We start from the raw sequence: 144,179 nt of genomic DNA, 5'->3' as shown, positions 1-144,179 counted from the left end.
GCCACACTCGAGTAGGAACTGTATTGTGTGTTGAGCGAAGCGAGATTTATACAGTAGTGGAAATCAGTATAAAGACAGGGTTGCTACGAAAGTAATAGTATAATGTATGAATCGTACATGTATCGAATGTATTATGGAAGTATTAGATACATATATGAGATAAACAGTGATGCCAGAATTACAGTTTCTTTCGTAAAACGAGTAACAAATTAAGGTGTTTGCATTTCCTGGGTGGAAATTGGTATAAATGCACTCACTGTCATGTTGGGGTAGTGCATTGTTAGTACTTTGTCCAACCTCTCTTCTTCCTAAGTACCTAAAAAATTCCCTACTCGATTGATTTTGTTAGAGTTTGTTGTCCTGGCAATGAAATTGTCTCCCACTCTTCTCGTATCGCTCTTTTCAGCTCACATACGGCCTCAAATCGCCTTCCATTGCGATAAACACGACTTGCAACTGTTCACCAAACGTTTCTACTGGCTTCAAATCGGGGATAAGTGCAGGCCAATGCAAGAGATTGTAACCTCCCCACAAAAATTTCGTAAGACAATTATTTAATATAAATGGAGCCAAGTGAAACCTTCCCACAAAAATGTTGACCGGACAATAATTTGAATGTTAACAAGAATACAACATAACGTAACCTCCCAGCAAATAAATTCAATGACAATGACCATTAGACAAAAATTAGCAATCTGACCCAAACAAGAAAAATGAAAGTCAATTCAGTGATAAGTAAATCTCAGTGATAATGAAATTTCAATTAAACCGAAATATCGGTCTTTGGCCCTGTGCAAATCGGAATTAAATTCTTACCTCATTGTAACTGCTAGTCAAATTTCTGCTCTTATTCTTGCGCACAGCTTGGAGGAACTGCATTGCAAATAATAATATTCCTTTTTTTTTGTAATTTAACTGAAACTTGTCTTTAAGGGAAGTGGAATGAAACCGTTAATTCAATTAAATAAATTTTTTTTTGTAAAATTGCTTTTGAAATCAAAATTATTATTGGGGCACTTGTTGGAAATTAATTACAATAAATAAACTTTACATTATCTGATGATTACCTTAATTAACAATATACCTCATTCTGCCTCTTGACCAGTATTGCCGACAGACTACATCACACAACCGCACTGGGCTGCTACTACTGACCGACCGCTCTGCATGACGACTACTACAGAACTCCACGACGACTACAACAGAACTGCTCTACATGACGACTACAACTGAACTGCTTGCAACACTCGCGCGGTCAAGCGCAGACTAACTACGATTATAGGCTCTCTGGTCAAAGATTTTAACGTGCCTCACCATCGCTGCTATGTTACATACGTGTTTCAAGATCGAAATATTTATTCTCAAACAACTATTTGGTTTTAGCAGAAACATGCACAGATGCATTGTCTTGTTGAAACATTAGACTTTCGTCCACTAGGTCCTCATACATTCTAATCAGTTCTGTCTTTAGTATCTCCGTGCACATGTCAGAGTCCATTCTAGTGTTCAACCAAACAAAAGGTGATTTATCTGCGCAGAAGGCTGGCCGGATCTTAATATTACCACAACCGAAATTTCTGCTCATTCTTACCTGCTGCTCTGTTATTAGATCAGGCCAATAATACTGAAATACAATAGGCCCAACTAAATTAAACTTCTTCCCATCACTGAAGTCCATGACATATGTTTTTTAGCAAACTCCAATCTAACCTGTTTGTGGTTGTTCCTTAGAGCAGGTTTCTGCTGTCATTTTTTGAATGAAAGATGTTTAGCGTGTGCCAAAATTTGTCGTACACGTCTGCCAATTACTGGCAATCTAAATCATGAACAAATTAAGAAGTGTTACGGTTTGTGGCCCTTACTTTACGGAAAAGCAACCGTTTCGATGCCTCAGACACCTTTCTGCTATGCCACTATTTACCATCCTGTTAATACTGTGCGACTAATCTAGTAAAATTATCATTGCGCTAAACGGTTCAGCTTATTGTGCTTTGACGATTAGACAATCGCATTTCCTTATAAGCACCGATTTTTGTTTTTTAATCACAAGATAACTGTTTTACATCTGGCATTGCCGGCCGCGGTGGTCTCGCGGTTAAGGCGCTCAGTCCGGAACCGCGCGACTGCTACGGTCGCAGGTTCGAATCCTGCCTCGGGCATGGATGTGTGTGATGTCCTTAGCTTAGTTAGGTTTAAGTAGTTCTAAGTTCTAGGGGACTGATGACCACAGATGTTAAGTCCCATAGTGCTCAGAGCCATTTGAACCATTTGAACATCTGGCATTGTGAAAATCGTGGTTTATGTACACAAAACGCACACTAACGATGTCTGTGTCCTACCTGCAGTGAAGGCACATACACAAACCCTTAAGACCGTACAGAGTCCATTGTCTTTGTACCGATTTCCGCCATCCACCACCTGAATCTTTGGTGTCTTGTTATACGCCGTATTACTAACATCAAATGCGATAGCATTTGACTGCATATGTCGATATACTGGATCTCGCATTATTGCGTATATACTATGAGCAACTATTCCAACAGACAGTTTTAATTTTTTTCAAAATATCCATAGCTTTATACTGATTTCCAGAGTTGGAGAGAGCATAGTGAAATGTCCGCAGCGTATGTAGATGAAACAGCATACAGCGACTGAGTGAGAGAGAGAGAGAGAGAGAGAGAGAGAGAGAGAGAGAGAGAGAGCCCTTCAGGATGGTCGCTGCGTGCTTGTGTAATGATGAGTATCGAGTCGCCATCTGCCTACTCGTACATGCTAAATTCTTTGCTTGTAGTTTTTGATCGTAATATTATCGTGGATTTAATATGCTGGTAGCCGCCTCATTTTCAGCTATTACACACTGACCGAAAAAAATGACTGAGATAAAGCCAACATTGGTATGACATTTATAAGTGTTTTCTTTCAGTTTGTGGCAAGCCTTTGTGTGCTTTTTGTATGTATATTCTCCTGATGGAGGTTTGACTGGCTTCGGCCGTTCACTTGTGTAATTAAATGGAATACCTAAAGCCGTCCTTTCGATGTTATTTGTTCTATGGCTACCTGTTTCGGTGCTTCGGTACACCATCTTCAGGCGTTAACTGATGCTAAGGGGGTTAACTCCAATCGTATAAACGATTCCATCATTGGCCAACACCTATGAAATGGTTTGCCCAGACTACCTGTAACTACAATGTTGTGTCTCCAACCGTCAACTACCAATTCAGAGCTGTTGGTAATTGTTTTTGGTAGTTGACGGCCGGAGACACAACATCGTTGTTGCAGATAGTCTGCGAAAACCAGTTCATAGATGATGGAATCGTATAAACGATGTAAGTTAACCCCTTCAGCGTCAGTTAAGGCCTGCAGTGGTGTACTGAAGCACCGAAACTGGCAGCCATAGAATAAATAACATCGAAAGGACGGCTGAAGGTGTTCCATCTTATTACGTTTATGTGTTCTGTTCTTTAGGTTGATATTATTTGGCGGAGCCGTCCCAAGTGCCTTGCGGAGCCCCAGGGCTCCGCGGAGCACTCTTTGAGTATTGCTCTGTACAAAGTGTGTGTGAATATCGTTTTCCAACGTCACACAGTGGTTAAGAGTCCTGTGACGGGCGCTCTGAGAAACCTAAGGCCTGGGATTAAACTGATCCTGTTATCTGCACTCCGTGTATTACATTCCCCTGAATTTCATTAATTTAAAACACTGGAACGCGAGCTCCCTGGATTAAATTTCGAAGGGTCGTTCTTTACACACAATAATTGCGTGAAGCACTAATGGAAGCACGATTCTGAAGGATCAGGAAAGGATGCATTTTCAGGAAACTGCCCTTGCTTACTGAAATACCCGGGAGGTTCGCTTTTGAATCTCACAACAGTGGGAAAAACCGTGCTGTGCGTTCTCAAAAACCGTGCGAGCAAACGGTAGTTTTACAACTTTACGCAACGTGCCCCGGCGGCTGAATCACATACACTACCTTGCGCCGCTGAAACCGGCAGAAGACGTAACTGAATTTTTGAGTTTCGCGTTTGCTGCAGATTTCGTCAGTTTTTCTAGATATTTAGTCTGTTTGTGTATTAGTTTACGTGACGAGTTAAAGGTTTCGTGCCCTCTCAAATATCTACCCATTCTTAATCTCTTACACTGTACGTAAAACGAGTAGCAAATAATCTAATAATGAAAAATCTATAGAAAGGAACATAAGTCAGAAAATGATAGTACTATTAACACTGTGAGGAGTATATTTCTCACGATATAACAAGTTCACGTCAAGTCTCGGTAATGATATACCTACCGAGAATAACGTGCAAAGTATATGACCTGGAGCAGAAGTTTCTTGGAGTGGACAGGAAAGAAAAATAAGGAAAAAACAGCGTAAGAGATAATGAAAATAGAAGCAATGGAAACGGATGGAAAAACAGAAAAGAGAAAGATAGGACTGAAGAGAACTCGGGGAGTGTCGACAATAGGACGTATACGAGTATACGTTTTCGTTGACGATGACGTGTACCAAGCTTTGGTCTTTACTTAAATGTAGAGCGTTTTTCGATGACTCGCAAGTTATTGGGTATTCTCTTCCACAGAGCTGTGACTGAAATGAGGCGGAGGTAGCACCAGAATAACCCTGTGTACGTCATGTCTCGTATTTCAGTTATAGATCACTGAAACGTAATTGATATAAAGAGGAACTACTGAGATCTCCATTGACTAAGAAACCAATGAGGAACACAGAACACGTGAAACTCACGTCGCGTGCTTGGTCACTTCCACCCTAACTGGACCAGTATGATTAAACAGCCTAGTTTTACGAACATCGTGTGCAAGCATTTGTGGCCAGTTCGAGTCGCCTAAAGGTTTCACTGTTTGTATCATGCTGAAATACGTTATAGTAGCAGAAATTTGGTTACACAAACTACTAGACTACCTTTAGTTTTGTTTGTTTGAGGTCTTTTAAAAGGAGATATCGGTATATCGATGATGGGAGTCTGATTAAATCCAAGCACAGTTCGATGGAGATCAATACATATACTGTGCAACGGTACAGTCCATAAGTATTTGAAGCTGTTCTGGTGTGGCTCGACTGATAAGCAACCTCTGTAAGCTGGTAACGGCCAGTTCCTATCATTATGTATGAGATTACAAAATGAAATCTTACTTACTTACTTTACTTTACGCGATCAGGCAAAGAGGACCGAGCTTCTACAAGGTTCCTCCTCCACTGAGTTCTGTTTTGTGTCTCCTGGCGCTAATCATTCTCTATTGCAATCTGCTGCAAGTCCTCTTGGATTCCATCCCTCCATCTCTTCTTTGGTCTTCCCAGTGGGCGTCTTCCACAGGGAGTATAATCCATAGCTTTCAAAGGCCATCGGCATTTACCCATCCGACTGACATGTCCTGCCAATACGAGGCACTTGGTTCTCATCTCAGTCCTACAATGTTTGGTCTATTGTACATTTCGTCTAGTTCACAATTATGTCTGATCCTACATTCTCCAGTGATCTCATCTTGCACCAGACCAAATATCTTCCTTAAGACTTTCTGCTCAAAATCAAGAAGATTGTTCAAGTCTTTTTTCCGGACACTCCAAGTTCCACAACCATACAGTGCTACAGGTTGAATCATTGTTTTATACATCTGGAGTTTGAAATTCCTCAAGAGAGCACGCGATGCGAGAAGTTGACTGAGACCAAGGTATGAACGGTAGCGGCTTCGATCCACGCTTTGATTTCTGCTTCCCATGCAGCGTCTTCTATAAAGATTATCCCCAAATATTTAAATTCACGAACCCACTTTTGCGGGATCGGTTTCCGACTATCAAAGGTTGGAGTGGGTTTCTTGAATAAGCATGGGTCCTGCTCATCATCAAGTATTCCGTCTTTGATTCATTCACAAGGAGTCCAATTTTGCTATCTTCCACCTCTACGCTTTCACTCCTCCTCAGATCTGGACAAAAGGGTCACATCATCAGCAAACGCGAGATGTGTGATTTTCTCACCCTCTACCACTATACCCGCGAAGCTTTACGAGAGACTTCTCTCATTATCTTTTCAAGTGTCAGGTTGAACAATACCGGTGACACACCATCTCCTTGTCTCTTGTTGTGTTGATGTTAAAGCTATCCGTGACTTGGTTCCCGAGCTTCACTTCACTTTTTGAATCAGTGAGACAAATTCCAACTAGGCTGACGAGTTTCTTAGGTATTCCAAACTCCGTTAGGCAGTTCCTCAGGCTCTCCCGGTGGATGCAGTCATACGCCTTCTTAAAATCTATGAAGAGCACATGAAGTTCTTCGCCATACTTCCACAATTTTTCGGTGAGTTGTCGCAGCGCAAAGATGTTGTCGACAGTTGAACAATCCTTTCTGAATCCCCCATGATATTCACCCATCACTTCTTCTGCAAATGGCTGTATTCTATCCAGTATACAGTTGGACAAGATCTTGTAGCAGACATTCAGTAGGGCGATTCCCCTGTAGTTAGTGCAGTTCATTTTGTCACCTTTCTTGTATATAGGGCATATGACAGCTGTCTTCCAATCTTCTGGGATCTCCTCCAAAATCCAGATAACCTTGATTAATTGGTGAATTTTCTTGTGAGGTCCCTCCCCTCCAGCTTGAATGATTTCTGCCTGGATTCCAACTTCTCCTGGGCTTTTGTTCTTCTTTAGATTCATTATCTGATTCTTTATTTCTTACAGTGTGAGTGGAGGATAGTCTAAATCTGCAATGTCAGGAAATTGAAATTCAAACAGATCTTTAGGTTCGTCACAGTTGAGGAGTTCCCTGATGTATTGTTTCCACATTCAGCAATGTCAAGCTAACTGGTGAGTATGCTCCCATTATTTTCCTTGATGTGTTTTTGGCGCATTTGATATCCCTTCTTGAAGAATTTCACTTTCTGGTACATCTTTCGCGCCTCTTTCCCCAAGAAATCTTGTTGAGCCTCATCTATCAGTCATTTAACATACATTCTCGTTGCTCTTCTCAGGGTTGCTTGAGTAGTTCTCCGAACTTCTTCGAAATATGCTTTGCCTTGTGCAAAATCAACCCCTTGTAACCAGCTCTGCTTGGCTTCTCTTCTCTTGGATAATGTCTTAATGCCTTCATCCCCAAACCAAATCTTTTTGCCTCTGATCCGCTTCTTGATGACTACATTCGCCACCTCATTTACGGCATCCTTAACTTCTTTCCACATTTCATCTGGATTCTGTTGTGAAACCTCATCTTGCATATTTTCAAAGCGGTTGCTGAACTGGAGCTGAAATCCTTCTTTCTTTGTGTTATCTTTCAGCACATCGATATGGTAGTGTAGAACTTTTGTAAGTTTGTTTGTAACTCTGGCTTTGGGTTGTACTTTTAGCCAGCCGTTTACGAGGAAATGGTCACTCCCACACTCTGCACCCTTTGCTGTCTTTACATCCCTCACCCAATTATTTGTTTTGATATCTATTGCAATGTGGTCTATCTGATTAACTGTTTTATCATCTGGCGATATCCACGTTCCTTTATGTATACCCTTCCGCTGGAAATTTGTGCTGCTTATGAATATCCCTTTGGATGTTGCAAAGGGTATGAATCTGATGCCATTATCATTGCTCAGTTCATGAAGACTGGGTCTTCCAGTTGTTGAGTGGAATACGTTTTCTCTTCTAAATTTAGCATTCATGTCTCCCAGTAGGACTTTACAATTATTATTTGGGGTGGCATTTATGACCGCCTCGAGTTCCGCGTACAATTCATCCTTCACTTGGGATGTACTTTCTTCTGTGGGTGCATGGCAATTCACAAACTATATTTTACATCTCTCTACGTCTATTGTTAAAACTGCCATTCTAGGGCTCACAGTCTCAAACCCCTATACATTAGCAGCCAGAGAATTACTCATACAAAACGTCATACCCAGTTTGTGTCCTTTCTCACAGCCTCCATGAAAGATTGTGCACTTCTCGATATCTAGGGTTCCAGTATCCTCCCAGCGGACTTCCTGCAAAGCGACGAGATCCATCTTATATCTTTCGATCTCCTTGTCTAGACTGATTGCGGCGCCTGTTAAATACAAACCACGAATATTCCATGTTGCAAATCGTAAACCTTGTTCTCGCACTTTTCATCTATTTTGTATTACCTAATTCCGAGGCTTCCTTGTAGTCTATTTACCATTAACAATTTTTTGTTGATGGGATGGTAACCCATCGCCAACCCCCAACCTGGAGGACCTTCCCCTAGATGAATTGCTTTCTCTTCAGCTGCCGAGGTTTTTTTACAAATGGGAACGGATAAAGGGCAGGGAGTGGAAAGATAGGTCGTTGTGAGACACACTTCGTCTGGTTCATCGACTACAATGCAAAATGAATTCACAGATAAAATTTGGCATTGTATTCTTCTTTTGCAAACCAATTTATTTTCCAAGATCGCTATGTTAACACAATTAGCTGAATTACTAGTTTCGGCCATCCAAAGAACCATATAACCGGGCAGTGATAGTTACATCATACAATACTTACACCACTCTGTCACATCAGGACTATACAATACACATAAAAATCGAGACATTACAATGACATGCCCAGTGATTTATAATAAAGCAGGTACCGAAACTTTCGATTCCCTTCTTTCTCGTAAGTTGGTTTATTGACAGTCGTTCTTCGCAAGCATGATTCACAAATGCAACAGGAAGACGGAGTGGAGAATGATACTAGTACTGTAGTACCTACCATCACACACCGTAAGGTGGAGTGTAAATATAGATGCAGATTGCAGGCACGCAATAAACAACCTGGGTTACCGGTATTTTGGGTAGGATAACAGTATTTCAGCTGTAGATAGACGGCATACGTCACCTAGCTGTGAAACAAGTAACTTGCGTTCTTTGTAAGTAAATGTAGCGGTAGTTGAGATGATGTGAAGAGAAATTTGAAAATACAGTTTTCGTAAGATAATTTATAACAATTATTTTGAGAAGAGTATTTTGGATGTATAGTTCAGTAAGGAGTGTGGTTCAGAATGAAAGTGCAAGTAGGTGGCGTGGCCTGACTGTATTTTGAAAATATCTGAAAAAAGTCTGTCCGAGGGAGAAGTGGTCGTGCGCGGAAGAAGGTGTGTTACGCAGGGATACATGTAGTACAGTGGAGTTATACATACTTAACATTAACCGAATCTTCCCACGGTGCTTGGCAGTACAAGATAACATGAAGTAGGAAACACTTCCTGATGTTCTGAGAAATTATGTTTATTTGGTTACGATACGGCTTTCGGCTTCTTACACAAAATTCAAGTGACTATTGTGGCAAATGAGCAAAGTTACCGCAGTTGTCACCTGAAGATGGCCTAAGAAGCTGAGAGGTGGTTTGTGACCAAATAAATATAATTTTTAACAATACTAGGAAGTTTTCCTTATTGGAAAATTACACATATATTATTAATGGACAGTAAAAATCTTTAGTTTTATGTGAATAATTAAAATATGGAAATTCGATTACAGTTTTTTAAGTATCAAATAGTACTGTAACACCTGCAGCTTGGGCTGTGATGGAAAATGTTTGTACTGGGCTGTGTAGGATAACTTATGAAAATAAATTGCGAAATAAGCCAACACACAATGTGTAGACGAAAAATTCATACCAGCGTTTAAGTAATAAATGTGTAAATTTACCGCAGTTCTGACTGTGTTCCACAATAATCTTTCCAAATTATACAGTACACTAAGCCTCTGTGAGTGTCCCAACAATTAATTTATTTGTCAGCTGTAATTATGATAGAGTCATCCTTCAGGAAATTTCTCTAACGATAGGCATTTATGCGATTGTAAACAGGAAATGGGATATGCTAAATGTCGGAAAGTAGAATACAGGAAAAACCATAAAGGAATCACGTTACACATTTTATTTGAAGGATGCAAATTATTTTTCACTGTCTGACAGAACCACTGAATGTGCACACCAACACCTCATTTATTTCTGAGCAGTAGCATAGAATACAGTACTGATAAAACTTACACAACGAGAAAGAAATTTCTCCTTATGTCAGTTAAGAAAAATTGCCCATGGCTAACAGATCCTCCTTTTTCACGGTACTTAATTTATTGGTCAGTGGAAGATGAACAGTACTTCCTAGGGTGGGAAGATAATTCAGTCTGAACCATAAAAGTATATGATTTTTTCCATTATTCTGCACAGCACGCATTTAAATACTAATACACTACTGACCGCTAAAATTGCTACACCGAGAAGAAATGCAGATGATAAACGGGTATTCATAGGACAAATATATTATACTAGAACTGACATGTGATTACATTTTTACGCAATTTGGATGCATAGATCCTGCGAAATCAGTACCCAGAACAACCACCTCTGGCTGTAATACGCCTGGGCACTGAGTCAAACAGAGCTTGAATAGATGTACAGGTACCCATGCAGCTTCAACACGATACCACAGTTCATCAAGAGTAGTGACTGGTGTATTGTGATGAGCCAGTTGCTCGGCCACCAATGACCAGACGTTTACAATTGGTAAGAGATCTGAAGAATGTGCTGGCCAGGGCAGCAGTCGAACATTTTCTGTATCCAGAAAGGCCCATACAGTACCTGCAACAAGCGGTTGTGCATTATCCTGCTGAAATGTAGCGTTTCGCAGGGATCGAATGAAGGGTAGAGCCACAGGTCGTAACACATCTGAAATGTAACGTCCACTGTTCAAAGTGCCGTCAATGTGAACAAGAGGTGACCGAGAAGTGTAACCAATGGCACACCATATCATCACGCCGGGTGATACGCCAGTATGGCGATGGTAAATACACACTTCCAATGTGCGTTCACCGCGATGTCGCCAAACACAGATGCGACCATCATCATGCTGTAAACAGAACCTGGATTCAACCGAAAAAATGACGTTTTGCCATTCGTGCACCCAGGTTCGTCGTTGAGTACTACATCGCAGGTGCTCCTGTCTGTGATGCAGCGTCAAGGGTAACCGCAGCCATGGTCTCCGAGCTGATAGTCCATGCTGCTGCAAACGTCGTCGAACTGTTCATGCAGATGGTTGTTGTCTTGCAAACGTCCCCATCTGTTGACTCAGGGATCGAGACGTGGCTGCACGATCCGTTACAGCAATGTGGATAAGATGCCTGTCATCTCGACTGCTAGTGATACGAGGCCGTTGGGATCCAGCACGGCGTTCCGTATTACCCTCGTGAACCCACCGATTCAATATTGTGCTAACAGTCATTGGATCTCGACCAACGCGAGCAGCAATGTCACGATACGATAAACCAAACTTGCAATAGGCTACAATCCGACCTTTATCGAAGTCGGAAACGTGATGGTACGCATTTCTCCTCCTTACACGAGGCATCACAACAAACTTCCACCAGGCAACGCCGGTCAACTACTGTTAGTGTATGAGAAATCGGTTGGAAACTTTCCTCATGAAAGCACGTTGTAGGTGTCGCCACCGGCGCCAACCTTATGTGAATGCTCTGAAAAGCTAATCATTTGCATATCACAGCATCTTCTTCTTGTCGGTTAAATTTCGCGTCTGTAGCACGTCATCTTCGTGGTGTAGCAATTTTAATGGCCAGTAGTGTAGTTTCAACTTACATGACGCTGTGGTGGTTCTTTCAGAGCAACAGTCGTTATTCTTCCCTATGTCTCTAATCTTGTTTTTAATTTAGATCATAAAGCACTGTGTTATATTGCAGTTTATTCGCAAACTTTCTCATAACCTTTTTATAATTTAACATGCAGATCCCAGTAGTCAGTCAAGTCAAATCAATAACGTTGTTTGAAAACTGCAAACAATATTCACTATTGCCAATGAATACTTTTGTAGTTATTTCTGTATTTACTTTCCTCTTGGTACAGTGAGGGAGCCTTGTTATTTCAACAGCCTTGAGGCTTTCAGCTGTAAAGATGTTTTCTGCTGAAAGCAATTCTCCATGCAGCTATAGATCAGAGGAGGACAGTCGCCATCCCACTCCAGTAGGAGTGTTGAGTGAAGCAAGCTGGCATATCAGAAAACTGCACTCTGTGAGAAATGAAAGCAATTCTTTTTAGCTAAGATAAAAATCCCGAAGACAGGAGAAAACATGAGAGCAGCTGTAGAGCCCAGTAGAGGCAGCTGGAATGTTTGTATAAATTTTAGTGATGAGTTCTCTAGCTGGTTCCAGGAATTGTTTCAGTGGTGGGGCAGAACTGAACCTGCACGTGCATGTGTACGTTTGGTTTTCCGTGGCTGAAAATCCGTCGTATAGTGGCAGAGATTTTCTGCCTCCTTCCCAATGACACAGAGGAAATACCCCTTATTGGCTGACCAAGCCAAAAACCACAAGAGTAGGAAATAGTCAAACTTGTTTGTTAAATTATCATTGGTTGGAACTCACAATATCTGCTGCAGTTCGCTGGAACGATACTGGTACTGACAGATCCAGTTGATTTTTGTAGAGAAAAGTTGCAACATATTTGTTTCGAGGCAGCTGCAGAAGTTAGTTGCTGCAGGTCGTTACAGACAGCTGCAATGAGAGATGTCTCCAACTTAACAGCAGAATCGAGAAGTTGAGCTGAACTTAAGATCTTCAGCCACTGCTGCAGCTGCCTTCTAGCCTCACACAGCTTAAGAGTGGTAGGCATTAGTCATCATTACATCCACTAAGACAAGGTGAGCTTTGAGTTAGTTAATTTCCATCAGGGTTTATTTTGCGGGACTAATTTTCACAGGCAACTAGTTGCATCCATCATACTCTTAGACAAGAGAAATAGTTTTTGTTCATGCTTTTCTGGATATCTTTAATTAAATCACTAACCTTTTCCACAACTGTTGTCTGTATTCATCATGTAGTTTTTTATCATTTTATGTATCCACCCGCCTGTGCCAAGGCTATAGTTCGTATAAGCAACCCCATGTCCACTTATTAAGTGTTTGTATTCTTGATTCAGTAGATAAATCATGTTTTATGCCTTTTGGCAATAAACCAGTTTGTTATATTAACCATTACCTACATTTCATAGGTTGGTGACTCCACTTATTAATATGTCCGTGTGAGTTGCGTTATTCATACTTTCATGCTCAGCTGGACCACCCCTGGTAATTTTCACTTAATACGACCTTATACGTTGTGCGACCTCGTTTATTTTAAATTTGAATCATCTTTTGGGGAACTCTCCTTCTCATCGGGGATAGAAACTATAGGAGTAGGTGGCAAGTGCTAATCTAAAATGAAGAGGTTGGCACAGGAGAGCAGAAGAGGAATTCGCGACGGGCTGCATTAAACCAGCCACGGGACTGGAGGGGAAAAAAAAGAAAACAAAAAAAAAAAAAACAAACTCAGGAGTGTGCTAAGTGGAATCTTGAGCTTGGCGATCTTGTTTAATTAATTTTCGGTGTACTGCAACAGTCTCATTTTTCGTCAACATTTTTATAGGTCAATGCATAAGAACTCGTTGCCTACTATTTTAATCTTTTGTTCTTGATCACATTTTAACCGGAAAAGGTATATACAAACAGCACAATAACAAAGAACTTCAAGCACACAAATTAAGACTTAAGACTCATGCGCCACAGTAATTTGTAGATCTCTTGCAGCAAGAAGAAGTTCGGTGAATAGAGTCAGTCGTTGTCCTGAGTTTCGACGTTGCACTTTTAGGAGATATAATTTACGCGTTTGTTAGTAGGTTTTTAGTGTGTTTCATGGTGTATATAGATTAGAGATCGTATAATTAGGAGAATGTATTTTACCTGAATCAGTGTTTGTGGGTATGCCGAGGTTAACTCTTGCTCATGTGCATAACATGAAAAAGATGTGTGAAAATGACGGGGAACTAGCTAGTCCATCCGTCACTGCAGATAGCGAATTTACTATTGAAGTCGAGAAACAAAGTTTACAGAGTATCATTGTTAGGGAAAGTCAAAACAGCAATTTTCAGGGTTCAGCATCAACAGATAGTGAACTAAATATCGTTCAGATTAATAGGGAACGGAGCATTAGGAAAATCCAGATGAGCGTCATAAAAAGACTGAAGATTTTTCAAAAAGTCGGGAGAAATATTTTGCGGCACTCACGTTGATCAATAAACTTTACGGTGACAATTACTGAATGTAGTAGAGAGTAATCCAGTCGATGATTGCGAGCGGGTTATGTGCAGCTCACTGATTACGACGCAAGTGTACACAAGTTATTCGATTGAACTCTTAATTTGAACTTATAAACGGTGCCACACTTCCGTGAGAAGAACAACACAAACAATATATGTGGTATCGATAGCTAGGATGCCACAACGTAGTTCCGCTCAGCTAGGTTGGCACTAACTTGTAAGAGAGACACACACGACAGCGCCCTCTAGCTGGTGCTGTCGAGGTCTAGGAGCTCCGCGACTGCTTCACCCCATTTCATTAGGTACAGACAGCCAGGACACTTCGCTTCAACTTCGCATCACGTTGCAAGTTATGTAATATGTTTGGATATGTTATCCGCTAGGAAAGGTGCCTTAACTGTATCTGGAGTACCGAGAGATGAGTACCTATTTCCTGTTCCTACCCACGCGCCACCTCCCAGGCGGGATACAAAAATATAATCATTAACTCTTCCGCAAACATGTCATTTCATGTGACGAATTATTGATCGGGACAATTTGTAACATGAACAATCTGCCTGCCAGAACAGTAAAGCTTACCAATTTCCTTATGTGTTTTTATTTGTACATTTTCAGGGACTTTATCATTTCTATTATTTGTTATCAGAGCTCACTAATAGCTATGGAATAATGAAATAATCCTGACATCATCAGTGGTGTTGAAACTTGTACAGATCTGTAACTTTTTGGTATTTTCTCAATCAGAATTAATAATTATTGAACTGATCTTGATGTACACCATCAGCAGTTTTGCACATGTACATATTTGTAACTTTGTAGTATTTCGTTGTGAATGATATACACTACTGGCCATTAAAATTGCTACACTACGAAGATGACGTTCTACAGACGCGAAATTTAACCGACAGAAAGAAGATGCTGTGATATGCAAATGATTAGCTTTTCAGAGCATTCACATAAGGTTGGCGCCGGTGGCGACATCTACAACGTGCTTTCATGAGGAAAGTTTCCAACCGATTTCTCATACACTAACAGCAGTTCACCGGCGTTGCCTGGTGGAACGTTGTTGTGATGCCTCGTGAAAGGAGGAGAAATGCGTACCATCACGTTTCCGACTTCGATAAAGGTCGGATTTTAGCCTATCGCAAGTTTGGTTTATCGTATCGTGACATTGCTGCTCGCGTTGGTCGAGATCCAATGACTGTTAGCAGAATATGGAATCGGTGGGTTCAGGAGAGTTATACGGAACACTGTGCTGCATCCCAACGGCCTCGTATCACTAGCAATCGAGATGACAGGCATCTTATCCGCATGGCGGTAACGAATCATGGAGTCTCGTCTCGATCCCTGAGTCAACAGATGGGGACGTTTCCAAGACAACAACCATCTGCACGCACAGTTCGACGACGTTTGCACCAGCATGGACTATCAGCTCGGAGACCATGGCTGCGGTTACCCTTGACGCTGCATCACAGACAGGAGCGCCTGCGATGTAGTACTCAACGACGAACCTGGGTGCACGAATGGCAAAACATCATTTTTTCTGATGAATCCAGGTTCTGTTTACAGCATCATGATGGTCGCATCCGTGTTTGGCGATATCGCGGTGAACGCACATTGGAAGTGTGTATTTGCCATGGCCATACTGGCGTATCACCCGGCGTGATGGTTTGGTGTGCCATTGGTTACACTTCTCGGTCACCTCTTGTTCACATTGACGGCACCTTCATTCGATCCCTGCGAAACCCTACATTTCAGCAGGATAATGCACGACCGCATGTTGTAGGTCCTGTACGGGTCTTTCTGGATACAGAAAATGTTCAACTGCTACCATGGCCAGCACATTCTTCAGCTCTCTCACCAAATGGTGGCCGAGCAACTGGCTCGTCACAATACGCCATCACTACTCTTGATGAACTGTGGTATCGTGTTGAAGCTGCATGGGCAGCTGTACCTGTAGACGCCATGCAAGCTCTGTTTGACTCAATGCCCATGCGCATCAAGGCCGTTATTACGGCCAGAGGTGGTTGTTCTGGGTACTGACTTCTCAGGATCTATACACCAAAATTGCGTGAAAATGAAATCACATGTCAGTTCTAGTATAATATATTTCTCCAAAGAATACCCGTTTATCATCTGCATTTCTTCTTGGTGTAGCAATTTTAATGGCCAGCTTTGTATATGTGCTATTATGTGTTAGTGTATTTGTATGTGTCTGTTTGTTCCGTGCATTTGTCATAAACCATGCAGCAGGATGTTTTTCTAAATGGATGAATGACCTGAAAATGTAATACTATAAGTGTGCGTTTGTATTAATTAACTGTGAAATTGATTTCAAATATGAGTATAGTTGAGCACAAGCTCACCACTTCTGTGCGAGGTTTGTAAGATATTGCCTTCACTTATAAATATTTTAAATTAGTATGTGTGTGGTGTGTTCTTAGGTGATGTTTCCCTTTACTTACATGTATTCGAAATTAACTGACCCTTAGACCAGCGTATACGAACGAGTGGGAGGAGGCTTGTTAGTGAGTGTGTAACCTCCCCACAGAAATTATTTGAATTAGTGACCATGAACCAAGGGTAACCTCCGCACAAAAATAATAATTAAATGAATTTTATATATTGTAACCTCTGAACAAAATTGGCTCCCATTTATAATCTCTGTGCAGAAATGCATTCACATTTAATGTAACCACAAAATTCAGTTCCTAAACCCGGAAATAATAAAAAAATTCAGTAACCTGGTAAATTTTATGACGACAGCAGCGCTGCGCCTCGCCCCTGTATTCTGAATAAAAAAGGAAAAATTCTTACCTCAATAAAAACTGCGAATATATCTGCACTTACGTAAAAACTTTTCGGCACAACTTCGTGCAATGCTGGGCTATATTTTTTTGATTCTTGGAAGGACTGATTATGCATTGGAAATATTCTTTAAATTGAAATGAATGCTTTTCTTAAGAAAATTACTTTATATTATAAAAATTATTATTGGGGCATTTTTTTAAAGAAATTAATGACAGTTAATATACATTACTAGATATGCGCAAGCCTGCTTCTTTACCTTCTACAATAATACTCATCCTCCAGAGTCCCGACCAGAGCAGACTGCCGACACGCGCAGGCACGCGCCGACTCCTGTCCACTACTGCAGACTACTGTCGACTACTGAAGACTACTGAAGACTACTGTCGACTAGCGACAAGCAACAACTAACTACATACTACTCTCTGGTCAGAGACTCTGCCATGCCTCGCCCATCGCCGGCAACGCATACGTCTTACAAGTGTGCATGTGTATTTCCATATTCATCGCTTTGGTGCTAGGCCAAACTTTTCCACTCATAATATGTGACATGAATCTTATCAACTAATAATCATGCAAAACAAAATGAAAAATAGTACCCATAACCCAACAAAAATATCTTTGATGTACTTGCGCTACAGATGAATCAGAGCCCAACTACCTCAGCATCCATTTTGGAAACGATGAGGAGGTGATGCCAGCCAAATCAAATCAATAACCAGACTGTTATAATAACCAGCAGTTTGCTTTCTCAGTTTGGTGGACCCCTTTATTGATATGACCGTATCTGGTGTCCATGTGAGTTGCGGCACCCATAATGACATGCTTAACTAGGCCAAAACTAGTAATGTTCAACTAATAAGCCGTAGTCCGTTGCAACCTTCTTTGTTTTAAATTTCCATGATCTTATGGGGAGTTCTCTTTCTATGAGAGTCACTGGGGATATGACTTATAGCGTCTCAGATTACGCTAAACACTCAGCTGACACCTCAAAACTGGACAAAAAAGATACGCGTCAAAAGTAACTGAAATGAAGTAAAATATTCTATTTCTTGTTGAAGCGAGCGAGAAACAAGTTGCAGTATATTTACCATCGCGGTAAGGAATGCTCAGCACATGTGGCGTTCCTCATGTCACCGACGAAGGAACTTACACACTACTACAAACACTACATCTAGGGGGCATTCCAGCATCGTGTGAATTATTGTTTGTAAGGCTCCGCATCCAAACGCCGGTGTCGCTCACAGCATAAGAGAAAATTGTAAGCTAATCTGGTATGACCGGTGAGGAGCCGAGATAGGACGGTGGATTCCTTCCAGAAAGAACGCAAAGAGGCGTGCGATGCAGCTGTACGTGGACCTATTTACAGACTTTCAACGTTTAACTGTACTATCTATTACAAAATTGAACCTGTTTTTCGAGTAAACTATTTGACACATGCAGATTAAGTACAGAGGTGTCGGCTGTCGTATCAAGATAAATAAATATAAGAAATAGGCCAAATAGACGAGTCTAGCCATTTTCCTTCGATCACATATTGACGAACAATCACTACATACATGGAAAATACGTTCGGGGAAGTTTAAGATGGAATGACGGCATCAGTGTTATTCTTTGATGGAAGCAGCCAAGAAAATCCTCGTCAGTCTGGGACTATTACCGGACGAAATTAATAGAGAAGAAAGAATATTCAAAGAGCAGATGTACTTTTCGTCTCGAGTTTGTTTAGTAAACACGAGAGTATCATTAACATTTTCAGTGAACTGACGTGACAGAGGGGCACAATGCCAAAATTCCAGGAGTATAAATTCCCGAAAGAGTAAAGCAACGTATTGCTTCTTCCCATGTGTATCTAATGAAATTCATAAGAGGGTAAACTCATAGATATTCGAGTGTCAACAGTGGCTTAACAGTAGTGCTTCGATTCACACACTATTTGCGAATGTAGCAGTATCAAGGAGTGGTATGAGTAAGGTTAGGGAAAATTATGGTTGACGATGGGTACCCTCTGTTACACTCTCTAAGTCAGCTTATCAGAATTACATTCACACAGATACTCTTTCTCTTTCCCACTCACTCTCACGCACAGACACACACACACACATACACACGAGCACTCGCTCATTTTAAACAGCAAGATGAGGGAAGTAAATCCATTGAAAATGGCTCTCACTGTTCCGGTTCTACTTAACAAGACAACTACACGGAAAATATAACCAATGGAACAGCAGTTAGTCAGAATTTTGGACCTATCAAAGGAAAAATTGAACATAATGTTTACTGTTAATAGCTACAGTCGTATTTACACACCGTTGTATGCCTGCTGGCACTTCACTTGTTTCTCCGTCGGAGAGCAGAACAATGAGTGAATCACAGTTGTAAATGCCGCAGGGATATGAAACCGGCTGGCTTTCATGACTGTAGGACGAAGGCATTATTATCGGCGAGATGGCGGTGTCAGCGCGAGAAACGAAGCAAAAGCGGCTGACACAGCCCGGGGCCTCCACAAAATACTCACAAAGGAAATCTCTCTTTTTTCAGACGCCGTTTTCTGATTAAAGCAGGTTATATTTTGGGAACAGAGCCAGAGAAACACATAGAAATAAATGTCAGGGAGCTACGTTTCCGAAAATGAAATGTAATGCTAATATTAATAGGAAAATAAATTTTTTGCCTTCCTCGATTCTCGTGAGTGTTCCTTGCATTTAGCACGCTCCATAGTTTACTCCGGGAGATGGGGAGGGGGTAGGGGGAGATAACCGCTTACGGCCATTCAGAGTTGGTTTGTTTGGTGGATTTCCTAAATCACTGGACCGAAAAACGGGATGGTTCTTCGCTTTTATGTACTTTGAAATTGTGCTCTGTATCTAATTATGCAACTGACAATGACATGTCGGACAGCGTAAGCTTCCGTATTTAGGGCTTGCTTGAAAACATGATCTTGCAAGTAGATTGCTTGATTTTGTGAAGAGGCTTGTACAGGACAACTGTGGATGAACACAACATATTATTTTCACTGTTTGTCTTCTTAAATGACGAGGTACCCCAGGAAATTATACCATAAGATATTAATGAATGGAAATAATGAAAGTCCATTCTGATGTTAATTTGATTGCTTCCAGAAGCAGCAGTTACGTGAACCGTGAAATATGTTGAAGTTAGTTCCTTCAAAAGCTCAGTCACATGTTTATTCCAGTTCAGATTTTCAGGAATAGGCACATTCGAGAATTTGGAGTATTCTGCTCTATTCAGTGACCCTAATTTATATGCTGCATTAACTGTTCATATTGCTTTGTTAGTGTACGAAACTGAAACAAATATTGTTTCTAAAGTAACGAAGAGTACATCTGGAATAAAGCAATTAGTAACACTTTGCGAATCATTATTTTCTTCTATTGCTGTTCCCTAACTGTATTAATTATGACATTTGTGGCATCTTCAGAAAGTACCCACTTTCTGACTGTATGATAGCAGCGGAATTATACGGCTTCTGGAACAAACTGAGTGTTGTTCTCCTTAAGTAAATAAATCAGCTAGTTGCTACAGCTCCCCTTACGTTAGCAAAGTGTTCACTTGGGCTCCTAGTTTGTTTATTTATGACAAAATTAAGGGGAAGTAACTGTCATTATGATTACAATTAATGGTCTGTAACAGTTATTTTTACCACAATTTATTGGCCAGATGGCACCCAAGTAGTGCAGTTGTGCTCATGTTTACCCAGATGTTGGTTAATGGTCAAATGCTTTTAGCTTAAAGTGATAGTCTCCATCATAAAGACATTAATTTATGCAGTGTGCTCTTACTGGTTAACCCCCCCCCCCCTCCCCACAACGTCCACCTCCCCAGCATTCTGACGATGTCGTTCTTAGTCTGTACATTACCCGAGCAACATCACGAACTGTCTGCAATTTCCAGAATGATAATGTATCCAAATGCTATTTATCGAGCTTTTAAAGAACAAATATGTAAAATATGTAAATATGGAACTTAGTGTCACCAAAAATACGTTCTTGCACTTTTACACTGTAATCTTAGAGCAAATAACACCGGAGTAGATAAGCTGTGCACTTTACAATGTGTCTTCCACACACTGGCTCTACATTAAGGCAGAGGACGATTGGTGGTGGGCGTACAGCTCCCTTCAGCACCGGGTGGCTAATGGAGTTAGGCTGGCACAGGCGGTAGTCACCCAGCACGTCCTCTCTCCTCATCTTCAGGTGGTTGATTAAACACATGGATGCTAGGCCCGCTGTCTTGTAGCAGCAATCTCCCTAACTCCATGTTACATCTTATTTAAAGTGTTTAAATATGTGCTGCTGGTCTAGCACAGTCAATATGGTACTTGCAAGTACACACATCAAAAAATGTTTTGCATCACCTCGGTTCGAAGAGTTCTGGAACGTGTACAAAAAATTGCAATAGAGATCAACGAAAATATCATTTCTGCCCTTTTTATTGCTCATGAAAACCATACATTGCATGTTGTACCACCATGCAGCGAGACCTTCAGAGGTGGTGGTCCAGACTTCTGTACACAAAGGTTCCTCTAATATTCAGTAGCACGTCCTCTTGCATTGATGCATGCCTGTATTCTTCGTGGCATACTATCCACAAGTTCATCAAAGCACTGTTGGTCCAGATTGTCCCACTTCTCAAAGGCGATTCGGCGTAAATCCCTCAAAGTGGTTGGTATGTCACGTCGTCCATAAACAGACCTTTTCAGTCGGTCCCAGGCATGTTCGATATGGTTCATATCTGGAGAACATGCTGACCATCGTAGTCGAGCGATGTCGTTATCCTGAAGGAAGTCATTCACAAGATGTGCACGATGGGGGCGCGAATTGTCGTCCATGAAGATGAATGCCTCGCCAATATGCTGCCGATATGGTTGCGCTATTGGTTGGAGGATGGCATTCACGTATCGTACAGCCGTTACGGTGCCTTCCATGACCACCAGCGGCGTACGTCGGCCCCACATAATGCCATCCCAAAACAGCAGGGAACCTACACACTCGCTGGACAGTGTGTCTAAGGCTTTCAGCCTGACCGGGTTGCCTCCAAACACGTCTCCGACGATTATCTGTTTGAAGGCATATGCGACACTCATCGGTGAAGAGAATGTGATGCTAGTTATGAGCTGTCCATTCGGCATGTTGTGGGCCCATCTGTACCGCGCTGCATAGTGTCGTGGTTGAAAATATGGACCTCGTCATGTACGTCGGGAGTGAAGTTGCAGCCTATTGCGCACAGTTTGAGTCGTAACACGACGTCCTGTGGCTGCACGAAAAGCATTATTCAACATGGTGGCGTTGCTGTCAAGGTTCCTCCGAGCCATAATCCGTAGGTTGCGGTCATCCACTGCAGTAGTAGCCTGAGCGAGGCATGTCATCGACAGTTCCTGTCTCTCTGTATCTTTTCAAATGTGTGTGAAATCTTATGGGACTTAACTGCTAAGGTCATCAGTCCCTAAGCTTACACACTACTTAGCCTAAATTATCCTAAGGACAAACACACACACCCATGCCCGAGGGAGGACTCGAACCTCCGCCGGGACCAGCCGCACAGTCCATGACTGCAGCGCCCTAGACCGCTCGGCTAATCGCGCGCGCTCTCTCTGTATCTCTTCTATGTCCGAACAACATCGCTTTGGTACATTGCGAGACGCCTGGACACTTCACTTGTTGAGAGCCCTTCCTGGAACAAAGTAACAATGCCGACGCGATCGAAACGCGGTATTGAACTTCTAGGCATGGTTGAATTACAGTCAACACGAGCACTGTACCTCCTTCGTGGTGGAATGACTGGAACTGATCGGCTATCGGATGCCCTCCGTGTAATAGGCGCTGCTCATCCATGGTTGTTTACATCTTTGGGCGGGTTTAGTGACATCTCTGAAAAATGGTTCAAATGGCTCTGAGCACTATGGGACTCAACTGCTGAGGTCATTAGTCCCCTAGAACTTAGAACTAGTTAAACCTAACTAACCTAAGGACATCACAAACATCCATGCCCGAGGCAGGATTCGAACCTGCGACCGTAGCGGTCTTGCGGTTTCAGACTGCAGCGCCTTTAACCGCACGGCTACTTCGGCCGGCCGACATCTCTGAACCGTCAAAGTGGCTATGTCTATGGTAAAATATTCCTAGTCAACGTCTATCTTCAGCAGTACTAGGTAATAAACTCATCACTCATATTTTGTGTAGTATTACACAAAGCAGGTACCAGCGCTTTAGGAAACAGATAGTAATCAATTGAATTCAAATTGTAGCCCTCATCTATAAGTTTAAATTTGAAAAGTAACTTTACACACATTTTTAGATATAAGCCATTTGAATACGTAATAAGTGTCACCATTCTCTGTCTTGCCAAATCCATAGCCTTCTAATTTAACCATTGTCATGTATTGTTGTATAACTGGTTCCAGAGTATTTAGAACAGCTGGTCTTCACAGATTCCCTGAAAGCCTCAATGCACGGTGTGTTAACAGCTTCTTTATGGTAAACTGTAAAGTGTTGAAAGATTCCTCAGTGCTGAGAACTTGCAGTATACACTCGTTGGCTGCATGTAGGTAAACGATACATACCATTAATCTCTTCTTATTGCATTTGGCTTCTAGTGTCATGACCTTATTCATTCTGTCATGTGATGAAGACTATGAAACTCCCTGTGTGGTACTTCTCACATGTCTAAAACCAAAGATGATATGTATATAGTTGTTCATTTTTTATATTTCATACAGTGCTGTGAATGCTATGGATTAACAGTGGTTTAAAGTAGCTGTATATCAGTCGAATAAATACTCTTAAAGGATGAAGATGTTGAACTGTGCATCGCAGCTCGCCTCCTCCGTGAGGCAAGTGGCAAATAAGGATTAGTGGTGATGCAGTTAGCAAAAGAATATGATCACACACATGTGTATCCAACTCATTCCCTCATTTTTCTGTAAGTGAAGAGAAGCCACCAAATGATAAAATTCTGTTACATAACACTACCTGCTGCTTGAATATCAGTTGGTTTTCGAAAATACTCGGTGTAGTAAAACCGAAGTAATAATACCCTTTGATGAGTGGATGTGTCCATGTGGAACTTCGATTACTGCCATGTTCAATGTAATTGGTCAAGCTCGCTTAGCAGTACTAGGCAACCACATAGTTGCTTCAAGGGACTTCCCAGGCATGATTAAAACTTACAACGAAAAGGAATGCACTCGTCTGCGGGGGCAGACATCTAAAAACTTAACGTTCGTCAGCTATGCAATTCATCATGCTCTAGACAGGTGGTTAAGCTTATAAACATATGGGAAAAGCCTCTGCTAGAAAATGTGGACCAGTTGGCACATCAAACTCTTAATCCTTCAGAAGAAATCAACGCTCAACTGTACAATGCATATTGTTCATTGATTTGTGAGAGTATGTATGAAACAACCATGCTTGATGTGGACTCCAATCTATAACGTATTTAAATAATTATATCTATCCTCACATATGTAAGAATTTATAAAGGAATAAGAATATAAGAGCAGTATGTGCTTTCTTTCTCTGTAAAATAAACCTGTAATCATCACCAAGGCTGAGTTGACGCAACATACTCATCACAAGGACATAGCAGTACCCGTCTGCTCCCGCAATGATGCTCATGCTGAGAAGAAAAACCGAATACAGTCACTCCTTCCCGAAACCATTTGTGGTTTTATAAATGGGCCTTCTGCCTGTGGGGATCTTATCTTATTCTATCACTACATCCTGAGGGGATCTGCTTCAAACATGTTTACGTACATTGCTAGAAAAAAATTAGTATGTCCTCTTACAGGGTTCCAGTTCACTCAGGATTTATTTTTGCATCAGTGCATATGGAGTACACGAATGATTACATTTACAGATCAGTAGGACAAGCTGTTTTGAGATGCAAGGTATCGACCAAGGAGCAACACCCTTATCAGCACGTGTTGTAGCCTCCACAGGCGGCAATGCAGGGCTGATTCTGGCATTCAGTCGATGGCACAGATGGCGAATACTGTCCTGGGATATGTTATGCCACACCAGCTCGACCTGTTCATGTAGTTCTGTAAGGGTTGTTAGTCGCACGAGTCGCTTCTCATCCCGTCCGATCCTACAAATGCTCGACTGTAGACAAGTTCGGAGATTGTGCTGGCCAGGGAAGTTGCTGCACATCATGCAGAGCATGTTGAGTTTCAGGGGCAGTGTGTGGGCGAGCATTATCCTGTTGGAATAACACATCACCTTACTGTTGCAAGAACGGCAAAAGAATGGGTCTAATAATATTCTGCGCCTACTGTGTGCTGGTTAGAGTAGTCTCCAGAAACACCAAAGGTGAGTGAGAGATGTAGCTGCTAATCGCATCCTAGATCATTAATCGTGGTGTGGGACCAGTGTGTCTTGGACGAATGCACTGTACGAGACAGTGCTCATCAGGTCGATGTCGTACGTGCAAACGACCGTCACTTGCATGCAGGCAGAATCTGCTTTCATTGCTGATGATGATGATGATGTTTGGTTTGTGGGGCGCTCAACTGCGTGGTTATCAGCGCCCATACAATTACCTAATCTTTGCTCAGTCCAATTTCGCCGCTTTCCTGGATGATGATGAAATGATGAGGACAACACAAACACCCAGTCATCTCGAGGCAGGTGAAAATCCCTGACCCCGCCGGGAATCGAACCCGGGACCCCGTGCTCGGGAAGCGAGAACGCTACCGCGAGACCAGTTTTCATTGCTGAAGGCCTAGACGCGCCTTTCCATCTTCCAAGTGAACCGATGAGGGCACCACTCAAGCCATGCTCGTCGATGCTGTAGTGTGAATGGAAGACGGGCTAAAGGTGCTCGTGCCCATAGTCCCACTGCCAGTGATCAGTTCGCAACGGTTTATGTTGAAATTCTTGAGCTCACAAGCCAACTTATCCGTGCTGTGGTACCTGCACATTCTGAAACTGCTGCCCTTGCAATAGGACAATCCTAGTGGGCGTCTGTTCTGCGTGGATGTACAGAACCTTATCTTCGGGTGTTTGGCTGTATGAAGCACAAGTGTGTCTCGGTGGCATGGCTGTGTGCTTGCTTCACACCTCTGCACCACACTGAGCGTTCTGGTTGTGAGCTGTCCCTATTAAAGGGCAGACACAGATGGCGCTCTGGTAGCTAGACTACTAGGCTGTTTGTTGGTGGACGACGCTGTAACCATTACCGATACATCTACTATCCCCCACGTGGCATAAGACATCATTTGATCAAAATCGCCATCGTTGTTCGAGGTGTACCATTTTTTCAGGCAGTGTACTTTCCAAAACATTATTTCAGTCCAAGTATCAGCTATTGCAGGACATTCTGCATATCACTGAGGGAGTAACATGGAACATGTCCAGTGAAAGCCGTGATGTTCAACCACCTGAAAAAATAAAACAAACAGTGTATTCATATGTGACGACATTGCAGTGGAAAACTAGGATGAGACCCAGAAGCAATTCTGCTTTGGCTGACAGATGAAAGTCGGTGTCTTTTATTTGAGTAAGACATACCCACAGCAGTTGATCTATGATAATGCAAACCGTATTGTTGTTTTCAACAGGTCATTCTGACTTTAAGGAGTGTTTACCAAGCTCATGTAGGAAGCGACAAGTCATACAATGAATTCATCACCATATTTGGGAATTTATGAAATAACTGGCATTATGATTTTGTGGTTATTGATCAAACTAGGAAATTGAATGATGGCCAACATAGACGAAATTTTCAGAAATTTCTGTTTAAATAATAGTGTACCAAAACATTACTGCATCAGTTTTTTTGTTTGCTATGGATACGTTGGCAAAGACATTGAACACTCCTTCCGAGGATGTGATGTGCAGGTCAAACGTCTATTTATATGTCGACACAAAAATTGAAATTCTCGAAAGCTCTATTGAAAATATCACTGAAGCTCTTGGAATGTTATATTGCAGAAATGCAAGTAGGGAGGGGGGGGTCTGCTCTCAAAACGGTAACTATAAAGTCCCATGAAACTGAAGAAACACTAGAAGAGATAAAAACGTTCCTTATGTAAATAATGACAAAGAACTGCATGGGAAGAAAGTACTGGAACCATTCTGAGAATAATCAATATAGTAAATGCAAATGTTGACGAGTCTGGATGAGTTTTAGACATACAAAAAGAAAATCCCATGCATTAACATGTGTGTAAATTGTGCGCTGTCTGGATGAGTTTTAGACATACAAAAAGGAAATCCCATGCATTAACATGTGTGTAAGTTGTGAGCTGTCTGGATGAATTTTAGACGTACAAAAAGGAAATCACATGCATTAACATGTGTGTAAGTTGTGTGCTGTCTGGAAAGTAGTTTAATAAACAGCAGCATGTTAGCGAAATGCAAAGTATCGAGGCACGTAATGCTATTCGTCGTAAACAGGGACTGCTAAGATTAGGAAAGTTCAAGCGATATCTTTCTACTGCAGAGATGTTCAGATCAATATCTGGAATTCTTAAATGACGCTTACACAAGGGGGATGGTGGCAGAAGAGGAGAAGAATAAGAAGATGAAGATGCAGTATTCTAGGATAGGTCACGCGAGTCATTTGGAAGCAATCTCTTTTCAAGATTGATCCCAGCTTATTCGCCAGTGTCCTGGATTAAATTTCAAAGCTCTTCGCAGTGTCTGATGCTTATAAAATGAAGGCATGCGACACTGTTGATGGTGATCTGTCCATCAGATGGGGACATTCAGCTTGGCGGCTGTTTTCATGCTATTCAAGGAGCAGAGCAGTAGCATATGTCACTTAGTAGGGTTTCTTTTCTTTCCACTCACGAATGATGCGTGGAAAGTACGACTGCTTAAATGTCTACATGCATGCTGTAATTGGACTAATCTTGTCCTAATGATCACTATGGGAGTGACGCATAGAGGGGTTGGGCTGTAGTGCATTCCTAGAATCTTCGTTTAAAAATGTTTCTTGAAACTTTCTAAGTAGCCTTTGTCGGGGTGTTTTACATCTGTCTTCAAGGCTCTGCCAGTTCAGTTTCGTTAGCATCTCTGTAACAGTCTCCCATGCGCCAAACAAACCTGTGACAATTCATGCTGCCATTCAGCGTATATGTTCAATATCCCCTGCTCGTAATACTTAATAGATGTCTCATATACTTGGAAGATATTCTTGGATGTGTCGCGAGAGTGATTTGTAAGCAATCTCCTTCGTAGTCTCATTGCATTTCCCCAGTATTCTATCAATAAACTGAAGGGTGCCACCTGCTACACTTACAACTGATTCTATGTGAACATTTCATTTCATATCCCTACAAAATGTTGCACCCGGGTATTTGGATGAGATAATCAATTCCATCCGTGACTCACTGATATTATAGTCATAACAGGCTACGTTTTTTCGTTTTGTGAAGTGCATATTTTTACATTTCTGAACATTAAAAGCAAGTTTCCTGTATATGTACCACTTTGAAATCTTATAGAGATCTGATTGAATGTTTATGCAACTTATTTCAGACAATAATTCATTATACTCAACTGAATCATCTGCAAAAATTGTGAGGTTACTATTAATATTGTCTGCAAGGTCATTAATATTCAATATGAATAGCAAGGGTCCCAAAACACTTCACTAAGGCACATCTGAAGTTACTTCACATCTGTCGATGACTCTCCAACGAAGATAACTTGATGCTTCCTTCATACCAAAAAATTCTCAATCCAATCTCAAATTTCACTCCTACCACATACGGTCGTACTTTTGATAGTAGGTGTAGATGTGGCACTAAAGCAAACGCTTTTTGAAGATCGAGAAATACTACATCTGCATGACTGCCTTTATCCAAGAGTTTCAGTATGTTTAAAATTGAATTAAAACTGTCTTGATAGCAGTACAATATCTATTGGCAGTGGTAAGCGGTTTCGGTCAAAATGCGACCATCTTCGAATCATATTACACCATAATGGCATGCGGTATAATATGGTTTGAAGATGGTAACATTTTGTACGAAACTGGTTACCATTGCCAATAAATATTTTATTGTGATCAAGAATATTTTTAATTCAAATTTAAACTATTTTATCGAGTCCTTTGATATTCTCCACGAGAAATGTTCTCGAAAATACTATCAGTGTGTCATGTGAGAAAAGTGCTAGTTGGGTTTCATCCAATCGCTGTTTACGCAATTCATGCTTGGTGGCATGAAGATCATTCTGTTCTAGATATCTCATTACGTTTTAGCTTAGAATACGTTATAAGCTTATGCAACAAATTTGAGTCAAAAATTTAGGACGATAGTTTTGTTAGTCACTTCTGCTACCCTTCTTGTAGACAGGTGAGACCTGTGCTTTCTTCCAACTACAGGGCACGGTTTTTTGTTCGAGGGATCTAGGATAGATTATAGTTAAAATAGTAGTTAACTCAGCTGCAAATTCAGTATACAATGTGATAGGGATACCGCTGGGAATGGAGCTTTATTCAGTTTTAATGATTTCAACTGTTTCTCAACGGCACTTACACTAATGTATATTTCACTCAACTTTTCAGTGGTACGAGAGTTAAATAGGGGGAATACTGAATTTTACTACGTAAAGGAACATTTTGAAAACAGAGTTAAACATTTCTGCTATTGTTTTGCTACATTTAATTTCAGTTCTTGCTTCATCTACAAGTGACTGGATGCTAACTTTGATTCCACTAACAGCCTTTACATGCGACCACAGTTTCTTTAGGTTTTGTGGGAGATCATTTGACAGTATTCGGCTATGGCAGTAAGTGAAGGCTTCACACATTGCTCTCTTGACAGATAAACACGTTTCATTAAGAATCTATCTATAGCCCTACGCTTTGTTTAACAACTGTTATGCAATAGTATCTATTTCCTTAGAAGTTTGTTTACGACAACCATATACCATGACGGGATCCTCCCTCATGAACTGTTCTAATACGTATATATCTACTTATGATGTGGTCAACTATTCTTTTAAATCTGAGCCTTAGTCCCTCAACATGCTGTCCTGTACTAAAACTTTCTATTTACTCATTGAGATATGGTTCTAATGCTTTTTCATACAGTTTACTGAAAATATAAACCTTTCTAATTACCTTAATTGCTCTCTGTACTCTGGTTATCATTGTTGTGACATCCGCCTCATGGTCATTGATAACAGTCTTGATACAGATCAGAGAGTTCAGATCTATTTGTTGGCATTAGATCTAATATATTCTGATCGTGACTAGGATTATAGCTCTCTGTTCTAAGTAGACGGCATTTAATAACGTTTCACGCCCACCACTAACAAAACTATAATTTTCTCATCTGTTTGTTGGATGATTTAAGTCTTCACTGACGATTACAGGATGATAGGGGAACTTAAGTACAAGTAAACTCAGGTTCTCTCTAGTATTTTCAGTTACATATGGAGGTGAGTCTGGATGTCGATAGAAGCGTCCAGTTATAATTTTTTGCTCACGCTTGATACTGAGGTTTGCTGAAACGTTCTCGCGTGCAGCTTCAATTTGTATCTCCGGGAATTTGAGTTTCTTGTCTACTACGACAAATACACTGATCAGCTAGAACATTACGACCACCGACCTACTACCGATATAAACCCGTCCAGGCGATAGCAGCGTCACCTGGTGAGAAGTGACTGCCAGTCACCACATGCACACTGCATGTAGTATCACCAGTGAGCGTGCTGTCCGTATGTACACTCCTGGAATGGACACCGGTGTGTCAGACCCACCATACTTGCTCCGGACACTGCGAGAGGGCTGTACAAGCAATGATCACACGCACGGCACAGTGGACACATCAGGAACCGCGGTGTTGGCCGTCGAATGGCGCTAGCTGCGCAGCATTTGTGCACCGCCGCCGTCAGTGTCAGCCAGTTTGCCGTGGCATACGGAGCTCCATCGCAGTCTTTAACACTGGTAGCATGCCGCGACAGCGTGGACGTGAACCGTATGTGCAGTTGACGGACTCTGAGCGAGGGCGTATAGTGGGCATGCGGGAGGCCGGGTGGACGTACCGCCGAATTGCTCAACACGTGGGGCGTGAGGTCTCCACAGTACATCGATGTTGTCGCCAGTGGTCGGCGGAAGGTGCACGTGCCCGACGACCTGGGACCGGACCGCAGCGACGCACGGATGCACGCCAAGACCGTAGGATCCTACGCAGTGCCGTAGGGGACCGCACCGCCACTTCCCAGCAAATTAGGGACACTGTTGCTCCTGGGGTATCGGCGAGGACCATTCGCAACCGTCTCCATGAAGCTGGGCTACGGTCCCGCACACCGTTAGGCCGTCTTCCGCTCACGCCCCAACATCGTGCAGCCCGCCTCCAGTGGTGTCGCGACAGGCGTGAATGGAGGGACGAATGGAGACGTGTCGTCTTCAGCGATGAGAGTCGCTTCTGCCTTGGTGCCAATGATGGTCGTATGCGTGTTTGGCGCCGTGCAGGTGAGCGCCACAATCAGGACTGCATACGACCGAGGCACACAGGGCCAACACCCGGCATCATGGTGTGGGGAGCGATCTCCTACACTGGCCGTACACCACTGGTGATCGTCGAGGGGACACTGAATAGTGCACGGTACATCCAAACCGTCATCGAACCCATCGTTCTACCATTCCTAGACCGGCAAGGGAACTTGCTGTTCCAACAGGACAATGCACGTCCGCATGTATCCCGTGCCACCCAACGTGCTCTAGAAGGTGTAAGTCAACTACCCTGGCCAGCAAGATCTCCGGATCTGTCCCCCATTGAGCATGTTTGGGACTGGATGAAGCGTCGTCTCACGCGGTCTGCACGTCCAGCACGAACGCTGGTCCAACTGAGGCGCCAGGTGGAAATGGCATGGCAAGCCGTTCCACAGGACTACACCCAGCATCTCTACGATCGTCTCCATGGGAGAATAGCAGCCTGCATTGCTGCGAAAGGTGGATATACACTGTACTAGTGCCGACATTGTGCATGCTCTGTTGCCTGTGTCTATGTGCCTGTGGTTCTGTCAGTGTGATCATGTGATGTATCTCACCCCAGGAATGTGTCAATAAAGTTTCCCCTTCCTGGGACAATGAATTCACGGTGTTCTTATTTCAATTTCCAGGAGTGTAGAATGAGGAGGCGCGCGATCCGTCCGAGTTTGACTGAGGACAGATTGTGACAGCCCGGACGTTCGGCACTAGCATTTCGGAATCTGCGCGACATGTCGGGTATTCGAGGAGTGCAGTGGTCTCTTCAACACATGACGAAACCAAGGTGAAACCACGTCCAGACATCGTGGGGTTGGGAGGCCGCCACATATTACAGATGTCGGACATCGTAGTCTGGGCGGACTGGTAAAACAGGACGGATGGCGAACTGTGATGGAACTTACATCAGACTTTAATGCTAGACAGAATAAAAGTGTGTCTGAACACACAGTGCACCAAACACGATAGTACTCCGCAGCCGATGATCCACGCATGTGCTAATGTTAACACCACGACAACGGGAACTACGACTGAAATGGGCAGCCGCGCGGGATTAGCCGAGCGGTCTTGGGCGCTGCAGTCATGGACTTGGCGGCTGGTCCCGGCGGAGGCTCGAGTCCTCCCTCGGGCATGGGTGTGTGTGTTTGTCCTTAGGATAATTTAGGTTAAGTAGTGTGTAAGCTTAGGGACTGATGACCTTAGCAGTTAAGTCCCATAAGATTTCACACACATTTGAACGTTTTTTGAAATGCGCACGTGACCATCGGCACTGGGCGTTGGCAGAGCGTTGCATGGTCTGATAAATCTCTATACCTTTTTCATTATGCCAATAGGAGGGCGCGAATCCGCAGTCTTCCAGGGGAACAGCTCCTCGGCACCTCTCCAGCGGGACGGAGACAAGCTTGTGGCGGCTCCATTATGCTCTAGGGATCATTCACGTAGGCAGCCATGAGTTTAGTGGAGCTCGTGGAAGGCACCATGATGGCCAAGGAGTATCTTATATTGGTTACTGACCACGTACACCCCTTCAAGATGATCGTATTTACCGACAGCAGCGGCGGTTTTCAGAAAGATACTGCGCCATGTCACAAGGCCAGGAGTGTGATGGACTGTTTCGAGGAACACAGTGGCACATCTCAGTTGATGTGCTGGTTCCACAACTCGCCAGGCCTGAAACCGATCGAACACATCTGGGGTGTGATTGATGTGGGGTCAGAGCTCATCGCCCCCCCCCCCTCCTATCCCCGAAATTTGAGGGGATTAGATGACTTGTGTGTGTTGATGTGTTGCCAGCTCCTTCCAGCGACCTACCAAGGCCTCATTGCTTCCGTGCTACGACGTGTTGCCGCTATTATCCATGCCAAATGTGTACATATCGGCGTTCTGGCTGATCAGTGTACACCACCTCCATTTTCCATTAGCATATCCCTGGATATACACTTAAATTTTTCTCATAAATCTCACGGCTATCAGCTTCAGGTTTCAGCCACCATTCTGTACAAAGTGGCATCTGAACTTAATTTCTTTTCAGGACCACTTCCAATTCTAACACTTTATTGTGAATGCTTCAGTAGTTTACCACTAGGATTTAAATACTCTCATCTGTGAGATGCATTTCTTTCGATCTTACACTTATACTTCTTGGTTTCGTACAACTATCGTAAACTGTATTAGAGGAAGAGCGCCCGCATCTCGTGGTCGTGCGGTAGCGTTCTCGCTTCCCACGCCCGGGTTCCCGGGTTCGATTCCCGGCGGGGTCAGGGATTTTCTCTGCCTCGTGATGGCTGGGTGTTGTGTGCTGTCCTTAGGTTAGTTAGGTTTAAGTAGTTCTAAGTTCTAGGGGACTTATGACCACAGTAGTTGAGTCCCATAGTGCTCAGAGCCATTTGAACCATTTTTTAGAGGAAGAGCCACCTAATCTAAAAAGACTCTGGTGTGCACCCTACACACAATCAGGTACCTAGGTAGCAGCCTCTGACCTGTAGTGCACATCTGACCAATTTGCGGCGACCCTACAGTTCTCAGTCCTGTGGCCCAAGTCCAGGTAGTCGCTGGTTAGCTTGCCGCAAAACTCTTGCAGCCTGTGGTTTAGCCCTTCCGCTCGACTCAGAACCAGTCTGATGTTATCAGTTCTGGGGACGATGCTGCAAATAGTGTTCTTCCTTGGAACTCCGGGGCAAGGCTGGTCTTCTCAACCTTCTTTACCAGTCGCTGGAATCATCCAAGCATGACCTTGGAGCCCAGATGACAGACATCGTTTGTTCCAACGTGCGCCACAATCTGCAGTTTTGCAATGGGTTGCACTCTGTTCCGTCAATGGCTATCGAAACAGCCTTTTCAACATATTGAACGATGCCGATAGGTATACAAACTGAGAACCTCTGGTGTTCCTTCCCGTCCCTTGCTGCCATTTACTTATGTTGTAACGTAATTCCCCATCCGTTTGAACTGCTGACGATTAATAAAATCGTACACTTTTGGGTTTGCCTCCTCTTGACGTAGCAGGTTTCCGAACAGGTGAAGTGAGTCCTAAAAGCTCAGTTTCAGTTCCAGTGAAATACAGCATTTCGAACTTGTTGACAAGTGGGATTGTTATAACACCCTGATTCCTCCCTGGTCCCAGACTCCACTGTACAGGGCACCTGACACCCGACACGCCACTCACAGTCAAGTAGTGATAGATCCCGTACTTCATATAGAGTATACAGGATACAGAGGAGAGAATAGTGTAACTGGTATACAGCTCTGGTGAGCCCTAGCAGTATTTCCATTCGCAGCAGCTAAAATTCGTTTGACAGTAGTTAGGGCGATTTCCAGCTGCTTACGAATGTCAACAAATTCATCCACGTCCGATAACAGCACGAACAGCATTGTGGCTGCTGTAACGTTGTACAGGACTAAAGCTGTTCATTTTATTATGTGTTGAGCTAAAAATCTTACTAATTCCCTTTCAGATCCGAAGCAATTAATACAGAAACGAGATTTCTATTAAGGCAACACAAAAACCTATGGTAAAAATTGCTAGTTTCATAAAACTTTTTGAAGTTATAATAGACAACATATTCCACAATAGCTTCAGTTTACGAGGAATGTAGTAATGTACACTTCTATTGAAAGGGAAAATTAGATGTAACACGGCGCTGCTGTAACTAGATCACAACCGCCTGTTTACTGTGAAATACCACATGCAGCCGGCCGCGGTGGTCTAGCGGTTCTAGGCGCTCAGTTCGGAGCCGCGCGACTGCTACTGTCGCAGGTTCGAATCCTGCCTCGGGCATGGATGTGTGTGATGTGCTTAGGTTAGTTAGGTTTAAGTAGTTCTAAGTTCTAGGGGACTGATGACCACACATGTTAAGTCCCATAGTGCTCAGAGCCATTTGAACCATTTTTTTACCACATGCACTCAACAGTTGTAACCTCCGAATGTTTTCCATAAATGTGCCGGCACCAGATTCCACCCTTTCCCTCCCTTTCATCCATAACACAAACCAAACACTACACTGTATAACAATGACATACGATACAGGTAAACACTTGACACTTCATAATAGGCCGAAGGAAGACAAAAGCGAACCATCTCCAATACATCTTTTCATGAACGGCGATGCAGAATTCCTGTATTTGTTCCCCAAGCTCATTTCTTGACTTTTTGCATCTTTTTTTTGAATATGATACAAAGATTTTATTCATAGAACCATTAAATTCACTAAAGGCGAACGTTTTTAGAAAAATTTCATGATTTACACAATAAAACACCTTCCAAAGACTACAAAAATGCAAATATTGTGCTATTTATGACGTTTAAAATTTGGTATGAGTCACATTCTCTGTATATAAAATGTATTGTTACTCAGACTGACTTACGACGTAAACAGATCCTATAGTTGTGGCACTACGAGTAGTTTTAGTTCATTAAATTGTCCAAAAGAAACAATGGAAACCGGACTAGAGTTATTTACATTTTTCGAATCGAGTAGCTTATAAAAAGGATTAAGAATGATTTATTGTAAAATGTCTGTAAAATGTTCCTCGTTTTAGTGATGCATCACTTGCATCACTAAATGGCTTACTAAATTAGAACTACTCTTCATAATTCTGACTGACAGGGGTTTTCTATGCACTACCATCGGCGTCACTGACTCGCGTCTGTCATTAGTTAAGTTTTATCATAACTGTTTAATGTTCTTCACAGGTATGCTGTCGTCAACACGGATCCGCAATATTAAGAAGCGAATGAACATGGAAGCTGCCAAGAAAATGTGAGTGAAAATAAGCTTACAATTCAACAGGAGAGCAGTGTACACCTAATTCATATCATATGGACTTTGTACTTTCCACAGAAAATAAAGATTATACTAGATTTTTCTAATTTGAAGTTCTAATTTTTAAAATTAATGTAGTAGGTCTTCATTGTTGAGCTTTCTCGATTCAGTAACTTTTAACCGCAAATGGGTAGCATAGTTGGCCGTTCTCTATCAAATAGGTCGCTGAATTCTCTAATGAAACACACTCCAGTTTACCTTTATCCAGAAAAATTAGCTTTACCTGCATTTGCAATGCATACGTTTGCTAAGTTCGAATGTGTTTAACCTTTTGTCAGTTAATCTTCAGAGGCCCAGATCTATGTGTAGTTATTTACTAATGCAAATTCTACTCTGTTACAATACTTGAGGGTGGAAAAGACTCAGTTGTCTGCAGTCATTTGCTCTGTCATATTTGGGTCCATATGATATTTGCCACTTGCAATTTACGTATATTTAGCGTCCATTTTGCGTGTACAGTTATAATCCGTACTGAATTGAGCAACTGTTCAGGGCGCGGGGGCGCTTACCATTCGTAAATTAATTCGTGCATTTCAGACCCATTATTTTGTATTTGTCCCTGATAGCGCTTATGAAAATTATATTTCTTGATTTAGTAATGTTCGCTTTCTTATTTTAAAACGGTGTAGGGGAAGCTGTTATATTACATGTTCTGTTATTTTGAAAGTTTCTTTAATGATTATGGAGTATGCTTATTGTTTCTGTGCAACATTGATCCTTAAGTGAAACCGCTATTGAATTCCAAGAGGAGGTGTTTTTCTAATTCAGTGAGCTTTGATTGAGTGTTAAAATTCTTTGAACGGTTATAGAAATTGTAATTTGAAATTGGGGATCCGGAAAATAAATATATTTAAAGATGATTTTCTATGTCCTCAGCACCACATCAGTTCCAAATACTAGCTCCCTGCCATTTCAGAAACAGTTCACTGTATTTTATTCTGAGAGATCGATAAAGAGCATGCCAAAAATTAATTATACGGCCGACAGGCTACAAGGCAACGCAGGTGAGTGCAAAGGCTGAAATTAAGGCGCAGGTGATAAATTATTTTTACGAGTTTACATGAGGAGACACTCACAATGCTGGTCACTTCGGTACAGCTTATAAACTTAATAAACGAGTTAATTAATTACGGTGATGGATGAAATTATCGTTGACTCGTGGAGCACGGCTCGTTTATTAAGTGCAGTAAACTACACTCCTGGAAATGGAAAAAAAACACATTGACACCGGTGTGTCAGACCCACCATACTTGCTCCGGACACTGCGAGAGGGCTGTACAAGCAATGATCACACGCACGGCACAGCGGACACACCAGGAACCGCGGTGTTGGCCATCGAATGGCGCTAGCTGCGCAGCATTTGTGCACCGCCGCCGTCAGTGTCAGCCAGTTTGCCGTGGCATACGGAGCTCCATCGCAGTCTTTAACACCGGTAGCATGCCGCGACAGCGTGGACGTGAACCGTATGTGCAGTAGACGGACTTTGAGCGAGGGCGTATAGTGGGCATACGGGAGGCCGGGTGGACGTACCGCCGAAGTGCTCAACACGTGGGGCGTGAGGTCTCCACAGTACATCGATGTTGTCGGCAGTGGTCGGCGGAAGGTGCACGTGCCCGTCGACCTGGGACCGGACCGCAGCGACGCACGGATGCACGCCAAGACCGTAGGATCCTACGCAGTGCCGTAGGGGACCGCACCGCCACTTCCCAGCAAATTAGGGACACTGTTGCTCCTGGGGTATCGGCGAGGACCATTTGCAACCGTCTCCATGAAGCTGGGCTACGGTCCCGCACACCGTTAGGCTGTCTTCCGCTCACGCCCCAACATCGTGCAGCCCGCCTCCAGTGGTGTCGCGACAGGCGTGAATGGAGGGACGACTGGAGACGTGTCGTCTTCAGCGATGAGAGTCGCTTCTGCCTTAGTGCCAATGATGGTCGTATGCGTGTTTGGCGCCGTGCAGGTGAGCGCCACAATCAGGACTGCATACGACCGAGGCACACAGGGCCAACACCCGGCATCATGGTGTGGGGAGCGATTTCCTACACTGGCCGTACACCACTGGTGATCGTCGAGGGGACACTGAATAGTGCACGGTACATCCAAACCGTCATCGAACCCATCGTTCTACGATTCCTAGACCGGCAAGGGAACTTGCTGTTCCAACAGGACAATGCACGTCCGCATGTATCCCGTGCCACCCATCGTGCTCTAGAAGGTGTAAGTCAACTACCCTGGCCAGCAAGATCTCCGGATCTGTCCCCCATTGAGCATGTTTGGGACTGGATGAAGCGTCGTCTCACGCGGTCTGCACGTCCAGCACGACCGCTGGTCCAGCTGAGGCGCCAGGTGGAAATGGCATGGCAAGCCGTTCCACAGGACTACATCCAGCATCTCTACGATCGTCTCCATGGGAGAATAGCAGCCTGCATTGCTGCGAAAGGTGGATATACACTGTACTACATTGTGCAAGCTCTGTTGCCTGTGTCTATGTGCCTGTGGTTCTGTCAGTGTGATCATGTGATGCATCTGACCCCAGGAATGTGTCAATAAAGTTTCCCCTTCCTGGGACAATGAATTCACGGTGTTCTTATTTCAATTTCCAGGAGTGTAATTACACAGAAAACAAGTACAATACTGGAAACCTAATCCAAGTCCAACTATGAGCTGTAGGTAAGAATCTGGGTGGTACAGTAAACTTAGAAGTATAAGCGCATTATTTTTCCGTTTTAAATTCTTTTGGTCTTTTGTATTTATTATGTCTGGCGTTCTTAGGCGGGCACCCTTGTATACAGAGTGTCCTATTTATCTTCACCACCCTAAACAACTGTTTGTCCATATCCAAATTACAAAATGTTTCAAGCAAATGTTCTTTAGTCGTCAGTGGGACATCAATCAGCATGATTGCTTTCGTTGTAGCTTTGTTTTTTACAAAGATATGAACAGTGGCATGACTTTTTTAAATGGCACGCTGTATTTTTTACTTGGTAATTCATTTCCTCTCCTAAAGACCTAGTCAAAAATGTATCACAGTGTACCATTCACTGAAATACAACGTTGTTAATTACATAACACAGCACTGACGTTGACGCTCCCAGCACTTAGTGATGACGTTGACAGAGGACAAATGTAAACATAAGTAAAATGCACAACCATCATTCCGTCAAGCATCGTTAGTTGTAGAGTTGTGTGAGTAGAATGTACACCAACGAAGAGAAGGTAGAAATGCTACTCATTTATGGGGAACGTAAGTTAGCAAAACAGTAATTGCAATACTGTTTTCTTATGTCGGGTACATTTAGGACAGTAGTTTAGTCCTTTTAAATACTGTTGTGTAGAGTAGGCACACAATACACACAATAAAGGCTATCCTTCCTACAAACTGCATCGACATAACATTTCTTTTATTGTTATTGTTGAGGGTAGGCGAAATGCTGCGCAGGCAACGGAACTGTACAGAGAGCGATATTCTGACAAGAACCCACCTTCCCGACGGGTGTTTTCTCGTCTTGTTGCGACACTTCAGGAAACGGGAACTTTCAACCCACGACAACACAATCGTCGTAGCACTCGCACAGACGAAGCTGCCGAAGTTACTGTTATCGTTCCCGTTGCTGTGAATCCACATGTGAGCACACGACAGCATGAACACGAGATTGGCATTCCTAAAACCAGTGTACATCGTATTCTTACACGACACCGGTTCCATCCTTACTTTGTACACCTACATCAAGAATTGCATGGGAGTGATTTCCAGAATCGCGTACAGCTCTGTCAGCGGGCACAGCACCAAATTATCGCCATCCCGAACTTGTTCTCCAATGTTCTATTTAGCGACGAATGTTCCTTATCAAACAGAGGAGAGGTAAATACAAGGAACATGCATTATTGGTCCAGCGATAACCCACGATGGCTTAGACAGGTGGAACATCAGCGTCAATGGAGACTTATCGTCTGGTGTGGGATGCTTGGTACTACAATTATTGGCCCTTATTTCATCAATGGTACCTAAATGGCACAGCGTATGCCAACTTCTTCAGACGAATTCTTCCTCCTCTTCTGGATGAAGTGCCGCTAAGAACCAGAATGCTTATGTGGTATCAACACGATGGATGCCCAGTATATAATGCCTTGCGTACATGTCGTGTTCTGAACCTAAGGTATCCTGCCAGATGGATTGGTCGAGGAGGAACAGTTACTTGGCCTGCTAGGTCTCCTGATTTAAATACTCTGGACTTTTTTCTTTGGGGATGCACTGAAGACGTAGTCTATCGCGATATTCCAACAACTCGAGTACAAGCAGGAAAGTATCGTGCTTGCTTGTAATTCTCTTCAGCAGGCAACATTGGAAGTTGTAAATAATTCTTTCATTCAACGAGTGCACTAGTGTATCGGTGTCCAGGGTCACCACTTGGAGCACCTTTGAATGTTCTGCTCCTGGGAAATGGTACAGGAGAGTCAAAGTCAATTTTGTGTTATGTTTTTACTTGGTTTCCACGGTCTCAAAAAAAGTCAGTGTGGTATTATATAATTAATAACGTCGTATTTCATTGAATGTTACACTGCGATACATTTTTGAATAGGTCTTTAGGAGAGGAAATGAGTTAAAAAAAACAGTGTCCCATTTAAAAAAGTCATATCGTTGTTGATATCTATGTAAAAAAAACAAAGCTACAACGAAGGCAATCATGCTGATTGATGTCCCCATGACGGCTTGAAACATTCTCTAATTTGCATCTGGACAAACAGTTGTTTAGGGTTGTCAAGATAAAAATGGCTCTGAGCACTATGGGACTTAACTTCTGAGGTCATCAGTCCCCTAGAACTTAGAACTACTTAAACCTAACTAACCTAAGGACATCACACACATCCATGCCCGAGGCAGGATTCGAACCTGCGACCGTAGCGGTCGCGCGGTTCCAGACTGTAGCGCCTAGAACCGCTCGGCCACTTCGGCCGGCGGTTGTCAAGATAAATGGGACAACCTGTGTATTATATGGATGTAGTATATATATATATATATATATATATATATATATATATATATATATATATATGTGTGTGGGGGGGGGCGGGTTTCATATCTTCTCCTAAGCCAAAGAACCGATTTCCACCAAAATTACTACGCACATACTGGCTGCGAAAACTCACTGGAGTATGAATTTGGAAAAGCAGTGAAGCCCACGATGCGAGAATATTCAGTATTTGAGAATGAGAGCATTTACAGACTTGCAACAAAAATTATCGCTGACGGCCCCCACAAAGTGATGAAACGAAAGGAGTTTATCGCTTACTACATTTTCGCTGTTCATGCTGTAAAACTAAAACATGAAACATGGCGTTTCAATTTATTATTTCTTTATTACTAGCTGTATTCGTGACACATTTTGCAGACAGTGTTCAAACGTATCACTGAATGTACCAGAGAAGTTAGATCATGGTACAACACGTAGTTCAGGAGATATGACATCAAATACTAAGATACGTGGAAAACTGCCACCTCATGCCTGACATTTTGATTTGTTATTTCTTTACTACTACGTCTATGAGAAATACATTTCGCAAGCAATATCCGTGTATGCTGGTGAATGACCTAGAAGAACATGCATTATACGACACACTTCAGGCAATATGACGTCATAAACACTGAGATGCCTGAAGAACAGCCGCATCATGCATAATGTTTAAATTTATTACGTTTATTACTGCTGAGTGTATTCATATTTGTCAGACAGTAGGCACGTATACCACTAGATGTATTTTCAAAATTATATCAGTGTACAGCTGTAGTGTCACGGAATAATAAAGAGTTGGGAATGCAGAATATTGTCAAAGTTTCGTTGCCTATGACGAGAGCCAGAGGTAGGAGGATTGCACATATATCGGAATGTGTAACCACGCAGGGGCAATGACCTGGTTACACACAACAGACGAGAGAGAACTGCTTAGCACGTGGGTTTGTGTTAGACGGAGACTTTTGTAGAGTTCAAGACAGAGGTATAGCGTCAGCTGTACTGCATTTCACAACTTCGTGTAGTCTGCCGCAACAAGGCACTCACACTCGCAGTTAGACTTGCAGTTAGATGTGTACTGGGTCACTGCGCTCAGATCATTGATCGAGATGTTAATCTTTATTAAGGAGATGTTGCAGTAAGGGCAGCCCATCCAGCAGCAGACGTTAGGGGACAGTACCAGCTCCGGTCCTCTCGGCTGCCGCTGCCAATCATCAACCCCGGATTAGCAGACATCGCGGCAGACTCGCTCGCCGCCAATGCTGACCACATCAATGAGCCGTCGTCGAGATCGTGCGGGGCCTAGGCCCTGCGCATCTGCCGTCACAACTGGGTGAGCCGACGACGCTGGGGGACTGCAGCCCGTTCCGCCCGTCCACCGCGGACGAGCCACCAGGAGAAGCAGGGAAGAAGACGGGGTGGGATAGAGTACACTCCGCACTACGAGAACGCCTCTCGTGCCGACAGCGTCGGGACTCCAACCCCGAGCCACCCACGTGCAGCAGCTTGCTGTCCGCATGCACGACTGAAGTAAGGACATTCCACCGCTACGTCACAGCACGCGGCGCTGTGCTAGCAAGACTGCGCGGCCCGGATCTGCTGTCATCGCTACGAGTCACCGAGGACTCAGGGAAGGTCGTTGATATCACCAAGCCACATTGTACTCGGCAGGAATAAAGATGTTATGAATTAATAATGTTTCTTTGGCGTTTCTGACGCTTCTACAGCCATTTCCTAGCATCCTGACTACTGGAGAGGTCACCGCTCGGCCATCCAGTCCATCGTAGGCGACCGGGACCACCGGGGCGCCTACAGATTTGGTGTCAGAAGTGGTCGCGCCCACTGCCTACAGATTTGGTGTCAAAATTCCTCGCGCCCACTACCTACAGATTTGGTGTCAGAAATCATCACGCCCACCACCTACACAGCACATGGTTCACGAGATACGATGTGATAAACATTGAGTTTCGTGAATGTGATGCTACTGAAAAAAATTCGCTAGACTTATAGGTGAAATATGTGTATAAATACAGGAGAAATTTGTGAAATATGTGTGGAATTTATTTAACATGTGCGCATACAGGTAAAATCGGGGGTAAAAAGCTCATCCTAAATCTCTAATACATTTTAAATCAAATTTTGTACATTTCTTAGTTACAATCTGGAAAGAAACTGTAGGAGTAAGAACTATCAGCCTCCTATTGAGGTGAGAGTGATAATGTGGGAGAAGGGAGGACGAAAAGATTGGCATGCGGCGAGGGGGAAGGAGGAGATAGGCGCATATGAAGGAGGAGGAGATGGACAGAAACAGGGGGGATAGAGTGGAGAGAAGAGGAGATAGACAGAAACTTGGTGAGGAAGAGAGAGGCAAAGATATGGAGGAGAAGGAGATGAACAGACAGAGGGGAAGGAAGAAATGGACAGAGGAAGGGAAGGAGATGGACATAGAGAGGAAAGGGGAGGAGATGGACTGGGTGAAGTGGGAAGAGATGAACAGAGAGAGGAGGAATAGGAGGGGAGGGGAAATGAACAGAGAGAGGGGCAGGACAAGACAGCCTGAGAGTGGGATGGTGGAGAAGGTGGACAAAGAGAGAGGGTGGTGGAGGTGCATAGAGAAATATATATATATATATATATATATATATATATATATATATATATATATATATATATATATATATGTGTGTGTGTGTGTGTGTGAGTGTCCTTCCTAAGAGTCGTCAGATGGATATTCTCAGATGTTCCAGAAGACATCTGCAATTTCATTTATGTAATATGTAGCTGGAATCGGCCCAACCAAGTACTGCTCATCAAATATTTCATGAGACACCGAGTGTAGACGGAAAACGTCAGTTTGTTTACCGTTACAGACAACACTATTTGTAAGGCGGAATTTTAAGTGCTCATCCTATAGGCGATCCCAAAGTAGCCTAGTACGATATTCGTTTTATCGATAAGCACTGACAGGGACAGTAAAACACGAAGAACAATCATTACTTGAGGAGCGACAGCATCACACCAGACTGCGCTGACTACCACCATCATGCAGACACGCTGCTGACTCAGTAGTGGAATACGGGCTATACGTCGTGTTTTACTACATCTGTTAATACATATCGATAAAGCGAATATTGTACTAGTCTAATTTGAGACAACTCTATTAAATGGGATCATAATATTCCACTTTAAAAATAATTTTCTTTCCGTAGACACTGGGCTCTGCTTGAAAAAGGCTTGATGAGCAGTATTTGTTTGGGCTAACTACAGCAACGCATTGCAGTATACATATATATATATATATATATATATATATATATATATATATATATATATATATATATACAGGGTGTTTCAAAAATGACCGGTATATTTGAAATGGCAATAAAAACTAAACGAGCAGCGATAGAAATACACCGTTTGTTGCAATATGCTTGGGACAACAGTACATTTTCAGGCAGACAAACTTTCGAAATTACAGTAGTTACAATTTTCAACGACAGATGGCGCTGCGGTCTGGGAAACTCTATAGTACGATATTTTCCACATATCCACCATGCGTAGCAATAATATGGCGTAGTCTCTGAATGAAATTACCCGAAACCTTTGACAACGTGTCTGGCGGAATGGCTTCACATGCAGATGAGATGTACTGCTTCAGCTGTTCAATTGTTTCTGGATTCTGGCGGTACACCTGGTCTTTCAAGTGTCCCCACAGAAAGAAGTCACAGGGGTTCATGTCTGGCGAATAGGGAGGCCAATCCACGCCGCCTCCTGTACGTTTCGGATAGCCCAAAGCAATCACAGGATCATCGAAATAGTCATTCAGGAAATTAAAGACGTCGGCCGTGCGATGTGGCCGGGCACCATCTTGCATAAACCACGAGGTGTTCGCAGTGTCGTCTAAGGCAGTTTGTACCGCCACAAATTCACGAAGAATGTCCAGATAGCGTGATGCAGTAATCGTTTCGGATCTGAAAAATGGCCAATGATTCCTTTGGAAGAAATGGCGGCCCAGACCAGTACTTTTTGAGAATGCAGGGACGATGGGACTGCAACATGGGGCTTTTCGGTTCCCCATATGCGCCAGTTCTGTTTATTGACGAAGCCGTCCAGGTAAAAATAAGCTTCGTCAGTAAACCAAATGCTGCCCACATTCATATCGCCGTCATCAATCCTGTGCACTATATCGTTAGCGAATGTCTCTCGTGCAGCAATGGTAGCGGCGCTGAGGGGTTGCCACGATTGAATTTTGTATGGATAGAGGTGTAAACTCTGGCGCATGAGACGATACGTGGACGTTGGCGTCATTTGGACCGCAGCTGCAACACGGCGAACGGAAACCCGAGGCCGCTGTTGGATCACCTGCTGCACTAGCTGCGCGTTGCCCTCTGTGGTTGCCGTACGCGGTCGCCCTACCTTTCCAGCACGTTCATCCGTCACGTTCCCAGTCCGTTGAAATTTTTCAAATAGATCCTTTATTGTATCGCTTTTCGGTCCTTTGGTTACATTAAACCTCCGTTGAAAACTTCGTCTTGTTGCAACAACACTGTGTTCTAGGCGGTGGAATTCCAACACCAGAAAAATCCTCTGTTCTAAGGAGTAAACCATGTTGTCTACAGCACACTTGCACGTTGTGAACAGCACACGCTTACAGCAGAAAGACGACGTACAGAATGGCGCACCCACAGACTGCGTTGTCTTCTATATCTTTCACATCACTTGCAGCGCCATCTGTTGTTGAAAATTGTAACTACTGTAATTTCGAAAGTTTGTCCGCCTGAAAATGTACTGTTGTCCCAAGCATATTGCAACAAACGGTGTATTTCTATCGCTGCTTGTTTAGTTTTTATTGCCGTTTCAAATATACCGGTCATTTTTGAAACACCCTGTATATAAGTAAGCTTGTTTGTATATTATGTGTTACTACGTGGCTTATTAGTATGTGTGATATCGACCTCGTGACGTGTTGCCACATTAATGGTGCTACTTGTACAGTTTTAATAGTATATATGACATTCGCATTTAGACACGATGTTTAACTCGTGGAAGTGAAGAGCATGGCAATATTTGCCACCGTGCTTTTGAAGATGATGCAAGTAACAAATGTATTTACGTACTTGAGAATCATATGATAGTACAGAAACTAAACCAAAGGCAGACAGAAGCAGGTGAGATAGAATTGTTAAAAAATTCTTATCAAGTATAGAAAGGAAAACAGTTTGTTATCTTCTGGATTTGCACCACAAGAGGTAGGGAATCTCAAACAAGATAGTCGTGCTACACAAAAAGTCTGAAGGCTAAAGAAGACAAATAAAACTGTGAGTTGAAAGAATGAGCTAGACAGAGATGGTGGGAAGAGAAAAGTGCTGGTTGATAGCTTCATAAAAGACAGAGATTAACCAGACGCAGACGAAGTTTCAGCAAATTCCGAACTAATTCCCAGTCCCTGTTTCAAAAATCTCGGTACACAAACGGTTAAACTATAGTATCACTTCTAACATTACCCGCTTCAGAGACCGATGACTACGCCACTCCCCTTCTGTAGGTAAATTGGGGCGACAGGAAGGGTACTTGACCACAAAGAGAGAGAGAGAGGGAGAGAGAGAGAGAGAGAGAGAGAGAGAGAGAGAGAGATATCTAACCATAAAACTGAATGAGAACAGACCCTGAGAACCTTTAGGATGAAAAAAAATGCCATCACTATGTTATCTAATAATTTCTCCTTCTTTGTGAAAAGTCTACTGAGATATCGTGTTACTCAATAGAAGAAGAGTGTGGGCCTAAATTATTCGGTACCCTTTCTAAGAACATCAAGATATAGCATAGGCTTTCACGGTCGGAGTCCATTCAACAAAATTCTTCTGACTGTATGATAGCGCCGTATATTATTAAACTATGGACACATCGGATACTATTGCAAGCAGACATCATCAACCTGTAATAGCATTCAAAGGTGGAAATCTTACTACTTACGGCACAATCAGAGACCCAGAAGAATTTAAATGAAATCTCGACGTAATTACTAATGTACGTAAATGTAGTGGATGTTCTTCATAGGCTCAGCATGCTGATCTATAGAAACTGATGTAAATAATGTTAGCTGGGCCTCAATGTAAGTAGTGTAATGAGTTTAGATAAAAGTTTCCGATGTCATATGACTACACCATCAGCGCATCGTCCACTGAAGCCAGTGACAGTCTCCATTTATCTAAGAATTTCTCTGCGGAATGGTTTAAGATGGTATGATTCTATATTGTGGAGAAGACAGATGCTAGACTATGTTTTACTGGAAGAATACTAAGGAACGTAATTGATTCTCGATACAGGTAGCTTTAAAAAATCTTGTTGTCTTCTTTGTTTTTCGGATCCTTTTCTCTGCAGTCGCAGTTACACAATTTATTTGGGTTAAATACCGTCTTTTGCGACTGTAATGAAAGATTAAGGACATACACGTTTCGCTTTACAGTATTTAAAAACATCTTCCGTGGCCGTGTGTTCTGTTGCTTGCATCATTCTTCCTGTCCTTTTATGCATATGTGGCAGATTTTTTAACACAGCGCTTTCACTAACAAATGGCTCTGAGCACTATGGGACTCAATTGCTGAGGTCATTAGTCTCCTAGAACTTAGAACTAGTTGAACCTAACTAACCTAAGGACATCACACACATCCATGCTCGAGGCAGGATTCGAACCTGCGACCGTAGCGGTCTCACGGTTCCAGACTGCAGCGCCTAGAACCGCACGGCCACTTTGGCCGGCCTTTCACTAACAATAAATATGATCACCTTTTCGTGTTGTGAAGAACCACTGCCTTCTCGCTGTTCCGTATCATAATGGCTCTACAAAAAATAAAAGTGTGAATATATTTATTGTCTGCCTCTCCTAAGGCCAAACGGATCGTCACCTACGAGATTTTTACAGAATTCTTTTAACGGAGGAGATAGAAAATATTCAAGATAGAGCTGCTCGGTTTGTCGCCGTGTACAATTACTCAGTGTGAGTGTCATGGAAATGCTGAACGAACTATAGAGCAGACAGTGCAAAAGTGACGCCATGCATCATAAAGAACCTTAAAAAATCCAAAGACTCCAAGTAACAAAATGAGTGAAGACACACCACATAGAACTTGCGTATAACGATGATATAGAGAGTTGGACTCTTGTCGATAGGTTTGGAGTAAGATGTGAGGCTATAGAGCACATACCGTTCAATAGCTTGTGGGATACAGACGTGGATGTACAACTATTCTACGGCCGTTTCAAATCAACCTCTGGTGGTATCGATTCTACAGGAACTTCGCAGGATAAAGTTTCGCACCATAGCGAGCTATCGATTGCTGAAGAAGCGGAATTTTTCTGACTGGAAGACTGCCTGAGGCTGGAAGTAATGCGGACAGCCATAAATCCCAGGGGCCGCAGCTGTGGACGCCGCCGCTGCCAAGTGGGCAGCCGTAGGCGCGACAGATTTCCAGACAGGGCTGGAACTGCTGGAAAGTGTCCAGCGCTGCTGCGCAGAGCGTTCGTGTCTTTGTGGAGTATTTTTTGATCCAGCAGGTGCTTAAAAATTTTAGACTGAACCTGTGACACTACAACACTTTTATCGCTACTGAAATGGTAATTATTTCCTTTCTTCTCACAGATGTTGTAATGTTTATATACACAGAAGCGCCAAAGAAACTCGTATAGGCATGCGTATTCAAATACAGAGATATGTAAACAGGCGGAATACGGCGCTGCGGCGGCAACGGCGCTGCGGTCGGCAACGTCTGAATAAGACAACAAGTGTCTTGCGCAGTTGTTAGATCGATTACTGCTGCTACAATGGCAGGTTATCAAAATTTAAGTGAGTCTGAACGTGCTGTTATAATCGGCACACGAGCGATGGTACATAGTATGTCTGGGGTAGCGATGAAGTGAGGATTTTCCCGTAGGACCATTTCACGAGTATACCGTGAATATCAGGAGTCCAGTAAAACATCAAATCGCCAACATTGCTGCGCCTGGGAAAAGGTCCTGCAATAACGGGACCAACGACTACAGAAGGGAATCGTTCAACGTGACAGAAGTGCAACCCTTCCGCAAATTGCCTCTGATTTCAATGCTGGCCCATCAACAAGTGTCAGTATGCGAACCATTCAATGAAACATCATCGATACGGGCTTTTGGACCCGAAGGCCCAATCGTGTACCCTTGGTGACTGCATGACACCAAGCTTTACGCCTTATCTCTGTCCGTCAACACCGAAATTGGACTGTTAATGACTGGAAACATGTTGCTTGGTCGGACGAGCCTCGTTTAAAATTGTGTCGAGTGGATGGGTAAGGAAACAACCTCATGAACCCATGGACCCTGCATGTCAGTAGGGGACTGTTCAAGATGGTGCAGGCTCTGTAATGGGAGTTTGTAGTTGAGTGATATGGGACCCCTGACGCGTCTCGATACGACTCTGACAGGTGACACATACGTAAGCATCCTGTCCTCATCACCTGCATCCATCCATGTCCATTGTGCATTCCGACGGACTTGGGCAATTCCAGCAGGACAATGTGACACTTCATACGTCCAGAATTGACACAGAGTGGCTCCAGGAACACTTTTCTGAGTTTCAGCAATTGCGGAGGCCTCCAAAACCCCAGACATGAACATTATTCAGCATATCTGGGATGCCTTTCAACGTGCTGTTCAGAGGGGATATCCACCCCCCTTACTTTTACGGATTTATGGACAGCCTTGCATAATTACTGGTGTCAGTTCCTTCCAGCACTATTCCAGACATTAGTCGAGTCTATGCTAAGTCGTGTTCCGACACTTATTTATGCTCGTGGGAGCTGTACACTATATTAGGCAGGTGTACGAGTTTCTTTGGCTCTTCAGTTTACTACCTAACAAGAAAAAGGAGAGTATGAGGAAACGCAATTGAAATCCGTAAGTTACGAGAGTATGCCATGCTACTTCAATGATTACATCAACGTGCGAATTTACAAAGAACTTGGCAGTATGAGCCCACATATCAGTAAGATGTTGTAGCTCCTTTGACTTCGAGCCACTCACTAATTCGGTTGGGACGGATATCATAAAGCAAATGTATCCTCTCCATTTGGCAAGCTGGTCCTCAACTGTTGTAACTGGTCCTTGATATCCTGGACAGTGGCACTGTGATAGAGTTGTCGTCCGAACTGGTTTCACACATGCTCTACTGGAGGCAGATCTAGGAGTACCTCAGCATCATGCAAACATTTCGTAGAGACGTTTGCCATGTGTAGATGAACACTATCTTGTTGAAAAATGGCACCACGATCCTGTCACACATGAGGAATAATACATGAGGACGCAGGATGCTGTGACATATTCGTAATTTTGTGTCATCAGTGTTCCCACAGTCACTACCAGTCATGACCTGAAGTCGTACCCGGTGATCATCTAGGGTACTGCAGAGCCATGACACATAACTGAACACAATGCTATTCTATTAATCAGTTATCAATGCTTCCTGAGGCCGGCCGAAGTGGCCGCGCGGTTCTGGCGCTGCAGTCTGGAACCGCGAGACCGCTACGGTCGGAGGTTCGAATCCTGCCTCGGGCATGGATGTGTGTGATGTCCTTAGGTTAGTTAGGTTTAACTAGTTCTAAGTTCTAGGGGACTAATGACCTCAGCAGTTGAGTTCCATAGTGCTCAGAGCCATTTGAACCATTTGAGTGCCCGCATCTCGTGGTCGTGCGGTAGCGTTCTCGCTTCCCACGCCCGGGTTCCCGGGTTCGATTCTCGGCGGGGTTAGGGATTTTCTCTGCCTCGTGATGGCTGGGTGTTGTGTGCTGTCCTTAGGTTAGTTAGGTTTAAGTAGTTCCAAGTTCTAGGGGACTGATGACCATAGATGTTAAGTCCCATAGTGCTCAGAGCCATTTGAACCATTTGAGCCAATGCTTCCTGGTCACAGCGCCACTCCAAACACCTATTGTGGTGTTATTAGCGACTTGTGAATGTGATGTTAAGTCCCTTGTCTGGCTACTGCTAGTCTCCAACCAATGGTGAGTGATGAAACAGAATGTTTTATGGAGTGCATTACTTTTTCTTGCACCTCAGATGCAGATGCGGAGGGTCATTATGATTTACTTGGTGCATGATCCTCCCTTGTAGTGGTCCGATATGGTCAACAGGAGCCTGGCGAATTAGTATGCCAGCCCTGACGTTCGCATGCAGTCCAACATAAAAAGGGCACTTTTTGGGGCTCATATATCGGGTTTTGTTGGCTGTAAAAAAGTATGGTCATATATTTTGTATAGTCCTTCGGATAGGGACCTTTTGTATATCCGACAGAAGAATCGCATTGATGTAACTATCCTATGGTACAAGGTCTAAGTCTGAAGATTATATTCTTATTCCAGCTTCGGCAGAGGAAGCAAATGCGTAGGTTCTTTTTGCATTAGATGCGGTATACGGTGCAGCTTAAGGGGCTTACGGAGGCATCAGTCAATTCTAAGAAAATTCCTGAGAAAGCCCAAAAAACATGATTTTTGGGTTCCAAAATTGAGCAGCAGATTTCAAGGCGGCTATGCTCAACAAACGACTAAATTTTTTACGATATATGAGTATTCCTGAGATTCATATCTCGAACAGCCTTGTAAATTTTTTTCATATCTTTATCCGTTTCTAAGATAAAAAGGATCAAAGTTACGTTACTTGTACACGTAAAACACGCGCGTAAAATCCGATGTGAGGCGGAAAGATGGTTCATAAAGCGAAGTAGCACGTAGAAATATACTGTAAAGTGTCTCCGTTGTTATCAGAAGGGTTCTGGGACACTCATGTTCTAGTACTGAAGCACAAGCAAAATTTTAGTGCACATAAAATCCGGTCTGAGGTTTAAAATTAAGTAGTTTTGCGTTATTTAAATTTCACACGAGTAAACTATCAAAATTTGAATGGCCCATAAAGTTCTTTTCATGTGAATGACATGCCTTGCTGTAGCAGGGAAAAGGGAACCAGCAGAAAAATGCTATCGGAGCACAAAAAAGGCGAACATGCTCCTGTTTGTCAAAAGACTCTGGCTGAAAAGTGGGGTATCGGCTGCCTCATTCTATTCGTAAGAACATTTAGAAATTTTAGCAAGGATCTTGACACGCCAACGTATTCATACTTTTTTTAATCAGGAAGAGAGAGAGAGAGAGAGAGAGAGAGAGAGAGAGAGAGAGATAGAAAGAGAGAGAGAGAGAGGGGGGGGGGTTGAGAAGGAGACAGTGGAAGTGGGGAAGAGACAGAAGAAGTAAGATACTGGAAGAAAAGAATCAGTGGTTGTACTACAGAAAGAGCGAAGGAAACAACGACAGTTTTACCGAAAGAGAGGGACACAGTAGTAGTAGAACTTAGTATACCGTCACAGAATAGTGTTAAGAAAAGAGTGAAGGAGACAATGCCAGTGGTAGAGGAACGAAAAGAAAGAGGATGTGGAAGTGGGTTAAAGCCAGTGATAAGAGACAGGGTCTACGGCAATGATAACGAGGAAGAGAGAAATAAACAGTAAGAAGAGAAAGCAGCAATGGGAAGGAAAGAATGAGATAGTAGTAGTAAGAGAAAACACAAACTTTGACAGTGACAGTGACAGGAGACAGTATTAGAAGGCCAGAACGAAGGAGACTTTGATATTGCACGATTCGACCACCCACTCAAATGGAGACTCACGATGAGGCCGCTTTAAAACTGTAGTCATATGCTGATAACTAATTCTCACAAGTAAACGGCAACTCTGTGTCAGTCACAGTGAAGCAGTTCACTTCTCTTACATACCCTACCAGACCTGGTAACGATACCAAACATGAAGATATCGAAGCACACTGGCGACCGTTCTACCTGTCACGGAGAATTGCAACCCTAATCATTTCATATCCACTGATGGTGTGTGTAACGAAAAAAATTGATTGACATCTGACTAATCTTCTGGATACTTAGTTTTTTGATCAGGCATAGTATTTTGTAAAAAAAGGAAACATTGGTAATACGATATACACGTTCCAGTCACGTTAATGTAAGTACGTTCTATGATAGACGTCAACGTGCAATAACAGTACCCAGACGGCAGGCAGCAGCACTATAAGAGGAGAGTATACAAAGCGTGTCAGGAAGGATGCAGGATTCAGTGCAGTTGTTGGCGTAACGCTGCAACGGAGCGATTTATCTGACGTCTAAAAGAGCAAGATCATTGGCTATCGGGTCAAGGGTGGAAGCATTCCGAAACGCTAAGTTTGTAAACTGTTTACATGCCGCCATTGTTAAAGTCTACCATGTTTGGCAAAATGGCGCTATTCAAACCCGACGCCGAGGCAAATGTGGTGCAACAGGGGTCATAGAATGACAGGGGTGAACAACAGATGTGGAGGCGTGTACTGACGAATAGAAGTGACGCTGTTGAGCAACTGACCATCCTGATGAACTAAGGCCAACCAACATTTTTTCATCAATGACCGTTCAGCAAGCATTGCTGTGGATGTGCCTCCATAGTATGTGCCCGGTTCATGCGCCCACGCTGACCGCTGTTCATGGGCGACGAAGCCGGCAATGTGCACGACAACATCGCAACTGGATGTTCATTGAGCGGGGACAGTTGGCCTTTTCAGATGAATCAAGTTTTATACTCCATCACACAGATGACCGTTGGCATGTATGGCTTGAAACGTCTGAAAGTGAACACCCTGCAAAAACGTTATGGTCTGCGGAATGTGTTTCTTGGCATTCCCTGTGTTAGCTCATCTTACGGAAGGCACAGTTGATCAAGGCACAATGTCCACCCGTAGATGCAGATCGTTTTTCCTCAGCAAGTTCGAATCTACCAGTAAGACAATATGTAACATGTCATAATGCTCACGGTGTACATGTGTGATTCAGAGAGCCACAGGATGACTTTTCTGTACCCCCTGTTCACCAAACTTCGCTGATATAAACCCAGTTGAGAACCTGTGGGACCACCTCGATTAGGCTGTTCGCGCTACACATCATGAGCCGAGAAAACTAGCTTAGATGGCCCTGACTCTGCAGGCAGCGTGGCTCCACATGTCTGACAGTACCTGTCTTTCTGCGCGTCTCATTCCACGGAAGTTGGTTATTCAGGCTTTTGACAGATGGTCACACTAATTTGATAGGGTAATGTAGTAGAGACACTGAAACGTCAGGAACTAAGTACTGTTATGGCAAGAGCTTCAGGCACGTTTTTCAAAACAGCCGAGGAGTATGTTGGCCATCTGCCAATATAAATCTGCATATGGTCGCTGCAATAGTGCTAGCACATACCCCGCTACGAAGAGTTCTGGCAACACCGGTTGAGTGGGTTTCCTGTGTGGTGTGGCTCAGTGCGGCTTTCCCACGGTCGACTAAGTGACAGGAGCCTATCTCCTGTCGTAACACACCCACTTAGAAGGAGCACAAATTTGCCAGCTCACCAGCAATTTCGTTCTTCCACGTTGCTCGTTAGACTCCATGTACGTCAGCAAGATCACATCACAGTCCACCAGCAAGTGACACTGTCTCGGGATACCACTGGGGACATCAGGGGTTGCCTATTGGCCGCGACTGGCTCCTGAGCCACCGACATCAAAGTACTGTAGGGAAGTAATAAAGAATGATCCTGATGAATGAGCATTTTTGACTCTGTGCTCACTGTGGTACTGAAGAACCTATACTACAGCTTCCTGCAGACTCTACAGCCAAATCCAATCAGTAACAAGGGGCTGCTCTGAAGTAGTATGATGATGGCTTGAAGGGGTATCTGAGTATCTTAAAGGTAGTAGTAAAATATTTGGGCAAGTCGTGTGACGGCCACTGAAGCGAATAGTGATCGACTTGCAAGTGTTGCGCCATGGTTTGGTCTGGTGTAGTGAATGTCTCTTGTGACCGAATCAACAAAATGACGTCTTTAGGAGGGCATCACAAGACGTCTAACAGACTTGGCGTTCTGGCTCAAGGTCACACATTCAGTAGCCAAGAATAAGTATTCAGTGAGCTGACACTGCAGATTTCGCCGTCCAGCGCCTCTAAAAGGAAGTGCTGCTACACATTACATGACGGGAAAGATTGCGCAGCTATTATGACCGAATGTCAGACATGTCTGACTTAGTTCACAGGATCTCTATCATTTCATAATCACTAACCAACCTGATCTGTGTGTATAGTGTCAAGTTGAGAGCTACTTTCTCAGTTACGCAGGAATCACCAGCTGCTAGTCACAAGGTGGGGTCTAAACCAATCTGCTGTCCAAGATGAAGAAGAGACCTGTCACAGTCTACCGTCTGATGACTTGACACCTTGACACCACCAGACCATGAACTGTACTGCTCTGGAGATGGCTAGCTTCCTGATGGGCCTTGGATTCGAGTCTGGGTCACCAAGTTGCCCAGTCATCACTGTCCGAATGGGCAAACACTTTCAGTGTACATCGTCATATGTGGGCATATGCTGTTGTTTTCTGCCAACCATCGATTATTGTGGTCGCTATTTGGTTCCACCTGACCCTTAGACATGTCACCCTGAGCAACAGGGGCATGCTAGCTGCTTCAGGCCATGTGGTGTCCATCCACCACTCACCACCCAATTGTCTCTGTGACAAAGGCAGCCATGACCGATGAAGTGCAGTGGTGTCAGTAATAGCTCAAAATAAGCATGGCATGCTGCGTGTTCCCTCAATTGGGTCAGAGTCACCTACTTGCCCAGTCATCAACACCAAAGCGGGGAAACACTGTCGCTGTACATCACCCAATGCGGGTGTACACTATCGCTGTCTGCCATTGCCCAGTGTGGGCACTCGCCACCAACAGCATCCTTGCTAACAACGCGATTTGATCCCGCCTTGCCTTTTACATGTCGTGTTGAGCAACAGGGAGAGGCCAGGAGGCCAGATTCTTCAGGCCACGCAGTGTCCGTCCACCGCTTACCACACGATGCCATTCCTGAGTCAGTGTTAGTACCGCCTAGCTCATAGCAGCCGGTGCTGCCTGCCCCCATCGCAGCATGCCGTCCTCCTGATGGGCTACTACTGACACCGGCACGCTTTATCGGCCGTGGCTGCCCTTGTCACGGAGGTCACTGACAGCTTTCCCAGCTCCGTCTCTACTGCTGTAAATTTTGTCGAATAAAGGACTACATCAATCAGCATTTTTTCTACGGCGATCCACTGACGACACCTGCCACCACTCCACTGCTGCCACGCCATGGGATATGAAAAGCCATTCCAGTTCACATGCCACCGTAAAGATCACCTCTACACGAGAGAGTGAGGACGCAAAAGACGGTGATTAAGAGCAACAGGGACGAGAGAAGTGAGCTGAAGTGGTTGCAGTTTGTAGGATTCCACAGTATATTGGCCATTAATTACGAGCATTCGATGTCATATAAGAAGCAGTCAAATTAAAACCGAACACATGCCACAGTGTAACGACGTGCATTTGTTCCATTCAAAAATACACAGAACACGCGCTAAGACATTTATCCCGAAGGGAGAAGAGACAGTTCCTGTTTCGCACAACGTGAACGACCGCTGACGGACCCACAACTCTCTGTCCGAGTAAAACGACGTCCGCGCCTTTCTTCAGGTCGTCAAAAATGTGAAAATCACCCGTGAAAGATCCGGGCTGTACGGAGGATGTTTCAGAGTTTTACAACCAAATCGTTGAATCGTAGCCTTAGTCCGATTGACAGTGTGGGGGCGGGGGTATCGTGCAATTCCTCGGCGTTTTGCCTTATGGTGCGTTGCAGGTTCTGCAAATCCCTTCATAGCACTGCCTAGTAATAGTGGTTCCACGCTCGAGGAACTTAACGAGGAGAGTGCACCTGCTATCGAAGGAGGTCATCATGACCTTTCCGCACGGTCCGCGCGGCTTCCCCTGTCGGAGGTTCGAGTCCTCCCTCGAGCATGGGTGTGTGTATCGTCCTTAGAGTAAGTTAGTTTAAGTTAGATTAAGTAGTGTGTACGCGTAGGGACCGATGACCTCAGCAGTTTGGTTCCATACGATCTTACCACAAATTTCCAATTTTTTGAGCTATATGGAACTGGTGTCAGGCTATCGCAATGCTGTCGGACGGAATCATTCTGTCACACAGCCAACTGGGGAAAAGCAGTGTGTCAGCGATTTGGTTGTCAAGCACGAGGATCTTAGGTAGAGCATGGATATTTCACAGTGTGATTTCACATATTTGACGATCTGAAGAAAAACATGCGTGGACGTCGGTTTGAGTCGGATGAGGAAGTACAAGAGCTGATGCGGTAGTGGATCCGTCGGCGGAAGGCCGTGTGCTGTGAAACAGGTATTGATCGTCTCGTCTCCCAGTGGGATAAATGTCTTAACGCGTGAGGTGGCTACTCTTGAATGGAGCCATTCCATGGTCCCGTTGTGGTGGGTGTTCGGCTTCCATTTGACTGCGGCTCATAGAACGAATAATGTTGCCGAGCATCAGCAGTGACTTGGCCATTGTAAGTGCCAGGATTGTTAGGATCGGTAAGAGAGCCGTCAAATTTTGAAAGGATAGCACATTGTTGGCGCAGAACCGTTACTTCACGTCTATAGCAGTGAAAACCGTAATATCATAGCACTACAAGTGTTTTACATAATATGAACAATGTGATCTTTGTATCGGATAGAAATGTCGACGGTGATGATCATTTTTCCCAAGTCAGTATAAAGGAGCCATGTCCTCTTGTTCTGACTGTGCGGCTGGTGCCGGCGGAGGTTCGAGTCCTCCCTCGGGCATGGGTGTGTGTGTTTGTCCTTAGGATAATTTAGGTTAAATAGTATGTAAGATTAGGGACTCATGACCTTAGCAGCTAAGTCCCATAAGATTTCAGACACACATTTCCTCTTGTTCTGTAATCCGATAGTATTGCTACAAATGATGTTTTTTACAGTCAAATTTATTGCCAGAACGTGAAACTGAAATATTTCTGAGTTTGAAAATTCAGATTGTTTCTAAGTAATTAAACTCATTTACCCCACTTTGAATAACTACAATATTATTGGATGTTTCGGAGGTAATTTATGCAAGAGGTATTGAAAAGAAAAGAATGTGATGAATTTCAATGCTAATTTTAACTATATTCAGTAATTTTGTGTGCTACTGTGGTTGATTGTATCAGTGTCTTGGCTGTTATATTCCAGTGTTGGAATGGTGCGTTGTTGCTTGTTTAGAGGCAGCTAAATAAATGTTGCTAATAATGTTAGTGTAGGTTTGTAGTACAGCCTTATATGGAATGACTGATGGGCTGTGGGAAAGTCAGAAAGAAGAGAATCGAAGCGTTTGAGATGTGCTATAGAAAGAACCTGAAAATTATGTGGACTGATAAGATACGGAATGAGCATGTTCACCACAGAATCGGGATAGGAGACGAACATTCTAAAAACATTGACAAAAAGAAGGCATAGGATGGTAGCACATGTGTTAAGGCATAGCGAATAAGCTGGGTTGGGTTGTTTGGAGGAGGAGACTAGACAGCGAGGTCGTCGGTCTCATCGAATTAGGGAAGAATGGGGAAGGACGTCGGCCGTGCCTTTTCAAAGGAACCATCCCGGCATTTGCCTGGAACGATTTAGGGAAATCACGGAAAAGCTAAATCAGGATGGCCGGACGCGGGATTGAACAGTCGTTCTCCCGAATGCGAGTCCAGTGTCCTAACCACTGCAACACCTCGCTCGGTAGCGAATAAGCGAATCACTTCCTTAAAACTAGAGGGAGCTATAGCGAAGAAGTGCTATAGGGGAAGACAGAGATAGGAATATATCTAAAAAGTAAGCGGGGACGTTGGGAGAAAGTGCACTCTGACATGAAAAGATTGAGGAAGGAGAAGCAAGCCGCATCAGACTAGTCGGAACACTGATGTAAAGAACGGAGAAAGAATTGGAGCTACGCTTCGCTGAAGTGTTCCGTATTATAGGTAGAAAGCAAAGAGAAAAATAGCCGATGCATCAACGTACAACAGCCAAGCATTATCAAGAACTAATCTCATGTTTGGTCTACTGTATAGAGATTAACATCACATTACGCTCTAATTGTCACTTTATGATAACTACAATGACGGAAAAAATTGCAGCATGACGAAGAATTTGTACAACATAAAAGAAAGTTGATAGAAGTGTTTATGCATCTGAAAGATGATGTCTATTCGAATTTAGCGGCCTCGCAGAAGAGTGGAGCTTCTAGCGCCACTATGAGGACGCAGATCAGGTTTGCTTTAAATAAACACCTTAACGATCGTGAACGTTAGTTACCTTTGAGATTGGACATGGTGAGGTAATGTTAGTTAAGAACGCCTTTAAGGCAAAAAAGACATCATTATCAACGCCTCACTGAGTTTGAATGAGATCGTGTAATAGGGCTTCGAGAAGCTGGATGTTCCTACTGCGATATTGCAGGAAGACTTGGCAGGATTGTAGCCATTGTACATGACTACTGACAGCGGTGGTCACGAGAACGTACGGTCCAAGAAATCCAGGCTTCGGACGGCCATGTGCCACTACCGAGAGGGAAGATCATCGTGTTCGGCGTATGGCTTCCACATCGTAACTGTATCAGCAATAGCAATTTGAGCAGCAGTTTGAACGACACTGACATAATGGACTGGTCAAAATCGGTAACGTCAAGGACTGCTCCGAGTCAGACGCTCTATAGATACTTCCATGACCCGAAACCACCGTCACTTTGGACTTTAGCGGTGTCAAGCGAGAGCTCATTGGAGGGCAGGGCGGAGGTTTGTTGCGTATTCTGGTGAAATCTGCTTCTGCCAGTTGAGGGTCTCCAATCAACCAGTCTGCGTGCTAGATGCATGGGATCTATACCTGGAGATATGTTCCAGGGCGCGAGTTTGAACGACAGCGGGAGTACTCTCCCGATTATCCAACGAATCCTGTATGCAAATTTGTACGTCAGCCTGTTGTGTTGCTCTTCGTCAGCAGCATTCCAGGTAGTATTTTCCAACAAGATACCTCCCGCCCACATACCGCTGTTCTAACTCACCATGATATACAGTATCGACATGTTTCCTTGGCTTGATCGATCACCAAATCTTTCTCCAATCGCGCACATAAGAGACATCAGCGGACATCGTCTCCAGCTTCGGACGCAGACAGTATTAATGATTAACCAAGTGGAACAGGCATGATACTCCATCCCACAAACTGACATCCGGCACGTGTACAACACAATGAATGTACTTTTGCATGCTTGCATTCAGCATTCTGGCGGTTACATCGGTTATTAGTGAACCAGCATTTTACAATTGCAATGGCTTTTCTGGTCTTAAGAATCATGATAGAAGGTTGTATACATGGAAGCACCCTGGAGATACTAAAAGGTATCAGATAGATTATATAATGGTAAGACAGAGATTTAGGAACCAGGTTTTAAATTGTAAGACATTTCCAGGGGCAGATGTGGACTCTGACCACAATCTTTTGGTTATAACCTGTAGATTAAAACTGAAGAAACTGCAAAAAGGTGGGAATTTAAGGAGATGGGACCTGGATAAACTGAAAGAACCAGAGGTTGTACAGAGTTTCAGGGAGAGCATAAGGGAACAATTGACAGGAATGGGGGAAAGAAATACAGTAGAAGAAGAATGGGTAGCTTTGAGGGATGAAATAGTGAAGGCAGCAGAGGATCAAGTAGGTAAAAAGACGAGGGCTAGTAGAAATCCTTGGGTAACAGAAGAAATATTGAATTTAATTGATGAAAGGAGAAAATATAAAAACGCAGTAAATGAAGCAGACAAAAGGGAAAACAAACGTCTCAAAAACGAGATCGACAGGAAATGTAAAATAGCTAAGCAGGGATGGCTAGAGGACAAATGTAAGGATGTAGAGGCGTATCTCTCTAGGGGTAAGATAGATACTGCCTACAGGAAAATTAAAGAGACCTTTGGAGATAAGAGAACCACTTGTATGAACATCAAGAGCTCAGATGGAAACCCAGTTCTAAGCAAAGAAGGGAAAGCAGAAAGGTGGAAGGAGTATATAGAGGGTCTATACAAGGGCGATGTACTTGAGGACAATATTATGGAAATGGGAGAGGATGTAGATGAAGATGAAATGGGAGATACGATACTGCGTGAAGAGTTTGACAGAGCACTGAAAGACCTGAGTCGAAACAAGGCCTCCTGAGTAGACAACATTCCATTAGAACTACTGACGGCCTTGGGAGAGCCAGTCCTGACAAAACTCTACCATCTGGTGAGCAAGATGTATGAAACAGGCGAAATACCCTCAGACTTCAAGAAGAATATAATAATTCCAATCCGAAAGAAAGCAGGTGTTGACAGATGTGAAAATTACCGAACAATCAGTTTAATAAGCCACAGCTGCAAAATACTAACACGAATTCTTTACAGACGAATGGAAAAACTAGTAGAAGCCGACCTCGGGGAAGATCAGTTTGGATTCCGTAGAAATACTGGAACACGTGAGGCAATACTGACTTTACGACTTATCTTAGAAGAAAGATAAAGGAAAGGCAAACCTACGTTTCTAGCATTTGTAGACTTAGAGAAAGCTTTTGACAATGTTGACTGGAATACTCTCTTTCAAATTCTAAAGGTGGCAGGGGTAAAATACAGGGAGCGAAAGGCTATTTACAATTTGTACAGAAACCAGATGGCAGTTATAAGAGTCGAGGGACAAGAAAGGGAAGCAGTGGTTGGGAAGGGAGTGAGACAGGGTTGTAGCCTCTCCCCGATATTATTCAATCTGTATATTGAGCAAGCAGTAAAGGAAACAAAAGAAAAATTTGCTGTAGGTATTAAAACCCATGGAGAAGAAATAAAAACTTTGAGGTTCGCCGATGACATTGTAATTCTGTCAGAGACAGCAAAGGACTTGGAAGAGCAGTTGAACGGAATGGATGGTGCCTTGAAGGGAGGATATAAGATGAACATCAACAAAAGCAAAACGAGGATAATGGAATGTAGTCGAATAAAGTCGGGTGAGGTTGAGGGTATTACATTAGGAAATGAGACACTTAAAGTAGTAAAGGAGTATTGCTATTTGGGGAGCAAAATAACTGATGATGGTAGAAGTAGAGAGGATATAAAATGTAGACTGGCAATGGCAAGGAAAGCGTTTCTGAAGAAGAGAAATTTGTTAACATCGAGTATAGATTTTAGTATCAGGAAGTCATTTCTGAAAGTATTTGTATGGAGTGTAGCCATGTATGGAAGTGAAACGTGGACGGTAAATAGTTTGGACAAGAAGAGAATAGAAGCTTTCGAAATGTGGTGCTACAGAAGAATGCTGAAGATTAGATGGGTAGATCACATAACTAATGAAGAAGTATTGAATAGGATTGGGGAGAAGAGAAGTTTGTGCCACAACTTGACCAGAAGAAGGGATTGGTTGGTAGGACATATTCTGAGGCATCAAGGGATCACCAATTTAGTATTGGAGGGCAGCGTGGAGGGTAAAAATCGTAGGGGGAGACCAAGAGATGAATGCACTAAGCAGATTCAGAAGGATGTAGGTTGCAGTAGGTACTGGGAGATGAAGAAGCTTGCACAGGATAGAGTAGCATGGAGAGCTGCATCAAACCAGTCTCAGGACTGAAGACCACAACAACAACAACATCTCGTGGTTACATAAACCTGTAATCTTGCAAAGTTAATCACTTAAATATCTTATCCAGACAAATGTATTCCCGGAGTTTCATTACTCTGCATTAATTATTTGTTGGTGTTGTGATCTCTTTAATAAAACTTAACTAGCTCCAGAGCTGTGACAGTCTTTACGTACGATTCCTACCTGATATTTTAAGGCTAATTAGCGAACAGCGCTAATGTTAACAAATCTGTCTGTTTTCAAGAGTTGCTAAAATATCCTTAACATCAGTTTGTTGCAGGATTCTCGAACATATTCTCAGTTCGAATATAACGAATTTCCTTGAGAAAGAGAAGTTGCTGTCCATGCATCAGCACGGCTTTAGAAAGCATCGCTCCTGCGAAACGCAACTCGCCCTTTTTTCACATGATATCTTGCGAACCATGGATGAAGGGTATCAGACGGATGCCATATTCCTTGACTTCCGGAAAGCGTTTGACTCGGTGCTCCACTGCAGACTCCTAATTAAGGTACGAGCATATGGGATTGGTCCCCAAATATGTGAGTGGCTCGAAGACTTCTTAAGTAATAGAACCCAGTACGTTGTCCTCGATGGTGGGTGTTCATCGGAGGTGAGGGTGTCATCTGGAGTGCCCCAGCTGACTGTGGTAGGTCCGCTGTTGTTTTCTATGTACATAAATTATCTTTTGGATAGGGTGGATAGCAATGTGCGGCTGTTTGCTGATGATGCTGTAGTGTACGGGAAGGTGTCGTCGTTGAGTGAGTGTAGGAGGATACAAGGTGACTTGGACAGGATTTGTGATTGGCGTAAAGAATGGCAGCTAACTCTAAATATAGATAAATGCAAATTAATGCAGATGAATAGGAAAAAGAATCCTGTAATGTTTGAATATTCCATTAGTAGTGTAGCTCTTGACACAGTCACGTCGATAAAATATTTGGGCGTAACATTGCAGAGCTATATTAAGTGGGACAAGCATGTAATGGCAGTTGTGGGGAAGGCGGATAGTCGTCTTCGGTTCATTGGTAGAATTTTGGGAAGATGTGGTTCATCTGTAAAGGAGGCCGCTTATAAAACACTAATACGACCTGTTCTTGAGTACTGCTCGAGCGTTTGGGATCCCTATCAGGTCGGATTGAGGGAGGACATAGAAGCAATTCTGAGGCGTGCTGCTAGATTTGTTACTCGTAGGTTTGATCATCACGCAAGTGTTACGGAAATGCTTCAGGAACTCGGGTGGGAGGCTCTAGAGGAAAGGATGCGTTCTTTTCGTGAATCGCTACTGAGGAAATTTAGAGATCCATCATTTGAGGATGACTGCAGTACAGTTTTACTGCTGCCAACTTACATTTCGCGGAAAGACCACAAAGATAAGATCAGAGAGGTTAGGGCTCGTACAGAGGCATATAGGCAGTTTTATTAACCACGCACCGTATTGTGGATTGCGGAGTATGTATGTAGATGTAGATGTAGAAATTTTGCACATCCTAAGGGAGAACAAATGCTCAGTACAAGACTGAGAGATAATTGTATCAGTAGTTAATAAAATTCGTTACATTATTCCTATCGCAATCTGTGTAATTACACTTGATCGATTTTTAGCGACATACTAAGTCTAAAGTCGCTTCACAATCTTAATATTCATAAGTGTTTGCCAGATACAGCTTATTATCTGCATATGTTGTGTCCCCAGAGAACTTTTCGCATATACCCATTTATCATAAAAAATGAGCCTCATATTTAGCGGCGAGAAATTCAGAGTTATGTGATTTAGAATGATGTAAATCCAAAATACGAGTAATTATACAAGGAGGATTAGTTTGTTACATAAACTGTTCGATAATACGTAAAATATGGCACAGTTTTTACGTTGTTGACGAGTTCACACACTGTCGGACAGCGCTGGCAGCTTCAGAAGAAGGAAAAGAATGAATGAGTGAGTGTCTCGCACGATACTTAGATGTCTTCGTCTTATATCGATAACACAAACGAAAATGGCCACATTTTTACATGTTATGAGGAGGTTTACTATCTTTTGGTTCAAAAAATCGACTTTTTAAAAATTGCAATTTGGATGCATAAAAGTGCTTAGAATCCAACCCTGAAACGGTTTTTCCGAATACGGAACGGAACTGTTTGTTATTGGGGGTTGTACAAACAAATGCACCTGCCTGAAATCTGCCTTTTTCACACACCAGTTTTTTTTTTTTATTTCGGAGGACGAGTTATTGTACCGGTGCTTGGGAAGAAACACACAAAATTCAAATGAAAGTTTGAACGCGTGTGTTTGGAAGTTAGCCCCCAAGCATTTGCATTCTGGTGGGAAGACTGTGGAGATTGCGCCTTTCCTGGCAGTGAGCAGCTTCAACGAAGAGTATTCAGCAATTCTGAAGACCATGACAACGATGGGTCTCACCATGGGACTTTATCCGACGCAGTTCGCCAAGCATTCGGACGACCACCAGATTTAAGCGGCCGAAAATCGCTTGTCACCGGCCGTACGAGCGACTCTGGAGCAGCGCAGGATGGCCCAGATCGAGCAGAATGCCCTCTATGAGGAAGAGGAAGGACTAGTTTATGGATCCGGAATAGCAAAATTGAGCGTAAGTTGCATAATGTTGCATTTATATGTAGTTAAAACATCAAACGCGTTTTTCTCGAAATGACTTTTTTTTTATCGCGCGGTATGGTAACTTCAAATCAACTGGACCGATTGGCATGATTATTTGTTTCCGACGGAGCTAACTAAATTGTCTGGGAGTTGTACCACTTTTATTCCGATCCATCAACTATAAATATTTTTACTTGGCCGACGAAGTCGAAAAGTCGATGAAAAAACCCTATTTTTTCAAATGGCCGCCATTTTATTTTCTATGGTCCAAATAACTTTAGTAAGGTACAACTCCTAAAGAATCTTATATACTTCGCTAACGTCAACTCAATTTTGATTTCAGACGAGCCGGCTGACATGTGACGTACCGCGTATGGAGGTCTACATTGAAATTTTGTTTCGCTCCGACGGCACTTCCGCCTTTGCTCTTCGCAATTTCCGGTCGAAAAAATTCCAGTTTGTAGAGGAAGTACAAATAAACATTTTTACCAAATTTGGCATTGAGATCTATAACAAATCCCGAGAAAAAATTCTCAAAGAACATGCTTTTTTCGGGCCAAAGATAGTAGACCTCCCCTTAATTCATCAAAATTTACAAGAATTCAGTAAAATATGACCAGCTGGTATTTTCTGTGGCCTACCTCCCAATCGAAAGAAAATTAAATTTTTACGTTGCTACATAATTCTCATCGTTTTCTATGGAGATGAGCCGGACCGAGATGATGTGCAAACAACTCGAGTAACGTGAGATGTGGCTGTACTGGAGAATACTGAGAGTGGCATGCACAGATAAAGTGACTAACAACGACATTTCCCACAAAATTAAGAAAGAAAAGGAAGGCCTAAACGCAGTAAAATGTAGAAAATTACAATATCTGGCACACGTAATGAAGAATGATGACGAGTACAAAGTGTTGCAGAACGGTCTTCAAGAAAACATGCCTGGTAAATGTGGATGGGGAACAAGAAGAACATGTTCACTGTGAATCTTGCCAAAGACTTCACACACAAGTTTGGAGCTTTTTCGAATACAAAGTGATATATAGTTATGATGGTCACCGAAATCAGAAACGGACAGTCACTATAAGGAGAAGAATTTAAGCCATTTGACTGCATGAATCAGAATATCCTCCCGAGGTGTAAAAGATCGATGGTACAGCCAATGACACATCTAACCAAAAGAGTGAAGGAAGATGTACTTAATAACTCAACCAATGTAAGCGGGGAGATTCTTCTGACGGGGTTCAACAAACCTCAATCTTGAAGCCCACTATCATTTCTTCTATACGAGAACGACCATCCGTATAACTAATTTTGTGGATGAATTTGGTATTGTAATCGATTCAAACTGAGCCGGTCCGCTATCGATATTCTAAAATATCGGCACAGTGTCTCTTGGTAACGCCTTTCCTGGCGTCCGGCTTGGCGGCAACGGAATCGAGCGATTCGGCTGAAGGTCTTGTTACCTGCAGTGAATGCAAGAGCGAGTGAGTGTTATGGGACAGTAGCGGAGCTATTCGTATGTGGAGCTGAAGCCGCGATGTTGGCACAGTGTGGCCTTGGACGGAATTTCAGCTGAATTGGCTCTGAGCACTATGGGACTTAACATCTGAGGTCATGAGCCCCCTAGAACTTAGAACTACTTAAACCTAACTAACCTAAGGACAACACGCACATCCATGCCTGAGGCAAGATTCGAACCTGCGACCGTGGCAGTCGCGCGGTTTCGGACTGAAGCGCCTAGAACCGCTCAGCCACCGCGGCCGGCTGGAATTTCAGCGCTACCGTTTACACTATTGTGACAAAAGTCATGGGACACTTGCTAATGTCGTATCGGGCCTCCATTTTCCCGCCGTCATGCAGCATCTGGACGTGACATGGACTCAACGAGTCGTTGGAAGTCGCCTGCAGAAATACTGAGTCATGCTGCTTCCATAACTGCGAAAGTGTTCCCAGTGTGGAACTTTTTGCACGTACCCTGACCTCTCGATTATGTCCCATAAATGTTTGATAATTAGCCACATCATTCACTCGAATTGTTCAGAATGTTCTTTGGACCAATAGTGGCCCAGTTACATGACGCATTTATCCATAAAAAATTCCATCGCTGTTTGGGAGCATGATATCCATGAATGGCTGCAAATGGTCTTCAAGGAGCCTACCAGTCAATGATCGGTTCAATTGGACGAGGGCGCCCAATACACTTCATGTAAACTGACCAGGCCACGGTTTTCCAGTTGTCTAGACTCCAAACGATATGGTCACGAGCCCAAGAGAGGGGTTGCCGGCGATGTCGTGCTGTCAGCAAAGGCCCCACATCAGTCGCCTGCTGCCGTAGTCCATTAACGTCAGCTTTCACCGCACTGTCCTAACGCACGTGCTTGATTGTTTTTTTGTGGTTATTTCACACAGTGTTGCCTGTCTGTTAGCACTGACAACTCTACGCAAAAGCCACTGCTCTCGGACGTTAACTGAAAGTCCTCGGCCACTGCGTTGTCTTTGGTTAAAGATGATGCCAGAAATCTGGTATTGTCAGCCCAATCTTGACACTGTGGATTCGGAATACTGAATTCGCTAATCATACCCGAAATGGAACGTTTAATGCGTCTAGCTGCAACCAGCATTGCGCGTTCGAATCTATTAATGCCGGTTGTGCAGCCACAATCATGTCGGAAACCTTTTCACATGAATCACTTGAGTGCAAATGACAGCTCCGCCAATACATTGTGTACGCGATACTACCAACGCCTGTATCTGCGCATATCGCTACCCCGTGACTTTTGCCTCCACATTGTACAGTAGATGTTCGCAGTATTATTAATGCGTGAACTGAAGTTCGAGTTGTACTCTGAGTTTAAACTGAACATTGACAGGAACGTGTTATGTTTGCCGGACCGTCTAATTCACCTTTGAGATGATGAGTGCGCAAGGGCCTGCCAATTTTAGTTAAAGTACAACAAAAAATGGTTCAAATGGCTCTGAGCACTATGGGACTAAACTTCTGAGGTCATCAGTCACCTAGAACTTATAACTACTTGAACCTGACTAACCTAAGGACATCACACGCATCCATGCCCGAGGCAGGATTCGAACCTGCGACCGTAGCGGTGGCGTGGTTCCAGACTGTAGTGCCTAGAACCGCTCGGCCTCTCCGGCCGGCAAAGTACAACAAGCGTAACGAGTACTACTCGTGTCATCTGGTAATTTGACCGAATGTTACAGTAGTGCCTGTGGATATTCATCATACATAAGAAAGGAATGCGCAAACGAATAAACGGTGAGCGTTATACTCTGAAGCAAAACAAGATACTGGTATGTGCATTTAAATACACAGATATGTAAACAGGCAGAATAAGCGCTGCGGTCGGCAGTGCCTGTATACACTAAGACAACAAGTGTCTGATGCAGTTGTTAGACCGGTTACTGCTGCCACAGTGGCAGTTTACCGAGATTTAAACGTGCTGTTACAGTCGGCGCACGAGCGATGGAACACAGCATCTCCGACGTAACGCTGAAGTGGAGCTTTCCCGTGCGACCATTTCACGAGTATACCGTGAATATCAGGTATCCGGTAAAACATCAAATCTGTGACCGGAAAAAGATTCTGCAAGAACAGGACCAACGACGACTAGAGAGAATCGTTCAACGTGATAGAACTGCAAGCCTTCCACAAGTTGCTTCAGATTTCAACTCTAGGCCATCAACAAGTGTCAGCGTGCGAACCATTCAACGAAACATCATCGATATGGGCTTTCAGCTCCGAAGGCCCACTTACGTACCCTTGATGACTGCACGACACAAAGCCTTACGCCTCGCCTGGGCCCGTCAGTGCCGACATTGGACTGTTGATGGCTGGAAACATGTTGCCTTGTCGGACGAGTGTCGTTTCAAACTGTACTGAGAGGATGGATGTGTACGAGTATGGGGAAAACCTCATAAATATGTGTATCCTGCATGGCAGTAGGGGACTGTTCAAGCTGGCGGAGGCTCTGATATAGTACGGGGGGCGTGAAGTTGGAGCGATATGGGACCCCTGACGCGTCTAGATACGACTCTGACAGGTGACTCGTACGTAAGCATCCTGTCTTATCACCTGCATCCATTGTGCTTTTCGACGGACTTGGACAATTCCAGCACGACAATGCGACACCCCACGCGTGCAGAATTTCTACACAGTGGCTCCAGGACCACCCTTATGAGTTTAAACTCTTTCACTGGCTGCCAAACTCCACAGACATGAAGATTATTGAACATATCTGGGATGCCTTGCAACGTGCTGTTCAGAAGGGATCTCCATCCCCTCGTACTCTTACGGATTTATGGACAGCCCTATAGGATTCGTGGTGCCAATTCCCTCCAGCACTACTCTCGACATTATGTGAGTCTATTACATTGTGCTGCGGCACTTGTGCGAGGACATGGGGGCCCTACGCGATATTAGGCAGTTGTACCAGTTTTTTTGTGTTCTGGCGTAACCACAAGCGCTGGAACGAAGATGCGGAATACAAGAGCAGAGAAGGAGGTGAGGAAACGGCGGCCAAGGGTGCGCGGAATTGGACCGCGCGCGCCAAGAGCGACATCTCGAAGAAGCGAATACAAGCACCGCTCGCGCTAGCCTGCATTCCGTAGCCACCCTGTTAGCGACGAGTGGGCAAGACCCCACAAGTGGCGACGATTCTTCAAGCGTACTACGTGCCGACGGCTATAGAATTTTCTTTTTTTTGTTGCTGGCGTCTTAATTCTCTCTTGTCCTTACTTTTCAGGAATTCTCTCTTTGCATTGCCAGTATCTTGTCGTTTTTGCTAATCATTGTTTTTAGGTGGGCGTTACAGAACATTTATTTGATTTTGTCGTTATTTGGAATTCTTGCCTTGTATATATTTTACTTTTGTATCTTCCAACATGACCCCCCACCCACCGGTGCCATCCCTTCCTCCGGCGCCACAGCCGCAAGCGTTAGAAGCGACACAGCTAATGCAATTGTTTCAGTTTCAGATGAACCAGATCTCTACCCTGCTCAACACGGTGCAGCAGCTACTCACCAACGCTGCGCGCCCGATTGAACAAGCAGTGCCTACTATAGCCGCTTCACCATCTTTTCGACACGCACGTCATGTGGAACTTCCCTATCTGTGCCGGCATCTCGTGTTCGTGCGGTAGCGTTCTCGCTTCCCACGCCCGGGTTTCCGGGTTCGATTCCCGGCGGGGTCAGGGATTTTCTCTGCCTCGTGATGGCTGGGTGTTGTGTGATGTCCTTAGGTTAGTTAGGTTTAAGTAGTTCTAAGTTCTAGGGGACTGATGACCATAGATGTTAAGTCCCATAGTGCTCAGAGCCATTTGAACCATTTTGAACCTTCCCTATCTGTTATCTATGGTATGAAGTGCAGTGTTCGGACTTATTCAAAAATTCTTTCCTAACGCCACTCCTAGTGAACTGTCGTACGACGCAGTGATAGTCTCACTAAGAAACTATTATGACCAACAAGTGAATGTGGTAGCAGCTAGGTATCAATTCTTTAGTTGCAAAAACAGTCAGAACAAACTTATCGCAAGTGGGTAATAGATTTGCAAGACATAGCAACAAAATGCAAATTAAGATGTGCTTTCGGTGCTTTGTATTCAGATATTATGTTGCGTGATGCGATCGTGTACAATGTGCCTGATGTTAAAATCAGAGTGCAAATTTTGAAACAGTCCGATCCATCATTTCAGCAGGTAATGCAAATATTAGAACAGTACGATTCCGGTGCACTGGCCGCTGTGATCGAGCGGTTTTAGGCGCTTCAGTCCGGAATCCCGCGGCTGCTAGGGTCGCAGGTTGGAATCCTGCCTCGGGCATGGATGTGTGTGTTGTCCTTAGGTTAGTTAGGTGTAAGTAGTTCTAAGTCTAGGGGACTGATGACCTCAGATGTTAAGTTCCATCATGCTTAGACCCATTTTTTTTATTCCGGTGTCTTGTCGGCTCATGCATTTGAGCAGCCAGCCATTTGTCGGGTTGAGTCTCTTAGCAGCGACAGCCCCATTCCGCAACGGCGGCGTACGCTAGCCACGCCAAGTAAACCTTTCACGCTGCGTACGCAGTTCGCTAAACAGGCGGCTACACGGGCGAACAGAATTAAGTCTTGCCCTCGCTGTTCAAATAAAAAATCAAATGTGTGTGAAATCTTATAGGACTTAACTCCTAAGGTCATCAGTCCCTAAGCTTACACACTACTTAACCTAAATTATCCTAAGGACAAACACACACACCCATGCCCGAGGGAGGACTAGAGCCTCCGCACTCCGCACCAGCCGCACAGTCCATGACTGCAGCGCCTGAGACCGCTCGGCTAATCCCGCGCGGCGCCCTCGCTGTTATACACGGCACAATCGCCAAGACTGCCCCTCCCGACAAGCTCAGTGTTACGCTTGCGGTAGGAAAGGACATGTGCAATTCGTGTGTTTGCAACGGAACGAACATAAGGATTCAGTCCACTCACAAAACTCTTGCCACAAGGCCCATGTCATTAGTGTAGTGTATTCCATGACTGCAACTAGCAAGCGTGCAGTTTCGTCAGTGATACGCCAGTCAAACAAAGTTTTGTTCATTTACTTATTTGTGGGCAACATGTGAAATTTCAGTTGGACACAGGTGCCTCTGTCACATTGCTAAATCGTCACACTGATAGGCTCTCCACGTCTGTCTCAAACTAGCACGTAACTAACGGCTTATATTGGACGAGACATTACCATTCTCGGAACATGTACTTTGCCTCCCATGTACCGCTTGCATACGCGAACGGTGACTTTTACAGTGCTACAATTACACGAGTGTGAGAACACATTTGGACTTGACTCTTTTGATTTGTTTGGTTTTAACCTTCAGGATAACGTGTTGTCAGTGTCTGCATTCAATCCGAAAGACAGTGACGCTAGCTTGTTGAAAGAATTCCCGGAACTCTTTTCTGAAGGTTTAGGCAAAGCTAACAATTTTGTTGCACATATTACGCTGAAAACAATGCTCAGCCGAAATTTTGTCGGTCTAGAACTGTTCCCATTGCTTTACAGGACAAAGTCGCTGCTGAACTTAAGGAATTGTATTATAATGGAGTTACTGCGCCCATATCAGCTAGTCAGTGGGCAAGTTCAGTGGTTTTGCTCCCCAAACCGTCAGGTCGCATTCGCCTCTGTGTTGACTTCAAGTCTACAGTCAGCCCACCAATAGTCAATGATATTTATCCATTGCCACGCCCAGAGGATCTTATGGACAAGTTGGGCGCTGGCGCTATTTTTCCAAAACTGACTTACGCGACGCGTATCTTCAACTACCGCTCGACGAAGAATCTCAAAAAGAGTGTGTAGTCAACACTCATTTGGGATTGTTTAAGTATTTGCGTTTGCCTTTTGGCACTGCTTCTGCACCCGCCATTTTTCAACGGTATTTGGAACAGCTGACTGCACAAGTGCCAAAATGTTCAACTATTTGGACGATATTGTAGTAGCAGGTCGTGCACCTGAAGAACATTTTGCAAATTTGCGTGCTTTGTTTCGTATGCTATCTGCAACAAGACTAAAGTGTAGACTAGACAAGTGCAATATTTTTTAACCTGAGTTGCAGTAGGCCTACTTTGGTCATGTCATAAACAGTCAAGGTGTACATCCTCTTCAGTCGCATTTGCAGGCCTTACGAGACTCGCCAGTTCCTCGCAATGTCACAGAATTGCAGTCAGTTTTACGGAAAATAAACTATTATATTCGGTTCATACCGAATACTGCGCAAATCGCAGGTCCACTGCATAGCTTGCGTCTCAAGAATGTCCCCTTTGTTTGGACAGATGAGTGCCAAGTAGCCTTTCAAAAACTTAAAGATGAATTACTCAGTGATCTATGATTAGTTCACTTTGACCCTAAAAAACCGGAAGTATTGCGAGTTGACTCTTCCTCGTACGGAATCGGTGCAGTGTTTTCGCACAGAATTGGTGATAAAGACAGACCTATTGCTCTCGCATCAAAAGTGTTGTCCAAAGCTCAGTGTAACTATTCACAAATTGAAAAAGGGGCATTGGCTCTTGTGTATGGTGTCACCAAATTCCACCACTATTTGTATGGCAGAAAATTCTACTTACTAACGGATCACAAGCCTTTGCAGTCTTTGTTTAATCCGACGAAACCGGTTCCTGTACGAACTGCCATTGTGTATAGTCCGACAGCTCAACATGATAATGCGGACCCACTTTGATGTCTTCCGATTGGCCCTGATAAAGACTTTGACGCTTATGCTGCATCCTGTTGCCACATTGATGCTCAGGATTCTGAATTGTTTCAGTCTTTTCCGCTGAATTATAACAAAATTGTACAGGCCACGGTAGCTGATCCCGATCTCAACATTTTGCTCAACTACAATCGCACATCTTGGCCTCGTTCCTTGTATAGCATGAAGAACTTTGCAGTGCGGCAATACTTTGCACGTCGGCAAAGCCTCGCTGTACAGAAAGGAGTGATTCTTGTATAAAATACAATGGACAGTCTCATGTGTTGATCCTTGAAGCTTTGCTAAAAGCAGTGTTGCAGGTACTTTACCGAGGATACTGGGGGATTGTTCGTACGAAACAGTTAGCGCGTCAACACTGTACTTGGCAGGGAATGGTCCCTCAAATAGAACAGATGACGTCACAGTATCCTACGTGTGCGGAAAATCAGTCCACTCCGCCACAAAAATTCCTTGCTAATAGACTTTGCGTGTTCAAAAAATGGCTCTGAGCACTATGGGACTTAACTTCTAAGGTCATCAGTCCCCTAGAACTTAGAATTACTTAAACCTAAGTAACCTAAGGACATCACACACATCCATGCCCGAGGCAGGATTCGAACCTACGACCGTAGCGGTCGCGCGGTTCCAGACTGTAGTGCCTTTAACCGCTTGGCCACCCCGGCCGGCAGACATTGCGGGTCCTTTTTGGAACACCAGTAGGATAATTGTGAGGCCGGCCGATGTGGCCGAGCGGTTCTACGCGCTTCAGTCTGGAACCGCGCGACCGCTACGGTCGCAGGTTCGAATCCTGCCTCGGGCATGGATGTGTGTGGTGTCCTTAGGTTAGTTAGGTTTAAGTAGTTCTAAGTTCTAGGGGACTGATTACCTCAGAAGTTCCATAGTGCTCAGAGCCATTTGAACCATTTTGATAAGTGTGGTTGACTCTTATAGCAAGTTTCCTTTTACTATGTCAATGAACTCGACAACGTCCCGTAGCACAATTCAGGCGATGTCATTGATTTTTTTGCCTAGAAGATTTACCTGAAGTAATAGTGTCAGACAACGGTCCACGTCACATGAATTTGAAATTTCTGTGTACGCAATGGCATACTGCATCTAACTAGTGCGCCGTTATATCCACGGTCAAACGGTGAAGCGGAACGTTTTGTCAGAACATTCAAGCAGCAGATGGCCAAACTTCACTCTGCACACACCAGGGATCAAGCATTGCAACTGTTTCTCGCCTCGTATCGTTCGTTCCCATGAAATGGACCATCGCCGGCGCAATTGCTTCACGGCCGCCGCCATCGCACACTGCTCCACCTGTTCCACCCTCCACAGCAATCGGCGCCGAAGGAAGGCCGAGAGTATCGCTTTGCGCCACATGATACTGTATTTGTTAGGATTTTTAGCGGCAGCGGCAGACGGTGGGCGCGAGGCGAAATGGTCCGTCGTCTTGGCGCTTGCATGTATCTTATTTCAGGTCCAGATAGCTTGTAGCGCCGCCATCAAAATCAACTTCGCCTCTGTGACGTACGCGATGATCTTCCTCCAGATTCACGGGTCCAGAGGACAGCGCGTCCACAGCAGCCGCCAGAGGGTGTCATCACGACACCATGGGACGACCACACGGAGACGGAGCCTTCGCCTCCTCCGCCTCGTCTCGTCCTACCTATGGAGCTGGACTCGCCCACACCGCAGCAGTCGCCGCCTTCATCTGGTTCATGGAAGCAGGAGGTAGACACGTACCATTCTGGTCATTTTCCGGGGACGTTTCCGCCAGAACACAGGCCGGATTGCGGAGTACGCCCAGAAGATGGTCGCCCCCTGCTGCCCCAGCTTCCAGTCCATCAGAGCATCCACGCTCCTGCGTCCCCCGCCGTAGTCAGACTCCATACACGGGAGGGAAGGGATGTTCTGGCGTAACGACAAGCGCCGGAACGAAGATGTGCAATGCAAGAGCAGAGAAGGCGGCGAGGAAACGGCGGCCAGTGGTGCTCGGAATAGGACCGCGCCGCGCCACGAGCGACACCTCGAAGAAGCAAATATAAACACCACTCCTGCTAGCCTCAGCCGCTCTGATCGACACCGGATCTCTGACGTTAGTTATCAGTCACGTGTGTGAACTTACCTGAAGAGTTTACATATCAAGGACTCTAAAATATATTGCTTCTCGCCCCTCCTTTGTGACTACTACTTAAAAATCTCCAAAGTTAAGTATTGTCAATTGCTTTATAGAAATAAAACTACTAATGTTATTTGTTTGATTTGTTATATAGCATTCCGAACCGAGCGAGGTGGCGTAGTGGTTAGCACACTGGACTCGCATTCTGGAGGACGACTGTTCAATCCCGTGTCCGGCCATCCTGATTTAGGTTTTCCGTGACTTCCCTAAATCACTCCAGGCAAATGCCGGGATGGTTCCTTTGAAAGGGCACGGCCAGCTTCCTTCCCCGTCCTTCCCTAATCCGATGAGACCGATGACCTCGCAGTTTGGTCTCTTTACCCAAACAACCCCACACAACTCAACCCTATAGCATTCCGAGGACGCTGCATCACTTAGGCACCCTATTAGTGACGAGTGGGCAAAACCTCTCATTCCGGCGCTTCATTGTACTTTGATAGTTGATTTGTCGGCTTTGATGCTAACGTATGCCACCGATTAGTATTGTTGAAGAACTTTATGATGTTCAAGACAATTCCGTTCATATATACACTGAAGAGCCAAAGAAACTGGTACACCTGCCTAATATAGTGTAGGGCCCCCGCAAGCACGCAGAAGTTCCGCAACATGACGTGATATGGACTCGGCTATGTCTAAAGTAGTGCTGGACGGAACTGACACCATGAATCCTGCAGGGCTGTCCATAAATTTGGAGGAGTGCGAGGGGGTAGAGCCCTCTCCTGAACAGCAAGTTGCCAGGCATCCCAGATATGCTCAATAATCATCACGTCGGGTGTTTGGTAGCCAGCGGAAGTGTTTAAACTCAGAAGAGTGGTCCTGGAGCCACTCTGTAGCAATTCCGGACTTGTAGCAATTCCGGACTTGTGGGGTGTCGCATTGTCCTGCTGGAATTGTCCAAGTCCGTCGGTATGCACAATAGACATGAATGGATGCAGGTCATAAGACAGGATGCTTACGTACGTGTCACATGTCAGAATCGTATCTAGATGTATCATGGGTCCCAAATCACTCCAACTTCACACAACCCACACCATTACAGAGCCTCCACCAGTTTGAACAGTCCCCTGCTGCTAAGCAGGCTCATGGATACATGAGGTTACCTCCATACTCTTGTACGTCCATCCGCTCAATGCAATTTGAAACGAGACTCGTCCGACGAGGCACCATGTGTCCAGCCGTTTCGTTGATTGGTTAGCACGCTGACACTTGTTGATGGCCCAGCATTGAAATCTGCAACAACTTGCGGAAGGGTTGCACTTCTGTCACACTGAACGATTCTCTTGTGTCGTCGTTGGTCACATTCTTGCAGGCTCTTTTTCCGGTCGCAGCGATTTGATTTTTTACCGGATTTCTGATATTCACGGTACACGGTACACTCGTAATATGGTCGTACTGGAAAATCTTCACCTTACCGCCTCCTCGGAGATTCTGTGACCCATCACTCGTGCGCCGGCTGTAACACCACGTTCAAAGTCACCTAAATCTTGATTACCCGCCATTGTAGTTGCAGTAACCGATTTAACAACTGCGCCAGACACTTGTTGTCTCATATAGGCGTTGCCGACCTCAGCGCCATATTTTGTCTGTTTACATATCCCTGTATATGAGCAGCTCCCTTGCCTTGCTAAGTGTTTCTTCTTTAAATTGCTTTAAAAGGTAAATGTATTATATTCCTCTGATCTTGATTACAGTAAGTGATCTGTTGCCCTTAGAGAGATTTTACTTAAATTGTGATTCATGTCAAGCAAGATGATTTGGTAACCATATTGTGGCAAGGTTACTTTAATCTTTTAATGTCTGATAGGCATTGATAAAATCTTGTTTTTTAAGTTATAGGTAAGCGTAAGAGTAGTTCTTAATTCAATGGAGCCCTTACTAAAGATTTGCTCCATTACTTGGGTTTCGGGTCACATTATCCAAGAAAGTGTTCTCCTTCCTCTAAAGCATACAGTGGTATGCTTCGTTTTAAGACATGCGCTATAATTGTTACTCATGTGTCAATTTGATTATACTGTGGAGTGCGGTTTCTTGTGTATCATAATTAAGCTGTTTGAGGCGGCCACCCGCATTTCATGAAGACCGAGTCTTGGGTTTTAGCACGTATTGTAAGCAGAATCATCAAACGAGACTTAATTACGAGTATCTATGAGAAATATTTGAGATATTGACTGCGCGAGAGTTGTGGCACACTGACAGCTGCCAAAGTGGCAAAGGTCATAACTGTCTACCAGAGGCTTGCATACGATGCATTGTTGGCAAGATACACTGATGGCAAGACACAAAATGCAATTGGAACTTTGCACAGTGTAGTTTGATCCAAGTCTCGCCCCTCCCCCCCTCTTTTCCATGAAATAGATACTTTCGCGTCTTGTGGGAGCTGTTTTTCAGTTAAGTATGGGGTGGTTGACGACTGAAGAAAGCAAGAGGCCTAGCACTTCTTTATTCCCTTCCCATAATAAGATCTGCTTATCTAGAGATCAGTGACGGATCAAGCAGTCCACAAAACCCTGCCTGGAGAAGGAAAAATTCAAGAAAAAGGCTACGATTATCTTGAAATTACAACAAGAAGAAACCTTACTAAACAAAAAGAGAAACGTATGGTGCTGATGAATAGTAATAGGTATGTGTCCTGTAGTAGCATTCATTTTCTAAATAAATCTTAAACTATCTTTATAATTCAGCCGATAGAGTGAAGTTTCGTACGTTTACATTTGTGAAAAAATATTCGTTTGACTTTATTATTAATAAAGATAATAACACCACATCTGAAATGCCATGACTGATAGTGAGAAACAAAAGTTAGTCCGGTGTATCGAGGATAAAATGATACGTCTTTCGTTTCTTGACTAGTGCAATGATACACCGAAGCAAACTTTAATATCAACATACGCGTATTACGATTAATTCGGATATCACAAAATGCGTTCATGTTGTTTATAATTCTACAGCCCGTATGAGACAGTGGTATTTGAAAACATAATATGGCTTTAGTTGCTAGGGATGTGCGCCAACAAAGCAAGTTCTAATAAATACGTATCATTGTTTTTAGTAAACAATTTTGGTGTGAGAGCTAAACGCGAAAGGGGACCGACCATCCATTATCGGGTTTCACGTGGGGTTGGCTGTACTAATAGCGAGCTTTGCAACATGCCGTTGGCAGCATTTGCGTTTTATTCACTAATTGATGCCAAGAGTCGGGAATATTAGAGAGAAACGCGAGAGCTTAATGCAGGCCTATTTCATTGAGCTTTGCCAGACGCGAAAGCGTTATTACTGCGACAGAAGCCAGCCCGTTTGGCAGCCGTGCTGCCCCTCTGGTGCCGCCATTTATTTAATACCCCAGTGGCGGCAGGTGGGCTCTCGAATTATAATTAAGAGGCGTGAATTACGCGTCTTATGCTGGCTCGAAGGCTCGGTGGTTAAGTGCTAGATTACGAATCCAAAGGTCGCAGATTCGATTCTCGGTAAGTACTCGAATTTTTATCTGCCACTTAACATTACCTCCGGAAATTGTTTTGAGTATTGATGGAAACACCTTCAAGCTTGGGTTTCTAAAATTACTTTATTTAATGCGAGCGGTTTCGGTGCTGCACTATATCGTCATTAGGCCTTACGTCATCAATGTGACAACATTAGTCATACAAGAAACACAAAATAATGTCACAATAAATGCTGTCAAATACTCTTTCCTTGATACTCGTGATGATACCTCAAAATATTTAGCCCATTGTCATTAGATGAAGAAAATCACATCTAAATCCCAGTTTGTTCTGCCCGGTTACCAAATACGGCTACAAAACAAGTCTATTCCTTAACAGGAGTAGCCAGTCATTTAATAAATCACTCTTCGAGAGTTTGTCCAACAGTAACTGTGAGTTCATATACCAAACCAGACAGTTCCTCAATGAAAGTAATAGATCCTATATATTGAATACACAAACCACCCGAAATGAATGTGTACATAGTATCTCACAGTAAATATATGCACTGCAGTAATCACAATTCAGTAGAAAATGCATTGGCTACGCAGTTCCACTACCTGTGTCTATTGTAAGTAAAATGTGATAAATAGTTCATAATAACAACAAACGTAGGCATATAGTCTCAGCAACAGTATAGTGTACGAACTCGTAAGGACTGCCCTCCTGTCCGTTATAAACCGCCTATGTTCCTTGCTTACCGCATTTGTGAAGCTATGCTCAAGTTACCTGTGTTTAACAGACAGACACGACAGTTTTACAGATTTATTAGTCGTATAGATATTTGTGTAATGTTTGTCTCAATCGACCAATTTATCAGTTCGAATCTCGAAGAAACCTATCGTATGTTTTTCTTTTTGTTTGTATTTTTCCATATCTCAATTGATAGGGATAAGGGGTTAATAAGATAAGTAAATCGACAAGGAATGTTAATAATAAGGTAGGCAAATAAATTTCTCAAACCTCTTGGGATAGTCAACAACTAAACTGATACCCCAGGTCACTTTACCATGGCTCTTCCAGTCACTGTTACGTGTCCTCACTATTCTTCGAACAACTAGGTGGATGGTACTTGTCATATAAACTTTCGAAACAAATATACTCACGGCACCAAGAACATCTAATGAATGCAATCTTTACACAGCTACACTGTTCCTTCCGTAGAGTCGACGGAAAACAAACTTGCCTTAGAATAACGTCCGCTAAGTTTCTACGAGATTCGAACCCAGGTTTTCCGATTCCAAACCAGTTACCTTGGTCGTTGCGCTATCGCCGCTGTCGGCGAAAAGCGTTTACCATGTGGGTACAGAAGCGGCAGTTGTAAAAGTTTCTTTCCTCGATTTCTGGAAAAGTTTGCGTTTGCGGACCCCATACCTGATGATGAAAAATGCTCTATTTACAATTATCCATCGAACCCTCTAATTTCGAGTCGATTGCTCGTCATAACCTTTAGGGGTGATTTTCTCAAAATTGCGGGGGTGTTGACCCAAAATATCGTAGAGTCCTTCGTTTTAGGTTGTAGACAAGCGACCTGCAAAATTTGAGCCGAATCGGTTGGCCGTGTCTGAGGCCTTCTCCCTTGTGAGTGGAGGAGACCAGTACCAGCATCACGTACCTCTCTAAGAATCACCTCTGCAGACTTTATATCTATGAAGATGATTCGTCTCAAGTACTCGTCTCCAGGCACCACTGCTATTGTAACTTCCGTCTCTGTTGAAATTAGTGGAGCACATGAAAATTCCTACCGCTCGTTTTGTTACAGTATTACAGTATGCGAATGCGAGAGACAGGTTCTTCGTATTCTCAAAGTTAACCTTGTGCGCTCCCGTAAGGCTATGTTCCGCCATCGCTGATTTTTCAAAATTTATATACTTAATCCGACGTCTATGTTCCGAGCAGCCCTAGGCTGCGTTGCGAACTGTATATTTTAAAGTAGTTGTCGTCGGATACAAGAGGCAACACCAAACAACTTGAACGCCACTGTAAAGGAGACTTTGCTTCTGGCAGACGCCTCCTGACGAAGAACAAGGCGATCACGGGAGGTTCAAATCCTTCGGACTACAAGCATTTTGTACCGCACATTTATTCTAGAAATATACAGCGTGAGTAGAGAGCGATTAATGTACAGCGTAATACGACTTACAAAAACGTTTTTTAAGGGTGCAAAAGTTATAAAACATGAGATAAAGAATTTGCAGTAATCTGTGTTAGTGCATGAAGGGGAGACGTTAGAAGAAAAACAATGAGAACTAAGTCTTCTGTATCTGTGAATATATCCGAGTTTAGCTACACACTTCTTTTTGTTTTTGGTATGAAAATTTTTTCAACTATTCACTTCATCTACAAGATAAAGCCTTTCCATTTACGTTAACTTTATCTAGATTAATTTTTTTCTAGAGAAATATCAAGACTTTATAATTCTTATGAATGCAGAAAGCAATGGAAACCACTGTACTGAAGACACACAATGTGTATCCACAGGACATGTGGCCTGTAATCACAAATGTGTCATGATGATCTCCCCATTGGCCAAAAATTCCTCTTTAATCTCCCAGTCGGACCTACTGGAGGTGACTGCCTAGAGGGACGTGACAATGGGTTTGAAAACGAATAACCAGTGAAAGAGAAACATTCTAAGAATAGGAGCGTATAGTGTCAGAAATCTGGACGTGCTAGGAACGCTAAAATTCAGAAAAAGAAAATACAAAGTATCAGTGAAGTAAATGGAAGAAAGATCAGGATTTTCGGTCAAGGATGTAGCGTAGTAACAACAGTGACACACAGCGGTACAATGGGAGTGCGATGCGTTATAAATAAGAACGTAGGAGAGAGAGTGTTACTGTGAACATTCAGTGACAGGCTTGTTCTCATCAGAATCGACAGTGAACAAAGGGCAGCAACAATAGTGCAGGTGTACATCGCAAGCTAAAGATGAAGTGGTAGAGAAAGTAGGTGAGGCTATTGAGTGGGTATTCGGTTTTTAAAAGGAGAGGGTAATATAATACTCATGGGGGACTGCAACGTGGTAGTGGGGAGGAGTAGGAGAGTCACAGGAGAATATGGTCTTGGTAGTAAGAATGAGAGAGGAGAAAGACTGAGTTTTGCACTAAATTTCGGCAGATAGAAGCGAATACGCTGTTCAAAATCACAAGAGGAGGAGGTACAAGTGGAAAATGGGCGGAGGCACGGGAAGATTCCAGCTGGATTACATGGTGGTCATACAGGGTGTATCAAAAATGACCGGTATATTTGAAACGGTAATAAAAACTAAACGAGCAGCGATAGAAATACACCGTTTGTTGCAATATGCTTGGGGCAACAGTACATTTTCAGGCAGACAAACTTTCGATATTACAGTAGTTACAATTGTCAACAACAGATGGCGCTGTGGTCTGGGAAACTCTATAGTACGATATTTTCCACATATCCACCATGCGTAGCAATAATATGGCGTAGTCTCTGAATGAAATTACCCGAAACCTTTGACAACGTGTCTGGCGGAATGGCTTCACATGCAGATGAGATGTACTGCTTCAGCTGTTCAATTCTTTCTGGATTCTGGTCTTTCAAGTGTCCCCACAGAAAGAAGTCACTGGGGTTCATGTCTGGCGAATAGGGAGGCCAATCCACGCCGCCTCCTGTATGTTTCGGATAGCCCAAAGCAATCACACGATCATCGAAATATTCATTCAGGAAATTAAAGACGTCGGCCGTGCGATGTGGCCGGGCACCATCTTGCATAAACCACGAGGTGTTCGCAGTGTCGTCTAAGGCAGTTTGTACCGCCACAAATTCACGAAGAATGTCCAGATAGCGTGATGCAGTAATCGTTTCGGATCTGAAAAATGGGCCAATGATTCCTTTGGAAGAAATGGCGGCCCAGACCAGTACTTTTTGAGGATGCAGGGACGATGGGACTGCAACATGGGGCTTTTCGGTTCCCCATATGCGCCAGTTCTGTTTATTGACGAAACCGTCCAGGTAAAAATAAGCTTCGTCAGTAAACCAAATGCTGCCCACATGCATATCGCCGTCATCAATCCTGTGCACTATATCGTTAGCGAATGTCTCTCGTGCAGCAATGGTAGCGGCGCTGAGGGGTTGCCGCGTTTGAATTTTGTATGGATAGAGGTGTAAACTCTGGCGCATGAGACGATACGTGGACGTTGGCGTGATTTGGACCGCAGCTGCAACACGGCGAACGGAAACCCGAGGCCGCTGTTGGATCACCTGCTGCACTAGCTGCGCGTTGCCCTCTGTGGTTGCCGTACGCGGTCGCCCTACCTTTCCAGCACGTTCATCCGTCATGGTCCCAGTCCGTTGAAATTTTTCAAACAGATCCTTTATTGTATCGCTTTTCGGTCCTTTGGTTACATTAAACCTCCGTTGAAAGCTTCGTCTTGTTGCAACAACACTGTGTTCTAGGCGGTGGAATTCCAACACCAGCAAAATCCTCTGTTCTAAGGAATAAACCATGTTGTCCACAGCACACTTGCACGTTGTGAACAGCACACGCTTACAGCAGAAAGGCGACGTACAGAATGGCGCACCCACAGACTGCGTTGTCTTCTATATCTTTCACATCACTTGCAGCGCGATCTGTTGTTGAAAATTGTAACTACTGTAATTTCGAAAGTTTGTCCGCCTGAAAATGTACTGTTGTCCCAAGCATATTGCAACAAACGGTGTATTTCTATCGCTGCTCGTTTAGTTTTTATTGCCGTTTCAAATATACCGGTCATTTCTGAAACACCCTGTATGTTGGATTGTAAGGCGTACACAGGCCTTAATTTGAGGTGGAAATTTTTGAGAACTCACGTTTGGAGCACAGCATTGTAAGGTAGCGAATGATGGAATATGGGAAAACAGAAAAAATAAAGAACGGAAGAATCTGAGATGTGGTGCTGAAGGATGTTGAAAATTATGATGGCCGTAAGATATGGAATCGACGAGTAAAGGAACATATGGAAAACATTAGAAAGGAGAAGAGAGACGATGATAAGACGAAGGGAATAGCTTCCGTGGTACTAGACAAGCGTTTCCCAACCATGGGGATCATCGCTTGAGGGATAAAATGAAATTTTCTGAGGGGTAAAAAGAAAAGGGCTCATTTGTGTTTCGAGTACGCAGCTAAATTATGTTTGAAAGAGCGTTACTATTATCATTATTTCGTGAGAGAGTAACACTGATTCCACACCTATCACTAATGCGTAACATTATGTGGCGGAGGTCGCAACTTTGAAACGAAAGTATGATCATCATTTTCACATAGTCCACCCACTACACACATACTTTATACTAAGAGTCTGTGCAGAAGCACTTTAAGGCGCAAACGACGCAAGCAACCGCATGTGGCTCCAAGCTGAGCTAAGGCGCCCAAGTGCAAGATTTTTATACAGTGCGTATCACAATTAGTTGCGAAAACTGATTCAGATTAAATTATACGAGGGAGAAGGGGCAGGTGCGGAGACGCTAAATTGTAAGTCGCTTGCACGGAAAAATGTTCTCGAAATGGCCCTGCATCTGCAATAGTAAGGACACTGAACAGACAAATCATTAGCACCACTGCCCAACGCGATGATGGCTGCCGCCCGGTGACGTTGCGGGAACGTGACATAGACGGGTGATCATCCTAGCAAAGATATGGGCTGCAAACCGGGAAATCCATTGAGATAAGCGACTTTGACAAAGGGCAGACCATTATTATGTAGAATCTGTGAACGAATATCTCCAAAACAGCGAAGCTGATGGAATGATCACGTGCTACGGAAGGTGGTAGAAGGACAGTGAAAGTACCTCTAGGCACTAAATAGTTCGACTTACATGACTCTTCACAGAACGTGGGGTTCGGAGGCTATTCTGCTCTGTAAAGTATGATAGAAGGTGATCTGTGGCATCTCTGCCGAAAGAGCATAACGCTGGGACACGCACGAGTTTCGGAGCACACCGTTCGTCGTACACCGTTGAAAACGGACCTCCGCAGCAGGCATACTGAGCCAACGATATCGTGTTCCGATTGCAGTGGGACGGAACAATTGGGATTTTACCGTCTATCAGTGGAAACATGTCGTCTCTTCGGGTAAATTACATTTTTGCTACGCTAGGTTGATAGTCGTTACGATAGGTTGGTAGTCGTCTCCACAAACGCCGTCATCGTCATGAACTGCGGCTTTAAACGTAGAGCGCGCCACGGGAGCAGGCTGGTGAGAGCAGTATAATGCTATGGTAGACATTCTCCTGTGCTTGCATGGGACCTTTGGTAGTAATCGAAGGCAAACTGGCAGCTGCGAACCACCTGCATCCCTTGATACCTGATGTCTTCCCTGACGGCGATGCCATCTTTCAGCAGCATAATTGTCGACGTCTAGGAGGCAGAACCGTGCTTCAGTGGTTTGAGGAGCATTATAGTGAACTCATTTTGATGTCTCGGCGACCAAATTCACCTGATGTAAATGCTATGGAAGCCCGCTCGGCTGGCCGGGAGGAGCGCCGATCCCCGGAACGAATCCGCCCGGCGGATTTGTGTCGAGGTCCGGTGAACCGGCCAGTCTGTGGCTGGTTTTCAGGCGGTTTTCCATCTGCCTCGGCGAATGCGGGCTGGTTCCCCTTATTCCGCCTCAGTTACACTATGTCGGCGACTGCTGCCCAAACAAGTTCTCCACGTACGCGTACACTACCATTACTTTACCACGCAAACATAGGGGTTATACTCGTGTGGTGTGAGACGTTCCATGGGGGGTCCACCGGGGCTGAACCGCACAATAACCCTGGGTTCGGTGTGGGGCGGCGGAGGGGTGAAGTGGACTGCGGTAGTCGTCGTAGGGTTGTGGACCACTGCGGCTACGGCGGGGACGAAGCCTCTCCGTCGTTTCTAGGTTCCCGGTTCACATACAATACAATACATACAAAAGCTATGGAACCCATCTGGGTCGCTATCGGGTGCCGTCACCGGATAAGCAAGTAAGCGGTCCGTTATTTACAAGAATTATATGACCTGTGCGGAGATGTTTAATACCACATTCCTCCCTCCACAAACACAACAGCGAAATGTCGGATCCCTGATATTAAGAATCAGTGATGTAGTGAAACGCGTACGTTCCATATGTATTCAGTACCAGCGATGGCGAGGCATGAGAGAATCTCTGGCCAGAGAGTTATTTATCGTGTCTAGTCTGCGCTTGACTGCGCGAGAATTGTTAGTTGCACTCTGTCAGTACAGTAGTAGCGTGTAGCGAGACGACAGTAGTACTCTGTCGGTAGTAGTTGTTGCGAGTGGACGGTTGTACTGAGCGGGCGTCGACATGGGTCGGCGGCGTGCTCTCCCTCCATCTCTGGTCACGGTTCTGGACGAGATATATTGTTGTCGAAGGTAATGAAGCAGCATTGCGCTCAGCTAATAACATATGTTAACTGTAATTAATTTGTTCAAGAATTCCCCCAATAATAAGTTTTTATAAAGTAAATCTTTTAAACAAAATTTAAAGAATTTTTCCTATGCATTTCCTCCAAGAATCAGAATTAAATATACGCCAGCATTGCACGAAGCTGTGCCAAAAATAAGATAGTGATACAGTTTTACTGAGGTAACAATTTCGGTTTCTCTATTCAGGTTTAATCATTGCACAGGGCCGAGGGTCAGCGCAGCTGCCCTTATAAAATTTACCATGTTCATTTTAGCGTTAATTTTGTGGGGACTTAACATTTTTGCACATTTTTATTATCATTGAGTATTATTACTGTGGGGAGTTTACATTTGGGCCATTATTATTCTTTAATTTTGCAAGCAGGTTACGCTTGGTTCATTTTTAATTATTCAGTTTTGTGGGAAGACAACATGTCGCGTAAGATTGACTTTCATATTCTTGCTGGGAGGTTATTGACATCAAATATTTTTCTTGGGAGGTTACAGTAATTCGTTCCAAAGGCGGACACACAAGCTATTAAGCAGGTGGTCATAATATTTTGGCTCATCAGTGTATATCACGTGCGCTTAAATATTCGAAGGAAATGCATTTTGGCCTCTTGTAGATAGTTCCAACAACAGACCAGAAACTGCTTCAGTAACCACTACGCAAACCAACTAATCGACATGAAAACACTACAGTTACTATCTAACGTAGGGGCTTTACAGTGTTATTATTGTTAGTGGGAGTGGTCAGACACAAAGTGTTGTCACCTGAAGTCTTCGAATTTCTGATCTACAAACGGTATGTATCGCGCACACATTTTGATTTGATTGATTTTAAATGCGGTCACAATAGGAAGGACGGGGTGGGGGGAGGTGAAACAAGTGCTGATGGGGTGAGGAGTGGTGGAGAGAAAGCTTGTTTTGTGACAAGTCTGTACCATCAATCTTGATAGTTAGCTCTCTGTTCTGAGAAGGAGTTGTAAGTAGAACTCGACATGCACTGGGAATTTCTCCATCATTTTATAAAAAAAAAATTGTTCGAAATAAGCATTACCGACTGTATCCTTTACTCAATAGTTCGTGGTTTACTAATACATCCGCAAAAAACTAGTTATTATTTACCTTTCGCCATTTTAAAAGTAACTGTGTACAAAGAAAATTCTCTTTCATTCTAACATCTAGTTAGGCGCTAATGTTGATATTGGTGTGGGAGGGAGGGGGGAGGTGAGAATGGTGAGGGGAGGGGGGCAGGGTGATGGGAGAAACGGGCTCATAGAAAATATCTGCTTTGTATCAGGAGAAATATGGTTTCAGATAGTTTGGGAAGCACTTTACTAGAGGGAGCCGTAGACGATAGATGCTGCAGAGGACGACAGATATTGGAATACATCGAACAAATACTTGAGGACCGACGTTGCATTCAGAGATGCAGCTGGATAGTTCATTGCAAATACTTGCATGTGTGGGTGACTGTACAGTAGGCTATTGCCTGCAATACTCTCGCAGGTGATTGGTACGCAACAGCGAATCGGCAGATTGTACTCTTGGACTGTGTTTTGATGCAGCGGGACGTTGGCGCTGCACGGCAGTTCTATTGTGGCCGTTTGTATACACTGGTGAAACTGGGTCCCATGTAGCTGCTGGCTGTCGAACACAATCGTCTCGGTGGAATGGGATTGCTGGCAGCCAGGCTGTTCGTAACTTCTAGCCTTGCTCCCTGTTCTTTCAGTTAGGATGTTTAATATTTCGATAGCGTCTGCTATTTTTCGCTTCTGCTACACCATAATGTGTGTAAGAAGTCGACGCACAGCAACAGAGACCGGCATAGGGAGTCGCAGCAACATTCAGCTCAAAAGGCTGCAAGGGTCTCTGACAATCAGCTGTTACAGAATTATCGACGCTGACATCCTTCAACTGAGCGAAACCAGCTCTTGACTACATTCCGTGCGAGTGGATGTAGCAACAAAGAAGTGGAACGAGCTAAGATATGCTGTGAAGTAGAGCGTGCAAAGAAACAGAATAACGTCTTCAGCCGACCGGGTGGCCGAGCGGTTCTAGGCGCTACAGTCTGGAACCACGCTGCTGCTACGGTCTCAGGTTCGAATCCTGCCTCGGGCATGGATGTGTGTGATGTCCTTAGGTTGGTTAGGTTTAAGTAGTTCTAAGTTCTAGGGGACTGATGACCTCAGAAGTTAAGTCTCATAGAGCTCAGAGCCATTTGAACCATTTGAATAACGTCTTCCTGTTACTCTTGCGCGAAATGCTTCCGTGACGCTGTAGGCAAGTTGATGTGCCGTGGATGAACTAAACAAATATTCCAGAGCGGCTGCATGTCCTGAGATTTGTTGAGGACTAGGAAGGATATTGTAAATGCACTCAGTACTACAAGGGTCTGTGAACATCGATATGAATGCGGAGAAATTTATGTTGGTGAAGCCGGGAGACACATTCGGCAGGGAAGGAAGCTGGTCTGGAGGAGCGTAGGAAAGTTGATGTTCCACTTTGTAGTACCACAGGTAACTATTTCAAAACCCATTACTTTCTTCACATACGTATTTTAAGTTTAATTTTCCTACTGGGATGGATATTAAAGGTGCAGTACTAGGCTTTCGCTATAACCTACATCTATTCAAGCCTGCTCACTGCATTCAAGCCCTGCTCTCGGACTACCGCTTTATTTCTTCCTCCCAAAAGGAGGACGCCTCAGACTCTTGCGTCCTATCAACCGTCCCTTCTTTTAGTCAAGTTGTGCCAAAACTACTTTTCTTCCACTGTTCGGATTCAATAGCTCCTGAAAAATCGTGTGGTCTACCCATGTAATCTTAAGCATTCTTCTGGAGAACCACATTTCAAAATAGTATAGTTCCAACTTGTCTGAATTATTTAAGGTCCCCGTTTCACTTCCGTACAAGGCTGCTCTCAAGACACATATCTTCAGCAAAGACTTCTTGTAAGTTCAATTTATAATCCATAACAACTTCCTTTTTTCGGAGACACCTTCATTACTGTCGGCAGTCTCCATCTTATATCTTCTTCACTTCGACCATCGTCAGTTATTTTTCAGCTCGAACAGTAATCTCTAATCAGATTCCTTTTGCTTTAGTTCGACCACGTTCCACTGCCCATGTTTTAGTGTTGATGATAATCATGTTATGAATCTGTATAGCGTCAGTTAAAATGAGACATCTATGTCGATGATGTGCATCTAAATCAAAGCAGGATTCGACAGACACCAATATATGTACTGTGAACGGTGTAGTCAATATTTTGGAGATGTTCTGGTGCGACTCGATTAATAAACAGCCTCTGTAGGCTACTAACGATCAGTTTATATTCTTAGATATGAGAGCAAAAAATGAAATCACAGATACAATCACACATACATGGACCGACAGCGCCACACCACCTGAAAAGAATAAGATAAGAACTCCGCAGGCGCAGTATCGTCGTAAGGCAGTGTGACTTACCTTACTTTTATAAATTCGCCAACAGGCTCCTCACATATATCAGCTGAGGCACCAGGAGTTAATAATAGACACTAACATTAATCACCAAAGATTTATTGACATTACTCGTACTTCAGGAAAAGCCTGAGATGGCAGCGTTACTATGACCAACGTCAAGAAACTGGAAATTTCAAATAAACTTCCGTCTTATTAGAATAATTACTATTGCATGTAGCATCTGCTACACTTAATAGAGCTACATTTGACTCGATTCCTGAATCAGAAATATTAAGAAAGTAAAGAAATATTTCTCACCTGTTTGGTGTATGAAGACAATGATTTACTAACCCCCGATCGCGGGTTGAATGTTGGGTGCGAATGTAACCAGCCTAATCGTCACTCTGTTATATGGTTCGTCAGCAGATCTTATCAGTCACACTGCTAGAAACACATCTAGTCATAATAAAAAATAAAAAAAGACAGTAACACCTTACCTCCGTTCCCTGAGGCGAATGCATAGAGATGAACAACAAATGCTTTTCATAATCAGTTCAAAAAACATAGCTTGCTCTTTCAAAACTAATATAGTAACCACCTTCAGTACCAATAATCATGCACTCCTTCTCTTCAACTGAGTAGCAACAGAATTATCAGATCACAGCTTGTTTGATACAAACAACTTCCAACCGGCCTCTTTCAGCTCAGCACTGCCTGCTCGCAGCAACTCACAATAACATGCAGTTTACGCGCAAAACTGTTCAGCGCCGACGAGTTCATAATGGCACACACTTCACTACATGGAAAGCTCACTTAGAACTGCGCACATTTAACAACAGGTTGACTGCCTCACTACAACTGCTCCCGTACAATTGACTCTTTATAACTTCCACATTGCAACTGCCTCAGTGCAAATGTCCGTTCATATACAACGCACTCACTTGGCACCACCATGCCTTAGGCGTTCATTGTCTGTGATATACTCTCCAAAGACCACCAGTGACGGCTTCATACTCCTCATGTAGCAGAGGGATGTCTAAATCGACCACTGAGAGGTCGAAAAATATGCCAAAACACTATCCCGTACCTATATGAAAAATTACGTAATTCAAATGAAGGATTTCTGAGTCGACAGACACCTTTAAACTTATTTTCAAGACAACATCCATTCCGTTCAACTGATATTCCCAGTTCTTTCCCGTCTCTGACAGAACTTCACTGTGACCGCCTAACCTCAAAGTTTTTAATTCTTCTGTACTTCGAACTTACATACCTTACCAAATTTTTCTTGATTTTCTTTGCTGTCTGTCCAGTTACAGCTTGAGATGGAGTAAAACCATACCATTAGTTTAATCATAAATCAGTAACTTATTCCGCCAACTAAAGTAATAAGAGCAAAGATATTCAACTAGATTTAGCTCATGACCCAACACTACTAGTACTAATGCTCCACACAAAATGTCAAATGCCACTCATTGTTTAAAGAAATATGGTAGGATAAGCAAGTGTATGATACTTGAGCTTTAGCTGGGAGCTTCTGTGTAAACAATACCTTTCTCTGCACAGTCATTATTACTAATGATGAGAGCGAGCTGCAAAACAATAAATTCTCCAACAAAGGCTGTATACCAGGCGGCACAGTCGTTACAGTCATTGGGATTCAGATGTTTAGAGAAAGGGCAAACCATTAGGAGCTTTACGGCAGGTGCGCTCGCAGCGGAACTGGAGGTATGGAGATATGAATCCGCAGCTAACGATCGGATTGCCTACTGAGGGAGAGAGAATAATATTCTGATGGCGACCAGTGTACGGGTCACGTAGAGAAACGCGAACAAAGGTGTCCATTACAAGCTCTCTGCGGATAGGGGGCGTTAGTATTGGCGGGAAGAACACGGGTGGATCTCGTTTCGTTTGTATACATTGTAGTTCGCTGACATAATTAAACTCTACCATTACCTCCTGCCATATTCTGCTTAATACACGTATCGTTTTACTCGTATTGTTGTGGGATTTCCCTGGAAACTGTTACCGATGGAGTAGTGTTTCTCCGACAATGTTGCACAGTGTCTAACCCCGCGTGAATCTGACCCTGAAATGAACAAGACAGACGATATACATGAAATAACCTGATCAGAAGACTACCGTTTATGCAGGATGTTACGATGTTGACTTGATAACTCTAATATCTAAACGTATGTTAACGGACGTACAGACTTTGTTGCATATAGAGTCACATGAATTTTTGTACTTACAACTGAATGGAATCCATCTGTATAACTAGCAGACAAAGAATAAATATTATTACAATCTATAGACTTTTTCTGAAATGCAGTTACATAAATGGGTAATGACTGTCTTGAATGAAATTTTCACTCTGCAGCGGGGTGTGCGCTGATATGAAACTTCCTGGCAGATTAAAACTGTGTGCCCGACCGAGACTCGAACTCGGGACCTTTGCCTTTCGCGGGCAAGTGCTCTACCATCTGAGCTACCGAAGCACGACTCACGCCCAGTCCTCACAGCTTTACTTCTGCCAGTGGTAGACCACTTGCCCGCGAAAGGCAAAGGTCCCGAGTTCGAGTCTCGGTCGGGCACACGGTTTTAATCTGTCAGGAAGTTTTTTAATGACTGTCTTGTCTGACAGCAACCAACCTATCTAGAAGGATTTTATTTTTTAATTTTGCCTATACTTTTACAGTAATTAAGCGCTGTCATTTGGTAACTGTAAGTTGCATAAAAACACCACGTCACTATTTCCATTCTCACTTCTCAAACAGAGTGTATCTTTTCACTAAACCTACAAAGTACACAGAAGGAATTTAATACTCTGTAATTTTGCTTGCTTTTTTTAACATAAAAATAAACGACGTAACCAGAAAAAGTAGAACATCATTTTTGTATTTGGCTCGTCAGTCTTCTAATTGGTTTCATGCGGCTCACCACGAATTACTCTTCTACTCTAACCTCTTCATCTCGGAGTAGCACCTGCACCCATGTCCTCAATTATTTGTGGATATATTGAAATTTCTGTCCTCCCCCACAATTTTTACAGTTTGCAGCTCCCTCTAGCATCAAGGTAGTTATTCCTGATGCCTTGACAATTTCCTATCATCCTGCACCTTCTCTTTGATTGTGTTTTCCTTATGTCCATTTCTTCGAAGCTCTTACGGAGAACCTCATTCCTTATCACACCATGCACCTAATTTTTACCATTCTCTGTAACACGAAATCCCCAACGTTTAGATTCTCTTTTCTTCCGGTTTTCCCACTATCCATAGTTCACAATCGTATAATGCCGTGCTCAAAACGTACATTCTCATAAATTTCTTCCTCAAATTAAGGCCTTTCTTTGATACTAGTACTCTTCTCTTGGCCTGGATTGCCTTTTTTTCGATTGCTAGTCTGGATTTTATTTACTACTTACTTCGTCCGTCGCGGGTAAGTTTTCTCCCAAGGCAGCAAAATTTCTTGACTTCCTCTAAATCGTAATCATCAGTTTTGATGTATTTTTCTCGACGTTCTCATTTCTGCTTCATCTCATTACCTTTGTCTTTTTCCGATTTACTTCTAAACCGCATTCTGTACTCATAACCCTGAATTTTAATTCCATTCTTGTACCGTTCTTTGTTTCCGTCATTGCTTCTTTGATGTGTTGACCGAACAGTAGGAGCAGCAAAATACAGTATCCCGTCGAACACCCGTTTTAATTCGAGCACTTTGCTGTTGGTTTTCCAGTCTTATTGTTCCCTCTTGATTCTTGTACATATTTTATATCACCCGTCTTTCCCTGTAGCTTACTCTTACTTTTATCATAATACCGAACATCTTGCACCATTTTACTCTGTCGAACATTGTCTCTAGGTCGACGAATCCTATGAACGCGTCTTGATTTTCTTTAGTCTTGCGTGCATTATCAAGCGCAACGGGTGGAGTGCCTCTTTGGTGCCGTTACCTGTCCTAAAGGCAAACTGATTGTCATCCAACGCATCATCAGTTTCCTTTTCCATTCCTCTGTGACTTATTCGTGTCAGCAGGTTGCAGTTGTGAGCGATTAAGGGGACTGTGCGATACTTCTCGCGCTTATCTGCCCTTGCTCTCTGCCCTCGCGCTTATCTGCCCTTGCTCTCTGCCCTTTGTAAGGGATCCGTAATCTCACGAACATAGATGCTAGTATCCGACGTCCAGGTCGATAGTAGACAGGAGTCGATTGTCAAGAGCTGCAGGAGGCAGTGAGACTAGTGTTGAGTGAGAAGTAGTAATGTAGAGTGTCGAGTGAGAAGTGGTGCGGGAGAGACGGGCAAGAATGGAGGTCGAGTGTGATGTAAACGGTAAAATTCAACGGAGTATGACGGGTGAGCACATCCCCCTGATCGTCGTGGGGTTGACCCTCACTAATACCTATTCGCGAGTGATATGAAACAGAAAGTGACAAGTGCCGAATTACGTGTTTCGCGTCAACCGCGTCGGCCAGCAACAACCAAGGATTGCAGTGAGGATTGTTGTGAATGTTAACCATCAGCATTGCGTGTGACGAAGTACTGAAAATGAGCAACCAATAAAAAGATATAACTGTAATCAGACGTGTAAGGCGAAGGTAGCAACTGCCTCAGAATTTGTGTGTTAGTAGAAAATACATGTCAGTTTGTACATCGCAACCTTTGTGGGCCTTAATAATAGACAAACTTTCAGTCATTCCACTATTCAGTTGCAAAACAGCCGCACTCGGTTGGAATGCCCCCGCAATCACAGCAGAAAAACCGATAGCCTTTCATCCATTAAGCGCACGGTCATATAATTATAATAAGTATCTGTTTGGCGGCTTCAGTAAATTACACTAAAACCAATAAAGAAATTAAACGGGGGTGTTTCACCTTGATATCTTCGATATTCCGTGGATGATATTTTCCGAAAGACTGTTGATACGTCGCCAGTCACATACAATCTAAAAATCAGCCTGAATAGTCGTTTGGTTTACACTTCACCCAATGGTTGCAGAGAATCTGTTGGAATGTTTCCTATCCCTTCTTCCTTATTTGATCTCGAGTCTTCCAGATCTTTTTTTAAATTTTGAATCTAGTACTGGATCCTCGGTTTCTTCCATATCAAATCCAACTTCTTCTGTCACGTTACCAGACGAGTTCTCCCTTCATAAAGGCCACAGTTACACGCGAGAAGCCGCTATAGCCACAGAGCGCGGCAGCAACCTGGCACTTTACAATGTGGTGCCACGTAATTGCAATCACCACCACTTACAGGGCACACATAAGAGGAACCTTCTATTGATGTGCCCACCACACGACTCGCAAACAGTCCGCTCCATCCGCCTATAGGTATGTCTTGGTTCAAAATTCAAATGGCTCTGAGCCCTATGGGACTTAACTTCTGAGGCCATCAGTCCCCTAGAACTTAGAACTACTTAAACCTAACTAACCTGAGGACATCACACACATTCATGCCCGAGGCAGGATTCAAACCTGAAACCGTAGCAGTCGCGCTGTTTCAGACTGTAGCGCCTAGAACCGCTCGGCCACAGCGGCCGGCTCTACCACCACAGAGGACGCTGACGCCAGGAACTACGAGTGACGTTCAATACCTATACAACATTTTTTTTCTGAAAACTGGATGGTTTTATTCATGATTCCTATACACCATATTATTCCCCACTCTTTTGGCTACAAAACCCTATTTTTCGTCATAATCTCCATTCAATGCGACAGTCTTAACGTCACCTTACTGGGAAGACTTTTATGCCTGCAGGGTGCCGCTCTGTTAATCGACGTCGGAGCTAACGTTTTGTTTCATCAATAATTACCGGATCACTGACGTAATGCTCACTGCGGAGAGCATCCGTCATTGGGCCAAAGAGATGGAAGTCGGAGGGTATGAGATCCGGGTGATCGGACAGGTTTCGGCCACATTGCTGCGGTGATGCCAGAGGTCTCACTCAATGACTCAGCGTGCTTTTGATCACTGTGAGGTTTCCGTAGGCATTCTGCAAGCGCCTATGAATATCTGCGATGCTCTGGTTCTTCACCAAAAAAAACTCAGTGACAGCTCTCTGCTTGGCACACACTTCTGTCACAAACGCCATTTTGAAGGCTACGTATATCGCTGTCACCTATGGGAACTTCATGAAACTGTAGGGCTGAAGCGGGAATATTCCACGACATCACAATGCAAATTTCGCATTTTTTAACCGAAACTGACCGAGAAAAAAAAGTCTTCCATCAATTATTAAACGCTCCTCGTATTTTCTTCATCCGAAAAACTGCACCTCACATCTTTCCGACGTTCGGACATAAATTCAGAGCACAGCTTTACTTGGCCATTTGTCGCAGTTTTCTACAATTCCAATCGTCACAGTTCCAGCGAGGTACCTTCGCCGCAATTACAGTCCAGTACCTATCAAGAAGCGGTCACTGGGCAGTAAACATCGAGAGTGGAACTATTTAACTTTCATAGTGCATCAACTAACAGGCTGTCAATCGACAGTAGTCCATGATTAAACTCCTATTAGATCAGAGAGTAATCATACACTGGGATATGAACTTTTATTTCAGTGCCACGACTCTTTATCAGACTACGTTGATGGTCTACTACGTACCTTATTTGGATAAAGGTTTCTTGCTTGTTTCGTACTGTGTTGCCAACATTATTTCTGTTATAATATTAATAACCCTGTGACCGGTCTATCTGTGAGCGTAAAAGCACACCACCTTCCCTTTATGTTGGGTGACAAAGTTACTTGGTGAACGCAAAAATATTGAGTTAGCTTAGGTGTCTTATAGCACTCGATCTTCCCTACCACTGCCATGGGCTCATTTGGAGTTACGTGCCCTTGCATTTTCCAGCATGAAATAACTTTAGGTCTTGTACTAATTGCACATCAGGCACCTGTTTTTAGTTTACTCTTGACGCCACGGGTGGTACTTCAACATTCAACGTCAATTACTCTGGTCACTTACGAGAATAAATGCGCGTATACTTAACAAAGAAACGGAGCATATCGAGGCAAACCTCGCCGTAATGCACAGAGTCCAACAGTCAACTATAGTGCTGACGCCGAACGTCATTATCTGAACCGTTCACTTACGTAATAAAATGAAACACCTGTAACCATCCTTTATTATACATGGTGGTCCACTGATAGTGACCGGGCCAAATATCTCACGAAATAAGCATCAAACGAAAAAACTACAAAGAACGAAACTCGTCTAGCTTGAAGGGGGAAACCAGATGGCGAGAGATGTTCTTGCTGATCCATTTAAGCAGTACAATAAATTTCTTTGTCACATGTATAAGGGACCCATAGTAAACTATAATTTATCTCTGATTATAAGATCGCCTTCTTTCTGCTGTACCGGAATTTTGTATAATAAATCATTGGTTTTATGGGATCTAATCTCTAGTATGATTAACTCTGGGAAATGCACCCACATTCCAAAAGTATCCGCGAGCGGGACTATATTACAATACGTGGAATGAATCCCAATAGAATCGTTCGTCACCGTTTCGTAGTACAGGATTGCAAACATTGTTGAGAATATCTAGTTATTTTATTTTACAACGATTGAGTAAGGTCCTTGCACATATGGAGTGTGGCACGCCCGCTTCAATAAGAATATTCACAAGTCATGCATCGTATTACGTCAGGATTATCTCAGTAAAAATAAGAACGCACTGATATGGTGAAGGAGGAAACGCTCTGGAAAGTGGTAGTTGAACGCAATAGCAACATAGTGTGACCAAGAACACCGACGGAATTTCGGAGACTGTTCAGGTATATTTTCTGAGTACATTGAGGTGCAACAACTCGACGTGGAAGGGAGTGAAAAAGTCGTTGCAATCCCCTGCAGAAATACTGAGCCCTACTGCCTCTATAGCCACCCATAATTGCAAAAGTGTCGCCGGTGCGGGACTTTTTCCACGAACTGACATCTCGATTATGACTCATAAATGTTCGATACGATTCATGTTGGGAGATCTGGGTGGCCAAATCATTCGCTCAAATTGTCCAGAATGATTTTCAAATCAATCGTGCACAGTTGTGGTCCAGTGAGATAGTGTATTGTCATCCATACAAATTTGATGTTTTTTTGGAAATATGAGGCTTATGAATGGCTGAAAATGGCCTCCAGGTAGTCGAACTTAACCATTTACAATCAATGGTCGGTTCAGGTGGACCAAAGAACACACTACATTACATGCAATTACAGACCACAACATTATGTAGCCACCGACTGCTTGTACAGTGTTCAGTTTATGGCTTCCTGTGATCAACGTCACACCCGTACCGTACCATCAACTATTACCAACTGAAATCAGGACTCATCTGACCAGGCCACGGTTTTCCAGTCGTTATGGTTGTAACGCCGGAAATGCATATCCTCCTATTTCCATCTATTGTACTATAAATTTGTTTTCCTTATTTTTGTTACCTGAATATATGACATTTCTGTGTCTTTGCATATTGTAATTGTTTTACTATTTGTATGTATATATTTATGCATTTATGACGATGTATAATTGGTTGTTTTGTAAATATTATTTGTATTTTTACGCTGGGTCTTGCCTAGGGAAAACTGCTATCGAACGATTACATCGATAGGTCGTGTGAAGAATCAAAGTGTGTAGGATCTTTGGTAGTGTTAACTCTGTCGCGTGGAGCGCGGGCAGAGAGAGAGTCTGGCTGGAATAGCGAGTGGAGCAGGTGTGTTGTGTGAAGCTCCCGCGAGTTGCCGCGCTTTCGGGGTTTGGCAGCATGTAATTGCGCTCGACTTGCGATGATAGTTCCTGACACGGTGTCGCAGACGGGAAGCATTAGCTGGCGCACATCAAGAGCCCGTTTCGCCTGGTGACCGTGTCGAGAAGGAGGCGCGCCAACATCCAGCTTCTGCAACAGCGACGGCCGACAATGAGTGACTGTCGCCACCTCCTCGATCGACGGCTTCAAACCTTCAATCAACCATCAAAGACGACTGGAAGCACGTGAAGTTTTAGAACTGTATGGCAGACCTCAGCTTTTCAAACTGTACCATTTTCGTAACTATAATTACAGCAACTTAGCATGAACATTTGTTGCTCATTGTCCCAATTGCATTACCAAGCAGGGTCCCTTCCTTTTCCGGAATGAACCCGAGTGTCGTTGAAATTCAAACGCCAGCATTAAAGTACCATTATAGCATTTCACTGCTTTAATTTCAAAGTTCAGTTAAAGTATTCACAGCTGGCTACAATATTTAGATTACACAAGCACGAATTAAGAGTGCGAGTTTTGTTACCGTATTTTAGCTTACCTGTGACTGCAGCTCAGCTTGGTACGTACTAAATTTTACTATTGTTAATTGTTAAGAATCATTTAATTCAAGTTCAAAGTTAAATCTCTTATTTCTAAATTGCGTAGATTCAAGTAGCTTTTGAAATGATTGTTGAGGTAGTCCAAGACTAACCGTATTTTACTGAATTTCGATGTGCTTCAGAAAGAAAGCTCACTATTAACTTCAGTCACTAAATTAACTTTCGATTTTCCGGTTTTATTAATTATTTTGCTAAATTAAGTCAGAGTGTAGCGAAATTTATTACTTCTGACAAACTTTCAGTTTTCACACTACACGTGTCAACCTTCAGTTGCCACACTTCTAGTGCTAATTATATGTGTAATAACCTTTCTTTTTCAGTTACTATAGTAATTGTCCTTAGGACTGACGACCGTAATTTTCCCCAAATCTCAATATCTAATTACCGCTAGTTAATTGTTAACGTAACGGCCACACATTTACTTTCTTTATTAACTTTACCCTTTTTCAAAGTTAATTTCCACCAGTTGCATTAGCATTTTTCCTTTCATTTAGATGTAACCCTTTCCTCCCTCTTTACCGAAAAATTAACCTCGGTGACGATTGCTTTTCACAAATTTCCATTAGGTACACGCGGTTTAATTTTTCACTGTCATTAAGGTCGATAAGTGAGGGGGAGGTTACATGGTCACGAGCCCAGGAGAGGCGCTGTAGAGAATGTCATACTTTTAGCAAAGACACTCTTGTCGGTCGTCTGCTGCCATAACCCACGGCAAATTTCGCCGGACTGTCGTAACGGATACGTTCGTCTCACGTCCCACAGTGATTTCTACGCTTATTTCACGCAGTGTTGCTACTCTGTTAGCACTGACAACTCTACACAAGCTCTCGGTCGTGAAGTGAAGGCCGTCGGCCACTGCTTTATCCCTGTTGAGAGATAATGCCTGAAATTTGGTATTCTCTGCGCACTGTTGACACTGTGGAGCTCATAATATTTTTTGAACTCCGCAACGATTTCCGAAATGCAATGCCCCATGCGTCTAGCACCAATTACCATTCTTCGTTCAAAGCCTGTTAATTCCCGGGGTGCGTCTACAAACACATCAGAAATCTCTTCACGTGATTCACCTGAGTACAAATGACAGCTCCACCAATGCAGTGCTCTTTTATCCCTTGTGTAAGCGATAATACCGCCATTTATGTATGTATGTATCGCTGTCCCAAGATCTTTGTCACCTCAGAGTATTTTTGTATGAGGTGGCTCGTAATAATCAATATATAACGATTATTTATGCAGTTCGTCACCAGTTAATTTTCCACTAGAATGCTGAAAAATTGTGAAATACAACACAAAATACAGAGTAATGCAACACTTCTCAAACGGGTGCAGAAGTGGTGCAATCTGGTAGTTGTCGATGAGAAAACATCTCAACATATCGTTGTTGAGCCACTCTTCCACTGCATTCAATGAACCCAGAAACGAGTTCCATATCGGCCAACGCCTTATCAGTAAACCAATAGCTACTGCTGTGTATCACTCTTAACGTACAACTAATTCACACGGAATGAAAGCGAGACAGAACGGAGAAGGCCGGCCGCAGTGGCCGAGCGGTTCTAGGCCCTTCAGTCTGGAACCACGCGACCGCTACGGTCGCAGGTTCCAATCCTGCCTCGGGCATGGATATGTGTGATGTCCTTAGGTTAGTTAGGTTTAAGTACTTTTACGTTCTAGGGGACTGATGACATCAGATGTTATGTCCCATAGTGCTCAGAGCCATTTGCCAGAACCGAGAAGAACTGTATCCAATCTTGAGGTCGAAATGTGAAGTGGGTTTTAATGTTGTCAACGGCAAGTATCATGAGTGAATGGAACAGGTATTTTCACACAACACGTCCGCAGCTCGTGGTTTAGTGGCTAGGGTTGCTGCCACTAGATTACGGGGTCCTGGGTTCGATTCCCGGCTGGGATGGGGATTTTTCTCCGACCGAGGACTGGGTGTTTATGTTGCTCCTATCATTTCATCATCATTCGGGAACAGGGCGAGAGTGGACAGTGACAGGATTGGGAATTTGTACGGGAGCAGATAACCACGCCGTTGAGCGCCCTACAAACCAAAATTATCATCATCCATATAACACACACTGTGCTTACAGTCGACAGTTGCAGTTTTATGCAAATATTTACATTGGAATACAGATACCAACATAAACGAGGGCGATAATTCAGACGAAAAGTAATTGCTCTGTAACGAGCAAGCAGAGGTCATGCGACGCGCAGTGTCGACGAAAAGCATCGGTTTGTTTTCCGTTACAAACAGAATGATTTGTGAAGAAGAATTTTGCGTGCCCATTAGAGTCTAGTCCGGTATTTGTTCTATCGATATGTATTAACAGCGACAACACCGCTCTGACTCGCACTGACTACCACCGCCATGGAACAGCGCTACTCAGTCATTGCTGGAGTACTTGTTGTTTTTCGTGTTTCATGGTCCCTGCTAATACACACTGATAAAACAAACATCGCACCACACTAATTTGTTATTGCTCTATGGAATGGGCAAGTAAAAATCCGATCTAAATATAATTTTGTTTGTAACGCGATACAAAACTACGCTTTCGGCCAATACTACGTGCGTGTAAGAGACGTGATGAGCAGTATTTGTTCGGGCTGACTCCAGCTATACATTTCAAAAACGAAATCACAAGTAAATGCCGACACGTTAGAGAAAATGCGCTTCATTACATGTCTTGTACTAAGACAGAAACGACACGAAAAAATACGAATACGTTGCACTGTTTCCGATTTATTTAGCACTGAAGTTAGCCAACCACACCGTCGCACGTGCAGTTTCAGGTAACCAAACAAAGCACTCGTTGGGCAGCACCGAATCTGGAAGGCCGCTTGAATTTGAGCGCGCGACGCCCCGACTGGCTATTTTTATATACTCTGTAAAACGATATTAATGCTGTTATTTCTGTTAATAACTAAGAACTCTGTACTGAACAACATTATATCAACATTTACATAATTTTCAGACTGATAATTATAGCTATTACAAGTCGTACGTTTTCAGGTTCGGTAGTCCCTCAAAGTATATGTGGCAAGAGCAAGCCGTTAATGCACATTTTTTCCTAGGCAGCGGGTCGCGTATTGAAGTGTGGCAAAAAGGCGCAACAATATAAGAACTTCCGCTGAGGAACTACTGTCACCTTCCCGGGTCGTTGTGGGAGACGTACCTGCATTGAACTGAAATATTCTAGGATTACTGAAAGAAGTGGGTGGCTATATTATTCCCAATTACGGACCAAGTTGATACGAATATTATTTAATATCGTTGTACGGATAGGAAAAATTCGCGTATTACCACTGACTGAACAAGAAATTCTACTGCCTAGGAATCAAAGCTAAAGGTTTATACCATGGTAATCCCTTACTCAAGAACCGTATTGTATGAGGGTCGTTGTAAACTACTATCATCTCGACAATTACGTAATTAATTTCAGTTAAAGTGGAAATTGGTTACGTCATTTTGTTTTGATTCCTATGGTGGTGCTGTAGTAAGGTACTTTTATGTGTGGTTTCAATGTATACCAGACCTTCAGGTGTGTTTCTGCAAAGAAATTTAAAAAAAGTAGTTACGTAATTACAACATTACGACTACCCCTAGAATAAGGCGGAATCGAGCTGCGCCTCCGTGAATAAGGACTATTAAACATTCCTCGTATAGTCTAGAACCTGCTTCAAATCACTTTATTCCTCTTCCAGAAGAACTTAAAAAATTAGATGGACGTAGCTGTGAGGAAAGAAAATAAAAATGAGGGCCTGTTAAATGGCGATCAGTTTGGCCTTAGGAATGGTGAAGACAAAACAAAAGATAATGGAAGCAATACTTAAGAAAAAGGAAGACATGTTAACAGGATTTGTAGATCTAGAAAATGCATTCGAAAAAGTAAAATGGTACAAAATGTTCGAATTTGTTAGGAAAACGACTGTTAGCTGTAGGGAAAGGCGGGTAACATACAATATCTATAAATCACAGAGATAAAAATAAGAGTGGAGTACCAAGAACGAAGTCCTCGGAATAGAACGTGTGTAATTCATGGGTGCAGTCTTTGGCCCCTATAACTCAATATATACATCGAAGAGATAATACCGGACATAAAAGAAACATTCAGGAGTGACGAAGACAGGCTATGAATCACAAGATTCGCCAACGACATTCTTGCCCACATTGAAAGTGAAGAATTACAGGGCTTATTGAATGGAGAAAACGCTATGAATACACTATGGGTTGAAATTAAACTGAAGACAGACGAAAGTAATTATGAGTAGCGGAAATACTATTAGTCATAAATTTAACACCAAAACTGCGGACTACGAAGTTAAGACGATCTGTTACCTGGGAAGCAAAGTAATAGGCGAAGGACGAATCAAGTAGGACATAAAAATGAGACTGCCGCAGGCAATGAGGGCATTACTGGCCGAGAGAATTTTTTTTTTTTTTAGTCATTGGTCTTCTGATTGGACTGATGCGGCCCGCCACGAGTTCCTCTTTTGTGTCAACTTCTTCATACCAGAGTAGCACCTGCAACCTACTTCCTCAGTTATTTGCTTGATGTCTCCCAACCTCTGTCTTCCTCTATTGTTTTTACCTTCCATACGTACGTCTAGTATCACAGAAGACCTTCTTGTCAGCCTCTTTCATATATTCCTTTCCTCGCGGATTCTCCGGAGAACCTCCTCATTCCTTACCTCACTCCATCTAATTTTCAACATTCTTCTAGAGCACTACATGTCAAATACTTCGATTCTCTTCTTTTTCGGTTTCCCCACAGTCAATTTTTCCATACAATGCTGTGCTCCAAACGTACATTCTCAGAATTTTCTCCCGCAAGTTAAGACCTACGGTTAGAACTGGTAGACTGTTCTTGGCCAGAAATGCCCTTTTTGCCAATGCTAGTCTGCCTTTTACGTCCTCCTCGCTGGTCTCATTTCTCCTACTTCTCATTACTGCTGTCTTTCTTCGATTTACTCTCAATCAACATTCTGTACTCATTAGACTGTTCACTCCATTCACAAGATCCTGTAAATCTTCTTTACGTTCACTGTGGATATCATACCATCTTGAATTTTAATTCCACTGTCGAACATTCCTTTTATTTCCATCAGTGATTTTCTTCGATGTACAGATTGAACAGTAGAGGCGAAAGGCTACATCACTGTCATACATCCTTTTTAATCCGATCACTTCGTTCTTGGTCTTCCACTCTTATTGTTCCCTCTTGCCTCTTGCGTGTATTGTATACTCCCAGTCCTTCCCTAAACCTTACCCGTATATTTTTCAGGATTTCGAGCGTCTTGCTGAACAATTTTCCCAAGTCGAATAATCCTACGAACATGTCTTTGATTTTTCTGCAGTCTGGCTTTCAGTATCAACAGCCATGTCAGAACTGCCTCTTTGGCGCCTTTACCTCTCCTAAGGCCAAACTCATCGTCATCCTCAATTTCCTTTTCCATTTTTCTGTTTATTATTCTTGTCACCAGCTTGGATACAAGAACTGTTAAGCTGACTGTATGATATTTCCCGCACTTGACGGCTCTTGCAGTGTTCGTAATAGTGTGGATGATGTTTCTCTCCGAAAGTCAGATGGTATATCACGAGTTTCGTACATTCTACACACCAACGTGAATAATCGTTTTCTTGTCATTTTCCCCTAAGATTTTATAAATTCTGATGGAAAGTCATCTAGCCATTCTGCCTTATTCGATATTAAATCTTCCAAAGGTGTTTTAAATTCTGCTTCTAATACTGGATCCCCTACCTTCTTTATATCGACTCCTGTTTCTTCTTCTATCAGGTCATCAGACAAGTCGTAATCCTCTTAGAGGCCTTCAATGTACTCTAGCCACCTGTCCGTTCTCTCCTCTTTCTTTAATAACGGAATTATTGCACTCTTTAATGTTACAAACCTTGCTTTTAATTTCAGCGAAGGTTTTTTGGACTTTTCTATGTGCTGAGTCATCCTTCCGACAATCATTTCCTTTTCGATTTCTTCGCATTTTTCATGCAGCCTTTTCGCCTTAGCTTCCGTGCACTTCCGATTCATTTCATTCCTAAGTGATTTGTATTTCTGTAATCTTGAATTTTCTTTCCGCGATCAACTAAAGTGTTTCTTTTGTTGTATATTGTTCCTTCCAAGTTACCTTCTTTGTACCTATGTTTTTCTTTCCAACAGCGTTGATGGTCGTTGTCACTACTACATTGGGATCTGAGTCTATATTTGCACCTGGGTACGCCTTACACTCCACTATCTGATTTTGGAATCTCTGCCTGACCATTAAGTAATATAACTGATATCTTCCCGCATCTCCCGGCCTTTTCCAGGTATACCTCCTCCTTCTGTGGTTCTTGAACGAGTATTCGCTACTATCAACTGAAATTTAATGCAGAACGTAATTAGCGTTTCTCCTCTTTCACTGCTAACACCAAGCTCATATTATTCCGTAACTCTTTCTTCTGCTCCTGTTTCTACAACCGCATTCCTGTCTTCTATGACTATTAGATTTTTATCTCCCTTTACACATTGAAATACCATTCAACATCCTCATTTACTTTCAACTTCTGCGGCCTGTATGCACGAACTATTGTTGTCTGTATTAGTTTGCTGTCGATTCTGTCGATTCTGATACGAAAAACTCTATCACTGAACTGTTCACAGCGAGAGACTCTCTGCACTACCTTCCTGTTCTTAACGAATCCGACTCTCGTTATGCCATTTTGTGCTCCTGTTGATATTATCCTCTACTCATCTGATCAAAAAGTCTCATTTCATTTGACTGACACCTCACTATACCCAGACTGAGCCTTAGCATTTCCCTTTTCAGATATTATAGCTTCCCTGCCTCGTTCAAACTACTGACAGTCCACGCCGCGACTCGTAGAACGTTATCCTTGCTCGAGAGGGGCTAGCTCGGAATCTTTATCCAATCTTTTTCAATTACAGTCCACATGTCCTGTGGTTATAAGTTATGTGTCCGTAACGCAGTACTTTCCATTGCCTTCTGCATCCTGCCGTTGATCATTGCTGATTCGAACGAATTTTTAGGGGCAGTAAACCACCCCAGGGACAACAAATGGCTCTGAGCACTATGGAACTTGACATCTAAGGTCATCGGTCCCCTAGAACTTAGAACTACTTAAACCTAAGGACATCACACACATCCATGCCCGAGGCAGGATTCGAACCTGCGACTGTAGCAGTAGCGCGGTTCCGGACTGAAGCGCCTAGAACAACTTGGCCACCGCGGCCGGCCCAGGGACAACAGAGTGCGCTGAACCTCTGTTCGCTCCTTCGTCCTCTTTGGCAATGCCGTTGGCAGAATGAGGGTGACTTCTTAGGCCGTAACTTCGGCCGCCATTGCTGATGATTTTTATTCAAAATTTAAGCGGTGATAGGGTTCGAACCAGGGGCTGAGGAAAGTTTGATTATTAATCAAAGACGCTACCCCTATAAGTGTAGTAGTATTAAACATAGACTTTTATCTGAGGAAGAAACTTCTGAGAATATAAGTTTGGAGCACAACATTGTACTGTAGCGAATCATGGACAGTGGGAAAAGCGCAAAGGTAGAGAACTGAAGCGTCCGAGGTAACGTGCTACTGAAGAATCTTTAAAAATTAGGTAGAGAATGGGTAAGAAGTGAGGGAGTTGCATGTAGAATCTGGATGTGTGGAGAACATTGACAGGAAGAAGGGACAGGATGACAGGACATGTGTTAAGGATGTAGGAATAACTTTCATGCTACTTGAGGGAACTGTAGAGAGTAAAAGCTCTAGGGGAAGCCAGACAGTGGAATACATCCAGCAAATAACTGAAGAAAAAAATGGTTCAAATGGCTCTGAGCACTATGGGACTTAACTTCTGAGGTCATCAGACCCCCAGAACTTAGAAGTACTTAAACCTAACTAACCTAAGGACATCATACACATCCATGCCCGAGGCAAGATTAGAATCTGCGACCGTACCGGTCACGCGATTCCAGACTGCAGCGCCTAGAACCGCTCGGCCACTCCGGTCGGCTAACTGAAGAAGTTGGGTGTAAATGGTACTGCGAGATGAGAAGCTGACATAGGCCAGGTCGCATACAGGATGTCGGAAGACTGATGATAGCAAAAAAAAAAAAAAAAAAAAAAAATAAAATAAATAAAAGAGAAAGAAGTTGTGAGACTCCAGAAGATGATGTCACGCTTGACGAGCAACATAGAGTAGTAGCCAAGCGGACTTTGGTTACTGTGATGTGTAACAAGTTCAGAGTTCTGAAATGTGCTTATTGGGAGGTAATAAAGGAAAGAAGGGAAAATGGGACTTACGGTCCCGCCAATGGGATCATTACAGAGCGACAGTTATGACTATAATATCAGCTAATTTTTTTTAACGATTTACTGAAATAAAACACTACTTGTTTCATAGAAGATGTGTCATTTTCTAATTAGATACCGTCAGTGGTTTCCAAACTTTCTTTCAACCATGGAGGTACACTCCTGGAAATGGAAAAAAGAACACATTGACACCGGTGTGTCAGACCCACCATACTTGCTCCGGACACTGCGAAAGGGCTGTACAAGCAATGATCACACGCACGGCACAGCGGACACACCAGGAACCCCGGTGTTGGCCGTCGAATGGCGATAGCTGCGCAGCATTTGTGCACCGCCGCCGTCAGTGTCAGCCAGTTTGCCGTGGCATACGGAGCTCCATCGCAGTCTTTAACACTGGTAGCATGCCGCGACAGCGTGGGCTTGAACCGTATGTGCAGTTGACGGACTTTGAGCGAGGGCGTATAGTGGGCATGCGGGAGGCCGGGTGGACGTACCGCCGAATTGCTCAACACGTGGGGCGTGAGGTCTCCACAGTACATCGATGTTGTCGCCAGTGGTCGGCGGAAGGTGCACGTGCCCGTCGACCTGGGACCGGACCGCAGCGACGCACGAATGCACGCCAAGACCGTAGGATCCTACGCAGTGCCGCAGGGGACCGCACCGCCACTTCCCAGCAAATTAGGGACACTGTTGCTCCTGGGGTATCGGCGAGGACCATTCGCAACCGTCTCCATGAAGCTGGGCTACGGTCCCGCACACCGTTAGGCCGTCTTCCGCTCACGCCCCAACATCGTGCAGCCCGCCTCCAGTGGTGTCGCGACAGGCGTGAATGGAGGGACGAATGGAGACGTGTCGTCTTCAGCGATGAGAGTCGCTTCAGCCTTGGTGCCAATGATGGTCGTATGCGTGTTTGGCGCCGTGCAGGTGAGCGCCACAATCAGGACTGCATACGACCGAGGCACACAGGGCCAACACCCGGCATCATGGTGTGGGGAGCGATCTCCTACACTGGCCGTACACCACTGGTGATCGTCGAGGGGACACTGAATAGTGCACGGTACATCCAAACCGTCATCGAACCCATCGTTCTACCATTCCTAGACCGGCAAGGGAACTTGCTGTTCCAACAGGACAATGCACGTCCGCATGTATCCCGTGCCACCCAACGTGCTCTAGAAGGTGTAAGTCAACTACCCTGGCCAGCAAGATCTCCGGATCTGTCCCCCATTGAGCATGTTTGGGACTGGATGAAGCGTCGTCTCACGCGGTCTTCACGTCCAGCACGAACGCTGGTCCAACTGAGGCGCCAGGTGGAAATGGCATGGCAAGCCGTTCCACAGGACTACATCCAGCATCTCTACGATAGTCTCCATGGGAGAATAGCAGCCTGCATTGCTGCGAAAGGTGGATATACACTGTACTAGTGCCGACATTGTGCATGTTCTGTTGCCTGTGTCTATGTGCCTGTGGTTCTGTCAGTGTGATCATGTGATGTATCTGACCCCAGGAATGTGTCAATAAAGTTTCCCCTTCCTGGGACAATGAATTCACGGTGTTCTTATTTCAATTTCCAGGAGTGTATATCCTACGTAATCTCGTAAATTAATTTTCCTTAACTCCTCATCCTACGAAAGATTTCAGTGTGAAAAGACCATCACTGAGGTAGTTCTATCCAGGTATTCGTGTCTTTTAGAGTTTCTCTACCGCAAAATATTCGTAACGGAAATTTCACGACTTCCCGCTCGCTAGAAATGCAGGAAGTGGAGGGGCTTTCGTCGCGACTTTAGAGCGCCGCCGAACAATTCTATTGTACAGAGACAGCGTCTCCGAAATGAATTCTGGTGTCAAATATTCAACGCCTACCGCAACCTATGCATAACGGAAATGTCGAAAGTTGAGCACCAGGTCGCCCGTAGAACTGTTCACAAGACACGCCAAATCGGAAGCTTTTCTATCGTCTTGTTGATAAAATGGTACAAGGTGCTATACCTCCGAACCGCGGAATATTGTCACTGTTATTGACTGCACGCTTCTTGAAACAACTTCAATATTTACAACAGTCTGACAACGCTGTGGGAACTTTTCAATTCTCCATTTGTAGAAATCACATGATTTTGAGGCGAAGAATTCGTCGAGCCATATAGGGAGCGCATTTTCACCCGAAAAAGAAGTTCCTTGAAGGTTGTTAGATGTTGTTGTTGTTGTTGTGGTCTTCAGTCCTGAGACTGGTTTGATGCAGCTCTCCATGCACTCTATCCCGTGCAAGCTTCTTCGTCTCCCAGTAACTACTGAAACTTACATCCTTCTGAATCTGTTTAGTGTATTCATCTCTTGGTCTCCCTCTAAGAGTTTTATCCTCCACGCTGCCCTCCAATACTAAACTGGTGATCCCTTGATGCCTCAGAACATGTCCTACCAACCGATCCCTTCTTCTAGTCAAGTTGTGCGACAAATGTCTCTTCTCCCCAATTCTATTCAGTACCTCCTCATTAGTTATGTAAGCTGCCCATCTAATCATCAACATTCTTCTGTAGCACCAAATTTCGAAAGCTTCTATTCTCTTCTTGTCCAAACTATTTATCGTTCAAGTTTCACTTCTATACATGGCTACACTCCATACAAATACTTTCAGAAACGACTTCCTGACAAATCTATACTCGATGTTAACAAATTTCTCTTCTTCAGAAACGCTTTCCTTGCCATAGCGAGTCTACATTTTATATCCTCCCTAATTCGACAGTCATCAGTTATTTTACTTGCTAGATAGCAAAACTCATTTACTACTTTAAGTGTCTCATTTTCTAATCTAATTCCCTCAGCATCACCTGATTTAATTCGACTACATTCCATTATCCTCGTTTTGCTTTTGTTAATGTTCATCTTATATCCTCCTTTCAAGGCACTGTCCATTCCGTTCAGCTGCTCTTCCAGGTCCTTTGCTGCCTCTGACAGAATTACAGAGGCGAACCTGAAAGTTTTTATTTCTTCTCCATGGATTTTAATTCCTACTCCGAATTTTTCTTTTGTTTCCTTTTCTGCTTGCTCAATAGACAGATTGAATAACACCGGGGAGAGGTTACAACCCTGCCTCACTCCCTTCCCAACCACTGCTTCCCTTCGATAGAAAACGGTAAAGATGAAAATCTGAGGGCGCAAGATCAAGTAAATAAAGTGGGTGCAGAATGACTTCTCAACGCAATATCTGTACCGTGTTTTTGTCAGTCTAGCAGAGTGCGGCAGGGTGTTACCGTCTTCCTTGTCGTTGTTCTTGGATTGCGTCTGCAAGACGTCTCAGTTGTTGACAGTAAATGTCAGCAGTGGTGGTTACACGTAGGGGAAGCAATTGTTTGTACTCCACACCGTCGCTGTTTCGCCAGATTTATAACATTGTCTTCTGTAGAGCGCGCAGATATTTGTACGGGGGAGTTGCAACTTTGTTTGTGCTCAACCATTCCTTTCTTTTCCTTATGTTGGAAAGACAACATTCCTCGTCTCCAGTAAAGTTACAGGATACGAATGGTCGGTGTTTTTCACGAGCCGTGACCATGCGGTTCTGTGCGCTTCAGTCCGGAACCGCGCTGCTGCTACGGTCGCAGGTTAGAATCCTGCCTCGAGCATGAATGTGTGTGATGTCCTTGGTTAGTTAGGTTTAAGTAGTTCTAAGTCTAGGGGGACTGATGACTTCAGATGTTAAGTCCCATAGTGCTCAGAGCCATTTGACTCTTATTTTTCTTTCTTTCACGAGCCAGTTGATGACGAGCGAGCAGAGATGCACATGTGGTCACCCGTTCATTATGACTTAGATCTTGCGGTACCCACATATCCGAGTTTTGAACCTTCGCAATTGCATGCGAATGTTCCACAACGATAGAATGGCCCCAGTTCATAACATTTGACAGTCCTTGAGTACAACCAAGTAGATAATTGTCGATTAATGGGTTTAAACGATCTTCATCAAACGCCGAGGATATTCTTGAACATGGAGAGTCACTAATGTCAGAACGATCCTTCTCGAAACGCGTAAACCATTTTCTTATCGTACTTTGTCCTCATACACGACGCTGATACTCCCGGCTGCTTCCACTGTTGTCACTCCTCTACTGAACTTAAACGGTAGAATACGTCGTAAATGCTCCGATTTCTCCATTTGGCGCTCCATTTTCTATCGTCCACAGCTCCACTCACTATGTGCAAATGACAAAATGATAATATTTATATTTAAATAGCAGTAGTAAACTACAAATGTTAAACGACAATCGATAAATAAGCCCATAGCAACCGGAACACCAGCATGCAAAACAAAAATGCTGTGAAGTTATGCACGAACCTAATAGTTTAGTTTTTCATCACCTGTTCTCATTGCACAAAATACATTTCATTCATATATTTATCATTAGTTATTTCATACTTATGAGGCAGTACATTCGGTTCAACTGCTAAAATGGGAAATGAAGAATTGAAGACACACAGAAAATCGTAAAGCTTGCGTGAGAAGTAGCTGATACTTATCTCTTCCCCTTTTAATGCCAAGGGAATGAACCATACGAGAAATAAAGCCACGTTTTAAGATGGGCTGGTCAGCTTGCACTGCTACCAGATACGGAGAATATGTTGAAAGCTATGTTCCGTTGGTAAAAAAAGTATTCAGTATTTATATATTTAAATGTCAACAGATCCACAGCGTTTGAGGTGTAACGTTGCGGAAGAATTTCTCGAAGTAGGTGGACTGACAAGGTTAGAAATGAGGAACATGTGGAAAACATTGACAAAGAGAAGGAGCATGGTGACAGGATATGTGCTAAGACACTAAGGACTAAATTTCCTGATATTTGAGGAAGCTGTAGATGGTAAAAACTGCAGGGGAAGATATAGTTTGGAATATATCTGCTGGAAACAGCAACTACTGCTCTGAGATGAAAAGGTTGGAACTACACCTCAACCCCACCCCCGCTCTCCTCTCACAATTCCCAAAAAAAAAAGCTGCCGATGTTAAATGGAAGTGGTAGAAAAAGAGACTACTATTACTGGCAATTTATATACTTTCTGACCACCTGTACAGCAGTGAAAACGAAATTGAGTCAACATATCGGAAATATCAGTATGGACAATGATGATGACACAAAAAGGGCAGACTAATAAATAGTCAGAAAGTAGGCGCTAAACTAAACTCTTAGCGTTCAATTCACTGGGATCCACCCTGATAGCCAGATGAATCAAACTTATCTTGAAACGCAGCACGGAGATATGAAATAAAATCCAAATTGCTGCTACAGTAGTTTAGTGTTTTTATCGTGATTAATCATTTCGGCTAGATTTATATCTTCAGACCATCTGCGAAAGTTAATAACATTTTTATCTTATTTTGATGTTGATCATCATATTTTCAGATACACATATTTTGTACCGACATCCATCTATAATCGGTAGTCGTTGTCATTCTATATTCTATTAAAATGTAGTGTAGATTTTGGACTCTTATGTCTTGAACTGTTTTCTGGTTTTCTGCTGTTGTTAATCAGCCTTTCTCGTAATTTTTACAAAATGACTTTCTATCGTCAGATTTGACAGAATGACAGTTGACCAAAAACGCTATATGGTTACAGTTACTATTGCTTTATCGTTTTGGGCTGTGTATATGATCTTTGTAATCACTATATTTATCTGTTGCATGTGTCTGTCCGTTATCCTTGGTTAGGAATTCTATAAAATTTTGTATGAAAGGTTTATGTTTTAAAACCATCTTTTAATTTTAAATGAACACGACAGTAACTGGGACCATATAGCATCTTTGGGCAACGGTCAATCTGTCAGATCTGACGATACTAAGTGAAATAAAAAAAAAAATACTAGAAAGGGCAATTAAAACAGCAGAGCAATCAACAGAACAGCTTATAGCCTAAAAGTCCTAACTCCGCATCACAGTGTAATAGAATACATAACGGCAGCGACCACTGGTGATACACTGACGTAAGCACACAATTTGTGCACCTGAAAATACGATCACCAGAATTACAATAACATAAAATACCAACAGGCTTTGAAAATGGAAATCTAGACGAAATGGACCAATCACAATAAAAAACATTAAACTACTAAGGTAGGAATTTGAATTTTACTACATAATGTCTCTAAGAGATATCTACAATGCTGAGGGGTCATTGGATCGTAAATCAGCGTGAAGTGTTTTGCACTGACAGGTATCCCTCATTGCGGTAACGCACAAGTCCGCCTAGTTCTTGTTTTCCTTTGTTGGGCAGTAGGAATAATGATTTTTTTATTGTTGCTCATCGTAGGCTGCTAATGAGCAGGTGCTCAGTGGAGGTTAGGCGGGCTTATACGGAGATTGTGTCCACTGATGTTTCGGAGATCTCCTCACAGGACATGAGATGGTAAATGCGTCCTCGGGTACTATTACGTTACTTATTAGCCAGACCAGATCGAAAACTCTCGACGGCTAATACACGAATCGAGACTCTTTATTCAGTCCTACCACTTTTCTCCCGAGCAATATGGTACAATAATTGACTAGTTTCACTGCCGCTTGTCTCCAGCCAATGGTGCGGGATGATGCAGAATGCTGTTGGGTACGCATTCCTGTTCTCGGATGCAGGCGCAGATATAAAGGGCGTTCGACGTTCTTGGTGCACAACAAGGCGATCCTTTCTTTATGGTGGCCAACCGGAAAAATGATGACAACTATGCCACCCCTCAAGTTCCCATGCAGTCCAATATCGGGCAAAAGTAACTTCGTTGGAATTGGGAGCTGCTTCATGCTGTTGTAAAAACATTTCAGCATATTGTTAAAGCGATAATTGAAGAACAAGAATCTCTAGATTGTCTAGACAGTTGCCAATCGTGTGGGTTTGCTCGAGAGAGGGTGATCCATAGACGTGAACGCATCCGCGTGAAACAAAAACAGGTGTAGAAACAGAAATGTAAGGTCAAGTAGTATGAGATGGAGAGGGGGAAAGCCTTTGAGGTTACGTTACCACCATGAAGGCCATCTTGGAAGCCGGAATCTTGGAGGATATCGTATTTTCGTGATGGAAATATGGTCCTGTGACATATCATACAGACAGAGAATTACACGAAATAAACAATAGTTCTTTCATTTGACGATAGTTTTGTTCATTCTCTCATTTTGTACAGCGAAAAGGCAAATATTGGTGGTAACTGATAAACGCCGGCAACAAGATCTGCTCGACGTATTGTCCAGCGCATTGTAATTTGGTTGTTATATACTTCCACATTACTCATCTACTTTAACTAGCATACGTAACAGAATGCGAGCACAAGGATCAACAAGTGGCTCCATAAGTTTTGCAAGGTTTTTGATATTTCCAGGGCTCTCGGGTGTCCAGCCGTATGCGATCGTTGAAGACCAACGATATATCGTGGGACTTCAACGATCGCATCGGTCTGGACACCCGAGAGCCCTGGAAAGAACACATACGCAGGGAAAGCCTCCGATCACGTATAAGGTTTTTTATCTTCACCGCCTATGTGATTGCCTTCAGATTTCCCCACAGATAGAATTTTAACGGATTAAAAATCGGGGATCTCCACTGGACCATATTGAGCTGCGGATAAACTTGATATCCAGGTGATCTGAGGTGTCAGAGGATACGATCACTTACACAGGTGTGCCTGGACAGGCGGCTTGTAACGAAGTGGGCAGCATTACACTAAAAGAAATTCTTCAGACAGCAGTGACGGCAGCACATCTTTGTTTCACAACTGTAGATAATGGGTTGCTGCTAATGTGGATGATGAGTCGATTAACTTCGATGGATCCATCCAGAGAGTGAAGGCGTATGACCAGCATGTATGATTCTGTATGTTTACTCTCCGTTTACGCAGAAATCAGCTACATTCTTAAGCAGTCCATCATACAGGAAAAAAACGTTTTCAAACAGTTTGCGTGTCAACTACTCTTGCAGACTGAATCTAAAGACCTGTATCGTAATCGATTATATGTGACATTTGCGTTTGGTAACCCATTCATGTTTGGTCACGATTCTCATTGATGTATGGCTGTACATAGTATAAAATTAATTTAAAACAGTCTTGATCGCAATCTTGTTGAAATATATTTTTATTGGAGTGAGTGACCGGTTTCGACTCTATGAAAGAGTCATCTTCAGACTCTGTAAAGATATATTGCCGAAATGGAATAGACGTTATGATTAGCATATGAAAAAATATATACAAATAAGATAAATAGTAACAATGAATGCCCGGAGCGGTGGATGGACACTGCCAGACACGAGTTCCGTTGACCCTCGACGCTCGTGTAACTGCTGACTGTGCGTGGAGGGAACGGGTATTAATACGGCTGGTCACACCCACCGTTCTGAGTATATCATAAGTAGCCAATCAGAAAACACGTTCATGATTAGATAACTTAATATATAACTTAATATATATAACTTAATATATAACTAATCATGAACGTGTTTTCTGATTGGCTACTTATGATGTCATTCTCAGGACGGTGGGTGTGACCAGCCGTATTAATACCCGTTCCCTCCACGCACAGTCAGCAGTTACACGAGCGTCGAGGGTCAACGGAACTCGTGTCTGGCAGTGTCCATCCACCGTTCCGGGCATTCATTGTTACTATTTATCTTATTTGTATATATTTTTTCATATGCTAATTATAACGTCTATTCCATTTCGGCAATATATCTTTACAGAGCCTGAAGATGACTCTTTCATAGAGTCGAAACCGGTCACTCACTCCAATAAAAATATATTTAAACAAGATTGCGATCAAGATTGTTATAAATTTTAATTTTAACCTCTTTTAAGATCGCTGAATATGTTTTCAAAAAATTCAAAAATCTTATGTCCATAGTTTCCTTCGACACGCAACGAGTACTGCGCTCTAGACTCTCACTGAACGATGCCTGAACAGGCGGTTCCTGTATCCGTAGCCGTTCTCGATCGACCAGTACTGCTCACTACAGCGCCGTTGCATGTAATTTCGCGGGAAGTTTCGCCGCCGATCTGTGGATAAAGTGTGGTCTGACCCGCCTGGGCGCTGCTGGTTGAAATGCTGTGCAACCAAGCTGCTTCCCTCTCCTGACACCAGGACAATCTCAGTGCATTCGACTTGTGTTAATGCCATCAGCTTTCACGTCACCTACAATGAAGCAACAAAGGAACATGAGTCATAACGCGAGAATGAATAAAGCTAAGCCCAACGAAAGGCAAAAGTGTTTGTCTCGTGTAATTCTCTAGCTGTTTGATACTGTCACACGACACTCTATACTTTTGAGAATTATGCGTGGCATCCAAACTGATGGCTTTCAAAATGGTCTCCATATTGGTAACGTAGCGTCACACGTTTGTGGAACTGCGTGACATATTTCCTACATCTAATGACCAAGTTGTCAACGGACCGTTGTATAGTAAACCTCCTCCTCCTCCTCCTCCTACTGACGTATTATAGCTGTAAGTGGAAACAGGATTCAAGCCCGAATAATTTCCTGCTATTATTTTACCGACTGCGGCATCCAGCGGAGCTCTGCATTCTGCGAATAATTTCCGCTCGAGCAATGGTTCGCGCACGGCAGCACTCGACAGGACCCTGATGCTGGTGGAATGTGAACACTTGCTTCTCTCCGCGCCTCTGTGGAACGAGCAGGAATTCGAGTGCTGGAGATGAATAAACTGCTATTATACGGGATGTTTCATAATTACGTGTATGCCAACCTGCCATGAGCATATTCCCCGGTACAAATTAAAAGGGAAACGCATACATAATATAGGGTATAAAGTAATTTTTGAATGAGCTATGCGCCCCGAAATGTGGTGGCACGAAATGTGGTATTCAGCTATAAACAGGAAACCGCTTGCGATAAATCAGCGAAAATTTGCATACAGACAAACAATTGGAGGATGTCTTACCAAACAGTACGTCGATACGGAGATTGCACTCTTTCGTTTGTTTAAAAGGGTTCGCACCTTTAAAGCATGAACAGATGTCAGCCCCCAGTAGCTGAGTGGTCACCGCGACAATGTCAATCCTAAGGGCCCGGGTTCGATTCCCGGCTGGGTCGGAGATTTTCCCCGCGCAGGGACTGGGTGTTATGTTGTCCTAATCATCATCATTTCAACCCCATCGACGCGCAAATCGCCGAAGTGGCGTCAAATCGAAAGACTTGCACCCGGCGAACGATCTACCCGACGGGAGGCCCTAGTCACACGACATTTACTTAGCACGAACAGATTTTTAATCTTGTATCTTAAGCAAGATTACGCGAAATGTCAAGCATCAGCTTGTAGAAAGCAGTAAAATAGGTGTCTGTGTGCTAAAAACTAATTCTTACCGTTAACGCAGTAATCACGTTCTTTTAGGAAGCGAACAATTCATGGAGCACCAAAATTAACCGTGCATGTGACACCCAAAGGAGAATTTGCTTTCAAAGATGACCATAAGAGCGAAATGACTGAAATTAATCAGGCAGTGAGATGCATGAAAGCCTAACATATGTTTGGAACCCTTCTATAGCTTTGGATATCGATCACTTCGTTTGTCTATAGTAATAACTATGTGTAAATCGATGTACGTCTAAACGATATATCGAGGTGACAAAAATCATGGGATGCCTCCCAATATCGAGTCGGACGTCCTTTTGTCTGGAGTAGAACAGCATCTCAACGTGGCATGGACCCAACAAGACGTTGGAGGTCCCTGGAGAAATGTTGAGCCATGCTACTCCTATAGCTGTCCATAGCGAAAATAGTACTGCTGAAACATTTTGCGCACGTAATGACCTCTCGATTATGTCCCATAAATGTTCGGATTGTCAAGGACATTCTTCAAACCAGTCGCGAACATTTGTGGCCCGGTGACATGGCATACTGACATCCATAAAAATGCCATAAATAGCTCCAAACTGTCTCAGAGTAACTGTACATAACCATCTCCAATCAATGATCCATTCAGCTGGACCAGAGGACCCAGTCCATTCCATGTGAACACAGTCCACGCCATTTGGGAGCCCACGCTAACTTGTACAGTACCTTCTTGACAACTTGGATCCATAGCATCTTGTGGTCTGCGCCACACTCGAACCATACCATCGGCTCTTACCAACTGAAAGTGGACTCAGCTGAACAGGCTACGGTTTTCCAGTCATCTAGAGTCCGAACGATATGGTCACGGGCCCAGGAGAGGCGCTGCAGGTGATGTGCTGTTAGAAAAGGCACCCGCGTCGGTGGTCTGCTGCCGTAACCCATTAATGCCAAACTTAGCAGCCCTGTGCTAACGGAAACGTTCATCGTACATCCCGCATTGATTTCTGCGGTTATTTTAGGCAGTGTTGTTTGTCTGTCACCACTGAAAACTCTACTCAGACCTCGCTGCTTTCGGACGTAAAGTGAAGGCCGTCCGTCAGCCACTGCGTTGTCCTCGGTGAGGCCTAATGCCTGAAAATTGGTATTCTCGGCTTATTCTTGACATTGTGGATCTCGGAGTATCCATTTCCCTAAGGATTTTCGAAATTGAATGTCCCATTCGTCTAACTCCAAGTACCATTCTGCGTTCAAAGTCTGCTCCCGCCGTACGGCCACAGCCACGTCGAAATCCTTTTCACGTGAATCGTCTGAGTGCAAATGGCAGCTCCGCCCATGCACTGTCCTTTTATATCTTGTGTACGCGATACTACCGCCATCTGGGTATGTGCAAATCACTGTCCCATGGCTTCCGTCCCCAACGAGTATACTTCGTGAACTACTGCTTCTATTCGATATAAATAGAATAATTTTGGAGTTAATTAACAAGAAACTTAAATGTAAATTTTATAAGGTTTCTGGCGAAACCGGCAATGATTCACAATTGCTAAATACGAGGACGTGCTGAAAAGCAATGCCTCCAAATTTTTTACGTGAAAACTCTTGAAACTTTTTAAATAAAACAAACTTTGCACCTTTATTCTTCACGTCTACATGTTTATTTCTCAACATAGTCACCCAGGGGACGAACAAGTTTCTCTTAACGAGAGACCAGTTTGATGACAGCGTCACTGTAGAATGTTTCACTTTGTTGACGAAGATACAACCGCACCTCTGCTTGCACCGTCCTTGAAGGTGCTCTTTAACTTTTGGAAAAAGAATGTAGCCTATGTTTACCTGAATATTCATTAGAGTGTCATCGAAGAACATGAAGTAAATCAGACGCGAACTTCATGAAACTTTGGCAACAACTGTACCTCTTTCTACACTCCTGGAAATTGAAATAAGAACACCGTGAATTCATTGTCCCAGGAAGGGGAAACTTTATTGACACATTCCTGGGGTCAGATACATCACATGATCACACTGACAGAACCACAGGCACATAGACACAGGCAACAGAGCATGCACAATGTCGGCACTAGTACAGTGTATATCCACCTTGCGCAGCAATGCAGGCTGCTATTCTCCCATGGAGACGATCGTAGAGATGCTGGATGTAGTCCTGTGGAACGGCTTGCCATGCCATTTCCACCTGGCGCCTCAGTTGGACCAGCGTTCGTGCTGGACGTGCAGACCGCGTGAGACGACGCTTCATCCAGTCCCAAACATGCTCAATGGGGGACAGATCCGGAGATCTTGCTGGCCAGGGTAGTTGACTTACACCTTCTAGAGCACGTTGGGTGGCACGGGATACATGCGGACGTGCATTGTCCTGTTGGAACAGCAAGTTCACTTGCCGGTCTAGGAATGGTAGAACGATGGGTTCGATGACGGTTTGGATGTACCGTGCACTATTCAGTGTCCCCTCGACGATCACCAGTGGTGTACGGCCAGTGTAGGAGATCGCTCCCCACACCATGATGCCGGGTGTTGGCCCTGTGTGCCTCGGTCGTATGCAGTCCTGATTGTGGCGCTCACCTGAACGGCGCCAAACACGCATACGACCATCATTGGCACCAAGGCAGAAGCGACTCTCATCGCTGAAGACGACACGTCTCCATTCGTCCCTCCATTCACGCCTGTCGCGACACCACTGGAGGCGGGCTGCACGATGTTGGGGCGTGAGCGGAAGACGGCCTAACGGTGTGCGGGACCGTAGCCCAGCTTCATGGAGACGGTTGCGAATGGTCCTCGCCGATACCCCAGGAGCAACAGTGTCCCTAATTTGCTGGGAAGTGGCGGTGCGGTCCCCTACGGCACTGCGTAGGATCCTACGGTCTTGGCGTGCAACCGTGAGTCGCTGCGGTCCGGTCCCAGGTCGACGGGCACGTGCACCTTCCGCCGACCACTGGCGACAACATCGATGTACTGTGGAGACCTCACGCCCCACGTGTTGAGCAATTCGGCGGTACGTCCACCCGGCCTCCCGCATGCCCACTATACGCCCTCGCTCAAAGTCCGTCAACTGCACATACGGTTCACGTCCACGCTGTCGCGGCATGCTACCAGTGTTAAAGACTGCGATGGAGCTCCGCATGCCACGGCAAACTGGCTGACACTGACGGCGGCGGTGCACAAATGCTGCGCAGCTAGCGCCATTCGACGGCCAACACCGCGGTTCCTGGTGTGTCCGCTGTGCCGTGCGTGTGATCATTGCTTGTACAGCCCTCTCGCAGTGTCTGGAGCAAGTATGGTGGGTCTGACATACCGGTGTCAACGTGTTCTTTTTTCCATTTCCAGGAGTGTATATTTCATAAGTATTTACATAGCGTGTTAAAAAAAGTGTCGCGCTACGTCAAATGTGTCGGCAGGGTATTATGATGTCTTACTGGCAATACTCTACCTACCATTAGGTGGTCTGCAGTAGCTGGTTCGGGTCGTGTAGGCTACTTTAGTTTTCGTCGTGTTTGTGTGCCTAATTATACAGTACCGGTACTGTCAACCCTGGGTACGTACCATGGTGTTTTACCTTCTTCAAAACGCGGATTCAGTCATGTGTTTACTTTTATTGCGCTGTTTGTACGTGTAAATGGTGGAATACATTTACATTTTCTCTCTTCCACTATCTGTTCAGAATGGAAGCCCACTACTCGACAAGTGAAATGGCTGATATGATATTCTGCTTTGGTTTAGCACATGGACGTTGCCGGTGAGCCTATGCCCTCAACTTTGAAAAATATCCACAGACAAAGTTCAATCTGTTAAGCTGTTCGGCAGACTCTTCCAGCGTCTGAGGAACACAGATATCGTTGCACCTCGGAAGACCCCGCACAATCCGAACGCCTGACGTGGAAGTGACGTGTGGTGGAAGAAACGCCTGGGACCAGTGTATGCGATGATTAGCAGCAGCAGAAGGAGTGTCTCTTCTCTTATCTGGGGGGCACTTCATGAACAGTTGCTGTACCCACATCATCTACCCATATCGTGTAAGGCTACAGTATCACCATGGCAGACGGAGATTCTGTCAATGGCTGTTACAGAGTTGTGCCGCAGATCCACTGTTTCCATCCAAGATTTTTTTTAGCTATGAGGCAGGTTTTACAAGAGATGGTGTTGTGAATCGCCATAACCAGTATGTAAGGGGAGACGTGTCAACACCAATTCTCAACCAACGTATGAGCAGGCGTACTTGGCGATATATCTCTTGTCCATCTCACACTTCTCCCTCTCTCGCTGACTATGTTTATTGTTGCTGCCAACGAAACCTTGATTTGGAGCTGAAGTGGCGTAAAAGGGATAGGTAAGTCGCTTGGGATCATTGCAATACGGGGCGCAAGCGAACTACCCTGCTACCGGATCTTTAAGGGTAGTAGCTTCAATGACAGCTTTTCGCATAGTTGAAATCTCCGAATGAGCAAGATTACAAAGTTTTGCATGATTCGGACTCCGTTGTAGCAGTAATCAGAAGCCAATAAGCCAAAAGTACAACTCACCGGTTTTTCTGTTAAAATCGACTGCGAAGAAGAAAACAAAATGCATATAGTTACGTCCATGTTATTTTAATAAATTATATATGAGGAGAAATAAATTGTCCAATGATTTAAATAACTTGTTATCATAGTTAAAACTGGCTGCGAGCGAGAAAACGAAGCCGCAGTTCTCAAAAAGCGCTCTGACTTGAGCAATGTTTAGTATCGCGTGTGTTAACGTTAAGTTCAATGTATGGAGCTCCTGTAGGTATACTGAAACACACATGTATTGGAATACAACGTTGTGTCACAATTTCAAAGCAATCGGTGAGGAATTTTCGGAAATTTAAGGTTTTGAACACAGGAACATATACATTTTTATTTGTATGGACGTACAACTTTGTTTAATACATTATATTTACGTAAAATATGCGTAAAGTCATTTTAGGTACTTTCGTTACCACCAATGTAAGTGGTTAGATTCTTTGACTACAGTTGTAAGCTCTAATCTCCCTCGCTTGGCAGAAAGAGACGATGTAAACTCAGACATGTTTGTGTATTTACACGGAATAGCTGGAGTTCTGTAGCTCATGTGAGCGGAAAGAAGTTGTATTACTATGGGAGTTGATGATATCTGTGAACCAGTTGTACCAGCGAAAATGAATAAACATTTATTTATGAATGTATAGCATTAACATTAATGTTAATACAATTGAATCCGACGTGAAGGGAAATGTCTACGGGATTATTTACCTGCAGCTGATGTGGACGTGGCTACGCTTCAAGAGTTGATCACAAATAAAATCACCGCCGTCTTTGGATACGTTGTTAACATGAATATGTGACAGCAAATAATGTATAAGTTGGGTATACCATGCAAAGCACAATCTATATGCAAAACTGGCAGAGGGATTGCGGAAAAAAGGCACGACGTATTCATAGTAAATGCTTATACCTCGACAGGCTCCACGAGCACACGTGGCAGCTTCATTTCGTGACGAAAAAGTGATTCTACTAACGGACATTCGAGTTAATGTAATTTTAGATCGTAATTACGTTTTGCGTCGGGAAGGTCAATGCCCCCAATTTTAATTTCTGTGAAGACTTGAGTGTGTTAAAGGCCGCTTTAGAACTAACGGACACATGGATCCGCCTTCGCCCACGATCTAGAGCCTATACCTATGTCAGCAGCATCTTCACAAGTACTCCAGACAGTATCCACGCTACCAAAGATTTTCTGAATAATGTGGTCGACTGTGAGATATGGCCAATTGATTTTTTGAACCACTGCGTCTATCACATCACCGCTCACATCAAACAGATTTAGATATAAATTTAAAAAAAAAATTAATTAAAAAATAAAAAATAAAAAAATAAAAATAAAAAACACAAAAAATGAAAAAGTTGTTATATTAACTTAAGTATGTTGTTAAATTAACTTAATTACTATGTCATGTATTGGAAAATTTGACTCGTTCCACATCATTACGAAATATCGTATTCATGATCCATGGAACTAGTATTAATCTAATCTAATCTAATCTAATCTAAACAGCAATGCTTCCTGGGCCGAAGGGCCTGGCGACTAAACCTTTAGCTCTGGATAACAAGGGATTGCACTAAGCAGACACAGAGACGTGGACTCGATACCTCCGGAGCCAGCCAAGATACGCTCGGTGTCTTATCTGGTGGATTCAAACAGCAAAACTCCAAATTACAAAATGAATTATTCAATTTGACTGAACAAAAGCCTACTGGCGCAAACAGACACTGGAATATTATTTTTTATGCCTACGAGACTTGTAGAATGAACCAACGAATTTGGCAGCAAATAGTCTCCTATTGAAACGCACCAGAGCTGTGGAAAGGCAGTCTTTGGAAAGCAGAAAAGTGCGAGCGATATGAATCAAGAAAATATTTCGGTGTACCATATGATAAGGCAGGCCAAAAGAAGCAAACACAAAATCCTTCAATACCTTCTCGACGAATAAGGAAATACCTACGATGAACAAACTGCAGTTAAGCAGTATATTGTAAGGAAATACACGGATTTCTATTCTAAATCAGTGAGAGACCTCACTATGGAGGATGTTTTCTTCTCTAATATACCATCAATAGCAGATCCTGAGGATAACTAAGGGCCTGTAGAAAACATCTGGAAAGAAGATATAAAGCGCAACGGAGTTTTATGGAAGATGTTGGAAAATTAATGGCCATGAACTAACAAAAATGTGAAAAGACTATGGCTTTCTTGCAGAATTCGCTGAAGACATGGTCTGCTCACCCCGAAAAATAGCATTAAGCACCACGATGGGTGACTTTCGATCGACTACTCTGCTTAACTCTGTCTTAAACATTGTAACACGTCTGATAAATACCAGAATAGAAGAAGTCCTTTGGGAGATACTCGGACAATACCAGCCGGGAGCTAACAAAAGAAGATTAATGGCGGACGTTTTATGCATATATAGATATTTCAGATTTAAAATGGTTATGCGAATGTCAAATTGCACTGATGTTTTCAGATTGTGAGAAAGCTTTTGACATGATTAACCACAAATTTTGGTTAAATGTGAAGCATAGATAGGTCTTTAACGCACAGTTCTCATATTTGGTACGACATGCATAGTCGGAAAATATTTCAGAATGAAGATCAGTGATCTTTAACGAACATCGTGCCGATCACTCAGTCTGTTCAATAATGCTGCCTTTCATCTATGACTCTTGTAGAGCATAGCTATGGAAATGCTACTTTTATAGCTGCACTTCAATCTAAAAAGATTTCAGCACCAAAACGGTCCGCCGCGCATACGCGGATGATATAAGTGTTCTTGTTAACACGAACCAAGAGATCAATTCGAGGTATTATATGGCTTACGACAACGCCTGCGATGCTATGTTAAATGAATACAAATTCAAGATTTTGCCCATAGGATCCACCAGCGATCATGTGGAGACATTCTGTTCACAGTGAACTGACATTGTGAACTGATTAGGAATGATCTTGACACCGAATCCACATGACATGCATATGTTAAAGTGGTAGCACAAACTCAAAGCGTTGAGAGCCACGATGAAAGAAAACACAAACCCGTCACTAAATCGTTTGCAAAGAGCACTGTGTATCAATTTTTACATTCTCAGCGAGACGTATCACACGGCAGCTATGCTACCAATTACTTGCACAAATAATTTTGACAGTCAAATGTTAGTATGTTTGGTGAGGAAATACATGATTTTGTCTCGCACTGACTGCTGCTTACGGCGGTTCAGGAATCAAGGATGTCCGTCCACAGAATATTACAATGTTTATAAAACAAACTTCTAAAATGTTGCAGAGTGACCACAATGGCATGACCAAATACCTTACGTCCGAAAGACCGCAAGAAGCCGGTACAGATAGGCCACCTTAATGGGGAACTAGCGTATGTTCGTAAATATTATACGGAATTGAGTTATCTGCAAGTAACCCCTCACCGAAACGCCACTTCAAAGTTGTATATCTCAATGACTAGGGTACAAGTACAAAATCCTACAGTGATGAAATATGCAACCAGCAACTGGTAAAATAAGTGGAAGAACGTAAATAACAATATCCTTACGTAGACGTGAAATCTGTACGATGTGATACTGTCAATGAGAAACTTGGAAGGGCAGAAAACCTACACAAGATTAAACTGAAGCCTGACCTATATTGTTACAACTTCGATCTGGAAGACACGCTGGCACTTGTGTTTATTTGCGTTGATCCCTTTAAGATCTCGAAACGGACACGAAAAAACTTAGCAGTTGCAATATCTATACATAGGGTGCTCTATCCAGACTAGAGCTTACACCCTACCACGAAACACAACAACTGTGCTTGGCTGCTTGAAAATTTTGCGAATTATATTATTGGAAACAAAGTTGCAAAGTTATAAGATATTATGATTCGTGTGGCAGAAGAACACTTTAAGTTAAAGACATTCCATAAATACATTGTCCTCAGAATTTCCTTCTTTATACTTTGATATGAGAATGTGAGTAAGCTGCATTGATCTCGGATAACAGAAACGTGTTCAGCTTATACTCGGAAGCTGTACGTTAGTAAAACCGTCGCCTGATCTATCCAGAAATGTAGGAAGCGATTTCAACCGAAAAAATATAATATTTTATTTCACTGCTTTTCTTAAAAAGAACTCAGTCTATTTACCACTTCTTGCCACGTTTGAACGTGGAAACAACAAAAGTTTTTCGGGTCACTTGAAGAAGAAGTCAAAGCTTTCACTCATAAATTACTCTTGCGAAGGAATAGTTCATTTCCAGAAGAAGAGGTTAATTAATTTTAAAAATTACGTATACCGCTGAAGGAAGCTAGCCGATGAAGACATAGACTGGTGTGCGTTAGCAGATCTGTCAGGAGGCCCGATTAAATAGAAAAAGTGCTTCAGAGCACTGACCTGTAATTTGTTAGCTCGGCGTCCGCTTGCTTAGCTGGGTGCAGCCAGTACGGTAGCTCGGCGTGTTCGGTCAGAGGATTAAGCTACCCTATGTAAAAAAAAAAAAAAAAAAAAAAAAAAAAAACTGAGTGAATGGATCAACGAACAATCTGAACGGGTGTTATGGGACGTCTGCCACGAACAAATTCAACAATTAATATAGAACAAAAAATGAGAACACCAACAAAAAGAAGATGGTAATGTGCTCGCCTCCCATGCAAGCGGGCCCAGGTTCGATTCCCGGCCAGGTTGGAGATTTTCTCTGCTCATGCACTGGGTGTTGTCTTGTCATCATAATCATTTCATCCTCATCACAAGCGCGCAAGTCGTCCAATGTGGCGTCGAATGTAATAAAACTTCCACTTGGCGACCAACCTTGCCCGGATAGGGGCCTCCCAGCCAACGATGCCATACGTTCATTTTCCATTTTTTTTGTTAGCTCAGGTTCATTTCCAGTTGCTGCCATAAGTTTTTCATTTCCTGTTATTCTTCCAAGGTTAAACGAATAACTATAAATTTTAATGTATTTAAACAATTCAATTTTAGTCACATAAACTTAATATATTCAGTTTAGTTACGTTTACTACACTTATCAGTCAAGAGGCTATAGGACACCACATTTGAGCACATTAGTAACATTTTGTACTAGCCACCATTGCTTTGTTTATATATCTAACGATACAATCGTACTGTTAAATTCGCTATTGCGTATGCCTTTTGATATCTCATTGTTGGCCATGTGACGTGCAGTTTTATGAACTAACCTATTTCTATATGTTTGACGCTGACGCAGCGTCAAAAACTGCAACAAGAGTTGCATTTTAAAATTTTATATATGGAATTCACACCTGAGCAAATAAGTTGCTACACCATTTGACAGCAGCATCAAATGTAATTAATATTTTTACATTCATATGTGAATTGTGCTAAATAATGATGTGCATGTAGGTTGTTCCCGTTACCACCACGTTCATAAGTAATCTGTATTATGGATGTCGTTAGATGGAAATGAGATTTATGACTACAGTTTTGTCACTGTGACGGAGGTGTGTAAAATATTTTTATTTACATTTCTGAATTTATTTTTCCTATTCTTGAAGCTATTGTAACTTCTGTCACTTATTTCACTAGCAGGTAGCTTGAAAATACCCAAAGGGATGAAATTTGTTAATAGCTCAAAAGCATGAAATAAAGAATTTTTCATTCAAAAATTCAGTCTTGATCACACCACTTATGCTTCAAGAACATAGGTGACCGGTTTTGGTCATATCACATGACCATCATCAGACTTGTAATTTAATTTAGAAAGTAATAGAAACCTTACTAGATTGACAATAAAATATGGCAAAATGCTTATAAGGATAAAATACAATAATATTTCTCTTCTTTGTGCAACTTGACCTGGACCTTAATTTTGGTAGTACATCCAAAACTACAATTTACAGTTGAGCATGCAAATCAAAAACGTATTAACTACATGGATCTCGTTTTATCCAATAACAAAGGCAAACATAGCTTTGCCATATACAGAAAAACCACGACTACTGATGTTATTATTAATGTGAGGTCATGTCATCCTAACAAATACACTCCTGGAAATTGAAATAAGAACACCGTGAATTCATTGTCCCAGGAAGGGGAAACTTTATTGACACATTCCTGGGGTCAGATACATCACATGATCACACTGACAGAACCACAGGCACATAGACACAGGCAACAGAGCATGCACAATGTCGGCACTAGTACAGTGTATATCCACCTTTCGCAGCAATGCAGGCTGCTATTCTCCCATGGACACGATCGTAGAGATGCTGGATGTAGTCCTGTGGAACGGCTTGCCATGCCATTTCCACCTGGCGCCTCAGTTGGACCAGCGTTCGTGCTGGACGTGCAGACCGCGTGAGACGACGCTTCATCCAGTCCCAAACATGCTCAATGGGGGACAGATCCGGAGATCTTGCTGGCCAGGGTAGTTGACGTACACCTTCTAGAGCACGTTGGGTGGCACGGGATACATGCGGACGTGCATTGTCCTGTTGGAACAGCAAGTTCCCTTGCCGGTCTAGGAATGGTAGAACGATGGGTTCGATGACGGTTTGGATGTACCGTGCACTATTCAGTGTCCCCTCGACGATCACCAGTGGTGTACGGCCAGTGTAGGAGATCGCTCCCCACACCATGATGCCGGGTGTTGGCCCTGTGTGCCTCGGTCGTATGCAGTCCTGATTGTGGCGCTCACCTGCACGGCGCCAAACACGCATACGACCATCATTGGCACCAAGGCAGAAGCGACTCTCACCGCTGAAGACGACACGTCTCCATTCGTCCCTCCATTCACGCCTGTCGCGACACCACTGGAGGCGGGCTGCACGATGTTGGGGCGTGAGCGGAAGACGGCCTAACGGTGTGCGGGACCGTAGCCCAGCTTCATGGAGACGGTTGCGAATGGTCCTCGCCGATACCCCAGGAGCAACAGTGTCCCTAATTTGCTGGGAAGTGGCGGTGCGGTCCCCTACGGCACTGCGTAGGATCCTACGGTCTTGGCGTGCATCCGTGCGTCGCTGCGGTCCGGTCCCAGGTCGACGGGCACGTGCACCTTCCGCCGACCACTGGCGACAACATCGATGTACTGTGGAGACCTCACGCCCCACGTGTTGAGCAATTCGGCGGTACGTCCACCCGGCCTCCCGCATGCCCACTATACGCCCTCGCTCAAAGTCCGTCAACTGCACATACGGTTCACGTCCACGCTGTCGCGGCATGCTACCAGTGTTAAAGACTGCGATGGAGCTCCGTATGCCACGGCAAACTGGCTGACACTGACGGCGGCGGTGCACAAATGCTGCGCAGCTAGCGCCATTCGACGGCCAACACCGCGGTTCCTGGTGTGTCCGCTGTGCCGTGCGTGTGATCATTGCTTGTACAGCCCTCTCGCAGTGTCCGGAGCAAGTATGGTGGGTCTGACACACCGGTGTCAATGTGTTCTTTTTTCCATTTCCAGGAGTGTATATAAAGGATTTCTTAAGTCAATGATCCACTGGATGCTAAAATTACCCCTTGAAGAAAATGAGATTAAAAAAGAAACAACTATTCTAAAACAGATTGCGAAGACCACTTCTTTTGATACACTTCAAGTTGACATTATGTTTAATAAAATACAACAATCACAAAGTACCCCACTAATAGGAGCTCATAAATACACAAAAATGACGTACATGGGGAACATATCAGATAGGATCAGTAATTTACTTAAGAACTTCGAAATAACAATAGCATTTGAAACTAACAATACTTTGCAAAATAAATTAAGACATACTGTAGGTAATGATAATGATAGATTTCTTAGATCAGGGGTTTACAAGATCCAATGTGGTGATTGTAGAAAAAATACATTGGTTAAACAGGCCGGAGCTTTACTACACGATACAAAGAACATACATCAGGTACTGCACGAACAAAATCAAGTCTTCTGCCATCACATAACTTTTAATAAGCATGCAGAAGGAATGGTAGAACAGAATTTGCAAGTCCTTCATTACGCTAATAAAGGCTTATTATAAAATATTTTGGAGGAGATCGAGATATATGCCTAGTATAAAGATGAACCGTCAGTGCTTCTCAATGAACAGTTGGATTTTCGTGAAAAACATTTTTATGATCTCTTTGACGAAATTCTATGAACATGTATGTACTCTTTTGTTCAGAAAATCATAGGACCCAGTTCTATCCATGGCAGAAATGTACCTTAGAACAGTACATAAATATTTATATCACGATCTTAAACTTCCAGCTAGAAATATTACGAAATATAACTCCATTTATAGTAAATCAGTTTTATGACACTAAATAAAATATTTATAATATCCTACCACTCTGCAGCTGATCATTCCATTATTACATATATCTCCAGTGCCAATGAATGTTAATATAAGACAGACAGACTGAATCTAGCATAGGTGTATACTTGCAGTGAAGTCACAACTCACACGTAGATATCATGCCCCAATGCCAAAAAGCCTTCACAACATCATTGACTATGAAACCATTGTGGTAGTACCACCTTAGCCCATAGAAGGCACACTGAGTGTACATCGTTTGTACAGTTATCTTTAAAGCTTTTATTGATATTTTATGCAATATTTAAGTAGTACCACGGTTGTAAACAGATATTTTATACATAACTATTTTTATGTTATTATTGTACTTTGTTTTTTTACGTTTTGACGATTATGTGAACCCGTTTTACACTGATTGGTTGACGTGAGGTACAGGGAGAAGGGCATCTTCGTATTTAAGCTTATGCCCGTCACTTGCTGGCACCAGTTGACATCACAGTAGCTGAGAAGAGTGCTCCACCTATCATCTTCGATGGTTGCCATAGGTTTAACAAGTCTTTCTGTATTTTATCCTTATAAGCATTTTGCCATATTTTATTGTCAATCTAGTAAGATTTCTATTACTTTCTAAATTAAATTACAGGTCTGATGATGGTCATGTGATATGACTGAAACTGGTCACCTATATTCTTGAAGCATACGTGGCGTGATCAAGGTTGAATTTTTAAAAGAAAAATTTTTCAAAAATTTTGATCACTGTTCCAAAAATGTTTATTAAAAATTAAATAAATTAAAAAAAAAGAACAGCCTACTCAGGACAATGACTTTCCTCAAGACACACTTCATTGAAGTAGCTCCTCAAATGTCCTTGCGAGGCTGAGAGTACCCAGTACCAGTGTTCTGACTAAGAAAAAATTCCTTGCAGTACTGGGAATTAAATGTAGCTCTTCTGCATGATAGACAAGCAGACGATTCAGATTCGGAGACAGGCAGTCATATGATACTGTTCAGAACCGATACAGGTGCTAAAGGCTCTTCCATAGTAACTACTGTAATCAGTTATCCCCTATGAAATGGCAAATAAATAGAAATCCGATTGATTAATAAAATTTAAGTATTAACACTTTGCTTGAGATGTTTAACATTGATCCACAGCCTCAATGTTCTATCATGTCCAAACACAGGGAAAAGGTAAACAATTTTTTTGAATAAGGGGGAAAACAATGAAAGTAGTCTGGGAAAATAGAATTAATCATCTTGGGGTTGAAGTTCTTTTTTCTGTGTTTTGCTTTAACAAATATATGTTTTTGGGTAGGGTCCGCCTTTAGCAAAAATCAGTTTTGTTTTTTAACCCAAACATGTTTCACTGCAGTTGCAGCATCTTCAGTGGGCTTTTATTTTATGGCTGTTAAAATTAAAACAAAATTAAAAAGGACACCCAACACACAAAAATAAAAGCCTCGTCATCAACTTACAAACACACAGAACACACATATGAGCACACATGAACAAGAAACACCCATAATGACAAACAAGTGGTCCACTCTCACCTACAACAACAAAGCAGTTCACAGAATAGGCAACATACTCAAAAAACAAGGGTTAAAAATAGCCTACAGAACAGACAACTCAACACAGAGAAAACTAAGGACAACCAACACAGGCACAGACAAACACAACACATCTGGTATTTACCAACTAACATGTCAGGACTGCAAATCAGTTTATATAGGGCAGACAAGCAGAAACTTTAATACTAGATGCACAGAACACAGAAGAGCATTAAAAAGCAACAGCTGTCATTCCACATATTCTGAATGCCTTGTGGACAGGAAATATAACCCAACAAACACCAACACTGATTTGAAAATTCTCATATGCAGCAACAGCCCTCCACCCCCCCCCCCCCCCCACAAAAAGTAATAATTGAAGAAAATTATCAGATACAAAAAGCAGTAGTGGAAAGAAAACAAGTGATAAATGAATACACAGCTCTCTGCAATGGATCTCTGTTCTCTGCCACCAAACAATTAATAGACAAGACCAACATATAGAGCTCTCAACCCTCCCCCCCACCCCACCCCCACCCCCATCACACACACACACACACACACACACACACACACACACACACACACACACACACAAAATCCTCAAACCTACTGTCACATACACTCTTACTTTGTCTCTCTCTCTCTCTCTCTCTCTCTCACACACACACACACACACACATGCACACACACACAGACAAAAATACAGCCAGGAACACCTTCAACTGTTTCACCATCAGCCGTCTTGTTTTTACACCTTCAAGTGTTCCACTATCCGCCATGTTTGTTTTTACAGCTGGTAAACAGTGAAACAGTGACAGTGACAGTGACAGCTCTATATATAGTGTTTGACAGTGATGAAGATGAGGAAAAAGGAAATGTAAGTGAAACATAATGTAAACAGACACACACTCACACACACTCACACACACACACACACACACATACACACACATAGACTTAATTAATTTCAGGCATAGAAATAACAATTTTCAAATCGTTATTTGGGCTTAAACCTACTTTAAGGTGTAAGTGCTTGCAGATGACAAACTGTGGAACAAAACAGCCAATGTAGAAAGACAATACATCAGAAAAACCACACCATGTGGTAAAAAGGTAAGAATTCATAATTTTATGTGGTTTTTCAAATGTCTGTAATCACGATTTAGAAACTAATAGTTACATTTATACAAACAGTAAAGAACATTGTTTATCTTTAACAGCCATAAAATAAAAGCCCACAGAAGATGCTCCAACTGCAGTGAAACATGTTTGGGTTAAAAAACAAAATTATGTTTTGCTAAAGGCGGACCCAATCCAAAAACATAAAAAATGAATTCATTAATTCATCATTCAGTGAAGCCTGAAATTGTCAGCGGGAAAGACGGTCTTAATGTGGTTTATTAAATTAAAAAAAAATATTTGAAAGTGAAACCTTTTGATGCCTATACCGCAATTTTCTTATCACAATTAAAGTTCGATAACTAGTTCCGTTTGCTATATGCAACAAACTTCATATCGTTCAAAACGTGAAAAGGCGGTGAATAAGCATTGGAAAGCATCGTTAGTTGTAGTCGTGCTACAACATGCTTTCGTAAGTACCGTAACAATTACAGTACGTAACTGAAAATGTCACGGCGAGCAAGCCAGGCTGTAGACCCTGGTTTACACAAGAATGATCCCGTGCGGCTAAACGTAGTCATCTTTAAGAAATTGTACAAATTGAAGGATAATATGAGTACAATGCACGCCCACTAGTCTGACAAGACACGTCAAGAATGTGCCATGAACGTTTGGAAATCTATCGATAACAAAAGCACACAGATGAACAGCGGATAGACAAACGTGTGGCTCTCGTTCTGGCAGGCACATACGTGGCACCTGTGATTCGGCTACAGAGTTGCAAGAAGTGTTTGATGAGGCTGTGTGTCACTGTGATACGTGGCCCAGTGCGCTAGTGGACGGCGGCAGCCGGCACAGGCAATGAGGTTCGGAGTACTAATACGGCCAGCACAACAGCTGCGCATACGCACTCGCCGGAGAAAATAAAACAGTTGCGAGCGAGCAGTGCATCCATTACGGCGGTCCACTCGATGTTGGTGGCAGCTGTTGTGTGACGTTTCCGTGCACCGTGTCACTAGAAAGGTGTAGACGGCCTAACGCTTTCTGAGCTAAGGCCAGCTGCATGTGTTTGTCGGTGAGCACTAACTGCAGCACATTTGAAACCGAAGGTTTTATCTGTGACGTCGCTACAAACACGTCACTGACACATTCCGGGTGAAGATGGTCGCATCCCTTTAGAAATGGGGCTGTGTCGACCACAGGCCTACGAAACACATGGCGTCTTTGTAGTAAACTCTGGTACTCATGGTTGACACAGAACTCGCATGTTATAAGAGATTCAAAATGGCTCTGAGCACTATGGGACTTAACATCTGAGGTCATCAGTCCCCTAGAACTTAGAACTACGTAAACCTAACGAACCTAAGGACATCACACACATCCATGCCCGAGGCAGGATTCGAACCTGCGACCGTAGCGGTCGCGCGGTTCCAGACTGAAGCGCCTTTAACCGCGTGGCCACACTGGCCGGCTGTTATAAGAGAAAAGTGGACAGCTGGTTGCCTTACACAGCCCACATTTCCGTTGTGCGAACTAATAACCTAGCAATCTGAGCGATTCAGAGTAATAGAGACATAGTCAGCCACCAGCAGGTAGTTAAATATTGGCAGCCCAGGGTAAACGTAACACTAGCCACATTTCTAAAACTGCTTTATTTACTTTATTTGAATTCAAGCTTATATTTTCACAGTGTGTGCTCAAAGTGTGAGCTACTCATCATATTCACCACACGTGAGAGGTATGTCTGTCAACTCCTCGCTCTCTCCATGATACACAGTGAAGAACTCTCTGCTCTGCAAACAACTACAAGAGTGCTTACGGGCTAAATATATTTATTAAAGTGGATACTGCTGCACCAGTGGTTGACCGCCATGCGTAATCATAGGCTAAAGAAACAAAACAATACACAGTAGGCAAACGCACGCTCACCTAGAAAATAAAGGTAACATAGATAGAATTAAAACAGGATTTCACTGTCATATATGCCAGCGTATATAAAAATTGTTAGAAAATCTAATGTTCGTTGTGATTTCCAAGTTAACAATACACAAAATTTTTGGGGAGACACATGACAATGGCGCATATGATTAATTTGATGGCTCTGTGGTATATAATACTGACTGAAATAACCTGCGATGTGAACTACTTAAGTAGACTGCCTTGGAGCTACGTTTAGGAGAACCGGTCTTATTTAGTGAGCACTGAGGACAATATCTGAATCCTCCACAGAGCACCAAAAGATCATGTGTATAAATTTACAAGAGCAAGAAACAAGTGCCTGGAAAAGGGCTCAATGGAAAGAGCGATTTTGTGGCCACACCTGCTTCGCTTTATTTGCTACATTAATCATTTAATACCTCTATAATGGTCGTTACAACGTATAGCGCCCATTACACATATCATTTATTTTCTGGTAATGCTATTGTCACCTTCATTTTTGATAGTCTTTTCTCCTGCACAATAAGATCATTCGAAATAATGCTGCTATGAGATTCCGTCTTTCCATTGCAATCTTCATTGTCCTAATCAGGCCCTTTTAGATTTTGCTCAACTAGATTTTTTTAAGTACACTACTAGCCATTAAAATTGCTACACCAAGAAGAAATGCAGATGATAAACGGGTATTCGTTGGACAAATATATTAAACTAGAACTGACATGTGATTACATTTTCACCCAATTTGGGTGCATAGATCCTGAGAAATCAGTACCCAGAACAACCACCTCTGGCCATAATAACGTCCTTGATACGCCTAGGCATTGAGTCAAACAGAGCTTGCTTGGATGGCGTGTACAGGTTGCAGCTGCAACACGATACCTCAGTTCATCATGAGTAGTGACTGGCATATTGTGACGAGCCAGTTGCTCGGCCACCATTGACCAGACATTTTCAATTGGTGAGAGATCTGGAGAATAATGCTCGCCAGGGCAGCAGTCGAACATTTTCTGTATCCAGAAAGGCCCGCACAGGACCTGCAACATGCGGTCGTGCATTATCCTGCTGAAATGTAGGGTTTCGCAGGGATCGAATGAAGGGTAGAGCCACGGGTCGTAACACATCTGAAATGTAACATCCACTGTTCAAAGTGCCGTCAATGCGAACAAGAGGTGACCGAGACGTGTAACCAGTGGCACCCCATACCATCACGCCGGGTGATACGCCAGTATGGCAATGACGAATACACGCTTCCAATGTGCGTTCATCGCGATGTCGCCAAACACGGATGCGACCATCATGTGCTGTAAACAGAACCTGGATTCATCCGAAAAAATTACGTTTTGCCATTCGCGCACCTAGGTTCGTCGCTGAGTACACCATCGCAGGCGCTCCTGTCTGTGATGCAGCGTCAAGGGTAACCGCAGCCATGGTCTCCGAGCTGATAGTCCATGATAGTCCCTGCTGCTCCAAACGTCGTCGAACTGTTCGTGCAGATGGTTGTTGTGTTGCAAACGTTCCCATCTGTTGACTCAGGGATCGAGACGTGGCTGCACGATCCATTACAGCCGTGCGGATAACATGCCTGTCATCTCGACTGCTGGTGATACGAGGCCGTTGGGATACAGCACGGCGTTCCGTATTACCCTCCTGAACCCACCGATTCCATATTCTGCTAACAGTCATTGGATCTCGACCAATGCGAGCAGCAATGTCGCGATACGATAAACCGCAATTGCGATAGGCTACAATCCGACCTTTATCAAAGTCGGAAACATGATGGTACGCATTTCTCCTCCTTACACGAGGCATCACAACAACGTGTCACCAGACAACGCCGGTTAACTACTGTTTGTGTGTGTGAGAAATCGGTTGGAAACTTTTCTCATGTCAGCACGTTGTAGGTGTCGCCAACCTTGTGTGAATGCTCTGAAAATCTAATCATTTGCATATCACAGCATCTTATTCCTGTCGGTTAAATTTCGCGTCTGTAGCACATCTTCGTGGTGTAGCAGTTTTAATGTCCAGTACTGTATTTCTAATTGACAAGGGGAGCGGTAATGTTGGTAGTATGTTCAACTATTACTTCCTAGAGCGTTTCATTCTTCACCATGTAAATGGATTCTTTAAATGCAAATATTAAAAGGAATAAATCATGTTTGATACAGCAAAACTTATTTATAATGGCATTACCTGGTTACCTGTCTGTATAGGATAACTCTTTCACCCTGTCTCTGTCCATCTCCTCCACCCTTCTGTGTTAACCTCTTTAACTCCCCAGTCTCTATCTCCTCCTGCCTCTCTCTTCGCCTCCTCCTTCCATCGCTCTGCTCATTTTGCTCATTTCATCCTCCCACTCTACTTGTCCATCTTCTCCTCCACCCTTTCTCTCTCCATGTTATCACTCTCACCCCGGAAGGAGGCCGGTGGTTCTTATACCCACAGCAAAAAGTGTTAAAATTTGTGTGAATTCCTAAGGGATCAAACTGCTGAGGTCATCGGTCCCTAGATTTGCACACTACATATACTAACTTAAACTAACACACCCATCCCCGAGGGAGGACTCAAAAATCCGGCGGGAGGAGAAGCGCAATCCGTGACATGACGCCTCAAACCGCGCGACCACACCGTGCGCCCACCCACAACATTTCTTTCCAGACTGCAGTTAATATGTGTACCAGATTTGGTTGATATTGTTCCAGAGCTATAGGATGAGCTTTTTACCCGAGGCTTGCCCACGTACGCATATTTCAAATATATCCCCATATATTTTAGCTATTTCATATATATTTGCACACATATTTCATCAGCATCTCTAGCGAATTTCGCTTTGCAGTTTCAATTTCACTTATGACATCATATCTCCTGAACTGTGTGTTGAACAATGCTATAATTTTTTTGAACATTTAGTGGTATTTGTGAATATGTTTTCAAAATGTGTGGCGAATACAGTTAGCAGCAAATAAGTAAAATTAATACTTTGCACTTCATACAGCAGTTTTACTGATGATCAACGGAAATGTAGTAAGCAATAAACTGTTTTCCTTTCATCATGTTGTGAAGGTCGTCAGCGAGAAAGAATTTGTTAAGGTTTGAATTTACATCGCAAGTTTGTTGCAAGTCTCTAAGAACTTTTACTCTCAAATAGTGGATGACTGGTGCTACCTCTCTGACAGATAGATGGTTCTTACCCCCTGAGTGTTGATTTCCGAACAGTAACTGATAAGTATACCAAGTGTTGCTAAAATCGGTCCAGTGGTTTAGGAGGAAGTGTGGAGCAAACATATATGCGTACATACATTTTGTAATATATATGGATATATGTGGCTGTCTGATCGTATTAACTGACCGGCACAAGGATTCTTTCCTTGACACGACATTTCGTGTTTTATGCTGACCACTCTGGTGACTGTGGGCCTCCGGTCGGTACTTGCATACGCTATGTTCCGACGGCTATGCCCACAGAGGTCGCTGATAACTTACTCCCGTCTGTTGTTTCGTTTGGCTTTTTTTATCGTTTTTAAGTACTTTTATTAGCTCCTTAAATTTGATACCTGGATATGTCACTACTGTGATTTAAAGTTACCACCTTAGTTTTTCAGCATAACACATAGCCACTTGCACTATTCATTTTTAATACTTAAAAACATTTCATTCACCTGTTTTGACGTACTTCATTTTTTAAATGTACTAAGTTGCAATACGGTTTGATTTCAGATTAGTTTTTTGGCTAATTATACGTCTCATTTACATAAAAGTACATACATATTTGTCAACTATGCAGTAGACAACGGGTATACCTGAGGTATTTACGCCACAAACAATACTTTTGTGTCAGAAGTGCACTCCAATTTCCTATGAATAGCAGCGCTGTTCACATTCAACTTGCCAACACTGTGGCTATGATTGCAATATGTTGCACTGCCTGCCAAAAAACTGAAGCGTTCAGAAGACATGGTCGGATGTGGGTCGGATGTGGATGTAACTTTGTTCGCGTACACACTACAGGCTGTTACGTAAATAATTACAGAGTTGCAGTTCTCTGTGACAGGTAGAACGGCCATCACAGTGCATTAGTGTTGTTGGTGTTTAGTGTTGTTACCAGGCCTGATCAGTGTCAGATGTTGTGTGATTACTGAAGGACATGAGGATGCTGCATACTCATTAATACAGCGTTTTCAGCATCTTACCGAGTTTGAAAGGGGCCTCATCGTTGGTCTCCATTTGGCTGGTTGGTCGAATCGTACAATGTCCACCTTTAGGGCCATTCAGATGTGACAGTAGCCTAATGTTGGACTACATGGGAACGTGAGGACAGGCAGACCCGTCGGTAAGATTCCAGTCGAGTACGTCTGACCACCACAAGGCAGAAACGCTGCATTGAGCGCCACGCACATGCAACCCCTTCACATCTGCGGCAGCCATCCGAGAAGGAGCAATGTACCCTCCTGCAATATCATGTGTTATCCCAAACCATTTGTGGGACACTAGCAGCAGCCAGACTAAGTTATTACTATCCCATGTGTAGGCCTGTCGTTGACACCACGACGCACATAGGTGCGTTTGTCCTGTGACGGGGAAGCATGGACTGCTGATGAAAGGCGTCGCATAGTTTTCAGTGATGAGTCGCAGTTCTGCACTACCCTGACCATCGTCGCTGAGTATGGCGGCGTTCTTGGGAGAGGTCCCTTTCTTCCAATGTTTTGGAGGGGCACAGTGATGTTATTCCAGGCGTCATGGCGTTAGAGCCATCGGATACGGCATCATGTCAAGGGTGGCGTGACGAGGGAACACAGTACGTGACGGAAATCTTGCGTGAATGTGTGTTATCGCCCAGGCGAAAGCATCGTGATACATTCTTTCGAGAGGACAGTGCTCGTCTACATATGACATGTGTCTCAATGAACTGTCTTCGTGATTTTGAGGTACTTCCGTAGCCAGTAAGGGTCACAGATCTGTCCCTGATCATATGGGACCAGTTCGGACATGATCTCTGTCCCAGTGTCAGGATCAAGGATATCGGTCATAACTGTTGTGGGCCAGCTTGCCTCAGGAGACGATGCAACGGCTTTACGGCGCCATTCCCAACTGAATCAGTGTATGGATCGAGGCCAGAGAGGGTACGATGTAGTAATGATTAGCTGTTATCCATAGCTGTGCTCACGTATCAGTAGTTTTGTTGTGATGAATGACGATGAGTAAGTAAGCTGCTGTACGTGCAGTAACATCACCTGATCTAACGGGTTTGTCTGTTTGGGTAAGCGTAGCTCGTGATGTCTACTCACCCTCCTCCCAAGCTGTCCTAATGGACAATGCGTCAACATGCGCAACGTTACTGTCAATCAGTGCGTACAGTGGGGTATGGGCAGGAGCATACGTGGGCCAGCTTGCCTCAGGAGACGATGCAACGGCTTTACGGCGCCATTCCCAACTGAATCAGTGTATGGATCGAGGCCAGAGAGGGTACGATGTAGTAATGATTAGCTGTTATCCATAGCTGTGCTCACGTATCAGTAGTTTTGTTGTGATGAATGACGATGAGTAAGTAAGCTGCTGTACGTGCAGTAACATCAGCTGATCTAACGGGTTTGTCTGTTTGGGTAAGCGTAGCTCGTGATGTCTACTCACCCTCCTCCCAAGCTGTCCTAATGGACAATGCGTCAACATGCGCAACGTTACTGTCAAGCAGCACGTACAGTGGGATATGGGCAGGAGCATACGTCTATGCATCGTGCTATTGAAGCACCTATCGAATATACAAAATGTACATTGAGTAACAAATATTGTGGAAATATGGATGAAACACACTGAAGATTGTATAAGCATTGTATCCCTACTTTGAGTCGAATCATGCAGCACGTATGAACCAACAAAACTTTTACACAAATAAAATAAAGTTGAAAAGTGAAAGAGTAAAAAGATTTTTCAGAGAGTAAATATTTTTTCAAATTTGAGTAATATTCATAAAATCAATACGTATCTTGTACTACACACTTTCTAAAGTAGCCTATGTTCTCCCTGAGTGTTAAAACTATCTCGATAACATAGATTTGTTCTTCTTCTTCTTCACTTCTCGTATTAGGCACATTTCCTGTTATGGTACTCCATCTCTGGTATTGTCTTCCTACATTTCTTCTTCCTGTCCGTTTCTCCATCCATGTTGTCCACATGTTCCTTCCATTTTCTCTTATTTTCGTTTATTTTTTCGGTTAGGATATATAAATCATACCTTATATCTTCAAATCTTTTCCGATCTTGCCTTATACATCCTTCTGCTTTTCTTAGAAATCTCATCTCTTGAGCCTCTATTGTACTTCCTTGATGGCTTATTGTTGCCCATGCTTCACTTCCATAAGTGAGGTTTCATTCTGCTATTGTTTTACGAAACACCAGCTGGGTTTCTTTCCTAGCTTTATTCTGCAAACATTTTTACTGTAGTTTCACATTCGGAATTTTTGGCCCAAGTCATGGTTATATTCTTAATTATGTTGTATCCCAGTTATTTAAAATGTTTCACTTTTAGATCTTACTGATAGTCTGTGCTGAAATGTCATATGTATGTGTGAGATGATTAACCTCATTCAGCGATGATATTCCATAGTCTTTCTCTGTTCACATCATCGAATGGCTTCTCAGAGTTCACAAAAGCAAGATGAGTTTCCCTACTGAACTCTCGTCTCTTTTGTAAAACTTGTTGCAGAGTAGAAACATTGTCAATACTTGATCGCCTTTTTCTAAAACCAAGTGTTCTTCAGATGCTAGCATCCTGAATGCAAGACTTAAAGAATACCATGGGACACATGGTATTTTTAAGTCTTGCATTCAGCATTCTGACATTTAAGTTATCGGATGAATCCAGGAGGTTTATTCCTCGATAATTACAACATTTTCTCGATAATTACAACATTTATTTTTATCGCCATTTTTAAAGAGAGATATTACTATGGCTCTGCAACATTGATTAAAATTTGAAGAATTCTCAGATGTAGTAACAACCCTCCATATTTCCACAGTTCCACATTAATACCATCTAAACCAGTGACTCTCCTATTGTTTGTACCTTTTAGAACTTTCGTCAGTTCTCTCATATCAATACCATCCCAGCCTTCGTGTCATTCAGTTCAGGTAACGTATGGTTTGAAGTATCATCATACACAATTTTTTATAATGACTTATCCATTCGTTCTCTCCTATGTTCTTAACATGCGTACGATCATTTTCTCGCCTGTTGAGTGATTTCTTTACTTTATAAGCGATAGTTTGTCTACCATTTAAATCATGTTCTACATTGCTAATAAATCGTTTCCATAATCCTGCGTGCACTTTCCTGGTTATGAATTTCGCCTGACTTCTTTTTATATACGTTAACTTTTCATTAATGGGATTTTTCATATAGTCTTGAAAGCTTGTTTTTTTTTTTTTTTTTTTAAATTCCTGTTTCTGTCTCTGGCTTCCAAATCCTAACTCCTCTACGCTTCCTGTATTTCCTTTTCTTGCAGAGAATCTCATTAGCTATATTCGATACGGTTGTTGTTATGGTTTTCCATTCGTCTTCCAAGTCTCCTGCCTTTTCTAAAACTGCTAATGTTTTTTTCATCCGCTTCATGTTGCTATCTTCTAAAGGGTAAACTTTAGTAATTCTTCCTTTTGATCCTTAAATGGTTTCTTTGGTTTTCTCTATTTTACATAGATTTCAAATACTGACACTAGTGGGAAGTGATCTAATCTAGTATCCACTCCTTGATAAACGTTGGTATCTCTAACCTGTCCAGGAAATCCTTTATTTATTATTATATAATCTATAACAGAGCTATGTAATTTTGCTTAGCAGGTAAATTTGTATATTTCTTTCTTCCTAAATAAACTATTGGTAATTTTTAAATGGTTGAAGGTAGCAAAATCTCTGAGTGTTTTTTAGTTTTCATTACAAACGTTCTCTCCAAATGCGCCTACTATTTTTGGTTTTGGAATTCGTGTATTCCTAATTGAAGCGTTGAGATCTTCCACAAGTAAAATTTGACTTTTATTATAACTGTTTAAGATCATGTGTAATTGTTTGTAAAAGGCCTTGGACTCGATAACTTCTCCTTCTAGGGTGTCAGTTACTATTATTCTTAGGATTTTTAATTTCTACTAGTACAATGCACTGATTTACATATTCATAGCACAATATTTTATCTTCACTATTTCTGTGAATGTAGATGACAGTTACCTTTACTTACTCTTTGCTCCTTCCCTACTCCACTATAGATCATAGTATAATCGTCTATACATGTTTTGTTCCTTGTTTCTGTATTTGCTTTAAAATCTATTTACTGTTTTTTTTCAGACGTTTAGCTAATTCAACTTCCTCAAGAGATCCCCTAACGTTTCAGGTGGCAGCTTTCCATGTTACATTAAACCACTTTCTCTTGTTCCTATTTCTTGCCCATGTCGTATACCGGTAAGCCGTTCTGTTTCCGAGACTCGATTGAGTACTTGCAAGTACGCATTTTAAGCCCCTGAGTGGGGTACTGGCCCATTCCAGATAAGACTGGTGATGGGAGTACCATCCTTAAGCTTTACCATCCATAGGTCGTATCACACTTAAGGGAGTATGGTACAATATTTGTTCTGTACTCGAAGTTACGGTTATGCCGTCAATACGGGGTTGTC

The sequence above is a fragment of the Schistocerca cancellata genome, chromosome 7, assembly GCF_023864275.1.
Source record: "Schistocerca cancellata isolate TAMUIC-IGC-003103 chromosome 7, iqSchCanc2.1, whole genome shotgun sequence".
Taxonomy (NCBI): domain Eukaryota; kingdom Metazoa; phylum Arthropoda; class Insecta; order Orthoptera; family Acrididae; genus Schistocerca; species Schistocerca cancellata.
Note: the sequence above shows the minus strand (reverse complement) of the source record.